This window comes from Chrysoperla carnea, chromosome 4 (genome assembly GCF_905475395.1).
Source record: "Chrysoperla carnea chromosome 4, inChrCarn1.1, whole genome shotgun sequence".
NCBI classification, from domain to species: Eukaryota; Metazoa; Arthropoda; class Insecta; order Neuroptera; family Chrysopidae; genus Chrysoperla; species Chrysoperla carnea.
The window spans coordinates 15,424,285-15,550,184 of NC_058340.1; the positions used below are offsets into that span (position 1 = coordinate 15,424,285).

At 28.9% G+C, this 125,900-nt stretch overlaps 8 protein-coding genes and 1 non-coding gene across 10 annotated transcripts in view; 7 read left to right on the plus strand and 2 right to left on the minus strand.

Moving 5' to 3' along the window:
- The window catches only part of LOC123297416 (peptide methionine sulfoxide reductase-like), a 3,038-nt gene extending 585 nt beyond the window's left edge, over positions 1-2,453 (plus strand). The window contains exons 2-5 of the mRNA XM_044879066.1: positions 1-59; positions 944-1,064; positions 1,145-1,281; positions 2,033-2,453. The exon at positions 1-59 is cut by the window's left edge and continues 105 nt beyond it. Of these exons, the coding sequence (XP_044735001.1) occupies positions 1-59; positions 944-1,064; positions 1,145-1,281; positions 2,033-2,267 (552 nt within the window). The 3' untranslated portion in view covers positions 2,268-2,453. The remainder of the gene's footprint in view (positions 60-943; positions 1,065-1,144; positions 1,282-2,032) is intronic.
- Positions 2,454-3,654: 1,201 nt separating this feature from the next.
- Positions 3,655-5,596, plus strand: LOC123297415 (palmitoyl-protein thioesterase 1). Of its 2 annotated transcripts, none has more exons than XM_044879063.1 (5): positions 3,655-3,848; positions 3,910-4,147; positions 4,776-4,934; positions 4,983-5,277; positions 5,347-5,596. In XM_044879063.1, the coding sequence occupies exons 1-5, from the start codon at positions 3,749-3,751 to the stop codon at positions 5,470-5,472; spliced, it is 918 nt and encodes a 305-aa protein (XP_044734998.1). In that variant the 5' UTR covers positions 3,655-3,748; the 3' UTR covers positions 5,473-5,596. The 2 variants fall into 2 exon arrangements, with proteins under 2 accessions (XP_044734998.1, XP_044734999.1); XM_044879064.1 differs by having other exon boundaries at positions 5,001-5,277.
- Positions 5,597-62,280: 56,684 nt separating this feature from the next.
- On the minus strand, positions 62,281-62,352 carry Trnat-ugu. Its single transcript has one exon. It is a non-coding gene; the product is annotated as a tRNA-Thr (tRNA).
- Positions 62,353-72,714: 10,362 nt separating this feature from the next.
- Positions 72,715-77,348, plus strand: LOC123297882 (dorsal root ganglia homeobox protein). The gene is made up of 2 exons (XM_044879695.1): positions 72,715-72,921; positions 76,689-77,348. The coding sequence occupies exons 1-2, from the start codon at positions 72,715-72,717 to the stop codon at positions 77,346-77,348; spliced, it is 867 nt and encodes a 288-aa protein (XP_044735630.1).
- Positions 77,349-80,661: 3,313 nt separating this feature from the next.
- LOC123299199 (chitooligosaccharidolytic beta-N-acetylglucosaminidase) lies at positions 80,662-91,150 on the plus strand. Its single transcript, XM_044881495.1, has 9 exons — positions 80,662-80,690; positions 85,223-85,334; positions 85,882-86,300; positions 87,143-87,494; positions 88,292-88,486; positions 88,797-88,929; positions 89,452-89,675; positions 90,444-90,642; positions 90,882-91,150. Exons 2-9 carry the CDS (start codon positions 85,267-85,269, stop codon positions 91,116-91,118), a joined length of 1,827 nt encoding a protein of 608 aa, XP_044737430.1. The 5' UTR covers positions 80,662-80,690; positions 85,223-85,266; the 3' UTR covers positions 91,119-91,150.
- A 1,892-nt stretch (positions 91,151-93,042) lies between these two features.
- LOC123299200 (transmembrane protein 64) lies at positions 93,043-94,643 on the plus strand. Its single transcript, XM_044881496.1, has 3 exons — positions 93,043-93,619; positions 93,823-93,984; positions 94,371-94,643. The coding sequence occupies exons 1-3, from the start codon at positions 93,092-93,094 to the stop codon at positions 94,521-94,523; spliced, it is 843 nt and encodes a 280-aa protein (XP_044737431.1). The 5' UTR covers positions 93,043-93,091; the 3' UTR covers positions 94,524-94,643.
- Positions 94,644-94,699: 56 nt separating this feature from the next.
- On the minus strand, positions 94,700-104,392 carry LOC123297884 (alanine--glyoxylate aminotransferase 2, mitochondrial). Its single transcript, XM_044879700.1, has 10 exons — positions 104,313-104,392; positions 102,932-104,249; positions 100,083-100,136; positions 99,901-99,980; positions 99,035-99,219; positions 98,659-98,971; positions 97,356-97,649; positions 97,076-97,297; positions 96,764-97,012; positions 94,700-94,826 (listed from the first exon to the last, which is right to left on the minus strand). Exons 1-10 carry the CDS (start codon positions 104,388-104,390, stop codon positions 94,722-94,724), a joined length of 2,898 nt encoding a protein of 965 aa, XP_044735635.1. The 5' UTR covers positions 104,391-104,392; the 3' UTR covers positions 94,700-94,721.
- Positions 104,393-105,603: 1,211 nt separating this feature from the next.
- LOC123297775 (endosome-associated-trafficking regulator 1) lies at positions 105,604-109,734 on the plus strand. Its single transcript, XM_044879551.1, has 6 exons — positions 105,604-105,815; positions 106,100-106,454; positions 107,606-107,810; positions 107,898-108,221; positions 109,043-109,105; positions 109,168-109,734. The coding sequence occupies exons 1-6, from the start codon at positions 105,638-105,640 to the stop codon at positions 109,471-109,473; spliced, it is 1,431 nt and encodes a 476-aa protein (XP_044735486.1). The 5' UTR covers positions 105,604-105,637; the 3' UTR covers positions 109,474-109,734.
- Positions 109,735-117,680: 7,946 nt separating this feature from the next.
- LOC123297885 (MAPK regulated corepressor interacting protein 2) lies at positions 117,681-121,481 on the plus strand. The gene is made up of 5 exons (XM_044879702.1): positions 117,681-117,913; positions 117,984-118,068; positions 118,132-118,253; positions 119,198-119,269; positions 121,357-121,481. The coding sequence occupies exons 1-5, from the start codon at positions 117,862-117,864 to the stop codon at positions 121,479-121,481; spliced, it is 456 nt and encodes a 151-aa protein (XP_044735637.1). The 5' UTR covers positions 117,681-117,861.
- Positions 121,482-125,900: the final 4,419 nt, after the last annotated feature.

A 125,900-nucleotide genomic window follows, 5' to 3' on the forward strand; every position in this document is an offset into this window, starting at 1 on the left:
TTGCGAACAAGAGTTGGATATTCTGGCGGAACTAAACCTAATGCGAATTATAATAACATGTACGTTTAAAAAATTGGATGATTTTAAAATTTGTTAAAAAGTTCTTTTATTGCCCGTTTCTCTTAGTTTTCGTAAAATTATACTATTAAACCTGCATGCTGCAATTATTCGTAATTTTTTGAGGAGAGCTATTGATACTGATTAAAACCTCTCATTTTTAACCCCCTAACCAAAAAAGGGGTGTTATAAGTTTGACCGCTATAAGTGTATGTCTGTCTGTGGCATCGTAGCGCCTAAACGGATGAAACGTACCCGGAATAACTAAAAAATAGGCGATGATCCTTAAAATCGGTTCAGTTTCGAGAAGGCTCTAAGGCAAAAGGTAATTTAATGTAGAATGTTCTTAGATACGTTTCAAATACGAGTTTAGGGTTTCTTACCCGAAAAATTTCTCGGGGGTTTTTAAATTTTATACATTTTACTTGTTGCATTGGATTTAGAAATAACAAAAAGTTCACGATTTCGAATTAAAATCGTTTCCGCAACTTTTCTCTACCGCAGAAAATTATTAATTACTTCCTGTACTGTGGTAGTAATTAAAAGTTATGGTTGTAATGACAGCTAAAGAGCTGCGGTAGGAATTTCTTGTAGTAGTTAAAAGTTGCGGAAACGATTTTAATTTCGAAATCGTGAACTATTTCTTAATCTAATGCAAAAATTAGACGTTTCATTTGTATCAAGAACTCTATTATTTAAAAAAAATTGCGGACCACAGAATGCAGATTTAAAATATGATTAAAGTTGTTATGACACTTTCCAAGTCAAAGACATTTTTGTAACAAATTGTCTCAGTAACAAATCAATAAAAGTAATTGAAGTTAACTGGGCTATTATCGGAACGCTTTGTAGGTATACTTAAAAATAATTTTATTTCTTATTTTAGTGGAGATCATACAGAAGTAATTGAAGTTGATTTTAACCCAGATGCAGTGAGCTATAAACAATTATTACACACCTTTTTTATAAATCATGAATATGGTTTAACAAAAAAATTTAAAAGACAGGTTTGAATTAAGTGGTTGGTTTGCATTTATTTATCTTCTAATTTAAGAAATGTATTGAAAACTGTTTAATTTATTTTCAGTATATATCTTTAATATTATACCATGATGAAGAGCAGAAAAAATTGGCTGAAGAACAAAAAACAGCTGAAGAAAAAAAACGTAATATACAAATTGTTACTGAAATCCGACCAGCTGGTATATTTTACCCGGCAGAAGAGTAAGTAAAAGAAAACCCTTTTAATAGAAAACTTTGTTCCTCTCATTTTTTTGAGATACGATCTGTTATCTCAAAAATACGAAAGAGACAAATGGATAATTAGTGAGAATTCTTATGTTATATTCCACCATTTTGATGGAGTGTTGATTCCACGATATTGTGTTTAACACAAAAAAACACAATAGGCCTTTGTCCTGATGTCGATTTCAGATTATCTTTCGTAAAAATTTGAAAATGTGCGAGAATAAATCTGAAATCAAAATTAAAATCGATTGATAAATATAAAGGATTTAAGCAATTACATAGTTTAATCTCATTCTTGTAAAACAATTTTTGAAATGTAGTCTTTATGATAATTGCAGATATGACGTCACCAAGTGTTATTTTTCTTTCTTTCTATTTGTTCATTTAAATCCTTCATATTTTCTTAGTTATTGACACACAATGTTTAGGCTCGATAAAGAACGAACTTATTGTCACACCGTTTGGAAGACTGAAAAGTCTTCAAAATAACGGTAACATAATAAAGGACTGTTTTAAGATTTTGAAATAAAGATATTTTAAAAATATTATCAAAGTTTTCAAGATTTGAAGATTTAGAAAATCATATTATTTTTTTAAAAACCGCTATAAAATATTTGAACTAACCGAAGCTCTTTAGATGAATATTTTTAACTAAATATCATAAACTCACCAAAACTCGCTCTTAACAGTTTTCACTTTATAACATATAAAATTTCCATATTTTTAGTTACCACCAAAAATTTAAACTCCAACGTCATAAGTATCTAGTAAATGCACTTGGATTAAGAAGAAATTTGCTGCAAACATCACATGTTGCCGCGAGATTAAATGGTTATGTGGTTGGATTAGGTGGTCTAGAACAATTTGAATCAGAAGTTGAAAGCTTTGGTATAGATCAAGGCACTGCTGATTATGTCCGAAAATTAATTATAGAAAATAAGGGTGGCAGTTTATCATGTTGATGATAATCAAAAAAAAATTATAGTTGCAAATTTTATTTGTTAAATTTTATTGTACGCCATTACATGCTAGCAAAATAACAATTGTTTTTAGCTATCTCACGGAAATGTTAATTTTGAATCCTCAAAGGAATGGATACAACTGCATGTTATTTTATTCTTTAGCAGTTATATTTTTAAACAAAGCAAATTTTTAAATATTAATTTTAAATAAATTTTTCCCGTGAAAGAAGTTAATAAAATTAAAAGGTATCGTGTGGCGGTTTTTAAAATTATTTTAAACATATAATAATAATTCTCAGGTGTGTTTTTGTTTCAGGGTTTAAAGTAATTTGTATTCAGAAAACATATATATTTTTTTATTTTTAGCTAATTATTCGGTTAATTATTGTTTTGTATTTTTTTAAATTATGTAAATTAAATGAATAAATTTTAAATTTATACAATTCTTTAGGATTTTTTATTTTTTCTTCCTGGATGCGGTAATTATATCACACATGGATTTTTCAAGTAAATGCCACGATCTATACTTAGTTACTACGTCCCATATTTTTATTAAATAATTAATAAGTATGATACATTTATATTAAAATCAATAGAGTAAATTTTGATTTGTTTCTGCTAAAGAAATTATTTCATTTTTAAGTTTTTAATAACTCGCTTTCTTATCTGTTCATGAAAAATGTTTCTGAAAGTGAATCAAAAAATGAAATTGTTTTCGACCGACGTTTCAATCATATTCATTAAATCTTTTGAAGCTCTATAAGCTTTACATTGTACTACAAGTTGTAAATAAATAATTATTACAAGAATCAAAATTAAACTATATAAATTTTTTGTGCCGTGCACACTAAAGCATCTGAGCTTTTGTTTCGTCTGTTCGATGTATTTTTTTACATATACGCATGGGATAACGCTACAACTGAATACAGAAATAATTTTAAGATCGTTTATTTTATCCAAGATTTCCATTTTGTGTATAAGCTTTGATTGGTTTTAATTGTTAAAAGGATGAAGTACTTTTCGATCATTCTTCGACAAAAATTAACATTAAGATTATGCTATTCTGTATCAATAATATTATTGAGTGATTTTATACTTTTTAGCTCATTTTAGAAACTTGGCATATTAAAAAGTGTTTTTTATTAAATTTTTTTTAAAACAAATTTTCCTTACTCTTCAAGAAATTGTACCGATTCTGTATAGCCTTGAATTAATTAATGTATTGATATTAAATTTATAACTAAACAATTCTATTTTATATAATATAACAAAAGAAACAAAAAAATTGATAACTCTGAGAATTATTTTTAAAATTCTATGAATATCTTTATCAAAACCAAGGTTCAAGTTGTTTTTGCATGTACTTAGGTACTTAACCGTTGCAGTTGTTATAGTTTTGTCAGTATAATTGACTTACAATTGGTAGAAGAGAATCAAATATCATCAATTCTCACAAGTCACTGTTTGACAAAATAATAACAATGAAAATTATTACTTTTCTTTGTGTTTTAAGTTTAATCGGTTTCGTTTTCGGTGAAAATAAAACAGATATAAAACCTGTAGTTATTTGGCATGGAATGGGTATGTAAAATTATTAACCTATTCTGCAAAAATTAGAATAATTAAAAAAATTCCTTTTTAGGTGACAGTTGTTGTTTCCCATTTAGTATGGGTCGCATAAAAAAATTAATCGAACGCGAAGTACCAGGAATTTATGTGTTATCATTACAAATCGGCGATAGTATACCTAGCGACGTTGAAAATGGTTATTTTATGCTTGTTAAAAAACAATTAGAAATCGCTCATGATCTTATAGTAAATGACCCAAAATTAAAAAATGGATTTAATTCACTTGGATTTTCTCAAGGCGGCTTATTTTTGTAAGTTTAAAAATTTTGTTAAAAATTACGTTGGGTGAGTTCAGCAATTTTTGATATTGACTGAATTGACTAAATTAAAATTTTACGGCTCGCAATAACACCATAAATTGTTTTATAAACTATAATGATTGCCATTAACCTATTGATAAATTGAACCCTTTCGGCTATTAGGACTTTTCATTTAGAAAATCCTTTTTTTTTTGTTTCTGACAAATGTCAATTAAGTAAAGACAATACATATTGGTCAAAAAGAACTGTTTGATAAAGGTTAAATATACATAGACATAATAACATATAGAGTAGCCATAGGCAGGCCTGCGAGTGTGAGCGCCCAACAAATACAAAAAGAGGGAAGATTAATGACCCATACTTATCTTTACTAAACACACATAGTTCAGAGAGACAGATTGAGATAGGTAGCCTCGTTTCCATTCTCTCTTTTTTCGATAGACACATTTTTGGCTGACTCCCCTACTCTATGTGTTATTATCTCTACGAAAAAATATTAGAATTTCTTTTGTTTAATAGTTTTTTGACAACTGTCCGAAACAAAAGCAAATCGATGAAAATGCCTGTTACTGAAGTGTCCCCGATGTTGATTTTAATGATATATAATTTCATATTTCAGACGTGCTTTGGCCCAAAAATATTCTTCACCGGCTATGTATAATTTAATATCAATGGGTGGACCTCAACAAGGAGTCTATGGAATACCAAACTGTGGATCTGTGGCTCATGAAACATGCAACTATATACGAAAATTATTAAATTATGCTGCATATAAATCGTAATGACAAATATTCACAAATTACAATAATTTGATGTAATAATGTAGTTCATTTATTTTCCGTAGATGGGTCCAAAATTATTTGGTACAAGCAACATATTGGCATGATCCATTAAATGAGAAGGAATATCGTAAAGGTAGTATTTTTTTGGCTGACATAAATAATGAAAATGTGGTTAATCAAACTTATATTAATAATTTACAAAAATTAAATAAGTTTGTAATGGTACGATTTGAAAACGATACAACTGTACAACCTAGAGATACCGAATGGTTTTATTGGTATAAACCTGGACAAGCTGTTGAAGTTCAAAAGTTACAGGACACTTATCTATATGAAGAGGTATGATTCTAAATAAAATCATTGCTCTAGTACTGCAGACATGTGAACTTACTCAAAAATTTATTTTAGGATCGTCTTGGTTTAAAATATATGGATGAACAAAAGAAATTAGTGTTTTTAGAAACACCAGGTGATCATTTGCAATTTACAGATGATTGGTTTGTTGAAAATATTATCAATAAATATTTTAAATAATTTTTTATTGCTAATAGTGACGACTACCTATAATAACTCTAGTGTCTACCTATATGCAGAGCTCTCTATAAATGTTTTCTTTAACATTTCTAGATGGCATTACTGAGATTATGTTTTAATAATCTACTACTTCAAATAAAATAAATTGTTTATGATAAAATTATTATTTTTTATGATAAAGATTTACTAAGTTTATTAAGTGATTTAATTATTTTTGTATTCAATAAAAAAATAATTATAAAACCGTTTATTATTATATTCCACGCCTTTGTACAATACTCTTTTATACACAGAAAAAAATTTCCTCTTCAGATTGCATCGAGAAAAAGTTTTGTAGGTTTTTCCAATTCCCGATACCTATCAACATAACTCTGCCACAGTTGAGTAAAAAACGAAATCTCTTGTTTCACATTCAGGTAAATTCAACAGCCCTGTGCAACTTTTATTTCAAATTTTGTGAAGAATAGCTATTTAAAATTTTAATTATGGAAAATCTAGTCCTAGGACGGTGGCACCAGAATCCCCGTATAACAAAACTGTGGAATCTAATACTTGCATTCTCTTATCTCTATTCACGAATATCTATCATATCCTGACTATAAGATTCTTTTCCTGGGTAAAATGGAATTTACTATTCTATGATAAAAATATTTTCCCGGTTAATCTGATATTCTTTTACTGAATTATACTCAAGGATTTCTTTTGAAGTTCTATAATCCTATCCATACTTAAACCTAATAAAAATCCCAATTCTTATTCCGTTTCATTGCCTTTCAAGAACATTTGATTAAAATTAGGCTAGAGGGGTGGTATTAAGGCAACTGCATTCTATCTGATATCCAATTCGGTATTTAAAGATCAATGAGCACAACAGATAATGTTCTAACAGGCGTACCTGATGTCCCAAGATGTCGCACTTCCTATTAATATTACATATTTTCTGCCTCCAAACAAAAATTTTTCAATCTTTTTCTGCCTAAGCTGTACGGTTTGCGGAAAAATGATACGAACAAAAAGTTACTTTTATAATCAATAACAACTTTCTAATTTAAAGTGCTCATCTATCGATTGTCAATTATGGAGTACAGTAAGCTTGAAAACCTAAGTCACGTTTAATGCCTGCGTAAGATGTGCACCTACACATCCAACATTTTTTGCTTTAAGCTTTTTTATCGATAAAACTTATTTTTTGAGTTTCAAGCATATATCAACTTAAAAAAGATACTCTGTATACAAGGTATATGTATTATATGTACAGTTTCTCCTTAGATTCCAATAGATAGATTCCAATGGTGTTTTTTCCTAGTGTTATATTATCCCATGCATATATGTAATATGCAAGGTACACTAAGTTTAGTCCCAAGTTTGTAACGCTTAAAAATATTGATGCTACGAAAAAAATTTGGGTATAGGTGTTCATAGAATCACCTAGTTAGTCAATTTCCGGTTGCCTGTCCGTCTGTCCGTCTGCCTGCCAACACGATAACTCAAAAACGAAAAAGAGATATCAAGAAGAAATTTTTATAGCGTACTCACGACGTAAAAAGTGAGGTCGAGTATGTAAATGAGCAACATAGGTCAATTGGGTCCTGGGTCCGTAGGATCCATCTTGTAAACCGTTAGAGATAGAACAAAAGTTTAAAAGTAAAAAATGTTCCTTATAAAAAAATATCGTCATTCTAATCGTCATTCTAACGTCTAATTTACGTTGTGGTGTTTACTGGGTGTATAAAACTTTTGTTTGATACATTTTTTCGTAAAAATCATTGTTTACCCGTGAGGACGTAAATTAGGCGTAAATTTTAAAGTATGTATTATATGGGAATATCAGACATGCATGTGTGACATGTATGTACGTGTAATATGATAGAGTAATCAATACTGTCTATGCATGATATTTCAACAATTAACTCAGTCAATTGTTTGTTTTCACTTGTTTTATTTATAAATTATAATTAATTTTTCCAAACAATTTCAGTTTTCGGAATAGTCCTTATTATTGAGTCCTGTTTATCGAGATTACTGTATATTATATTTTCAGGATTTGCTGCCCCACATTGTTGCCCGGCTCGCCTCCCCTGGATCGGACCGTGTATGTTATACGTCTACCTACATACATATAGTATACTTGAAAGAATTCCATGATTTAATATGAACTATATATAATGAATAAGATATTTTTTGTATACCTATTGTATATGAACTTAAAAAAATAGAATATAATAATATGTGAAAATGCTTTTTATATATGTAAAGCAGTAGATCTACTATCTATCCGCCTACAATTCTATAGATAGATAGAATGAATTATATCTAGCAAAAATATTTTATTTATAAATTGAAAGAAGTTTAAATAAAATCATCTAAATGTATATTTTATATGATGAAATGATAATAATATGTATAAGTATATACTTACTTGCATGTATGTATTATAGACTTGGAAATACTGACATAAAATGTTAAGTTATTCCTTACAAGCATGACGATTTTGGAAAAGAAAGAATTAAGAGAGAGTAGTCATAATCGTACCCCTTAACTTTAAAAAATGTATTCACCAAAAGATTTTATAAAAAACAAGTGAAAACAAACAATTGACTGAATTAATTGTTGAAATACCATGTATAGTCAGTGTTGATTTCTTTATCACATTACATATACCAACATGTGACACATACATAACTGATAATCAAGTATAGTACATATTATAAAATTTCCGCCCTAATTGTCGCCCTCACTTACTACGGACCCATGACCCATGTTGCTCATTTACGAACTTGACCTCACTTTTTACGTCCTAAGCACGCTGTAAAAATTTCAGCTTGATATCTCTTTTCGTTTTTGAGTAATCGTGACCACAGACGGACGGACGGACGGGCGGACGGCCGGACAACCGGAAATGGATTAATTAGGTGATTTTATGAACACCTATACCAATTTTTTTTTTGTAGCATCAATATTTTTAGGCGTTACAAACTTGGGACTAAACTTATAATACTATGTATATTTCATATATACATGGTATAAAAATTTGTGGTATTGATTTGTTTATACGTTCTCTAATAAAAAATTATAAGCAATTATTATTAATACTTTTGCTGTTTATAAAAATGCCAATATCATTTTGACAACCGATATCATAAATCGTACTCACTTATCTCCTAAATTGAACTCCTGTATTTTATATAAGAAACTTCTTGATGTTCAAAAAATCAAAATTTTTCTTGTTGATAATTCAATAAAGTAAATAATACCTACACAGTTAATCATAAATGGAATATTAAAAAAATTTAAAGAAATGTTTCAAACAAAAGTTGTTTATTTTTTTATAAGGAACATTTTTTACATTTAACTTTTTGTTCTATATCTAACGCTTTACAAGATGAGTCCTACGGACCCAAGACCCAATGGACCTTACTTTTTATGTCCTGGGCAGGCTACTGCCCGCCTATCCGTCTATCTTCACAGACAGATGGCGGACAGCCGGAAATGGTTGATTTTATGAACACCTATACCAAAATTTTGTTCTTAGCATGAATACTTTAAGAGTTATAAATCTGGGACTAAACTTAGAATACCTTGATATATTTCATGAATACATGCCTATAAAAACGTATCTAATTTTTTATATTAAATGCCATATTTTTATATTCTTTTTTGCATTAAATCGCAATTTTTGTCTATATTACCGATCTATCGTTTAGTTGAATTGATGATCAGATTTTGCATATTAGTAGATATCGGTACATAATGAGTGAGCTATAATACTACCCTATTACTAATAATGAAATGGAAAATGATGCAAAATGCGGTGGTTCTCGGGGGCCTGATCGAGAAACAATTAATCGATTTTGTTACAGGATTTATTTGATCAGTAACAGGATATTATTTTTGATTAATCATGGATATTATTTGGAACCATTGATAAAGTTTGGCATGGAAATTTGCATGAAAAATTATGTGAAAATTATTAGCTAAAAAAACGTTAGCCTATAACAAATTCAATAAATCATTCTACGATTTAGCCCCAACGACCAAAACGTTTCTACAACAATTACGTAATAGCCCTATTAAGCATCGTCTTGTAACTTGTAATAAATGGCATGAAAATTTGTATGAGTGTCTCCAAGTCTATTATATGTATAACAGATGAATTTGAACGAGTTACTTAGTTGTGTTATATTTCAGAGTGAACATCCAAACAGCGATGATATTATTACCTACAAACTACAAAGTATACAAAAAAATTTTTTGCCTTTCAATGTGATAGATACCTATTATTATAATGGGTGTTTCCTTTTTTTCCTAATATTCATGTAAAGTTGTTTGAATTTTGTTAACCAATATATAGAAATTGTAGAAACAAACAGCTTCTGCAACCATGCATCCTCTTGCATTCGATTTTGGTTCGCTTTGGTTCATTTATTAATAATGTCAGTAAGTTAACTAGTTCGCCGTAAAATTTGCTATTTTTTTATTTACACCCGGTAAAAGTCGTCATTTAGCAGGAATAATTTTCGAATGGAAAATTTTTGCAGAATCCCGTTAAAAAATGCTCCTGAACGTAAAAGTAAGTAAGTTTAAACAATATTCTACCGGGTTACTCACAGGAAACCTGCACTTTTACGTTCAGGAGTATTTTTTAAACGGAATCCTACAAAAATTTTCCATGCGAAAATTATTCATGGTCAATGACGGATTTTACCAGATCTATTTAATAATATAATATTCTGCTATGTGTACTACTGAGGTAAGAATTGTTGAAATTTTTCAGCAAAAAATTCCTGATTTGCCCTTCTAGAACAACACCTTTGAGCAAAAGATTGACCCGTTCATGAAAACATGTGTATCGGGAAAATTGCTGATGACAATTTTGAAAAAAAACACCAGTGATGTTTGGAATAACTAGACCATGAAAAGAGTAAGTTCAGACAATTAAGTTCATTCACAAATTGAACAGTTTAGTTCAACCTATTTGTTCAAAACCTGCTGAAACTTAATTCAAGCCTGATATCGTAGTTTTATTTTAATCTTCCAGTTGTCACATAAACTGATTCTCCCAATAATAACGATTTTAATTTTATTTAGGTTTTCATGAATCGACTACGGGGTATATCGTAAAACAGAAAGGGTGCTTTGTAAAGTGATTAATTTATACGTGGAACTTCGTGAGTGGCTTCCTTTTGGCGAGTCTACTGAACTTCTCTCTACGACTTTTTTTAAAAAAGGTCTGCGTTCTCAAATGAGCGTGTTCATTTGAGAACGCACCACTTTCGAAAATATTCGTAGAGCGAAGTTTGGTAGATTCGCCAAAAGAAAGCCACTCACGGAGTTTCAAGTGTGTATTAATCATTTTACAAAACACCCTTTCTGTCCTACGGTCAAGGGAAGCAATGGATTTAAACTTAGCCGTGAAAAAGGTGATCGAGAAAGGCTAGAAGATCGGAGAGATTCCCAGAAAAAGGTACTAGTCAGAACGTTAGTTTTAAATAAGTAAATAAACTTTATTTTGTTTTTTGGATAAACAAAATTAATAAACTTTAATTGTATTTTGGGCGTTTTTGGGACCGATACAAAGTTAGTTCCCGATATGAAGTTTCATAGTTTAAAGCAAAATATTCACTGGCCTTATCAAAATATTCATTATCTTGCATTGGTATAAGCTGATACCTTCCTCCTAAATCAGTTTAAGTAGAAAAAAAGTACCATTAAAACTAAAAATTGAATTTTAAAAAAAATTGAAGAACCATCGACAATAATAATGATACAATCCAATGATTTGAAAGACGTTATTTTATTGTCTAATGAGGAATAATACACTCCGATGGTTTGAACTGATTGGGTAATATATGAAAACAAAAGTTATAAAAGTGTCACGCCAAGAGAAAAGACACTCTACACGAACTGACCAGTAAAAGTAAAGACTTGTCATTATTTGTGAATATGACCAACTTAATCGACATCCTGTATTTTTATACATAATATAAGTATATTTTATAATGGAATGGAGGAGCAGGCATAGCTATTTAAAAAAAGAAATATAGAAATTTATAGTAGAAAAAAATGAAATGATGAAATGAAAAAAAAAGGAAAAGGAAAAAAAAACAACAAACAAACAAAGAAAAGAAGAATATAAAATGAAAACATTCAGTTTGCATTATGAATATCCTTTTATATGATAAAATAAAATATATTTTATATATAGGGTAACATGTAGTACCAAGAGTATAATGTATTTTCCATTTCATTCTCTAATTTCTTGACAGAAATTATTGCTGAGATTACATAAAAAACGATTACAATAAAAACAAAATACTTGCAAAAGAAATAACAATTTTTATCGTTTCAAAGTAGAAAATTTTCCCTTTAATATTAGTTCATTTACATGTTGACTATATTGTTTTTTCGGTTCAAATCACATTTCATCTAAACAACTAACAGGGGATAATCCTCATGTTGAATTGGCCATATTACCCATAAAAATGTAAAACTAGACTTGATACCATGATAAGCAATCAAAGATTGCATTCAAAGGTTGCCCATCTCCTTTTAGAAAAACAGTTTTATATGCGATCTCCATGGCGATACCCACGTATAATGTCACTATTGGGTATCTTCCTCTTTGTTTAATTAGGAATTTTAAATGTTCATATTGCATACTAGTTAAGATTTTTAAAATCCAACTCCATTTTCTATCTGTCAAGTGAGAATTCATCATCTGAAGTGCTAAAAAAATTTAGCCCGATCCCCTCTTGCTGGTGCAGGGCATTTTGTTTTGCAATATTGCAGTTTGAAAAAAAAAAAACGAAAAAAGTTGAGAAGGTAAAGCTACAAACGATGGACCGACGATGTTCCTCAGATCCAGCAACATGCTGTGCCCTATACTAGAATCACACAATTTTACAAATATTGTCTCCCTTGATACAGGTCTCTATGTTTAAGTTAGCATAGTAAAAATGGGGAGAAAGAAGTCTCATTTATCCCGGATCATAAAAATATCAGTTGAAGCTGTTTGTTGGCGCTCGAAAGAGGATGCCTGAAAGAGAAACTTGTAAGGCTTTCAATATTTTATGACATGCATGGTCTGATTGTGGTCCTTAAAGTGAACTGTAAACATTACACGTTGAAGAAAGCGCCTTCTGGTAGTATTGCTGAGCGGTGATTCTTGGCATATGAGGTCATTCATGGTTCACATATCTTGTACCATAGTTCATACGTTTGCATCTATATAGTTGTTTATTATTTAAATTGTCGAAAATACATAATGTTGAGGAATTAGCGTGGCTATAAACAGAGACACATAAATTTTGATTCCAGGTACTACACTTTTTTCTATGATGTAATATACCTATAATATAAAGTTAAAAAAATGAGAGACTGAAACTGTACGACTCAACATATAGAGCCCATAACATTTTAATGTTGGATAGAAATGCGTGTATAAGTGCTGGTTAGTTATATTTTTATAGTAAAAACAGCCGTATGGGTACCATGGTTTATCTTTTATATTCATAGTTTTCCAATGCCACTTTCATTATTACTTAATTTCCTTCTTCAGTTCCTGACTCTTATTCTTCTTAGATCTTCCATAGATTCATTTGCTCCCTGGATGAACTTGAAAACCTTCGTGAATGCCCTGTTATCTACAGTGTGTCACATTTAAGATGAAGACACCCTCATATTTTCGTTATTTATAGGAATAACGATTTAAAATTTTACACAGTCATCAGGGTGATGGGTTACGTTTTTTAAGATACTTAATTGAAATCAGAACTTTGGTCATGAAAATCTATATATGGTGGGTATACAAAAATATTCCAAGTAATTTTTTTAAATAATTTTTTTTCGATTTCTCTAACCATCTTCGACGCTAGACAAAATATTAAAAATCGGGCCTATTGGTCAATTTGCAGTAGCCTGAGTTAAAAATTCTGTTTTCGGTTTAGTATCTTAAAAAATGTGACCCATCTGTATGCGTGTGCAAAATTTCAAAACTACATTACTGTAAATAAAAAAATATGAAGGTGTCTTCATCTTAAATGCGACACACTGTATATACTTTTTACATTTAGAGAATTACTTTAGGCTGAGCGTCGGCTGAGTAGCATAAAAATTAAAATTTCTATAAAAGTAGTAATTTGACATTACCATAAATTACAGATTTCTGTAAAAATAGTCCATATTAAATATTTCACGGCCAATTTTCTGATATACTCAATGAATAATTACCATTATATATTTAAAAAAAATAGAAAACTATACATATATTTTACCTGTGTAAAACAATCCTTACTATTATTTCGAGTGTTATAGAAAGGAGATAAGCGAGAGCAATCTTTATCAATATTTACTTTTAAACCCAGCGAAGCGGGTGGGTATCACTCTCTAGTTACTTATAAAGTTCTTTACATACTGGAAAACTTCAATTTGTTATACAGCAGGAATACTCCGAATCTTGAACAAAATCTAATTGAAATTCTTCTGGGTTTTCATGCTAGTCATAAGAAATGACTATGAGTTACGTGTTTCAAAACTGCAGTACTCAGAGAATGAAATTAACGAATGGGCCAAAAGGTGTAATGTGAAATTGAATGAAACTAAAAGAAGGTTTAATGTAGCATATAAGTTGGTATAAAAAATAGACTACATATACTAAGCCCACTATTATATTGAGTACAGGATTCGACTCTTCTGCCTTTAGGTACTATGTAATGGGTGGATAGATAGAAAATAAAATCAAAAGATATATGAATAGGAATGAAAAATACGCGCTTCAATTCTTTCAATGAAGTTTTTTCATTTATTAGTGTAATGTATTTTGTTTATTTTTGTTTGTTTAAATTATATCAGGGTTGGAATTTATTGAATGAGCTAAATGTATATGAAAATTTTATACAAAATATAGTAGACCAATCTTAATTTTTAGTTTTTACTTAGTTGATTTTATTATGTTATCTATTCCGGTTATCGAAAGTTACAGAAAGTTATTTACATAATGCTTTTTTCGCAGGAAGGTTACTCAAAAAAAGTATCATGTACTTGGAGTGCCAGAGTTGACAGTATATTGACTGGCAAGTACCAAAACACAACATTTATGTCATTTTCAATAGTTATTGAAAAAAAATTGAATGATTATTGGAAACACGTAATTAGAAAGAGAATAAATCGGGACTGCTCAATACATTGTCTATCTCTTATTAGCTACAGCAATAATATATCCTCTTTTTATTTTAACTTCTTTTTAATTTTAAAATTTATCAGTTATTACCCGACTACGATAATTGGTTATTTTTCGTCCTGTGTTTTTTAGTAAAATTTGTTTCAACAAACATTAAAATAGCACCCTCCAAATAGGGAGAAGCATTGATCGCCCTTGATACACTTACTAAAAATGTGCTTTTGGATAACTATAAACTTCAGCAGAAAAATGTGTTTAACGAACGTACAATATGTATAATTGTATTAATTATTATTTAAGGACCTCATTTTCTTAGGAAAATTTCGTATACTTACATGAAATTTTTAAATAATGTATATGCGTCCTCATTAATGTCCTTAATAAGCAGGTAAATTTTTGAATACCCCTTTTTCTTAAGAAAATTTGCAAAACTTATATTCATTAGTTTAAAGCATGACAAATATTGTCATATAAAGAAAATTTTAGCAAGCGGCTTCGTTTTTCCATAAAATACATTAAAGGTGATGAAATTCCATGCATTTGTGCGTGCTATTTCTTCTATAAGTGATTTTCTCTAAATCTCTAGGCATCAATATTAAGTTCTAACTGGATGTAAAAATAAAATTCGAAACAGAAGTCTTAAGTATGATCATACATTCACTTTTTGAGGAACTACCTTAATTTATCTGGAGGGTCAAATATATAAATAAAACGTATGGATCTTTTTAAATTGAATTTTTAGAATCCTGACCTGTTATTTATGCATCAATAATTTTTATTAAAAAATGTTATATATTATAAAATTTATTGAATTTCTTTAATTTATTATTAATAATATTTCTTAACTTTTCGAATAAAGAAAATATAATGGAAAGAAGAAAATGGCAAAATTTCAATAAAAAATAACTTTTTTTTATTCATTTATTAATATTTATTTTAATGTATTAATCAATGTATAATAAGAAGAATTACACTTAATAAGGTTTTCTTTTTCGAGGTTTAAGATAATGAACTTCGAGTTATTTAAGTAAGTTTATCAGAAATTTAAGAGGTAGAGAATCAAAGCATCGACGTGTATAATTGCTGTAAAGATTATTTTTCATAAAAAATATAAAAAAAAAATACAGTCGAATTGAGAACCTCCTTTTTTTGGTTTGCAGTCGGTTAATTAGTTATAATAAGTGATATAACTTCTGCGTAAATACACATAATGTTTAAATTTGAATAGACAAGATACTTACAAACTTTATTTAAATAATGGACTTGTTCTGCACTCTTTCTGCCCTACAGGGAAAAATTACTAGGAATTATATTGACCTAGTTTTATAGCTGTTAGTAGTTTTAAAAAAATCAGCGAGTGCCATTCCTTAACTACCCAACTATATAGCTTTTATAAATTAGCTTTATCGTATAGCAAGCACTAATTTTTTTAATTTTTATAACTTCTTCGTTTTTTAATCTATTTTAATTTCACTATCAAATTTTGTCATGGTACCAAGTCTAGTTTTACGGGTAATATGGCCAATTCGACGTCAGGATTATTCCCTATTAGTTTATGAGCAACTATGTAACATTTTAACTTAACTATCTGCTAGCTAAGTAATTAATTATTGCCTGCTTGTTTGCTAGTAAACAAAGGGAATTATATTGGCATTGGCAAGAGGATTAGCCATTTGACAAGAAAACTAGAAAGAAACTCGCTCAGTGTAACATACCCATTAGCGAATAAGTAAATGAATGTTTGAAGTTCGACTTTCGACTACAATTGGCTTAGTACTTAAAAGCTCTCAATTTCTGGCCTATAAAAGTGCAAGTACAGGCACCTTGAGGATGTACGAGCGCCAAGGGAATTTTTGATAGAAGGCTTGTTTTTTTGTATATGAAGCTGGACTAAATCTAAGGGATCGCCTGAATATTTAAATAATTAAATGACTTCAAAAGTAGACATATTTAACATTGATTTTTTGGTAGAACGGTAGATGGATGACAGGTTTTAAGTTAAAACCTTAATAAATTATTGAAAATAAAAACCCGTTGTGCCCGACTACAAATTAATCGAAATTAGTCAAAATTAGCGAATGAGTAAATGAATGTTTGAAGTTCGACTTTCGACTACAGTTGGTTTAGTACCTAAAAGCTCTCATTTTCTAGCCTTAAAAAGTGATCTTAAGTCATTTAAATTAAATATGTAAATAAAACAAATATACATAACAATAAAACTCTATAATTCACATACATAGTGTAAAAAAGTATGCAATATTTTTAAAATAAAAATAACCTATTAAATACAAAAAAAAAAAAAGATCGTTTAACAGCGGCTATAGGCTATATGTATATACATATACGATGTGCACGTACTATCATCACCTATAAAACCTATATATGATTGCAATTCATTTTTAGTTCTATTATTATTTATTATTCATGATTATTGACGTTTTATTGATTATATGGTTCCATGATCGAATGTACAACATTGCGTTAAATACATATATACACAATATTTTTTTTTTATATTCCGTTGTATTTTTATTGTGTAGATTATTATTTTATCTATGAAGTGAAAAATAAATATGAATTGACGAAAAATAATAACTATTTTAAGTTTAATGTAGTAGGATCGCCGTGGCCAAGGCATACGGCTACGAGGACATACAAGTTTAAGGTAACCAGGGATGATTTTGAATGAAGAAAATTTGCCTTATTACACAATAAAGCATACCTTTAAAAACAGCGATATGTTATTCAATATAGAATTTATGTGTTTAAAACGCAAACTTTAACAGTTCAAATCTATAAATTTAATATCGTTAATAGAGGTATCAAAAAATTTACCGGCTCAGAAAGGGCATTAATGAGAATGCATATAAATGATTTAAAACTGATCCTAAGAAAACATGATTATTTTGGAAAAGTCTTTAAGTGCTTCAAATCAAATTATTTGTAATACACTAAAAGATTGTTTTTTGAATCTTCGAATGGTCTATCCAAATGCGTTCCTACATCTCGCGATACAGAGTCACTGTTCTCTTGCGTTACAAGAAATGAGTGAAAACATTTTCTTACAATGTTTCAAGTTAAATTACAAAATAAAAGTGTTAAACATAAATGTGAAAAGTAAAATGAAAAACACGTCAATACCAGCAAAACAATCAGATATTCATTTTATTTTAAGGAAACCACTCAATAGATTTATATTTAAACCAATATTATATCTGTTAGATATAAAGCGTTTTCCATTGAGAGTGATATAACTTGACTGAACTTAAATTAAAAATCTTGTATGTGTGGCACGATCAAAAGATTATTCCCTGACAATTTGATTGATATATGATAGCAGGCAAATAGCAAGCACAATTTCTCTCAATAGTGCGATTTAATTAATATTGTGAAATCCATCATGCAAAATTAGATGCATGAATAATTACGCATGTAAATTACGAAACTTTTTTTTATCTGAATGAGTGTTCAATTCGAGCAATTTACCATACACTACATGATTTTCATTAGCTAATGCCATCAATATGACTAGATTTTCTATCGTACGATAAGAAGTTTTAAATCAACTGGTTCAGTAAATAATCAGACAACACACGAGCATTATCAAAACTTGAGGCTTGATTGAATGCCTTTAACAGTATGCACAAACCGTGTCACCGAGGCTATGGAATCGCTTTCCAACAAAGCTATACGGGTAGTATTTTACTGAACCGTATCTATACATATAAAATGCTTTGCCCTGAATGACTTGATTGACTGACTGACGAATCTACGATCAGGCTAAAAAGCTGTTTGTAGAGATCTGAATAGCGGCGGATGTGATTATGACGCAGTCATCTCATAAAAAAGGATTTTCTACCCCTAAGCGGGTGAAATTGAAGGTGAAATTAGTATTAAAATCCGTCATTTTTCAAGGACTGATGACAATACAATAATTCAAAGATATCCATATCTGAAAATATAAACATTTATTTGCGCTCCCATCATATTTATACTGAATTTTTGATATATAAATTTAAAAACACAAATAAACAATAGTTTAAAAAAACTAAAAAACACGCTTTTGTAACAAGCTGAACTAAAAGGTAAAAAATTATTTCTTTAAATTCAAAGTTGAAGTTGAAATTGCCCAGAGACGCGGGTGAGTAACTGCTATATCACATAAAATTTTAAATTTGCTTATGATATCTCATTCAAAAGATTAGTTTAGTATAAGTGAAAAATTCTATCACTCTTTATTCAAAACTCTTTACAAAATTACACACATTTATAACAACACAAAAAAGAATTGTATATATAAATACATAAATGTATATACTATATTTTATTTATATGATTGTATGATGGTCTATTTGTTGTATACTTATTTATATTACTAACCAATCAGCATTGTGAACGGTGAACAATGGACAATGATGCCGTAAACGGAGAAAATTAAAACCGCTACAGCTAAAAATATATATTATTGTTTAATATAGTATAACTCTATATACAAAAACATATATACGAAGTTTGTGGTAAATATATAGAGGTACATCAACCCTATACCGTAAATATTGTATATTATACACTATACAGTATTCTGATCATCAGGGTTGTAATACTCAAACTTTTTAATTTTCTTACATTGAGAAACAGGAATTTGAAAGTTTTCATCTAAATAGCTTGATAACTTCCAGAATTAACCAAATTTTTAATGCAGTCGAGAATTTTTTGAGATATTTTTAGCTCCCGAACTAGTCTACCCTAGTAACTCAGTTGGGAAAAGCGTAATCAATACAGTTCGCGGCATGCCTAGAATAGCGGGTTCGTTTCCCGTCGTTACAACATTAATTTAATTAAAAGTTGTGATGGGCTGTAGTGCATGGATGGGTGTAGTGCATGGTATATGCATGAAGGAGGTGCACTCAAACTCAATGAAAATAATTGAGGAACAGATAAATGAAATTATCAGCGGAAAAGGTGGTTAAACACATATGGTATCACAAAGGGTTCTATAGCCTAAGTGTGTCCTTCGTGGACAGTCAATATAAACTAACCTTACCTAACCTTACCTAATCTAACCCCTGAACTAAAAAAGGGGTGTTATAAGTTTACCCGCTATGTGTGTATGTCTGTCTGACTGCTTGTTTCTGGCATCGTAGCGCCTTAACGAATGAACCAATTTTAATTTGTTGGTTCTGTTTGAAAGGTGATTTAATGCAGAGTGTTCTTAGCTATGTTTAAAGTGCGAGTTTAAGATTCCGTACCCGAAAAAATTAAAAAATTTGCGATGATCTTCGAAATCGGCTCAGTTTGGAAAAGTTTTCCTTTTACTTTTCTATTTTAGTTTTCAAGTTTTCTTATACTTTACTTTTGTTTTTGTTTTAATATCTTTTGTTTACCTGTTACTTTTCTTGGTTTCATATATTTCATCATTTTTGTATCTACTACTCTTTTTGGTCTTTTAAGAACAATCGCATTCGAGTTGAGATGAAATCATACGATTTATTTTCAAATCAATTACCCGTATACGAAATTACAGACGAACATATACAACGGCAAAAAAATTAAAACAATACATGCCTGTATGCCGCGCGCACATGGTTGAATGGAGATTAATTTGTATTGTTCGCGAGAAATGATTAAAATCTTCATGAATATAATATACATACACAATCATATATAAAATATACAGACGTATATATTCGCGCAAAATATGGCGATGAGGCAAAAACGAAAAGTGGGTAGTTATAGGATAAACCACCCACATCATCATAGTAAGCGAGGAAGTAACGATGACGAACCAGGCACAGGCATATACCTACCATATACACATAACAATAAAATATGCGAACAAATTATTATATGTATATATTTTATATACTGTATATTATTATATAGAGAAATGGAAAAACGAATGAAAATATTGTATTTATATATGTGATGTGTATGAGAATGTGAGTGCAACAACGTTATACAGCAAAAGTTAATATCAAATTTTATACATCATAAGAGTTAAATAGGTGGCAAGTATATTGTAAAATTATAGCTGTACGGGTTACATGTAAACTACAGTTTGATTTGTTCTAGCCAAAGCTACTAATTTGAATAAAATCTACGCAGATTCAATAAAGACATTTTAACAAATTTCTTGTTTCAATTTTGTGTTTGTGCGTAAAAAGAAAGACAAAAAGAAAAAAAAAAGCGGTATTTAGGAATACCGTGGATAAAAAAAGAGGATTCACTCAAAATTATAATAAACATGTTTTCGGAACTATGTTTCTTATCGCACTTTATGATTTTGCTTTGTTTGCTGGTTAGGAGGTAAAACCATAAAAAATTGCATCAAAAAATAAAAAAAGGCACTTGCCATGAATTTTGAGAAAAATATTACCATAATTGTCAATTTGAATTTTTTAACAAAATTTTATGTTTTATCACTTAAAAAATTGAGTTGGGAATGATTTCAGAAGTTAAAGATAACAGAGATAATTTAAAGTAAGTATTTACAAAGCTTACTATGACATTCCAGACCCACAAACATCATACATTTAAATTATCCAACCAATTAACCAATTTTATGTAAATTATCTCGAAAAGTAACAACTATTTCCAAAATTCCAGAAAGTTTGGAAGAAAACCATTTTTCATAGGTTACTGATTTATTTTGTAATAGGTAAATGCTAAAGTAGATAGCCAAGATTATGCTTTATCAAAAGGCAGGTTTAAATATGCATAGTTGTTTATGTCGATTTACAGAAAATGTAAAATGTTATCTTATGAAAAGTGCCAAATATACTTTCTACTGTTTTTTTGCTAGAATTCTGATTTGATGTTTGTGATGATAGTAGAATCATCACGGAACAAATCTTATGATGAAAACAAATAAAATAAAATAATCACATGCAAGAAATATTTTATTATTATAAAAATAACAGCGATATATGTAATACAGGAAAAAAGATCTTGAAAAAGAGATATATTCATTTTGCGTAGATCCAATAGCCTTTAAATTATATTTATGTACATAATTTTTTGTTCCAACTTTGTAACGCTTAAAATGGGGAGATAAAAGTCTTATGTATTTTGTAAAAATACATCATATTTTACATTTATAGTCATTAAAAATAGACACAATTTCTTTATGATATTTACTTCCAAATTACAAATTTGATAATTTCCTAATAAGATATTAGATTGTACATTATCGAAAACCGTGTGTGCAAATATGTAAAATAGATCTTCTAATTTTTTGAATATCTGTCAGCAGATTTGAGAACATTAAAACTTATTTTCCATTAGACTCACAGAGAAATGTTATCCATGCCTATGTCAATCTTGACTAGAATAATATTATACTCGAATTATCATTGTAAAATAGTTCAGCACTCAAGAAAAGTGTTGTAGTATTTATCTAACATATATTGCATAGTTGCTTACGTTTATCTAACATTTGTTCAATGGGATGGCCCTTTCTATGTCAATGTAAACAAAAACGAACTGTTTCCTAACAGAGATTTTTATCTCTATATCTATAATGAAATAGTACCGCGGTACGGCACATAGAAATGTACATTGTCATTGATTATAAAACGTATTAGAAACTTTAAATTTTTCTATTTTAAGAATGTACGAGTACCAATTCAATTTTAAATAAAAATCTTGATTTTTAACACTCTTTTATTAGCTTCATACGCATGTTAGTATATTAGTATGTCGATATATCTGTCTGTTGGCATGTAACGGAAATTTTTAACATGATTTGACCCCCTTCAAAACGTCGGATTAACTCGAAATTATATTTACCAAGGACCGGTAAGAATATAATTATTTAATAAGTTTCCAATAAGTTTATTTGATTATCCTGATCAGGATTTTCAAGAATAACGAATTCCATATCTGAAAATATATACGTTTATTTGCGCTCCCACCATATTTTTACTGAATTTTTGATAAATAAATAGTTTAAGATATTTTTTAATATCTAAACTTTTATTATACTTAATATTTAAATTTTTTTTAGATATTTTATAATATTTAAACTTGAAATTTAGCACCCTACGCTTTTTACGATAAAATGATTTTTTTGAATTTAAAGAAATTATTTTCTACCTTTTAGTTCCGCTTGCGTTTTTTTTAGTTTTTTTTTTTTTTTTTAAATTATTATTTATTTTTAAATATGAAGTGGATTAAGATTCTGACAATTTTAAGGAGGGGTACACAAATTTAAAAAAATATATGTTTTCAATTTTGATAGTGGATTATGTTATAACTTGACAATATAAGACGAAAAGTAAGATTACAATTTTTCGATATCTCTAGTAATTTTCATAAATTCGAAAATCGAAAATTTTGTTTATACCAATTTAACTTTCGATATTTCGAAAACCAACGCATATATCGAAAAATTTTAATCTTATTTTTCGTCTACATTCATTATAACAAAAGACATCTTCAAAGTTGAAAATAAGGTACAAATAATTTCAACATTAAATCTAAAATTGCTTTGGTGCGCTTACTACCGCAATGTGGTTTCACTAAGAAGAATATTCTTAGTCTGCATTTTCCCACCGTTTTCAACATATTTTTCATTGATTAGCAAACATAATATAAGCACTCACGATCTGATGTTTGTGTATCCTTTTATAAATCAATTATAAAACAATCAAACGCCTTTTGTTATTATCATACAAATATCGGAATCCTAAAATATCGAATCAATAAAAAACAATTGAATTAATTCTATTCATAAACAAAAGAAAAAAAAAGCAAAATAAATTAATAAAATTTGTTTAATAATAGAAAAAAATAATCCGTTTTATCATTATAAAAGATAATTATTTATCAACAAAATATAATTCTTAAATTTTAATTAAGCTATATTCTCAATTGAAAATTTTAATTAACTGGCATCGTATCTTTCATCTCTTGTTTTTTTCTTCTTAATTCTTTTATTTTTCTTTCATAATGAATAGAATAATTCTGAATGACTAATTGAGAATGCCCATAGTATGTACATTATACATAATATAATTATATTGAAAAGGCTTAAATTAGAAGAAAAATAAAATGACAAAAATTTCGTTTATATAAGTTGGCATTTTTCATAAAATGAACAAAAGTTTCTTTTCATTTACCTAATTATGTTTTTAAAGTGAAACTTGTTAACGAAAGAAGGCAATGTTTTTTAGGGCGATTTTCCAAAAAACATATTTTCTTAGGATCTTCTTTAAATTGTGAATACTTATTTATTCTATCATACGTTGGTAAATTTTTAATATCCCTAGCAGTGCTTAATTTTTTAAATTGAAATTGTTAAAGTTTGCATTTTTAACATATAGGTCTCTCCTGGCCCATTTTCAAACGAGTATTTTATTATGTAACCTAGGAAATTTCTTGTGATTAATTTGAAAAAGAATAATTAAGAATAATGTTCTTGTAAAAGCTCGTTTTTCCATAAAAAATGATTAAAGTGATCGTATTTGTTTTTGCCATTTACCATTTTGATATAAATGATAAGCAAAATCGGATATCTTTGGGCTTCTGTTCTTAGATTATTAATATGATAAAGATAATATTTTTGAGAAAATTAATGTCATTTGTGCCAAATAAATAGTTTATTTTCTGTAAATAGTGATTTCTAGTAAATCTTCAGGTTGCGCGATTTCAAAACTTCGGTATATGTTCAAAAATTGTACTCTGGATTTTCGTTTAATCCATCATCAAAATTCGTGATCTCAAATAATGTCATACACTCGATTTTTGAGAAAGTACATGATTTTATAATTATCTAAGGAATATGATGAACGTAAATTCTTCATTCCCTCTACAGTCTTTGCATGAAGATAATTCGTCACATAATTATTCGATTTCAGAGTAGCTTTTATTAGCTTAGAAAATATATAATAGAGATTTCATCGAGTAAGCTCACGAATTAGAAATTCACAAAAAATCTTTTTTCGTGCTCGAATCATAATGATTTTGAATATTTTTATTATACGTAACTTTTAGTTAAAATTGGACACGAATATTGGTGGGAGCGCAAATAAGTACATTATACATATCTATTTATCACGAAAATTAACTTCTCCGTCTTATGTTCAGTATGTTTAGTTCAAAGCGTCTAGTAGCCGATCCAATTTTAATGCGGTGTTTGAGATCGATGGGCGCGGTTGATAGACTCAATTTTTGTGATGATATTTTTTTTCATTTGCTATTAAATTATCTTTTTTATGAGAATTACATAATTTCGAATTTTCGATAATTGCCGCATTGCGAGACTCCCTTCATCAGGGAGTCAAAAACTCAAATTTCTAATCATACTGTATATAAAATAATGATGGTTTATAATATAATGAAAATGCCTTCCTTCATGCTTTTATGTGTGTGAAAGCTTTGAGATTTAGTTAAAACATTTGATTTGATGATCATCATGAAATCATGAAGCTGTTTAAAGTTCCTACATACACAAGTTTCAGAGTATACCACCGTCAGAAGTCAGACGAAGAACTTTCTGATGTAAATTATTGTATTTGTTGATAAATTAGAGTAAAATTTATTTTCTACTACTTTTCTTATGATTCATTTTATTATATTCCTTATATAAATCGAGAAATAAAAAATTTTCTGTTTCTGTCTAAACCGATAAAATGATTTTTAGAGGAAAATAGATAAATTTACGCTATCCTGTCGCAAAGTCGTCATCAGTTGAAGATTACCCTTATTGGAATTTTTTATAAGAGAATATGCTGGAAGTTGCATGAGTTGTTACGATATTACATTTCTGGAACTGTTATTGACAAAATTTAAAATAATTCTCGAATTTATAAGATAATAAATAAGAAAATTCTCGATTTTAATCGCCTTCAAAACGATTATATGACATATATCAAAAGGACATCAAAAAGGTATTTAAGAGACAAATCGAATGAGTCTCTTTTGAAATATATTTAGGTGCCATTTTGCGGTAGGCTATCATATATTTTTGAGTAACTATAATCAACAGACCGTTAAACACATAAATTTGTTGTATTTAAAGTCCAAGCGCAAATGTTTCATACAAGTTTGGACAGTTTATTTTCGGGGCGAACATAATAACCACTCTCAGAAAGTCTATAGAAGTTCTGTAATAAAATATTACATTGGATAGAACGACGATGGATGGGTTTTTGGATGGTTGAGTGGTTGGGGGTACCCATCTGTGTTTCATTGCAACAGTTAATGAAATTCTTGTTTGCATTTAGTGGTAAATATAAGTGTATATACATATACATGTATAATCATATTATTAGATACATACCTACCTACATATAGTGGGGTATATACTTTACCCCCTTATACAATATACATATAATATTCTATCTACCCTTCTTGTTACAAAACTCTATTCTAACGGGATGTTCAACAGGATGGGAGGAGTTTTCAATTTGTTGTCGAGTTGATTTTGTTAAGTTTATATATATATAACAACACTTGATAATATGGTTTTACATTTATCAACTAATGTAACAACAATGTAATTACATAGTGGCCCAGGTAAATTGTATCATTTAAATCAATTATGGAGCTAATGTTATAAGCCCCTTGTGTGATAATTTTTTCATGCGTTACTGTGGTTACTTCATGATGGTTTATAATATAATGAAAATACATTCCTTAATCCTTTTATGAGTGTAAAAGCTTTGAAATTTAGTTAAATTTGATTTGACCTTCAGAAGTCAGGTCAAAAACTTTCTAACGTAAATTATTGTATTTGCTGATAAATTACAGTAATATTTATTTTCTACTATCTTGCTTATGATTAATATTATTACATTACTAATATAAATCGATAAATTCAAAATTTTGTTTCTGTCTAAATCGATAATACGTTTTCCACCGCCAAAGTCGTATCTGCATATTCTCATTATACTGAATTCCTCTTATACATTTTCCCAGCTTAACTGGATTTAATTGCTGTCCCCTTTAAAAATTCCCTATTGTAAAAACAACAATTTTGGTTCCGGACAATTTTGATTATTGGTATATAAGACAATTTTGTCTCAAAAAGTAACAAAGCTCAATTCGTTTAACGATTGAGTAGTTTTTGAGATATCAGATAAAATATTGTTCAATAAGCCATAATTCCGTAGCGGATATTTATCGAAAAATACTCATCTGATAGTCAGGACATTTTTGACTCTAATAATCCCAAAGACACCAGAATCTGGTTGATTTTGCGATTGCACGGTAAATTTCTAAGGTATTGATTGAAGAACTTATTCCGGATATATCACTCATACATATAATATTTTAGTCGCTATCTCAAAAACTAACCAACCAATCATCAAGTGATCTGTTTTTTGTACTTTATTGGGTCAAAATTACTATAGAAATTTTCTTCAGGGCTACAAAAAATGGAAAAATTCACAAAAAACATTTTTTGTTTTGAATTGGATAAAAATTGCTCTATAAGTTAACTTTGGCGCGATAAATTCAAAAGCGAATTCGGTTAACGAAAAGCATTTATTTCGCAGTAATAATGAAAGATACCTCGAAAACTACTCATCTGATAAGCTAAAATATGAACGATTTAAATGCACAAATAGAAAGAGAAAACAATAGTACGTGGACGTTATTTGCGACTGCCATAAAAGATAGATAAAATTCTTTGATTGTTTACATCTTTTATGTTTGTCAGTCGATTAAATTTTAACGAAAAATATATTGAAATCTACATCGAGATTTCGATTGAACAACGTTTCTAACCTTCCTCCTACTCGGAGAAATTCATAAGGTTTTTTTTCGGATTTAGAATAAATTGGATGTACAAGGTAACTTGGCCCCAAATTATGTAAAACTGGGGTTCAGTTACAAATTGATATCTTCTAAAATTTTGTACGAAAAGTATATCGACCGATTTCCGGGCTTGTATTCAGACAACCCCAGTGAAAAAAATTGAGAAAATTGAAGAATAGTTGTTGAGTTTTTTTAGCAATTTTCATTATATTTTCAAAATTCGGAAATATTGAGATATTACACTTTATTATAGCAATATTTTCACCAGAACGGCGTAAAAGCCTTGAAATTTTATGTTATCAAGTAGGATTTGTGATATTCACTATGCCCATACGCATGAAGCTGCGTATAAAAAGTAGTAATATTTACAAAAGTAAAATAACCCTAGACAACAGAGTATATGTAAAGATATCTGTTCTATAATGTAAATGAATAAAATTTATCACTTTGTTTTAAAGTTACCATAATAATTTCCATCTATTTTATTATGATATGACGGTGTTCGTTGATGACAAGAAACTATGATGTATTTACAACTTTACTGTCACTACGACGATGACGATAATCTAATGGGAATAAAATGAGATTGGGATATTGGAAGGAGTTTATGATGGGGTTGTTTAATTAATCAAACTTGTTTGTGTACATACATACAAGTGTATAAATGTGCTTGTAACTGCTCGACTTATTTACGTTGGCGACCACAGCAAGACCAACATCAGCTTCAGTTTTATAACCAATGTTGTTTCTGAGCTATAATGCATATTCATAGACATATTAAACGTAGAAACTTGGACATAAGTGCACAGGTCTTACTTGCACCTATGAAAAACATTTCTAAAGTAATGATGAGTAGGAAAAAGAGCAAAACCGAAACTCGAAAATCCCGGTCTTACACATTGCTCAGTCTGTCTTTATACACCAAGTCTAAGTTCTGCAAATTAAGTTTTAATCTTGATCATCCAGAAAGACTCAAAAGTAAATGCTGACTTTGTTACATGCATCTTTTTCATTTTTTATAAACTTTGAGAATATTTAGTTTTAATATTTTTAATGCATAACAGATCACTGAAGTTAAGCAACATTGAGCACACAAAGTTCTAGCAAGGGTGCCCGTTTGAAAACACTATGTTGCTTTTTATTATTATAATTATTTATAGTTTTTTATACATACGTTAATAATTTCAATTTACAAATTATGAAATTTTAATTATATTTTACTAAATTACAAAATTTAAAATAAAAAAACACAGTTATTCTAAAGTTTTAAGTTTTCACGGCAGTCCCTATGACTGACTATTTTTTTTTTTTTACAAAATTCTGTCGAATACTTCTGCCAGCTTCATTTTCGGTCACACAAGTATTTTTCAATATTCATTATCTTTTTTGTACTATTACCAAAGATAATGAATCATTTTGACCGTTCTACTAATCTGTGTTCAGTGGCGGATTTAATGGAAAAGGTTCAGTGGGTCCAGTAAACATAATCTATAAATGGGGCAGGTTTTTTTTAGTCTTCGTTAATGCACTTGGGGCTCCCTTGTAGTGCAATATTTCGAGAGCCCAGTGGGCAACTGCTTCTTTTCCACCTCTTAAATCCACCACTGTCTGTGCTCTTATTTCTATCTTAATAAATCTGTAGTTTTAAATATTTTAGTAATTGTACAAAGCCATTAGAGAACTAACTACATTTAAAAACCATTCCACAAAATATCTTTAAACATTATACAGTTCTGAATATACAGAGAGATTCATATTATAAAACATAAACGTACACTTTGACTCAATAATATAAACATATCTAACTCAAATTTTGAGTAACCAAACAACAAAAGATGAAATACTAACAAAATGTCTTGATAAACTGAGAAACAGGCATACTGCCGTTCAAGCGGCAAAGTTTCAGTTTGTGAGGCCAGTGGTTTCTCTAATTGAACAGGAATAAGCAAAGTGCAAGATGAGGCACAGCTTGTAGATGTGACGTAACACTAGGCGGCATCTTTATATGAGACATATTGACAATTAATCTTGACAAAACATCCTTATTAGATATTTTGACCAGATCTCATCAAACTAATGATGAATCATCGTATCCAGTCATATTAAGTACGTTACATGTGCAACAGAAGTAAGAAAGGTAAAAAGTGCCCATCACTGGAAGGCCCTCACACTTTGCTCAATTTGCTTATGCTAGTCGATTAATCAATCACACAGAGGAAGATTAGGAAAATGATGATGATGAAACAATTTAACCAACTTTGAGTCCCCGGTTGCCTGACTGATGTTCTGGCATTGGTTAGAGTAATCTTGAATCTTTATTTTCCGCAACAAAAAACTCTCGTATACATGTTCCAGAGTAAAACTTGCATATCCCTCTTTGGCTATAAGGTTTCTTATTACCTCAAATGGCTTCACTTTTCAATTAATTCATTTGTACTTAGTACACAGTAAATAGATATTACTCAGAGTGAAACTCTATATAAATCTATCATGTGAATGCAAATGTCAGGAAAACTAAACTTAACAAAATAAATTAAATTGTTTATATCAGAGTTGTTTTTGAACAAATAAACATGGTGGTGGTTTATTCCATTCATTTAGTTATTTTATAAAATTAGTAGTTTAATTTATATCATGATGTTGGTTTGTAACTATACAACTACAACTACAGTTTATGTTGCCTACACTGATAACTAAACTAACTGACATTTTATAATAGTAACTAGAGACTGCATTGCATTATGGGTATAAAATTATTGAATAGAGAGCTTTTTGTTTTATTTTTCTTTTTGTGTAATATCTGTGTGTATGGTTTGTAGTTATACGTTTTGATTAATTAAAGTATTTAATTAAATCTGCTTGTTTTGTTTTTTTTTTTAGTTTTCTATTTCAAAGTCTTTGGATATGTTTTAAGTTAGTAGTCTGTCAGTATCTTATAGGAAACTCCAATCAAATTTTTAATGGTGAGTGACTAAATAATGAAAAATTATTTTCTGTTTCTTCTACTGTACTTAAAGAAGTGGTGAAAGTTGGTAAGTGAATGGTATAATTAGACAAGGTATGCCCCTGCACATGTAAGGGTAGGATGGAGGCATTCTCTGACTTTCGGTAATCTCTATCGCACGGTACCCAGTCACCGCCATATTGATTATTTGTTTACGTTCGAGGTGTCAAGTTGTGACATTTTTCCGCATACATTGCACATAGGCTATATATTTTATACCCGTGCGAAGCCAGAGCGGGCCGCTATGTTTTTATATACAACGTTCACAGTTTTTCTGTAGTGTATTTAGTATCAGCATTGCACCCGTGCGAAGCCGGGACGGGTCACTAGTACAAGATATACGCGAAAAACATAACCACTTCTTAACGGTCGAGTAAAAACGAACACATGTGATGTACTGATCCTAGTTCATTCATGTGGTTCTAACGCAACCTTTGTTAAATTAGTGTCAGACCAATCCCAAAATTACTTAAATATTCAGTTACGATTTAAAGTTCATCACAAATCGCAGAAGATTTGAGTCAGTAGACGAAGAACCGCCAACGAAAGTTTCTCATCCATTGAATTTGTAGGCGAAAGATCTAATGCAACGATGATTTGTCTATAACAACACTTTGGGGAACAGGCTTTATATAAAATTGCACTTCCCTATATATTTTAAAAATAAATAATTTCTCTAACTCTCAAAAAAATAAATAATAAATAAAATAAATAAAAGCTATAAACAATATTTAATTCAATAAATGGATGGAAATGTTAAAATAACAGCACAATAACACTTCGATTTGTTTGCCATACACAATTATTGTATCATCATCAGTTGAATTAGGGGATGTAATTTATTTTAAATGCATTTAACTAATAACATTTTAAACATTATAGGCTTATGGCTATTTATAATAAAGCTTTGTCGGTTTCATTTATAATATATTTAAATGAATTATATAGTTGCTAACTTCCATATAGACAACATAAATAACTTTCATATAGGCATCATATCGATATTTCAAAACAATATCTTTATTAATTTATACGAAGATTTCTAACTACTAACGATTAGTAAATTCTAGCAGTGTAGAGAAAAACAATCGTTTGGAAATTTTTGACTCATCGCTACCATCGGTCAAACCGTTGCTCGAAACGAATAAGTAACATTGAGACTCCTAACCATTTAAGTGAGTGTCGCCACTGCCAACCAAGTCTTTAAACCTAACCAAGCCAAGTTCACGACTTTGCTTATGTAGCTTACAGAATTTAGTTTTATTAAATAACGTTGAATTTTGTGGGAAGAATTTTAAAGCGGACATTAATAAAGTCCCTGTTTATTAGAGTCAGCATAACATACGTTAAAATATTTTTAGGTAATTATAGAATAATTTTTACTTACTTGCACGGAATAAACAGTTATTACCACATAGGATAACATACTTGGTTTATCAAAATTGGATAAAATTTGGATGTGATAGAGCAAAATTAAATTTTTTGGATTCTGATGACGTCATAAAGTTCAAAAATTGAATTTTTTTGATAACAGGCAATTTTTATCCGATCTTATTGGAATTTTTTTTTAAAACCCACTAATTTTGGGTCATTCTTTTCAGCTGTGATGTCAGTTTTTCGCTAGCTATCACATATGTGCCTAATTCCAGGACCACACCTCCACAATCTTGAAACCTAATAGAGCTAGATTAATTTTGACCATAAATTTGAAAATTATGGCCCAAATTTAGTAGGATAACATCCTTGGTTTATCAAAATTGGATAAAATTTGGATGTGATAGAGCAAAATTAAATTTTTTGGATTCTGATGACGTCATAAAGTTCAAAAATTCAATTTTTTTAATAACACAGGCAATTTTTATCTGATCTTATTGGAATTTTTTTTAAAACCCACTAATTTTGGGCCATTCTTTTCAGCTGTGATGTCAGTTTTTCGCTAGCTATCACATATGTGCCTAATTCCAGGACCACACCTCCACAATCTTGAAACCTAATAGAGCTAGATTAATTTTGACCATAAATTTGAAAAGTATGGCCCAAATTTAGTAGGATTACATACTTGGTTTATCAAAATTGGATAAAATTTGAATGTGATAGAGCAAAATTTAATTTTTTGGATTCTGATGACGTCATAAAGTTCAAAATTCGATTTTTTTAATAACACAGGCAATTTTTATCCTATCTTATTGGAATTTTTTTTGAAACCCACTAATTTTGGGTCATTCTCTTCAGCTGTGATGTCAGTTTTTCGCTAGCTATCACATATGTGCCTAATTCCAGGACCACACCTCCACAATCTTGAAACCTAATAGAGCTAGATTAATTTTGACCATAAATTTGAAAAGTATGGCCCAAATTTAGTAGGATTACATACTTGGTTTATCAAAATTGAATAGAATTTGGATCTGATAGAGCAAAATTAAATTTTTTGGATTCTGATGACGTCATAAAGTTCAAAAATTCAATTTTTTTAATAACACAGGCAATTTTTATCCGATCTTATTGGAATTTTTTTTGAAACCAACTAATTTTGGGTCATTCTTTTCAGCTGTGATGTCAGTTTTTCGCTAGCTATCACATATGTGCTTAATTCCGGGACCAGGTCTCCACATTCTCGAAACCAGGGTTCGAAAATATCCGATAATTATTATAAATATCAAAATATCGGATATTTTTTATATATATCCGATATATATCCGATATATATCAAAATTTTGATATTTAAAAAAAACTAAAATGTTTTAAAGGTTTTATTTACTTAGGCGCTTCAAATCAGACAAATGAAACCAAAACATAAAATATTCTTCTAGATCAGGCAAAATCAATTAAAAACTTTCAAACAAAAAACAATTTTATAAATTGTTATCAGTCAATGGTCATACCTACACTTAGGCAACATTACAAATAATAACCCAAGATTATAATCAGTCTTTTAATTATCCAATCAGTCATCAGTCATTCGTAATAAACTGTGAATTATCAAAAAAAAAAAAAAAAAATGTCGTTTCATAATTGTGCTTGGTTTGACTGCAAAGAAGATAAAGCTAGATCATCTACCGATTCTGAATCTTACTTAAACTTACTCTTTAGTAACGAACATTTTCTGACACGACACGATTTGAGCTAAGTATTAGTAGGTTTTAACTCTACTCCAATGCCATCAAAATTTGGGAAGTAGAAATACGGTAACAAACGCCAAAAATTACTAAATAATATTAAATTTTTTTAAATCATTTTTGTATTGATATATATCATAAAAATTCACGTGATATATATCGGATATATATCATGATATATATCCATTGATATATATCCTCGAACCCTGCCATAAAGTTTCAATGAAAAGTTGAAACGATTCATTCATATAAAATATAATATTAAATAAATGATTTATAATTAAATGAATATTAATTAAAATTTCCTTTACACAAATTGAACATAATGAATGAATAAATATTTAAATAAATACATTTTAATACATTAATTATTATATTATATAGAATACATAGTAGGTATATACAGATTGAACGAGCAGTAAAAGCTCTCATCTTTCTATGTATTCGAATTGAATAGATTTATTTGTGGTTTTATATTGCTCTGTTATCCTCTTTTATTAAGTGTTTAAAGTGATTTAATTAATTAACATAACATCCTATATTTAATTAAAATTATTATAGTTTAAAGGTATATTCATACTATGCATATCAAAATTTACTATATAAATTAATTTTTATTTGTGGATGGGAGCAGTGACAGTATTTTTTTATAACGAAATTCTGGAAGCTATTGAAAGTGAATGTTCGAATGAGCTAGATTCTAGACCGTCTTTGAATTTCCGATGAAAGTTTTTGAATTTCGTCTCAAAGAGAAAACGATCGAGAGATGTCGTTGCAATGGACACCCGGTAGGAACTTTATTCCTTTCGTACCTTGGTACATTATAAATGTAGCGTTTATTTTTTTATTTACGATATTTTTCTGAAAGGTACTTATTTTAGAACTCAAATACTTGTTTGATTCTTTAAAAAATTTTATTTTATAGCTAGATTTGGTTTAAAAAAGACATACTTCTGATTTAGTAGTCAACTCAATAATATGTGAGTACATTACGTTTGGTTTGATTTGGATATTTATTATGACATAACATAAAAATTGCATTGTACTTACTTTAAATTATGTCTGTTATCTTTATCTTCTGATAACTATCATAACTCAATTTTTTTAATTTATTAAACATAAAATTTGGCAAAAAATACAAATTGACAGTTATAAAAATACAATGGTTGGACCTAAGCAATTACCTCAGTTGTTGGCACGTTTAAAATCGTTTGACACTCAGTCTATATAACTCTACGTTAGGTGTGTGTGTGTGTGTTTTAAAAAATAATAGTAGGGACTACAGTGAGAGAATAATAGTGTATTGTAATCAAGTAAGAATATAAGTTCATAAATCTATTATTACTATAGTTAAATAGCAAAAAATATATAATTAAAAAATGTTTTTAAAACAAAACTTCTTTCGCTTGTGGCATATGTAGAAATCTTTTTATATTTCTACTCATTTTCAATCTCTATTTAATATTCTGAATCTCTATTTTCATTTTTACAGATAGCATGATGATATGGAAACCAATGATCTACAGAGTAAGTAAAAGGAAAAACACATAATCTAATCATAGTTCATTTAGGTGATTGTCCAGATCTTTTCAACACTACAACATAGAGAATTAGTTGTATAATAATAGTGTTACACTAAAAAATTTGCAGCCTATAAATATTTTTTATGTTAAAAATTTGGTAAAAAAACTAATATGAACTTTAACTATACCGCGGACCAAATAGTCTAAACCTTTGCAATACTACCTTATAAAGAGAAATTAGTTGGCTAACTAGTTTTTCCTCTAAACGATTCTTAACATATAAATAATGCGTGGGCAAAATTTTTAACATTCTTTGATTGGCGTGAAATTGTATAATTTTTTTAAGAATCCTCTTAAATATTCATTGGTGGAGGATAAAAATTTATAAAGAAAAGCGATCTAAAGCGATTCTAGATAAGAATAGTTAAAGTTACAATTGAACTTGAAGTACTAAGATTATACCCTTTACTCTATCGCTTTAAAATTCGGGTATGTTATAGATATTCATATTCTAGCTTCCCTGGGTACTTTTCATCAATGTTAATCTCCTCAAAATCATGTTAATTTTCCCAATTTTTCATTTTTAACACACAGGAACAGCAGATTAAGAAAAATTCCTGTAGTCCCAGGGCAGACAAAAATACTCTCCTATTAAAATGGTGAAAGATAATTTTGAAAACTTTCATTTAGATGCAGTGCTTGAGAAATCAATTTCACAAAGACAAGTATATTCTCTACCCTTCTTCAATTTTACCACACCTTTTACCTGCCCTGGGACTTTGGAACCATTATAGGACCATTCTTATTTGGAAAACAGCTTTTCTTTATAAATTTTTTGCTCATCAATGAATATTTAAAAGAATTTAAGAAGAGAAAATATTTAAGAAGTTTCACGACAATTTCCATTCTTCATGCATTTGGTTTCTTATAAAGGTCCATATTATTATTTGCCAACTATTATTAATTCTTTACATTACAGTTTTTTTATGCTTTGGTGTAGGATATGGAATTAAATATAGCCCAGTAGGGGGAAGATTTCATTTCTTAGGATGAAAAGTTTATCGTTCAAGAAAAAATCGTACAGCAAATAAAAAATTCGTTGCAATAACCCAGTTTTCTTTAATTAGGTATAGTTGTCAAACCAAGTCTACCCGTTTAGATTTTGTGACCTTTGACTATACATTTAATTAGCTGGCAGGAGGACTGTTTAATATCAAATGGTGCTATAAAGGTAGGATCTTTGAACACGTCCCAAAAAATTTACGAGAAGAGATTTAACTGTAGCAAACTGCACACTATTTGTTATGTTAGTGCATCTGTTGTGAATGCTTTGTAATGATGTTTTGTACTTCGTACACGTATTATTTCCTCTCATACCAATTTAATAATATTTCTTTTCAAATATGAACTAATGCATAATTTTCATTACTGACTTTTTCTCTCTTGTAAAGCATATTACTCTATAAAGCTCCAGTAGCTTCAGTTCTGTATAATGATATATAATATTTTACCTTAGACAATATTATTGTGTTGAGTTTCATATAATGTAATAATTATGTTGCGCAAATTATAAAAAAAAAATAACATAAAAAACTCTCTTTCTATCTTCTATGTCTTTCTCTTTCTCCGGCTTTGTTGTTTGTTATTTCGAGTTTTTAATATTACATTATTAATGTGCATATAAACGTACTTCATATTACTTTAACTAATGGACAGGATGATTTTTTTATGCTTCTGTGTAATTGTCTAAGACAAGATTGAAACATTTGTAAAGTTTATTTGTTTTGCAATTAGTAAGACTAATAGAACGATACAATACATTTTACATGTATCGGAATTCGAAAACTGCAGCTCCTTCGTTCGCCGAAAATGTTTTGTCCATTCCATACTATCTTGATATTCTGCATATTTTATTTCAAAATTAGTGACACATTTTATTTACACTTTCATTGAATTCTTTTTATAATATTATGCTTTTATGAGCTAAGTGATTTGGTGCAGGTTATATGTTATACTATGTAGTTTTTGTCTGTTTTGACTGTCAGAATTGTTTCAAAAATCACTTAATAAATGTTTGGATGCTGTTGAGGATGAATCAAATATCACTGAAACGTGCGACCCTTACGTAATATCACCAATGCAAGACTTAAGTTGATAATGTCATTAATTGTTCAGCACGAATTTCCTAAATATTTACAATAATAGATTTTAGGTTAGGTTAGGTTAGAGTGGCTGTCCTAGAGTGGGACACACTAAAACCATAGAGTCTGTTGTGATGCCGAAAAAAGGATGGCCAATCTCCCGCTACTACTCCGTGAACCATTTGTAGCTGTTAGGAACAGAAGGAGTGAGTCGACTTTTTCGTGGAAAGAGCTGGGCAGGGCAGAAAAGATGATACATTGTTTCTTCTTCCTGTTCACTGTGACAGCTCCTGGGATAGTCATGATACACTATCAGACCCGGGCTTTCAGCGTGCCTGCCGCCTACCTAGTGTCGTGTAATAGCCGCAACAATTTTGCTAATAGAGGTCCTTGGAAGTTATATAAAATCTTCGAAACGACTACGATTGTACTAAATTTTTTAGAATACTTTTTTCCAGAGCTTCACATAGCGCAGATTTTTGTCGAACAGACCGCAGCCAAACATGTCTTCTGGGGTTTAATACGGTAGTTTTCTAGCAAGTTTCATGCTTGTTAGAGACTATTTATTCTAGTAGTTTTTTACATTTTCAGTTATATTATACTCTTATATAATTGAAATGGTTTTTAAGAACTTTTGAATGTTCTTCAAAAGACTTATTTGATCTGATTCTTTTTTAAGCCAATTGGAATTGGATAATCGGAAAAATAAACCCGGAAAAAATAGACCGAAAATTGTATAGACCAGGAGTATTGTTGTAATTACGAGTTGGTTGTGTTATGTCCAAATCCACAAAATTTTTTATAAAAAGGTTCTCCAATGAGCAAGTTGATTTCGTTTCCATGTAATGATAGTAGCTATCATGTCTCTCATAACAGTGACAATAGTCAAAAATAATTAATAAAACTAATAATACATTTTTCTACAGCACTAGTTATTCTCACTAACACAATATTTTGGAATTTCACTTTATTTTACAAAATAATATAAACACATTAATACCAACGATATTTTACAACACTAATAAAAAATAAAATAAGCTTTTATAGAATACATTATATATTATATAATATACAAAATTTATAATAAACCAAATAAAATCATTAATAATAATATACATTTATATAATTAAAATATAACCTCTATATGATGTTGAGTTGGTAAAGTCATCATATAATGTTTGTGTCAGTCAGTTTTGTATAATATTTTAATACATTATCATTATGTTTAAAAAACAAGTAATAGTACAACATACACATATAATTCTTTGTGTGTCCTATTGAAAATTCAAACACAAAATTTATATATTTTATTTTATAAATAATAATGTATGTTGTTTGTTTGTTTGTTGGATCCTCTAAAAAAGATACAATCATTTTACATAATAATGAATATTACTGGTACAGTAGTACCAACCTATATACACATATAATAGGGTGTCCCGTAAGTACCACACGCTTTTGTTGCATGAGGAAGAAAATAAAATTCTAAGAAGAAAAGTCCTCTACCACTTTTTGATCCAATTCACGTATAGGTAGCTTTTAACATAAGCAGCCAATCAGAAGCATTGTAACTAAAAATTAAAACCACTCAACTCTGAATGCGACTGATCTATAAATGATTTTTGATAGATTAAAAATTAATTATAAAATAATAATAATTATTATTATTAAAAAATTTATTATGAATTCAGTTTAAGCAGACTTGAGAGCTTTTAATTTATTGCTATCAAAATTAATTATTTGATACTGTTTTTTTTAATAATAATTATTAAATAATTTATTTTTATTCCATAAAAAATCATTAATTATTCAGCCTCAGTGGTTATAATTTTTAGTTTCAATGCTTCTGATTGGTTGCTTATTTTAATTAATAGCTAACTATCCGTGCAGCAGATCAAAAAATGGGAAAGGACTTTTCGTCTCAGAATTTTATTTTCTACCTGATGCTACAAAAGCGTCCGGTAATTACGGGACACCCTGTATATATAAATATCATACCTAATATATTAAATGATTGTTAGATATTTTCTATTTGCTATCTTTATTTGATATATTAAAATTGTGAAAATATCTATCTCTGTTTTTCATGTAGTCGAAATATTTGTGATAGACAAAAAAGAACTACAAAGTATTCGTGAAATTATGTATTTCAAAATGTAACAAGATAAAAAGATGAAGTTTTATGAATTTTAAAATTTGGTATACTATCAATTGGCTATAAAAGATGCATTTTAAGTCAGCATCTCTAATGGTTCATTGGAATATCCAATAAAGAGCAAAATTTTTTCGTTGGAAAGGCAATCCTCATCTTTTGAAATACAAAGATGTATATATGATCTTGAAAATAGATATTATCTTGAAGATATCTTAGTATGAGCATCTAGATTCTATGTATAAACAGTTTAAGGTAGTTGGGTTGTGCTAGTAAAATCTTAATAAATCTTTAAAACTCTTAATATAAATAATTAAAAGCTTAATACACACTCTGTTAAAATTTAAAAACAAATTACCGCGCCTAACATGAGATAATTGCAATTAAAAATGACACTTTTATCACACGTTACATAGGAGAAGCGTGTGAAAATGGATGGCTCTTTTTAATTTTTGAAGGAGAGTTACCGTTTTGACAGAAAACTAATATTTGGGTGAATATTATATTTAGAATAATAAAAAAATAAATAAAATTATTCACCGTTTAGTTTCCCTAAAATATTAAATTAAATTTTACATTTAAAGTATTATTTTTTATGGAGGGTTGTATTTGTGTATTAATTGTATTGTATTTGATTGTGGTAGTGTACACTATAATAAGCAGTAAAAAACTTAGTTGTATGTATTGTAGTTGTGTAGTTATGTATATACGTATAGAATGGATAATAAGCCAGTAATTTTATACTAGATTGTAAAGGAAAGAACTACATTATTAAGTGTAATAATATAAATGGCAAATAATGTTTTAATCGCATCTTCCCTTCGAATAACTTTGAGATTGTAATTGCATAGCTTGTCGTCAGTGGCCTCCATGTCATTGGTTTTTACGATGTGGATAATTCTCTTTAAACATTAATTACCGAATAAAATATTAGAAATAAATCTAATTTTGAAAATCTTGGTTTTGAAAAATCCGCCGAATACTTTTCGACTTTAATTCCGATTATTTCTTTAAACAGTCCACAGAATGAGTATCGAATAGTTGACGGGAAGAAATATTGATCTACCGCCGTATTACTGTTTATGCAGGCTATATCTTCAAGGCTGCCGTTGTCTTCATTGACGTGGCTTCTGAGTTAGAGGCATGGCGTGATTAAAGATTTTCCCTTTTTTTCCCAGTCCCGCTTAACTTTCATTTTTGTACAAGTAAACTTAAATCACCTGTGCCATCAACAGTAAGCCTTTTTTTTCTTTATTGTCGGTGCTAAATTCTAATGAGAGATAGAATAGGATGATAGATGTCATGGGTCGTTTCGGTAACATTATTTTTACTTCCTCAGTAACTTATATCTAAAATACATAATGGCTGAAAATTAATTGTGTTTCATTACCTACCTTAGATTTTTTCGTTTGTTTGATGGTACAGTACCAAAGTTTCTATCTACAGTGAGTGGTACAGCACATTGCGAAACATGTATATACATTTTTTTTTTTGTATAAATAACAAAACAAATGAATATTAAAAAAGTGTGGTATGAGATTTGTTTGTTTGGCTGTTTGTTTGTTGCTGTAGTTGGATTTGTTGGAACAAACATTAGTATATATAATATATTTTTTTATCATAAAAAGATAAAATAAAAAAATATAATATAAAGTAAGGTAGGTAGTATGTAGGTAGATACATAGAAATAGGTAGAAGGTAGGTAGGTGGATAGATGATGAGACACGCGGGAGATGACAGAATATTATTATTATTATTATTATTATTATCATATACTTTGATGAGCGACAACACAAAGAAGAACAAAATTATTATTATTATAAATTATTTTAAAATAATGAAATTGATTTATTTTGATGATCTTTTTTATGTTTCTTATTTTATTGTACCCCGTGTAAATTTTTAAATCAAAAAATTATTTATTTCAGAAGTAATTATTAATTTTAGATGTAATATCTACGGTAATTTTTCTTGACCAGCTCCCAATATTTCCAAAATTAATGTATGTTTATGTTTCTATAAAATGAGTTTCATAAAGGATAATTTTGTTTTTTTTTTCGTTTATTTTAAAATTATTTTTACAGTTTTTCATAAAGACAAACGAATTTTTCTTTATCGCACGTTTTGATTTGTTTGCTGGTTGGTAAAATCAAAAGACCCTAAAATTCGACATGTAGGTTACTAAACCTTTTTTATATAAGTCAGCATGCCATGAATTTTGAGAATATGCAAAAATATTTTACAATTTGCCAATTTTTTTTTTTGTTAAAAATTTTCATTCAAAAATATGAGGTGTGAGTGATGGTGTGAATAATTCTCGAGATAATACCGGAAATCGATCCGAAATATCGTTTTTTTACTCGGAAAATTACTCGGCCAATCGCCAAATAAACTCGATTTTTGAATTTCTTGGGTCAAAATTACCTTTTAAACTGAGTTTCATCAAATTCCGAAACAAATAATTTTTTACGATTTTTTCGAATTTTTCTAAGGGGTACCCCTTGAAAAAATTGCAAAAAATCGATACAAATTTATCGTCTCCAATTTCGATAAAACTCTGTATTTAAGGTAATTTTGACCCAAAAAATTCAAAAATCGGTTTCATTTAACGATTGGCCGAATAATTCTCGAGATAATACCGGAAATCGATCCGAAATATCGTTTTTTTCGCAAATTACGCGGCCAATCGCCAAATAAACTCGATTTTTGAATTTTTTGGTTCAAAATTACCTTATAAACTGAGTTTCATCAAATTCCGAAACAAATAATTTTTTACGATTTTTTCGAATTTTTCTAAGGGGTACCCCTTGAAAAAATTGCAAAAAATCGATACAAATTTATCGTCTCCAATTTCGATAAAACTCTGTATATAAGGTAATTTTGACCCAAAAAATACAAAAATCGGTTTCATTTAACGATTGGCCGAATAATTCTCGAGATAATACCGGAAATCGATCCAAAATGTCGTTTTTTTCGAAAATTACTCGGCCAATCGCCAAATAAACTCGATTTTTGAATTTCTTGGGTCAAAATTACCTTATAAACTGAGTTTCATCAAATTCCGAAACAAATAATTTTTTACGATTTTTTCGAATTTTTCTAATGGATACCCCTTGAAAAAATTGCAAAAAATCGATACAAATTTATCGTCTCCAATTTCGATAAAACTCTGTATATAAGGTAATTTTGACCCAAAAAATACAAAAATCGGTTTCATTTAACGATTGGCCGAATAATTCTCGAGATAATACCGGAAATCGATCCGAAATATCGTTTTTTTACTCGGAAAATTACTCGGCCAATCGCCAAATAAACTCGATTTTTGAATTTCTTGGGTCAAAATTACCTTATAAACTGAGTTTCATCAAATTCCGAAACAAATAATTTTTTACGATTTTTTCGAATTTTTCTAAGGGATACCCCTTGAAAAAATTGCAAAAAATCGATACAAATTTATCGTCTCCAATTTCGATAAAACTCTGTATATAAGGTAATTTTGACCCAAAAAATACAAAAATCGGTTTCATTTAACGATTGGCCGAATAATTCTCGAGATAATACCGGAAATCGATCCAAAATGTCGTTTTTTTCGAAAATTACTCGGCCAATCGCCAAATAAACTCGATTTTTGAATTTCTTGGGTCAAAAAATCGATACAAATTTATCGTCTCCAATTTCGATAAAACTCTGTATTTAAGGTAATTTTGACCCAAAAAATACAAAAATCGGTTTCATTTAACGATTGGCCGAATAATTCTCGAGATAATACCGGAAATCGATCCGAAATGTCGTTTTTTTCGAAAATTACTCGGCCAATCGCCAAATAAACTCGATTTTTGAATTTCTTGGGTCAAAATTACCTTTTAAACTGAGTTTCATCAAATTCCGAAACAAATAATTTTTTACGATTTTTTCGAATTTTTCTAAGGGGTACCCCTTGAAAAAATTGCAAAAAATCGATACAAATTTATCGTCTCCAATTTCGATAAAACTCTGTATATAAGGTAATTTTGACCCAAAAAATACAAAAATCGGTTTCATTTAACGATTGGCCGAATAATTCTCGAGATAATACCGGAAATCGATCCGAAATATCGTTTTTTTTCGAAAATTACTCGGCCAATCGCCAAATAAACTCGATTTTTGAATTTTTTGGGTCAAAATTACCTTATAAACTGAGTTTCATCAAATTCCAAAACAAATAATTGTTAATGTTTTACATACATATATTTTGAATAAATTACTTTTTAAAAAAGAAATCTTTAATTAAATAGAATTCAAGAACCTTATTATATTTTAACAAGTAATAGGTATTTAAAAATATAACAAGATGAAAGCTTTATTTTTCTATATATATCTTCACCTTTTCTCAAAATAGGTGATAAAGATAACCATCAAAATTTCGCTTAATTGGGCTCACGGCCCATGTGTAATTGGTTAATGATTTAACATATAAAATTAAAGTGAAATTATTATTCCCAAATATCAAATTAATATACGCAACTTTAAACAATATCCCAGCCATCTTTTCTTTATCATCAAGATATAATTTTAAGGTGAATTCATATTGACACGACATAATATGCTTGTAGACCAAGGTGAAAAGTATGCTATATATACAAATATACTTACTATATTTGTATGTCTGGATAGATGGGATACGATTACAATATTCCTATATAAATTTGATGTGATATTTTCATTTATAAAAAATATATAGGGATATTTCTTCTTTTTTTTTTTTAATTTGTTCATCTCAGGATAATGAAAACTCAGTGTGACTGATTCTGTTGTATATACACTTACAGTCGCCTACATGGTGTCCTAAAACCGTTGCATTAGCAGAGCATAGCATAGAGTAAAACATTCTAAGAAAGATCCTTTGTAATTTCTGGGTAAATAACTATTCTGTGTAAATTTAAATAACTATTGTCTGTAAATAACTATTTTAATTAAATTGGAATTTTTATAATAAGCAAAATTATAGATTTACTCAAATTTGGGCTTCTATCGTTTTATATCTTTTTTTTCAAAGATACTTACGTTCTAAAATATAAGATTTAAAATTTTTCGACCATAAAAACAATTTAGTATTTTAAATGTAAATATCTATGTAAATATTACATTAAAAAATTTTATTGTATTCAAATTTGCTTATTAATATAAGAGCTGAGAACGTTATGAAAGAGTTAACTTCAATATGATTATATTTTGAATTTCTTTTCTTATTCAAATAATGTATAGGCTGCGTTTACTGCGTTTATGACTGCTAAATTTCGAAAATAGCTGATTTTTCATCAATTTTTGTCAATAGCGCTAGATATTTTCTTTAACATAAAAAGTTATACAATCATTTCAGTGTTGCTCTAATTTAATATGATTTAATTTAATAATTAAAGAATGTAATTTTAATTTTTCAGAAAGATATTCGGTTATTTTATTAGCGCGTATCTTTAATATCGCAATCGCAAGATAAAATATAAGAAATTCAGTCTTCAAATAATCACTCGTACCATATTATTAAAATTTCAATTTAATTTATATAAAAATCTAGAGATTCTCAAAATTTCAAACGATAATTAACGAAGCTCTGCCTTGCTGGTTGGGAGATAAAAATCACAAAAAGTGAAACAGACACCGAAATTTGACATGTAGGTTACCAAGGAAACTAAAACTTTTCAACTTGTCAATTTGTATTTTTTGTATAAAATTTATGATTTTTCGTTCAATAAAATTAGTTGTGAGTTATCAGAAGTAAGTACAAGGAAATTTTATTAATTATATGTCATATTAATTACCCTCAATCAATTGTACGTATATATTGGGTTGACCACTAAATCAGAAGTATGTCTTTTTTAAATTATTATTACAATTAATTCATAAAGTATAGATTTAAAGTAGCTATAATATTAAATTCTTTAAAAATAAAACAAGTATTTGACTTCGTAAATTAACACTTTATATTTTCAGAATTATCAATGCACACATATGCAAGCACAATATCGTATTAAAAAACTGAGAAAGGACAAATTAAACCATAAATTACCAACGTACAGAAATGCAAAAAGTTTCGAGAAAGAAAAAATTTTAAAAAATTTAAAAATACTAATTACACTTAATATGCAAGGTAGCGTACCACAAAACTAATATTTATAATTAATTACTAATACAGTTATTTGTACGAAAGGAACATAGTTCCGACAGGATGCCCCACTGAATCTCTCGTTGTTTTTTTTGTTGTATATTTATCTGTTCTTCTAATGCGGTAGCTATGGAACACCCCATATACAAATACAACTAAATGTGGTGGTGTTATGGAATGCTAGACTTGATTTGATGGAGATGATTTTATATATAGTATAGATATAGATACAGATATAGATATAGATGAAGAATAAGAAGTATATGTACTTGCTGAAGGCAACAATCACGCGATGAATATGAAATAAAAATTGTAATGTCCTTCTCATTCTACAGAACAAATAAACGTAAAAAAATATGATAATAATTTGTATCTACTATGTTTACAATGGCCTTTTAAAATAACATTACAGTGTCCCTGTGTATTGCCTACAATATGCATAATAGGGGATCGGACTAATTTTTTTTATCGCTTCAGATTAAGAATTCTCATTCAGGAATAGAACAGTGAAGTTGGTTTTTAAAAATATTTACTAGTATGCAAGATATGAGCGTTTAAAATTCCTAATTAAACACAAGAGGAAGATACCCACTAGTAACGTGGGTATCGCCATAAAGATTACATATAAAACTTTGTTGTGCTAAAAGGATATGGGCAACCTTTGGATGCAATCTTCGATTGCATATAACTTCTTCGTTTTTTAATCAATTTTAATTTTGCTTTCAAATTTTGTCATGGTATATCGTCTTACATTTTATGAGTAATATGGCCAATTTGACATCAGAGCTATCTCCTATTACTTAGCAAAATGAAATCCTATTAATAATTTGTAACGCAGAAGCTGTGTTAGCTAAACGAATCCCCTCAGTGATTATTAAAATAACACATTTTTTGAAAATCGAATATTGCATTTTTAATATTCCAAGAAAATTAAATTGTACATATGAAAATTCAGTCATGTGAGAAGATATTTCTCATTTATCGTCACTTGAGTACTGCTCAGCAAAGAAGAGACAAATTGGTCACAACTTGTACAAAGTTAAATTTTTTGAAACTTTAACTATTACAAATTTTACATTACATTATCAAACACTTTTTTGCGACGCATGAAAAACGCATGGAATGAACTATAAAGTAGACCAAGTTTAAGTTTTATCCCTACATTACAGAGTTTTCAAGTTACGCATGAGACAATAAGCCTAAATCCACCCCCTGCTTACAACACGTAGTTTACAGCTGGCAATATGCTTTTTTAATCCTACAAGAGTGCTCCGATAATCTAAATGTTCGTACCAAATTTTTGTTGTATATTTAATTTACATTAATATCTGTAAACACGCATCCGAGCGCTATTGCTAAAATTTTTCAAATTAGCCCCGTTTTTCGGGAAAATATTACTTAATTAATAAAAAAAAAAAAATAATAATACATAGGAAAAAGTTTTCAAGAAGATGCATGAAGAACTAACCTTTGCGCTGCTTCTAGTTTTTGAAAGTCTTTTATGTTGAAATTTTCATCAATTTTTTACGATATATCAAGAAATGCGTTTTTCATACTACAATTTTGCATATAAACGTGGTATGTCATATGAAAAAGAAAATATAGTTATTACGTTTAAGTCTGTGTAACTTCAATTCCATTATAAACGGGGATAAAAAAACAGTCATCAGTCTTAAGTTGAACGAATGAATGAATTGAAATAAATTTAATGTTTTCATTTTTATCATCATCAGTTTCAAACAATTTTGAAAGCGTGTTTCATGAAAATAAATATTTAAAAAACGAACAAATATACAAAATATTTCAATTAAATTTGTACCTAAACGAGACTCAAAAGAACAAGTAACTTTTATTTTTATATTTCATAAGAAAAGTATGATCAAAATCTTTAATTGGAAATTTTAACAATATTTATTCTCGTTTTCGACCCGTTCACAGTTGCATTTTATTGGAACTTTTTTCGGTAGCTACACTGAAAAAAAAAAAAAATTAAAATAATGACAACCCCATCCCGGAGTTGGCCGTTTCGTATTGAAATAAAGTAAAAATACATTCAAAACATTTCCTCATGATTGGAACTAATACGGCTAAATATTTGTATATACAGTGGAATGGGATTGAATTTAAAATATGAATTCATTGATACAAAATCACTGAAGTTAAAAATCATTACTTCTATGAAAGAGATTAATTTTAGTTTAAACTCGTGCATTTTATTAATGGAAAATAAAATTGTACTTAGTTGGAATATACAATCGTGTTAATAAAGAAATAAAATTCCAGTCAATTTAGAAAATAGTCCATAAATTTGGGAGAACTAATTATCATTTGTCATTCTTTAGTTTTAAGCTTCACCCTGCAGTAAAACTGCTAATCACTCAATAATAGGCTGCTAACAATCCTTGGCCACAAATTTTAGACATAATACAATCTTAGCTTAGTCTTTATGAATTTATGGATTTCGTTTTAGTAATCTGGTGGTAGTGAGTCTATCATTTTTTACAAGACCTTCTACTTGCTCTATTCTTACCAATTATTTCACCTGCATGTCTAATCTCAGTATTCTCTTTGCCAGCGAAATTATTCAACACATTTCCACTTATAGTGTATTGCCGTATATTTCAGTATAACACATAAATATTCGCCAACTTACAAACTTTTCTAAAATTAACTTTATTGATTTCAACTTTCTCGAATCTAAACGTAACTCCACTTTCGGTCAATAGCTAAAAATATTTTAAATATTTGAAACTTAATCGTGCAACAAAATTGGGTAAACGTTTGAATAAAATTTTATTTAAATAGACAATTTTTTTTCTATTCAATATATCACATATAGTCAATAAAAAAATATAATACACTTCGAATTTCGATATATTGTATTCTATTATTCAATTGACAGACACATCACATCATTGATGGTACCTACACAAAATCTATTCAATCGTGTATAACTACATAACAAAATTGAATTCAAGTTATCCAATATAATAAAATGCGTTATAAAAAAAAAAAAAACGGTTATTGTGTATATCAAACGACCAAAATAAATAAAAAAAATATTTTATTATAAAAAAAATCTACAGGAAAAAACCATTTTGAAAAAAAAAAAATTATGAATCAATTGAGTAAATAGTGATTTTCATTTGAAGCTGTCGTCACGGACTTTGCGATGTTTTTTGAGTTGCTTTTTCGACACATTATGATATTTTTGATCGCTGAACTTTCATTAAATTACTGTTCACGAGGTATGAGGCGAGCCGTGGTTTTGATATCACCATGGCCTCACGTCGGTCTCGGCCGAAGTACAATACTCCTAGACTTCAGCTGAGTTAGAATATTGACTAGCCTCGCCTCGGCCATGGTAAAATTTTTACTAACTTTGACTTATTTTTCATGAATGTACATAATATATGAATGTAAATACATTTTGGAAAATTTTCTTTAAAAATCGGAATATACGTTACTTGTTCTCTAAATTTTTATAACTCCTCGATTGAAAAATTGAAAACGATAAATTGGCCCAACAAAATATCATCAAAAGTTGAAATACCATGACGTCTCGCCTCGGTTTTTGGAACAATATACTTTGCCTCGCCTCGCTTAGTAACGAGGATTAAAAATTTTGAACCTCGCCTCATGCCTCGTAGGCAAGGCTACTAGGCTCGTAGTCTCGGTGAAACACTACATTAAATACACTGTTTTCAATTCTCTTCGTCGATGCAATTTATGCTTAGAACGAGCTTTTGATAAGATCAAAAGTTTTGTAGCGAAATGCAATCTGAAAGTGTTTTAAAAGGGTATTATTTTAAAATAAAACCGTTGTTGGTCGAAATTTAATTGAAGGCCACCTAGAATAACCTAGCGTTGTCTTGTACTTCAAAAATTAAAATAGATGTTTAACCAAAATTTACATTTGTTTATAAAAAAAGTTTGCCAATTTTTAATTAATTAACAATTCGTAATAAAAAACAAACAAACCAAATAATATAAATAATTAATTAAAAAAATATTATTATTTACAAATAAACAACAACACAACTGTATGAAATAACAATAATAGAAATATTAATTAATTTTGAAATAAGGAAGCAGCAGAGCAGCTATAATAATCATAACAATAATAAAAACGAAACAAGGAAAAGACAAAACAAAATAATAAATAATCATAATAATAATAATAATAATAATAATAAAAACATAAATGAAAAAAAAAAAAATACAAAAAAAAAGTTGATTTTATAATAATCATAATCATAACAATAATAATAAATCTGTGCAAATACAAAGATATCAAAAAACAAATCCCTTTTAAGGTAGTACGACCGCCAAGGCATATTTAGACTTGTGGTTGAAATTATTTGTACCTTATTTACAACTTTGATGATTAATTTTGTTATAACTTCATGAACGTAGACGAAAAATAAGAATAAAATTTTTCAATATTTGCTAATACCTAAATAATTCAACAAAATTTTCAATTTTCGATATTTTGGAAATTACTTAAGGTATCGAAAAATTTTACTCTAACTTTTCGTCTTATATTGTCAAATTATAACATAATACATTATCAAAATTGAAAAAATATATTTTTTTAAATTTGTGTCCCCACTACCGTGCTCATATATCGTTAATTAGTCGGGCACAACGGGTTTTTATTTTTGCCTTTCAATAATTTATTAAGGTAACTTTAATTTAAAATTTTTTTTTTAATTTCTACCGGCAAGTTTTGGAGAAATCTACGAAAACCTATCATCCATCTCCTGTTTTTCCATAAGATCATTGTTAAAATATGCCTACTTTTGAACTCATTTATTTATTTAAATAATCGGGCAACCCACCCTAAAATTTTCAGAATTGATTTTGACTTAGCCAACTTTAAATTAAAAAAAAAAAGTCTTTAGCCCAAAATTGCTTTGGCGCTCGTAAATCCTTGGGGAATATATTTTCTACTCAAATTTTTAATTCTTTTCTATTATGTTAATGTTATTGTTTCATTTTATAAACTTTATGCCTCGGCTACGACATGTTTGATCTAATACAAAATGACTAATAACGATATTTTCGTAGCAAATGAACACATTTTACGTCATCGATGCGTATATTAGCTTAATTCAATGCTTTATTTAAAGTACCATGTATATCAATGCTGGCCAATATAAACAGTCCAGTTGATATTTGTTCCATGGCATATATTATGTATATAGGCACATTTAATCCATAGAGCATAGACATTACATTTCGAAAAACTAGATACATGGAGAAATTTTCATATGGTAAACCTTAATTTTTCTTTATACAAAGGGTAAAATTGCAACTACCAAATGTAATCACAAATTTTGTTAAATACAAAATTTTAATCCACAATGATGGGTTTAAAATTTTTATTATTCGTGTTCATTTCGCTTTTTGACATACCTAATTACTCGAATTATGTATCTAAATTATAAGGTTACCACCTGCTCGGGCCTTGCCTGGCAGTGACGGGCTTAGATGGTTTTGCTGAGCGGCCGGGTTTTTTAAAATTTTTCAGGGCCATTGCGTGGTCAGGGTAGAAAAAGCAAAAATTGGCATTATGATTGCTGAATCACCACCACGATGTATTTGATCTCAGCAACTAGAGTAGTGAGAATTGGTGTTTTTCATGATTTTATTGTTTATAAGACATTTCAGCTTATTTTGTTGATATCACGATAAGAAGTCAGTTGTAAAACTTTTATATTCGTTCTATGCAAGCCACGTTCGTGCAAAATTTTCATGTTTGTTCATTTTGTTCGAGTCATGCTTGTGTATTTTTTATGTCTGTACCATGTGATTAAGTGTTGATAGATACTTAATGATTAATGCCAAAACAAACTGACTTATAGTTTTCGTTCAAAATGATGGACAAAATGTGAAAATTTCTAGTATATTTGTATTACTTCATACTTATATTTTTGTAGATGAAATAAACTAAATATGACGAAATTGGACTTTTTTGAATTTCCCGCTTCTCACTTCAATCCCCCCCCCCTAGAACACCACCTTCACAATGTGCCGGTCGAGCCTTGACCGAGGTGGCAACCCTACTAAGTTGTTTTGCTTTGATTAAAAATTTTTATAATTTTGGTGTTTAAAAAATGATAGTTGGTAGGCCGTGGTAAGTTGGTTAAAATTCATGTTTGAAGATAATTTGACAATAAAATAAATTTTTTCGAAAGCATAGCACCTTCAACCACGCTCCCACAGATCCACCGCTGAAAATACCTCAAAATTGTTTCGCTAATCTTTCTTTTGAAGGTTTGTGTACAAACAAATAAACAAAAAATTACCAACAAATATTCCTGAATAATATTTTCTGTATATCCTATAGGATAATAATAAAAACTTCTCATACTCGTTGAATATTACCAACAATATTTATTATTTGTCCGTCGTTTACCATTATTTAATCTGGTTTTGTTCATTCACGAAACGCTATTTGTACAGTACATGTTTGTCTGTCTATCTCGATGGTTCTTTCTCATTTCTTCGAATTCGAATATGTATTGCTACAGATAATATCTATCTACTGAGTGTAACCTTTTATCTAAAAATGGAAAATCGCTCATTTATCTTAATAAGCATTTTCTTTTATTTGAGTTCTAAATGTGTAGCCTAAGTTAATGAATCTTTAGTTTGTTAAATAGGAAATTAAAAGTATCAAAATATCTAGCTTTTTTATGTTCTAGTTTAAGCGAATTGCCGAAGGAAATAGAGCTATTGCTTTTGTACCTACTGATGACGGAATTTTGAAAAAATTTCATCAAATATTCATCGATCCTTCCTAATAGATTTCAAAAATAACCATCATTAAAGTTTATATCTCTAATATATTATAAATACGAAAGTAAGGATGATTGTTTGTTTGTTTGTTTGTTTGTTACGCTTTCACGCTAATACGAGCGAATGGTTTTTAATGAAACTGTACAGCAATATAGCTCATACTTCAGAATAACACATGAGCTATAATTTATAAAGATATATTTAAAACTAAAAAAATAAAATTTAATCTGACATTTAATATATTAAATTTTTACAGAAAACTGTAATTTATGGTTCATAATCATCATTTTGAACCATAAATTAAAGTATTCTGCAAAAATTTAAAATAGTAAATGTCAAACCATTCATGGACAACTTTTTTAATATACTCAAAGAATTATGACTATTTTACATTTAACAAAATTGAAAACTGTGCACGTCAAGATAGTTGGAGGGTATAAAGCGGTGTTTTTTACTTTTAAGCCCAGAGCCCCAGCTACAGGCTTTCAAAGTTAAAAATTTGGTGTTGGTGAGAGCTTTTGCTAAGAGCAATCTTAACAACATTTTGGGAATGGTTTGAGAAAGTTTCACAGAAAGCCATTTTCCTATCCATATACTAAAACTATAATATATTCGTAGCTTTGATTGGTCGTTAAACTGCTCATCAAAAGTTTTTATGACCGTCAGAGATTTTGATCAGAATGATCCAAAGAACATTTTAGGGTAGATTAGAAAAAGTTTCAGGAAAGCCATTTTCCTATCTAATATTGCGAGGTCCTTTGTATTTCTATTTATATCAAGAACAGCCTGAACGAAGCTACTAACAGCATTATTGTATGATCCATCCTGTCTGTATATTCAGTTGTATGTATTTTTGTATGTATGTACGTCTGTCTATCGTTATAAACTTTACAAAACCGTATTATATTTTGTTGTATTTGGAAAATATAATATAAAGAGATGAGAGCGTGAGAGGGTGGTTTTTCCTCATTGAGATGTCATAATACCAGATTCCCTAATTAATAAACGGCAAGCTTTATGGGCGGGACTAATTATATACTATGTCCAATAGCAACCACAATACAATTCATGTTATATATTTTATATAATGTTATAGTAGTATTTTAATGTATTTTATAATATACAGGATGATTATTGTTCCATGATCATACATCAATTCATTAAGGATGTATGAGCATGGTAGTGGGGGCACAAATTTAAAAATAGATTTTCAATTTTGATGATAAATTTATATTATTACTTGACGATATAAGACGAAAAGTAAGAATAAAATTTTTCGATATCTGGCTTAATTTCGAAATATCGAAAATTGAAAATTTTGTTTAATTATTTAGCTTTCGATATTTCGAAAACCAAGACACATATCGAAAAATTTTATTCTTATTTTTCGTCTACATTCATGAAGTTATAACAAAATTCATCATCAAAGTTGAAAATAAGATAAAAATAATTTCAACCCTTAATCTATCCTGCTCTTACATCCCTTATACGGACGGTGACACTTAGTTTTTTTCTTTTCTAATTCATTGCTAATATGTTTACTTTCTATTAAAAAGTTTTTTTTTAATTTGTTTTCATTCATTCCAAATGAAAATGATCAAAAACTTCCAAAATATGTCGTTTTTTGAGATTCCTCCATAAGAGCCAATGTATTTTATATCAATTTTTTTCTTAAAAATTTGCACGGATACCTAAGCTCAAATTTTAACCACATATTCTTTGAGTAAAAGACTACCTACAAACAAATTTTGAGCCTTTAAATCAAACATTGTTGTCATGCTCATACATCCTTAAATAGGATAATAGTGATTTTTTTAGTTCATTCAAATGTTATCGGCCATTAGTAGTACAAGACTGTTAAGGATGTACAAGCGTCAGGGCAATTTTGGATCAAAGTTTAATTCAATTCTGAAAAATTTAGGGGGGGGGGGGTTTGCTCGATTATTTAAATAAATAAATGACAAAGTAGGCACATTTAATATTGGATTCATGGTAAAACGGTGGATAGAAGATACGTTTTCATAGATTTCTCCAAAACTAGCGGGGGAAATTTAAAAAAAAAATTAAATTTAAGTTAAAACCTGCCCGACTAATTAAGGGTGTATGAGCACGATAGTGAGGACTCAAAATTAAAAAATATATTTTTTTAATTTTGATGGTGAATTATGTTATAACTTGACAATATATGACGAAAAGTAAGAATAAAATTTTACGATATCTGAAGTAATTTTCAAAATATCGAAAATTGCAAATTTTGTATAATTATTGAGCTTTCGATGTTTTGAAAACCAAGGCAGATATCGAAAAATTTTAATCTTATTTTTCTTCTACATTCATGAAGTTATAACAAAATTCATCATCAAAGTTGATAATAGGGTACTAATAATTTCAACCCTAAATCTAAAATTGCCTTGGTGCTCGTACAACCTTACTATCTTGAATATTATCAACTTTATTTAACGTCTTGTTAACTTTACTTAGGACATTATTGAAATCTGTCAGCAATAACGAGCAACAAGTGTACATATAAATACACTTTCATTTTAATATAAAAATTTACATATCAGTTATATCGATTATAACGACCAAATTTATTGCTTCCTTCATTATAACCGATTTTAAGTGTATTTTTATTGTAACAAAGTGGAGTAATGAAATTGTTTTGAAAAAAATCATCCTGGTACAAAACGTTTTTTTATAATAACGTTTTTACAAAATCCGACTGAATTGTTATAATATTTTTCATCAAGGACTTATGGCACATACTGTAGACACAACATGGGAATATTATTATATAAAATCAACAATGATACCTAGTACCAACAACCCCTTAATTATAAAATGCAAAAGTAATTCAATGAAAATCATAATAATAGCACAATAGGGGGTTTATTACATAAATAAGTGATCATATTAAAATAATATTTAATATACAATAAACATTAGATATTTACACTAACGCCAAATAATTTAATCAAACAAATTATAAATAAAATGCCAATAATTTATGTTTAGATCGACATTAAAATGCTAAAAGGTGACAAATCAATTTTCTTTAAGGAAACTGAAATCATTACCAAAATTTGGAAATTAAACCATATTTAACAATGGTCTTATGGAAAAACAGTATAGATAGATTATATGTTTTCATAGATTTCTTATAGTTTTCATAGACCATTATCTGAAATGTTTTCTTTATTTTTTGTTAATCTCTTCTTTAGTTTCCTGCATTATCAATAACTCGATACATCCCGTAATACTAATGGCATCAATAATTCTTCAATATTAATGACATGGAGACTTTTTGAGGAAGAATCGTGTATAGATAATAATATGGATTTATAGCACACCCCTTTTGCCTCCTTGTTGTCAATAATGAATAGGATTGAGCCTAAGATTTATTTGTCAATTGTGAATAAGCAATTTCCGAAATTTCAGTGTATAAGTAGTGATCTATTAAAGTAGTTCGGCCTCCACATGACTAGTCAAGTTAGCAAGTAATTTATATTCATTCAATTTAAATCTAAGTTATGAATAAATGTATTAAAGAAAATAATATTTGTATCACGTAAATGTAATAAAATGGGTGCTTAACTGAAGTTAGCAAACATGTCCTGGCCGAAAACTGTACAGTTTGTTTTTCAGCGCTAGTAAGCGCTCTCCAGCGCTTTTTTCTGCCAAACGCACCCAATGCTTTAAGAATATCGTAAAAATAAAATTTATACGTCAATTTGACTAGTTTTTGACGTTTAAACGGCAAAATCCAAATTTTTTTATATTTTCTTTTTTGAAAGCGCCGTAAATGTAAATAAGTAAATTTTTTTTTTTTTTTTTTTTTTTTTTTGTATCAATAGAATCTGTGATAAATTTTCTTCATGATGAATAACATTATTGTGAGTTCTTTAATAAGGTACTGTTAAAAATCACAATTATAAAATGAATTAATTCACAATTTTGCCCCGTAAGAGGCCACAAACTGTGTTTATTTTGATCAAGGGACTTTGAACGATCATTTATTGGAAAAATTAGTTGAACATTCACCGTACTTGCTCAAACAACCGAACTACTTTAATAATAATACTTATAAATAATTTTTTTGAACACACATGATTTTTGAACCCAATATCAATCCAATAGTTTTAATTTGATAGTAAAATTATAGAACAAACAAACATCCTCTAATCTATTATTTAATGGAACTATCAAATAAAACATATAATGTAAAATGCATTCAGCAACCCTCTTTTATTATATTCAGCCTTTAAATGAGGGATTAATAAAGGATATACTCACTATTTTAAAGGTATTTCTCTCAGTATTTCTCCGTTTATCTGTCTGTCAGTCTATCTGTATAACATGTCATTCAAATCTATGTAGGCACTAACATACATATCAAAAGTAAATCATTTGATTGTTATATAACTATTAATATCATCACACATATTCTCACTGTATATATAATAAAATTGAATGATTTTTTATACCCTGTGTATATAATATATATGATGGATCACTTTTCTTCGAGATAAAGTATATATGATAAAGTACACAAAAATTTTAAACAAATGTAAAAATTTGGTTTCATAATAAATAAGCCGTGGGTAGGGTCTGGTGCGACCGAATAACTTCCCTGCATAATAAACGTAGTCACACCTCAACGTAGTCGATGCCATTTTTTGTTCGCGCGTTGTCGACGACGAAAAAACTGACTACGTACACGCACAAAGACACACACGCATATTTCTTCTCCAAATTGGTGTTAATGCCTTATCATAACCATGGAACGTAAATCAATGTCGAAAATTTCGATTTCGAGAGTGGAACTAATAATGCTGGGCCAATAGGAAGATGCAATGAACAAGATCAAGATCAAGGCCAAGCAAACTATAGTCTTGGTCTTGTTCTTGGTCTCGCTCATCACTAATGCTATAAAAAGACACTGACTAATTTAATGCAATCAATATTATAATTGTGGCGGGAGCGCTGTGAACATTGTATAAACTTAAACCAATAATGATGAATGAGAAAGTTGAAGGTAATTAACAGGCTAAGCAAAGGACCCCGCAATATAAGCTAGGAAAATGGCTTTTTCTAATCTACACTAAAATTTTCATTGGATCATTCTGATCAAAAGCTCTCACGTCCACAAAATTTTTTATCGAGCAGTTTTCGACCTATACGAGCGTTCAAAGCTATAAATATAATCTAGTTTGAGGCTAGGAATATATGGCTAGGAAAACAGCTTTCTGTGAAACTTTTTCAAACCGCTCCCAAAACGTTCTTCGGATTGCTCTGATCAAAAGCTATCACGGCCACAAAATTTTGTTAACTCGTAAATTTCAAGCTACGAGTTATATAACTATAATGTATGAGGAGCTTTGATCACCCGTAGCTCGAAAACTACTCATTAAAAATTTTTGTGGCCGTGAGAGCTTTTGATCAGAATGATCCAAAGAACATATTAGGGTGGGTTAGAGAAGGTTCCTCAGAAAGACATTTTCCTATCTAATATTGCGGGGTCCTTTCATGAAATATTACTTAAATAACACAGGGTATAATAATTATTACAAAAGTCAATTGTTATCTACTTTTTGTATTCATACATTAGAAGAGGGTGAGTACATGCATACACTGCTTCTCTATTTAAAAACACTAATCGTTTAACTTTTTCCATATATATATATATTTTTTTTTTTTACAGATCAATAATAATTAATCCCATTATTTAAATATGTTGTGTTTTTCATTTATTATTATTATTATTATTTAACAATAAAACGTACATCATCCACCATGTACAATCCAATAACTCCCTTAAATTCCCCATACTCTTAGATTTTTAATAATAATTTTGTGTTGATGCTGTCTCTTGTATGATGTGTATTTTTTTTTTAATCAAAATTATTATTATTGTTTAACAAAACAATTGAATATGAAAATGGGAGTTTTTTTTTTATTAATTAATTAGAAAATTTATTTGACAGATTAATAATATGTTTTTTATATGATAAAATAAAACTTTTGTTTGATTTTTAAATGTATTAAAAAATTTTATGTGAAATAATTTTTTTACGTCATATATACAAATTATACACATGCGACAGAGCTTTACTCGGCTTATGCTGAGATATCGCTATGGAAAGGAGATAACTTCCAATAAAAGTTGATGATAACTTCCAATCTAATGCAACCGTTGTTGCCTTAGACGTGACACTGCGTGGGCTGCGGCTGCAGCTAGAAGGGTTCGTGCAGCTATACCTCTCTTTGAGCAGTACTGTTGCAGACGCAACCACATAAAAACAAACTTCTTCTCAGATATCTGTGTGAAAAATCTGTTCTAATATCATCTTTTCAAAGATCCAAATCATAATTAAACTGAGCAATTTTTAGCCTAAATAAATAATAAACTTTTAGTCATCTTGCAGTAAATGCTGATTGATAAGTTTTGCAAAAAACCTTCGTATTTTCTTGTTATACCAAGTATATATGAAATATATCAAAGTATACTAAGTTTAGTCCCCTAAGTGTGTAACGCTTAAAAATATTGATGCTACCAACAAAATTTTGGTACAGGTGTTCATATAATCACCTAATGAGTCCATTTTTGGTTATCCGTTTGCCTGTGGACACGATAACTCAAAAACGAAAAGGGATATCAAGCTGAAATTTTTATAGCGTGCTTAGGGCGTAAAAAGTGAGGTTTAGTTCGTAAATGACCAACAAAGGTCAATTGGGTCTTGTAAACCGTAAGAGATAGAACAAAAGTTTAAATGTAAAAAATGTTTCTCATACAAAAATTAACAACTTTTGTTTCAAACATGTTTTCGTAAACATCACTGTTTACCCGTGAGTGCGCAAATAAAATACATACTATATCCACTGAGGAAATGAGAAGAAAGATACTCTTATTACTTTGTGTGCACGAGTGGCTATCTTTATTTACTTATATGACGTAAAAACTAAACGATTTCGTAATCAAAACTGTCTATACATGATATTGCAACAATTAACTCAGTCAATTGTTTGTTTTCACTTGTTTTACTTCATTTTAGTTAACTTCACTTTAAAAGACTCCGCAAAGCTGGCGCTTGAGAAGAAACAGTCAAGTTAGCGTCAGACGCTTACGTCAGCTACAGCAAAGGAATCATACCTTAACTACCAACTCAAACTATACAAATACATTTTCTATCTAACTTTCAGTATATTTACTTACTCTTCTTAATCCGTACTTTTCCATCACGTCCACCAAATTTTAAATTAAAATAATAAACAAACAAAAATACTAAAATTTTTATCGTTGAAAAAAAATCCATAAACAAAATCAATATTCAGTTAAAATCAGCTTGATTAAATTTTTCATTAAGACTTACTCATTCATGAAATCTATTGTGTAAACTTTATTCCAATTTCTTATTCAAATTAGAATCATTTAGCCAATTTAAGTAAAATAGTTACTTTTAGTTAAATTTTGTAACATTTGGTGAAGTATTTCCAATTTGATTCAATACATCAATATAATTAGATCAAATCACATAGATAAGTAATAATGCTTTTAAGTACTTAAAATATGTTACTACATTACTTACCAACTTATTTATACCAACTATATTTACTTTGAAAACTGTATACCTTCATAAAATATTTAATGATCTTTATCAATAATAATCCTTTCAACAAACCCTTTTAACTAGAAATCTTGAAAGTAGTTTGCTTACTTGATTTTGATATACCTAAAATATAGTTTTGTTTGATTTTTAGTTTAAAAATAATTAGCTATTTAAATTTATTGAAAAAATCAATTGAAATTATACTATGATTTATTTGATAAGATTTATTTATTATTATAACGATTTGATGGGCGAAAAAGATGGATACGGTTGATTCTAGAGATATTTCGATAAATTTTATCTAATTTTCAGATGCTGCTTTTATGCAGCAATGTCTTTAGACATTGCCGATGTTTCATACCAACTGAAGAAAATGCTTCGGGATAACATCCCTTGTATACGGGAAGGGACATCCCTTGTAAGCATTTAAAGATTGTTGTCCGTTTCTTTCTTGCAAAACAGAGTTTTATTTGGAAATTTTGCAGCGATAGTCAATAATGATGTCACTTTTTAAGTTTCCTTATCTTTGTTTAGTCAGGACTTTTAAACGTTTACATTTTGAGTACTTCTAAATGTTTTGAAAAATTAACTTTTCTGTCCTTGCCGTGAAAATTCTTAACCTGAAGTGAAAATACAAATTTAGCCCCAACTCTTCATCATTCCCAATTCTTTAGACAGATTTGAACCCGCATATAGACATTATACGAATGTTTACATCATATATTTACGAATGTATTGGATTCAACGCACGTAAAGGGAACATACAAAAGGAATTTCATATGTAGAAAAAAGTAAAATAAAATAAAAAAGGACTCCTCTGATGTTTTATTCAAATCAAGCAACAAACAACAGAAGAACATAAAATAATTCATTAAAATACATAAATAAATTACATTTTTTCATATAAAAAGTATAAAAAATGTATATATAGGGTAAAGCATTGTACCACAAGAACAATGGACCTTGGGCCATAGCAACTGTATGCAGATAAATAACCGAAAATTGTCAAGTAAAATAGTTATAAAATTTGTATGTGCAAAAAATAAAAAATTTTGTTTATACTGTTATTTTATTTACAAATTCACTATTGTGTTTGTGTTTTATAACAACATTATATCAAAATCAATTCTTATTGTCAGATATTTTGTTTTATTATATTTCAATTTTAAACGTAACGTAAAATGTTTAGGAGGAATAGGAGAAACAGACGCATCATCTTATACCTATGAGCTAAGCAACACACTGGACTGTACCTCCGATCTATGATTACAGCTAGACAAGTTTTTTGCCAACTTTTATAGATTAACATAAAGTGGACAAAAAGAAGTCTTATTCAATCAAAAAGTTAATCAAAAAAGTAGTAGGAGTAATTGTGCTACAAGGGAGGATTATGGTCAATGAAATACGTACTAATGACTATAATACCAAAATAAAAATAAATACAAACTACCATTTCCCAGACAAAACATTATAATTAAATGAGCTAGAAATAAAGCCAAACAGGCTTTACAAATAGGCATGGGCAAACGTAGCTTAAAGAAGTCCCTCTGAACTAACATGCGAGTAAGACAATGATAACCAAACCAGTGACAACCCAAAAATACTTGAAACGCATTTTAAAACTTATCACATATTAACACGTCTGAGCTAACTAGTAACACGTCTGAACTAGCTAGTCTGGATAAGAATCTGAAACAAATCGACAAATCCTGCAAAAATCTTAAATTTATCTGGATGCATTATTTAAATAAATATTGTAATCCTCTATCCTCAATCCTCTATCGTGTCAATGTTATGGTTTTCCCATAGACTGCTGGGTGAATACCAGGATATACCCTACAAAAGGCGGTCACCAACGCATCCTATCCGATTACGCCCATTTCCCCTTTTTATGAAACTTGATTTGATCTGTACGATCTTTGTATTGTGTAAAAGAGAACCAATAAATGAATTATTATTATCATTATTATTATGATTTCCATTGTTACATGTTAAAAAATGGTTTTAAAACTAAAATATATAAATTGTAGTTCAAGCCACGGCACTCTCCACTTTGTATGCAAATAAACAAAAAACTTTGTTACTTTAAAGCTTAATATTTATATGGTATAATATTATATAGGTACCAGTTTGCCGTTTCGTAAGGATATAACAAACAAATAGAAAGAAAGTTTAATTATTATCAAAGCTTTGTTCTTTTAATCCTTATAAAAATAAAAAATAAAAATTTATTAAGTATACAGTGAAACATATACGACAAAGATACGGCATGTAGCGTTTTAAAAATTATTTTTTTATCGAAATGATTCAAGTTAAATTATTATTTCTTTTAGATATCTGTAAAATCGGAACATACAAAATTTTTCTAAAAGATTAATAACATGCCCCCTGTGAGAATCGAACTCACGACCCCTGGTTTACAAGACCAGTGCTCTGCCTCTGAGCTAAGGAGGCTCCTTGTAATAATCTACTAATTATCGGAATTGATAAATAAATTTCAAGGTTACATTTTAATCTACATACATCATTTCATCTTCAAGTGATATTTAAAAAAATTATATTTCCATATTAAACATAAGACGAAAAATAAATTAATTAAATACAAGTACAAATACAAACCCCCGATAAATGCGATTTAATCCTTGGAAACCCATTTTTTGAAACTTAGCGATAAAATGTTCTCAATCGAGTCGGTTCGACTGTTTAGGGGCTACGATGCCACTGAGAAACACACAGACGCACAGATAAGCACTTTAAACTTATAACACTTCTTCGTAAATCAATTTCAAAGTGATGGTCAAGGACATCAGATGAGATGAAATGCTTCATTCATTTCCCTTTTCGAAATGAATTGAGCCAGGTTTATTTGACCATTCATTTCCATAGTAATTATTTATATGTTAAAGTTATATGTCATGCCTTTTCCAAACTGAATCGATTTTGAAGATCATCGCAAAATTTTTAGTTTTTTCGGGTTTGGAACAATATTCTTGCACTTGATTACCTTTCAAATGAAACCAAAAAAATGCCACAGACAGACACACACACATAAACCATTGATTTATAATAGGCTTTTGTCCTAAATTTGAAAAATTGGTTTATATGTTACATTAGTATCTGATTTACACCAAGAAAGTATTATTAAAAAAAAAACTATTTACCTTATGAATTGTGCATTTAAAAAAACCAATTCAAATTTAGTACTAAAACAGTGTAAAGTGTAATGGCGTCCTGTACGATGTCAATTTATGACATGTAATCATTTATGTATATGAATCTTTACAAGTATTTGTAAGTTATATGTGTTTGTATTTGTAAGCCTAGTAGCTTACATAGTCTTTCACATGATGTGACGTAGTACCATGAAAATACATATGATTTATGTTTGCTATCACGTGACTGGGAGCATAGGTTTATGAAAATTATTATCTAAAAATATTAATGATCCTTAAATTTTATTAAAATTAATTTTGTGTTTTGTTATCTACATGTTATGATTAATCATCATTATTAATCATAGACACTTTTATTCAACCGATTTATTCTTAATGGACAAAAGCCTATTATATAATAACTATTTATAAAACTAGATATAAAATAAACATATTTTTTGCACGTTAGATGTGTTTGGATCACAAGCTACTCATGGTTCTACGAACGTGGTTCTTTGTTGAACTCATAACTGCTATGAGTTCAAATATTCATTCTGCTATTGGCGTAATTAAGCTATTACGCCAAAAAATTAAGTCTCATCAAATTATGAAAAAGGGAGATAAGTGCTATAACGCCATAATCTTTGTTAGTTCCACATAAAAACTGAGTTTTAGAATAAAAAAAAAAGCCATTGAAGATTTTTTACTTTCTCAGTAATCCGTAGACTAGAGTCTCAGTAATCCGAAGACTAGATATTCCGATATCTTCGGTAATCTGAAAATTTTTTGTCTGCCATTTCACACTGGTTCCTACAACTGAGAGAGTATCATCACTTAAAAATGATATATGTAAATACAATTTATACATGCAAAACCCCTTCTAGAATCCGGATAATCGAGACTCTACTGTAAAACTTTTCTTATATATTTAAGCATACGGTTAAAGAAAATTGAAACTACAGAGCCCTAAAATGGAAATGAGAAAATAGTGGATACACAAAGATTCATGAGACAAACAAATTGTATATATAACATAAAAAATATTGTTTGAAAAAGAAGAAGTAGAAAAGAAAATGTATATAATATGTATAACAAACAGTTGTGAAAAATAAAAGGAAAGTCTTAGAAAATTATATCTGTATAGTATATAAAGTTAGTTGAGTTGTTTTTTAGTATTAGTTATACTTAATACTTATATATTAAAGTAAATAAGTATAAAGATTATTATTATTTAAAAATAAAAAGAACAGTATTGTTCTTATAAAAGTGAATATAATATTGAAATATTAGTGATGTCTGCTAGAAAATGGAACGAAATTTCATTCATGAAACGCAAGCCGCTTTTAAAATGAAAATTACCATAATGTATTTTATGTACCTTCCATTTATAAATTTATATTGTACTTATATTAATATTATATTTTATAATATTACTAGCAGTTATGCACCAACTTCGCTGGGCAATTTCAACTACTTCCTCTGCCCTCACTTGTATTTGCTTTTGTTCGGAACCCTAATTTTGTTAGAAATTAAACTATAGCCCATGTTGTTTGCTGACACTGTAGCATTCAATAGGCGAAATAATTTTTAAAATCGATTAAGTAATGAATTCCAAAATGATTGAAAGAAAATAATTGAATTTTCTTACAAACTTTCATCACTCTTCCTTAGGGCGAGAAATTAGTTATTTTAATAGTCTTTCTGCTATTCTAAGCGCAGCCGAATTCAACAAATCAGTGATCATTAAAATCGTCCCAGCCGTTCTTGAGTTATATAAGGTGTAACTAGCCCGACTTTATTTTATACATTAAGAGATACAATTAGTAGAAAATGGCATCATCTAATTTTAGAATCTAATTTTTTATCAAACGCTCCTAATTTAGCCCATCTTCTAGTCCATTCAACAATTTCCCACATGGCTAATAGCATTAGTGCTTTATGATCTTACAAGATTGCAAGTGTACTCGTTTTTTTGCAACATACAAAAATTTTAATCTAGATTCCAAAAAAAAAATATTTTTCCATAAATTAAGGATATCTGAATTAGGCTCAGAACAAATCTCCTGTTTTTCCGATGTCAATCAAAACTGTTACACGCAATATACACACACGTAACGAGAAAGCAAAAGTATTGAGCTTTATTTACACCAACAAATACTCGACCAAAATTCTTTCTCTGAATGAGTTGAATATTTCAAAATGAAAATTTTGACAAGAGAAAAGAGAAATCTTGACTTTTTTTTGCACAAAAACATTTTTACCAGATGGGATTTCATCTGTAGTTCATTCAATAAAAAAAACTTTTAACAAAAAGAAAACCGACTTCAAAAGAAAAATTTTTCCAAAACAAATTAAAATGCACTAAAAAGTAAACAAATAATGATAATATAATGGAGTTAAAATTATTGTTATTTTTGGAGTCGGTGTCAGCCAAGCTAATGTAGCAAACTGTTCTGTCAGATTTGTTTCCTTGGCTGCCACCGACTCCAAAAATAACAATAATTTTAACTCCATTATATTATCATTATTTGTTTACTTTTTAGTGCATTTTAATTTGTTTTGGAAAAATTTTTCTTTTGAAGTCGGTTTTCTTTTTGTTAAAAGTTTTTTTTATTTTGTGATTTTTAGTGAATCTGAAGTACACTAACTAATTTTTCACTAAAAAAAGAATCATCGAAGTGATATTGAGTTATTCGTCCTCTTGTCGAGCATACTTAATGAAAATTTAAGACTTTTATGATTTTGTCATGGATGGCGTTGTCAGAACTAGACCAAAATGAAATGGGACCAAATGGGAAGCACCAGCATTCAAACAGATAAAGAATCATCAAAATCGGTTCACCCAGTCAAAAGTTCTGCGGTAACAAACATAAAAAAAATAAAAAAAAAAAAAAAAATACAGTCGAATTGATAACCTCCTCCGTTTTTGTTTGAAGTCGGTTAAAAATTTGGCTAATAGCAGTAGTGTTTTATGATATCACAAGAGTGCAAGTATACTCTTGTATTTGTGTCTTCACTCTGTGTTTGCAACAAAAAAGCTTTGGTTATGCCCTCCAAATTTCAAAATCAAAAATGGAATTTTATCAAGCCTCAAAATGTTACAAATGAGTGCACTAACATATAAACGGAAGTAAAAAATCTGATGCTTTGGTAATGTGTCGAAGTAACAAGAATTGATATCATAATACTCTATAAAGAACAACTTGAGAGAAAAGGGTGTTATACAAACATAGAAAGATGATTATTAATATTAAACTTATGCAGTAAATGTTGCATAGGGTAATGCGTTTTACCTTGTATTCCTATGTTTGAGACAGAAATATGAAGACAACTGTACTTACTATAGTGAAGTAAATGAAAGAATGCAATGTATTCTGCCACCATGATTAATGATTGATTATCTGTAGATACTTAATGTTAAAATCGTTTAGTTCACTTTTATAGATTAGCATACATAGGGTAACGAAGTAAAAATGAAAAAAATAAATCCTATGCACCCTAATCAAGTCAAAAAGTTGAAGCTGTTACTGGACGGTCTGAGAAGAAGATGGCTTTAAGAGAAACTTGTAGATTTTTCAATGTTCCAATCACATACATTATACAGAGTGTCTTTTTAAGTTGATATATGCTTGAAACTCGATAAATAAATTTAATCGAGGAAAATGTTTCAACGAAAAATGTTAGTTTCATATGTACACTTCTTATACCGGCATCGAATTCGACCTAAGTTTTCAGGTTCAAATAAAACCACTATGTGTGTGTGTGTCCATCTATCTGTCTGTCTTTATGTCTGTGGTATCGTAGCCCGTAAAACGGATGAACCGATTTTGATATTTATTGTTTCGTTTAAAAGGTAATTGAATGAAGAGTGTTCTTAGCTATGTTTTAAGTTACAGTTTAGAATTAGAATTTACTTGTTCCGTACCCGAAACAACTAAAAAAGTAGGCGATAATCCTCAAAATTGGTTCAGTTTGAGAAGGCTCTAAGGATAAAGATAATGTGATGGAGAGTGTTCTTTGATATGTTTCAAGTTTGATATTTTGTCGGAGATTTTTGTAAGTTTCGTAAGTTTCACTTGTTGGTTCAGATATCCCAAAACTCTATCAATCGCACTCTAGTGTCATGAAATAGATTTATATAACACATTTCCATTCGTATTCTTTGACATTCGTGCATTCACTTACACGGATAGTTTATATTTTCAGAGAAAATATGACAAAACATTTAAAATGTGATCCAAGGTACAATACTCACCTGAACATATGCTAACATATATGACGTTTTAATTATATGCAGTTTTACAAAGTATAACATATAAACATTGTATTGTTCAAATGAATTTGAGTGTATTAGGCATTACGCACTAATGCCTATTTCATCACTTCTTAAGAGTATAAAGTAGAGTACCTACTCTATCCACTAGATAGGTAGGTAGGCAGGTAGGTAGGTATTCTACATATAGTATATAATACTACATACACTTGATGATAATATTTTAAGTTATTAATGTTGAACAAAAAACAATAACAAAACATGAAACATAATAATTATAACATCATGATGTTAGGCTGTACAACACAAACAGTATAGTTACAATATTACCAACATAAATCATCAACTTTAAGAGGTATTATACAGGTGTTTTTAATTTAAGGGGATTTCGCTCAATTGTGGATCCTCCCATTAGGCATGATGGGCATGCCCATCACCTAATAGACTTATGATTTCATAAAATTTAAAAAAAAATAATGAATCGCTTAAAGAGTTAGTGTTTTGTTCCTAATTTCATACTAAACCCCTATCTGATAATCTTTTGGGGAAAAATGTTTGGTTAATTATCATTCAGAAATTTATATTACCGGTTAATTAACCAAATAACTTACCGGTAAATAACTAGACAATTGTCCTGTCGAATCAACGAATCAATAAGCAATAGTAACAGACTGCCTATGGATGACATCTACTCAGATAGCCAGTCTATATTTAAATGCATGGTATCTAAGGTGACAGCATTGGGATGAGTTGTCGAGAAGCACTATTATGGATATGCCATGGTAGAGTCTGTTTTAACTGGATCCCAAGCCATAGAAAAGCTTGCAGCAGAAAATAATACACCGCAACTATCGATCAAACTAAAAGTTTTTGTTGGTAAAAACACTAACCAATGATTATGGCAGGATACAGATATTTTATTGCTAATACTTTTCTCAAAAATCTTTTCCAAAGATCGACACCTTACAAAGAGACTACTGGAATCATAAACAAAAGGCTAAACCAACCCACTAAGACTAACCTAATAGATTACAACGTCTGGTTGAAATGAAATTTTTAATTATCGGAATCATTATACTAAACTTTTAGGTCGCGATCCACCTCAAGAAAAAGAATATAGGAGAAAGAAAAAAGGACGCTAGGGATCCAGCACTGGTAACCGAGCCATTCAACCTAAAATAAGCGTACCTCATATAGAAAACTTTATTTATTAGCCCCTATTCAGGACCTGGAAAAAGCCTTTCATAAGTTTTCATATGACTAACCAGCCAATAACAAAATACATTAAGTTAGGATCAGAAAAATGTTAGCAAATTGTAAAACTACATGCGTTCCTTCTGGGATATCCTTTCAGAAGCCAGTGCCATCCCTGCTGGTAGAGCAAACATAGATAAAAGCAGAACAAATTGTTTTCCTTCTACACGCACAATTTATAAATGTAATTTAAGATTATTAAATGAACAATAGTACTTTTTACGTTTCCTTCCGGTCCACGAGATATTTAGTTTTTTACAAATCATCGTATTTTATTTAAAAAATGTTAAATTATGTATTTTTATTTTTAATTTTTTTAAGATTACGTCTCAATAACTGATTTCGAAGAATCGATAAGGTGAAAGAAAATTGTTACACGGCAAAGCACTTAAGAAACAGCCTATATAACTTTCTTTTTATGCACATGCCCATACATATAAATTATAATATGTTAAAAAGTTGAAGGTGTTTTTATCTATTCAGTTTAACTATTCTACCAAAATGTTTGAGATGAGGAAAGGAAAGAAGGAAAAATAATAATAAAAAGGTAAAATAAATATAAGCATCACAGATTATAAGCTTTCTATGTGATAATATATTCCTCATATGTGTTAAAAGATAAAACTCACTCTGTTAATAATTATTATCTCATAGTTATGCTTTTTTATATTATTTTTGCTTTTAAGATTTTTTTTTTAGCCCAGGAAAATAATAGGAAAAAAGTGCGCTTGGATCGGAAAAAATCCAGCTAAAATAGTCAATAGTTATTATGTTCTATTTGGAATTTATAATAAAACGGCCAATACGGAATCTCATTTTCGAAAAGTTTCCTCATAGCTAATAAACCACGAACCTATAGTCCGTTAAATTCCGTTTTTTTTCAACCATTTAAAGGATTTTAGACTTGTGGTTGAAATTATTTGTACCTGATTTTCAATTTTGATGATAAATTTTGTTATAACTTCATGAAAAACAAGAATTAAATTTTTCGATATCTGCCTTGGTTTTTGAAATATTCAAAGCTAAATAATTAAACAAATTAATTATGTCATACATCGAAAAATTGTAATCTTACTTGTCAAGTTATAACATAATTCACCATCAAAATTGAAAATATATATTTTTAATTTGTGTCCTCACTACCGTGCTCATACATCTTTAATTAGTAAGGTTCTAAAAACCATTATTTTACAAGATATACTACCCAAAAGTTGCTTCTCATGGTTTTATAGTTTGTTGAAAAATCTTCTTATTTTACTTGGCTATTTAGTTTTTTTATCTTTGAATTATTGCCACGTGTTTTTTGGAGTGGCAAATCATTTTTGATTTGTCATTTGAAAAGTAATTAATCTTTTATATTGATTTTGGGTTGATTTTTTCATTAACACACAGAAGTTTTTAAAAAATAAAAATAATTTTTTGTCAATTACCTCAATACATGCTACAAGTGTTTTTTAATTATATGTCAAAAAAAAAATTTTTTTCTGTTTATGATTATTCTTAATTTACATACGAAATGAAAATAGCAATTATTTTTGATTTATTTATTTGACTAGTCATTCATTTCAATGCCTACATAATATTTTTTGTATTTTTTAATGGTCTATAAAACACGGTATAAGTATAAGATCAATCTTCACCTATCTCATAACTAGATGAGACATATTTTTAATGAAATTTTATTGATTTTTAAATACTCCTATCATAGTTTTCCTATCGAAATGTATTCATGACTATTTAAAATTAAATTAATTTAATCAATTTTTCCCATGAAGCTATTTTCTCAGGAAAGCGTATTTCATAATTTTCGTAATTAAATTATCTTTCTTCTGATAACAATTTCGATTGATTAACAGATCGGTGTAGTTACCTTTATTGACTTATCTATTCATATGGTCTGTTACAGATATACACCGATCTGTTAACCAATCGAAATTGGTAGCAGAAAAAATATAATTTAATTACGAAAATAATAGTATAGGCAAGCCTGAAAAAAAACCGTTCATGTAAAAAATTGGTTCAAGTTAATTTAATTGAAAATAGAAATGAACACTTTTCGATAGAAAAACTATAAAAGGAGTGTTTAAAAATCAATAATATTTCATAAAAAATATGTCTCATCTGGTCAGCTATGTCAATTATGGTGGAGGCTTCGGGAAATTGGCTCTCAAAAAAAATTTTTACAAGTATTTATTGCAAAATTGGACTTAATTGTTTAGTACTTCACTTAAAGTTTTGAAATTTTATATCCTATACATATGAAATATATATCAAGGTATACTAAATTTATTCCAAGTTTGTTATACCCTGTGCATTTGAAATATATATATCAAAGTATACTTAGTATAGTCCTAAGTTTGTTACGCTTAAAAATATTAATGCTACGAACAAAATTTTGGTATGGTTGTTCATAAAATCACCTAATTAGTTCATTTCCGGTTGTCTGTCTGGCCGAGGGAACGATAACCAAAAAAAGAAAAGTAAAATCAAGATGAAATTTTTATAGCGTGTTCAGGAAGTAAAAAGTGAGTTTGAGTTCTTATGTTCGTAAGACTCTTCTTCTAGAGATCTATCAGCGGTTCAGAGATATAACCGGTTTAATGATATAACAAAAATTCAAATGTAAAAATTCATCTAACGGCTTAGAGATGTAACAAAAGTTCAAATGTAAACATTTTCCTTATAAAAAAATAAAAAACTGTTTTCACTGATTACCCATGATAGCTCAAATTAGGCTAAACTTTGGTGTCCAATTTCTTCGAAACCATAAAAGATAGGGAGTTGAAAATTTGCAAGTAGCTTCATCTATCAATCTTGTGAAATATACTCGAAAAACAGATAAAAAATTCTAGAAAATTATTTCGAAAATTTACGAAAAAAAAATAGAAATTTAAACTCTTAAACTCTTCTAATTTATAAAAAATAATGCATGCACTGATATTCAAGACTTTCTATACAGGGTATTTCAGTAACTAACTCAGTCAATTATTTGTTTTCATTTGTTTATACTGACTGTGTATATCATATAAAATTCGAGATTCAATTTCTAATAAAACGAATGTTGGAAGCAGGCTTACTCAAGCGAATTTTTGAATCTTTGAGAAAAATAAGTCATTTTTCTCTTTTAGTTTTTGTTAGATAGGTGAGACTCACACAGTGTTTTTAATTTAAATTTGAAGAAAACATTTCATCCTTGATATTTCATCTATTGAATTTGGAAAGTACGAAATTTTAAATGCTAGGTTAGATTAGGTTAGGTTATATTTTATGTCCACGAAGACACACTTAGGATATAGAGCCTATTGTGATACCATATATGTGTTTTACCACCTTTTCGCTGATAATTTCATTTATCAGCTCCTCAATTTCAGAGGCTGAGTGTACCTCCTTCATGCATATACCATACAGTACACTAGCCCATCACAACTATTAATTAAATTAATTTAGTTGTGACGACGGGAATCGAACCCGCTATCCTAACCATACCGCGTACGGAATTGGTTACGTCTTAACCAACTGAGCTAATAGGGCGACAATTTATAACTTTTTTCAATTTTCCAATTTCGAATTTTTGGATCCATTTGCGTTATGAGAATAACGAGAACAACCATATGAAACAAAAATGTACTATTACCAAAATTCTCCGTGTAGAATTTTCAAAAGATATTAAAAACGAAGAAAACGATGTTTAATTAACAAAAGATTGTTAAAAATCTTCGCTATATAAACAATATACCTATATGGTTAAAATGTTCCTATAATATAAATTCCTCCTTAAAGATATGCAATGGGAAAAACCATGGGGGAATAATATAAACGCGAAAAATAATAATATATACAGACAATAGTTGACACAGGGTGCGCGTCGCGACGCTATTATAATAGTACCGCCTCTTCAACCAATCAAATAATATTTAGGGCGGTCGTTATTGGGTAGTAAGGACGCGTTGCATGCCTTTAACTGTCAGTTGTTAGACGAATTCAAAAATAATCACTTGTTTTTTTTATTTATTATTAAATCAAATTTTATAAATATAATATGTGTACTTTTTAAACGAAGTAAAAACAGTGAAGTTTTCTTGAAGTGACTTTATTTTTCTTGGTGACCTTATTTAATTTGATAATTATATTATTGAAATGGCTGGTCCATTTTTATCACCTTTACCTGGTGATTTATTAACGGAATATATGTTCGGACGACGACGTCAGCGTCGTAATCGTACCACATTTACACCACAACAATTACAAGAATTGGAATCGTTATTTCAAAAGACACATTATCCTGATGTATTTTTACGTGAAGAAGTTGCGTTACGTATTAGCTTGTCAGAAGCACGTGTACAAGTATGTATATTTTTTATGTTTACTAACACTAGGAAGTATATTTCGCGATAAATAGCGTCTCTGTATGTCTCAGGAAATGAGGGCTGGTTTTTTTTTTCTTGGTTCTACTGTCTCAAAACAATTATTAAATAGATAATTGTTTTTCTTAAAGTAGTTCGGCTGTTTGAGCAAGTACGGTGATTGTTCCTTTTTTTCGGTAAATAATAGTTCATAGTCCCTTGATCACAATAATCACAGTTTTGAGGCCTCTTGCGGGCAAAATTTTACTTGACTTTTAACACAGTACCTTATGGAAGAACTCAAAATAATGTTAATTGTACAAAAATTAATCGGTGAATGAATTTCAACAAAAAAGTTTTCAGCATGAAAAAAATTTATCACAGATTCTGTTCATGCAAAAAAAAAACATTACCTTACGGCGCTTTCCAAAAGGAAAACATCAAAAACTTTGGTTTTTGACGTTTAAATATAAAAAATTAGTCAAATTGATGTATAAATTTTATCTTTAAACATATTTTTAAAGCATTAAAAAACATTTACGTGATACAAATATTATTTTTATTCATAATTTTATTTATAACTTAGATTTAAATTCAATGAATATAAATTAGTTGCTAACTTGACTAGTCATGTGACGGCCGAACTACTTTAACAGAAGACTATTAATTTAGCAAACATTTGATTCCCACCTTGATATATTTAGCTATTTATCTATTTTAATAACTTGTTAATGTATTTCTAGTAAGTAAAAGCATATAATTGAATTTTTAAAGCCACTAATTACTTTTAAAACTAAACTAAATTTCTTTAATAAATGAATTTTCCCAGCGCTTCCACCAATTGTATCAGATTATTTTATATACGTACATATAGCCATCAGGTTTCTAAGACATTAAGGCCACTTCTGTCTTATTAAGTAAGTCTGGATAATATTAAAGACGTTCAAAATAAATGGGCAAAATGATCCAAATTTTGGAGGCTAACTTGCACGCTGTCTGTAGAACGGAGCGGCTAATCAATCCAATTCCTGTAAATTTGTTCTAAATTTTTATTCGATTTTTTGATTTATATGAGAATATATTTAAAGCTTCACTTCAGAAAATTTGTCTATAATCAACAAAAATCTATTTAAATTTTGAATCTATGTATGGTAAATTTAGATAAAAGTTGTTTAAGTTCCTGAAATGTGCTTTCTTATTAAATCATGTTAAATATCCAAATTTAAGCAATTAAAATTTTATCCAAACTAAAACAAAACGAAAAATGTACGTCTTTTAAAACAAGAAACATGCTCTCGTACTTCGAAACTATTGAGCATAAAACTTCACAAATTATTTTGTATTTGTGTATTTTGTTCTTTTGTATAGAATCTGTTGGGTTTTCAAAAAAAGTGTTTCGGGCAAAAGTTTGTAATTGCGCTAAAAAATATTTTTGTGGTTTCGTTCTTTCTCTTACAGTGTGTTGAATATAGAGAGCCAATTTTTCGAAAACTGTTAGATATGAAGTAAAAATTTAAATTATAGAAATATTTCTTCTTAAAAGCATATAGATACATTTATGAATACACTAAAGATCTTTCGGCGTACCTCCTTAACTTTTATTATTAAATAATATTATTTTTTATTATTAAAAATAAATAATAAATTGTTTACTAAAATCAAAGAATAAAAACATATCATAAAATTAGTAATAACATGCTCTCGTTTGCTGAAAGTAGGTATTCAAGTTTGTTTTACTATAATCTCTTTAAAATATATTTTTCTTAATTTAATTATACAAGACATGTCAAACTTTATTATGACAATGCTATTAATTTTTTTATATTACATAGTGGGCGTTTTTGAGAAAATTTTAATCCTTATTAATTCTTATTTATGAAGATTTGTTTATTTCCTGTAAGTAAATTTTGTATAAATTTTTTTTAAAAAAACTCCAAAATTATTCTTCTTCTAAAAATTTTTTGGGGACCCCTTTAAAATCTTCGAGACTGTTTATATTGCTTCTGAAATACAGGTTCTCTATTGCTGTATTGATTTAGACCACAAGGAGTTATTTGCAACATATTACAAACAGGAAAGAAATTTTTTTATTTGATCAAACATTAAAGCTTTATTGAAGTATAAACTCTTTCAATTTTGTCGATTGGAGACTTCTATATACCCAAGCTTCCTATCCAATCATACAAAAAGTGGAAAAATGAAACACACTAAATTGATTAATTTAAGCTACTGGAATGATATGAAGGTGAAGTTTTAATAAAAGCAAAACGATTGATTTTCTACAACAAAGGAAAAGTTCTCTATAACAAAGAGAAATTAAAACTTGGTCTTCTTCTACAATTTTCAGCGAATGCATTAGATTTAGAAAAAAATGATACGAGTATGCCATTGTTATTTTATAAAGAATAACATTTGTTGTATCTCCTAATTTTACGATCACGAATTTTCGACAACCCTTAATAGAGCTCAAATTCGAACTCTTCGTAAGGTATACCCCTTCAAGTCGAAGAATTTTTTTCGGGACGTTTTTCAAAAAACTTTTTGTCAAAGAAGAATTTTACTGGGGAGATTACAATGTGGCACCCAACATAGTCGTTTTAATCGATTTAGTTGCCTTTTCCATTTTTTTTTAAAAAGTTGGAATTTTTTACTATAAATTTATCTTTTACAGCTGACAAAGTCGTGGGTATCTCTCTAATTAGATTTATTTTTTCGCAAATTTTATTTAATTGACAAAAAAATTTTTAAATAAACTTGTTTCCTATTAATTTGGAATTATCGTAATGTACGTATTTACTAATAAAAAATTTGTTTTTAAATAATTTAACGCTTATAGCAATAAAAATTAATGTTTTGGAACGAATTCAATTAATTTTTAGATAACTATAGCAAAAAATATTACAAGTTGTTAAAAAAGAATTAATTATGATGCCAAACTATAATAAAAACACAAATTTTAATAAAATTAATAACATAGCAAATAAATAAATTTAAAAAAAACATTTGTGCCAAAAAACAAATACCAAAACTTATAATCACAATTCATAAAAATATATAAATTACTGAATCAAAAATAAATTCAATTAAAATTAATTTGTATATGTACAGAATGATTCAGTTACACTTTAAATAGTAAATCCGTCATAGACTCATAGTATCTTACATATGGGTAACCTGAGATATTAGGTAACCAGAAGAAAGTTCTTCTAGAGACCTTCCTGGCAGATTAGCTGGTAAAATGACGCATAAACATACGTGGGAGATTGGTGCTTTGATACTTTAACCACTGTCATAAATTTCGTGAGGGGAATGGATCTATCCGCCACTTTGAACCAAATTTCTTCCACCTACCTGAAATGAGAGAGATGATATTATACGGCGTATAATATACGCCCTTAAATTTTTCCCAAAATCATGACTTTTAGGAAGGGAGGTGGGCATAGTTTGGTGCAAAGAGGCAAATAGGTTCACCGCTCTCCGTCTATTCCGCCTCATATTTACCTGAACTTTGCCTCATATTTATTTCAATTTGGGAGGAGGGTACCGTCCGCTTGATTGGAACTACGAGTTCGAGTCATGGTGTTGTACGGGAGATAAGGCTCTCAGGATATGCTAGTGTTGTGCAAAGTAAGGAAAGTAAACAAAAGCAATTCGGTTGAAATAAATTAACTGTCCCCATTTTAATAAATTGATTAGCTGAAGAGAATTGATTAAATGAAATTTTTAAATTTCCAAATTGTTTACATATTTTGTTTTAAATCATTGCAGGTATGGTTTCAAAATCGTCGTGCGAAATGGCGTAAACAAGCTCGACTTCAGTTACTTCAAGATGCATGGCGTATGCGTTGCTTAGGTTTAGCTGCACCACCTTTACTTTTATCAGGAGGTGGTCGTGGTGGTACACCAGAATCCGCTCAACAATCCTTATCGGCTCAGTCAAATGGCGCAAATAACACGAATCATGTTGAATCGTCAACACGTAGTGGAAGTGTTTCTCCAATTACAACATCAAGCAGTAATAGCACAACATACTCACTGTCAACCTCAGCAAACAACCATCACCACCATCATCATCATCATCAAGCTCCCCCACCTTCTGGTGATTGTGGTTGTGGATCACCACCGATAACGTCCAATAATAATGATGATAGTAGTCATGTAACTGATTTATCAATTCATCGACATCATTATACGCCATCTGGACGAAATTCGGCATCACCACCGATATCTGATTCACCAGTGAGTTCACCAGAAATTGATCCCGGTGATCAAACACAGAATTTGCCATTAATGATGACCACACAACAAGCTTCGTCACAATCATCGCCACCCATACAACAATCCTCATTAATTAATAATAATTTAGCAACACGGCCACAAATTTTCCATTCCAAAGAAAATAGTAATAATATGATACTTAATGACTGAAATAATTACATTTTTACGTAAATAAAATAATGTATGAGCTTGGCAACTTGTTTGACTTATCGGCTTTATTAAATATCTCTGTTCCTTTCAATGAAAAAAGAAACATTTCTATCGCCATTATTTTAGATTTGGAAATAAAATATGGGTATCCAGTTATTCTTACATTTTGTGGCTTATTTATTTAATTATGTGTTTACTTAATCTAAAACGTTCATAGTTTGACTATATAAAAAATATTCAGTTTTCTGCATTTAAAGTAGCACGAGCACCAAGGCAATAATAGATTTAGGGTTGAAATTATTTGTACGTTAATTTCAACTTTGATGATGAATTTTATTCTATATATAGGCTTCATGAATATAGACGAAAAATAAGAATAAAAAGTCGGTGTCGGACAAGCTAATGTAGCAAACTGTTCTGTCAGAGTTGTTTCCTCGGCTGATACCGACTCCAAAAATAACAATAATTTCAACTACATTATATTATCGTTATTTTTTTACTTTTTAGTGCATATTAATTTGTTTTGAAATAGTTTTTCTTTTGAAGTCGGTTTTCTTTTTGTTAAAAGTTTTTTTTATTAAGTAATTTATTTATTTAAATAATCAGGCAACCCTCCCTAAAATTTTCAGAATTGATTTAGAACTAGAGCAACTTGATATAAAAAAAAAACATGCTTTTATTTAAAATTGCCTTATGGTGCTCGTATATATCCTTAACAGATGTAATCTAATCTAAATTACTTGGTTATGCAAGATTTTAAATAAAAGTAGGTACGTTGGAAAATATTACCCGTATCTTTCAAAATTAACGATTTTATCTCACCAACGCTCATACATTTTTTAATCAAGCTATTACGCAAATTAATTTTAATTACGGATATATTTTTTCCAAAATTTTCGATCATAGAAATAAAATTATTATGATTGATCATTTTGGGTGAAAACCCAACCTCATCTAAATAAATTTCATATTTATTTGGGAAATCCTGGGATGAATGTTTAGCATGAAATTTTTTTTCTATTAGAAATAATTATAATGTATTGTAATATTGAATGAACTAATTAGATCTTCTGGGATAGTGAATGAAAATAAAAGAATCTTCTCAATGTTGGATTAAGTCCTTAAACATTATTTTTTGGTTGGCTATGAGGTTAGTAACTAAACAAATCGATTAACGGTCTTGTACAGCTCTATGGATAAAGTTAGTGTTCCGTATCGACATTTGAACAATACACTGATGTTAGAAAATAAAAAAATTCTCAAAATTAAATAATATAATTATTGAAAACTTATCTCGCTAATGCTGCATCAAATCGAAATACTTCTCCACTGAGAATTTTATTATTTACATCACTACTAATTTCGGGAGTAAAACGTAAAACCATACCAATTCGAGTAGCAAAGTTTTCTTATCTTTTAATCGAATTAGGTGTAAACTAAAAGCTCTAGTTGAATCCAAACAACAAAACCAATTACTCATAAGAGGCTTGCGTCTAAAAAAAATTTTTTTTTTCATTCATTGTGTAAATATTTATTAATTTTTGAATTTAATCTATAAATAGTTAAACACTTATCGCTAAATTTGTATAAACTTTTAATTTTAAGAATATTATTTATTTCATAATCGAGACAATTTTAAAAACTTATAAATGTTTTAAAAAAGAATAATGAATATTATTAAATATTTAGAAATAATAACTTAATAAAAAAAATTTTATTTAAAAAATAATAAAAATAATTTAACAAAATTATAATATCAGTGTTTTATTTTATCAATTTAATAATTTGAATAAAAATGCATTGAACTTTGAACAGTTTTTAGGCTTTTTGACTAGATTTGAGTATATCTGCGTCTCAATCTATTGCTCGTAAGCTATTGAAATTCTGTATTTTTAACCCCCGACTAAAAGAAGGGGTGTTATAAGTTAATCGTGTTTGTGTATATGTGTGTCTATCTATGCCATTTTGATTTTGATTTTTTTCGAAAAGTATTTTGTTCGAAAAGTGTTGCAGTAGTCCGGTACGTCCTCAATAGTTTGACACGTCCAGTAATTCGAACACGTTTTGTCTGCTCTTTCCATATCGCCCCCTACGCTTTTGAGGCTTTCAGAGTACAATCACTAAAATATATATAAGTACATAACTAACAATACCCTACATTAAGTTAGTACGAGGGCCAAGGCAAGTTTAGACTTGTAGTTGAAATTATTTGTACCTTATTTCCAACTTTGATGATGAATTTTGTCTGTAAGTGAACCTAATGTTTTGAATGTAGACGAAAAATAAGAATACAATTTTGCGATATCTTCCTTGATTTTCGAAATATCTAAAGCTAAATAACTAAACAAATTTTCAATTTTCGATATTTTGAAAATTATTTCAGGTATCGAAAAATTTTATTATTACTTTTCGTCTTTTATTCTGAAGTTATTACATAATTCACCATCAAAATTGAAAATATATTTTTTTAATTTGTGTCCCCACTACCGTGCTTATACATTCTTAATTAGTCGGGCACAACTAGTTTTTGACTAGTTTTCGAGAAGTCTAAGAAAACATATCATCCATCTAGCGTTTAAATATGCCTACTTTTGAAGTCATTTATTTATTTAGATAATCGGGCAACCCCCTCCCCTTAAAATTATCAGAATTGATTTTGGCTTAGTCCAACTTCATATTTAAAAAAATCCAGCCTTTTATCCAAAATTACCTTGACGCTCGTACATCCTCAATATAAACCTACCGCTTACTCTTTGCTCTTTACCTTTGCTCGATATTTTTACTAATAATGCAAGAAGTTTAGCGCACCACTGAATTTTATCAATGTTAACTTTTGGTATATGCGGAATGGATTTCAGAACCAGAACTATTATGTACTCCTACCTTTCTTATGGCTAAAATTTTAGTTTTGAGTAGGCTCCAAACAATCAAATTTATAATGTATAAGTTAATCTAATCAATGATTTAAAAATATGAAAACTAAAATTAAAAAAATGTCTATGGAATTATTTTTCATTAAAATTAATTTATCTTACACATCAGTCGTGGCTACACCTTCTTTTTATTATACACTGTGCGAAGACGAACCATACACAAATTTTTGTGTGGGCGATACAAAAATGTATCTTTTGAAATCAAACACAACCAAAATCAACATTGGTTAGTGACAATGAACTTCACAGCAGCATAAAATATTTACATAACTGCTAAATATTTATTAATCACAAATTTTTGTTGATAAAACAAGTATTTTTGAAAATATAAATTAATTTTTATTATCATATAGGTGGAGAGTAATTAAATCATTATCAGTGTTTCGTACTAATTTCTTTAAAATTACCGGTAAGTGTGCTTTATTTATTACACCCTATTTATTTATATGAATGCATGTGGATTTTCAAGCCTACTCTTCAACTTTTTTTTTAATTTCAAAAATTAGAAAGGTATAAAAATATAATTTTTACTTCGAATAGTTTTCAAAATAAATAAAATAAACACAAAAGATTTTGTTTTAATCGACAAACAAAATTTAATATAATTTCATAATAAATAATTTTTGAGTGTGTACATAAAATAATGGATAAGCTCAAATTTGTTGTGGATTAACAATCTAATCTCACTTACACTTAAAAATTAACAAAATTAAAGAGAAAATATTGAAGAAAAAAACTTTATATTTAACGTTTTTCTTTCTTGGGTGGGTTTATATGTACTTTTTTCACGTTATTGGGCGTGAAGTCCCACATTTTACTGGTTTTCACGGAAAACTCAAAAACCGTACAATCAGTCGAAAAAAGTGTGATTATAGGAAAACCAAAGTATTATAGGAAAATTTTTTTAATCTAAAATTTTGCCAAAAACAGCTGCAACATTGCGCAAAATCATGAAATTTGGAGCGACGAAATAGCTCGTTTGAAAACTTGTACTTTCTATTTTTGAACTCTATTGCACAAAACATTGATGATGCTTTGTTGCTTTGCGCAAAGGGGTGCAATAGTAACAAATTAGTTATCCTTAATTTTTATATAAAGTTTAGAAACGAACCAAAATTTTAAAAATTATTTTGCTTTTTAACCCACTTCAAACAAAAAAGAGGAGGTTATCAATTCGACTGTTTTTTTTATGTGTGTTACCTCAGAACTTTCGATTGGGCGAACCGATTTTGATGATTATTTATCTATTTGAAAGCTGGTGCTTCCCGTGTGGTCCCATTTCATTTTGGTCCAGTTCTGATAACGGTATCTCTGAGAAAACCATAAAAGTCTTAAATTTGCATTAAGTATGCACGACAAGAGGACGAATAACTCAATATCACGCCAACCGATTTCGATTATTCTTTTTTAAGTGACAAATTAGTTAGTGTACTTCAGATTCACTAAAAATCACAAAATAAAAAAACAAAAAGAAAACCGACTTCAAAAGAAAAAGTATTTCAAAACAAATTAATATGCACTAAAAAGTAAAAAAAATAACGATAATATAATGGAGTAATTTTATTAATAATAATAATTTTATTGTTATTTTTGGAGTCGGTGTCAGACAAGCTAATGTAGCAAACTGTTCTGTCAGAGTTGTTTCCTTGGCTGACACCGACTCCAAAAATAACAATAATTTTAACTACATTATATTATCATTATTTTTTACTTTTTAGTGCATATTAAATTGTTTTGGAAAAGTTTTTCTTTTAAAATCGGTTTTCTTTTTGTTAAAAGTTTTTTTTTTTTTTTCCTTAAATACCTATAACATTCTACTTAAAACAAAAACCTCATCCTTTCAAACACCTATAAGGTTAAATACCTATTTTCAGGGGGTTTCTAAAATGTTCAAAGATCAAAATTTGTATTTCTTGTACAACTTATGATGTATATCTACCTAATTATTTTTATTACTTTCACTTCTATACCTAGCATTTCAGATCGTACATATTTTATGAATATGTACAGTAGTGGTCAAATACTCATGTTATTAGGGGCTATTCATTCATTACGTAGGGTCTCGAGGGGGAGACGGAGTTAAAAAATCTACACGCCCTTATCTTGGGGGAGAGGGGGCTAAAGCCTATTCCTACATAATATATTGTAAGTCGAAATTTAATATTAGAAATCTAGTTCCATTTCAGATTTCAAATAGTTTTCTTTTCAATTATTTGGAAAATAAAAAATGATTCTTTTATTATCAAGCAACAATAAACTTATGTACCCTTAGATGGGGGGTAGAGTGGGTCAAAAATTGCCAAAATTATGCTTACGTATTGATGAATGGCTCCTACTTTATAACTCAAAACGACTATTTTGAAAGTAGCTGTTAATATTAATCGGGTAGGTTTTGGTAGGTAAGATAAATTTAGCAATTCCATGATATACCTAAGTCGACCATTTTTATCAAAAGTGTATAAACTTTTTTATGAACTTTTGTCGCCACTCATTGTACATACTAACTAAATTTACCAAATTTTAATAAAAATCCCCGACAAATTTTACAGGTACGGAACCCTAAACTCGCACTTGAAACATATCTAAGAACACTCTCCATTAAATTACCTTTTTCATTAAAGTTTTTTCCAAATTGAACCGATTTGGGCAATTTTTTAGTTTTTTAGGGGTACGGAACTCGTACTTGAAACTTAACTAAGAACACTCTTCATTAAATTACCTTTCAAATCAAACCAAAAAAATCAAAATCGGTTCATCCGTTTAGGCGCTACGATGCCACATACATACGACAGACAGACAGGCACACACACAGCGATCAAATTTATAACACCCCTTTTTTTAGTTCGGGGATTAAAAAACGGAGCAATGGTTAGAAATAACAAAAATCATTTTCCACCAAAATCAGAATTTATCACAATTTTACAGCGAAAGTAATCGATTCTGTTCTATGCAAGATGATATCAAAATAACATTTTAAGAAGGTCATTTATAGAAGTTTGCATAATACCCGTATTTAAAATAATGTATATTATTTTGATATGTAACAAATACAGAAGGTAATAAAATTGATATCCATACTTTCAATTTTATTCGTCTGTTTCTTTATTTTTAATTTTTTGTTATTATCAAATTTAAGCTACGAGATTTCTATTTCTTACCGTTTTATACACTATCTCATACAATAAGAGTATAGAATAACCATCGACTCGAATAGCCATGGCATACGTGAGTGAATTTGACTCACTTATCCTTGCCTTACTATAATATTTGACTGGACTCCTGGGATAGAACTACCTTAAGTAGTTCTAGAACTGAATAAAAAAATTATAAAAAAGAAGTAATGGGCTGTTAGAAATATAAGAAGACCCGTTACATATAGACAATGTAAAATTATCATTTGATTGAAATATTCGCAATCTAAGAAAGGCTCGGCCTTCTTGCGTAAATTTTTTAGGCATGGGCTTGCTGATTATTTATGCTGATAAATACTTCATACACTAGCTATTTCTGCTACACTTTGTATTATGAATGATTGTTTAATTTATGTATATATATATATATATATATTTAATCATATTTTATCCGAAAATATAAACTTTTACACTGTACCAAAGTTCAACGGACGGTGGTGGTGTATTGTAAAAAAGCACGATTTATGGAGGTTTGCAGGATTTTTCCAGCGGCCCGAATTAGTTCAAATCATATTAAATTCGGTATGTGGGCCCCAACCCCCTTAATTGAGCTAGAAGGTTGAAAATTTATATTTCGGTTGAATTATTGTCAAAAAAGTACTTTTTTGGGATATGAGCTTTTCAGCACCTTCACCCTTTTTTTATTACGAAATATAAAATTTTTTACAGTTACATATTTTAAAGGTATAAATTTCCAAGCATTTTCACACCTTTTAACATGTCGAAATATAATGTTTTTCTCAGTTTTTAAGGTTTTGCACACCTATCTCTAAAGCCCCACCAAATGAGTAGAAGGATTATAAATTTGAATGTGAATTGCAGCTCCCTCTCTTAACTTTTTATGTAAAAATTTAATATATTCAAAAACTTGAAAAAACAATAATCTCATGTCCCAAAAACTCTAAAGTAAATGTAATGAAAATATGACCTTCATAATGGAGCCCGGCTTCTCACGGGTTTTTTACGTATATAATAGTTTAATTAAATTCAATATTAGTTTTATTATTATATACTACTTGCCTATTTATACATTTCTTTTCCTTATTATCACATTTTAAAATTTCAAATAACAACAAATAATTTTGTCAGTGATTGTTTATTTTCAGTGGTCAAAATATAATTTTTTATTAATGCGGTGAATAAAAAGTGTATCAATTAAACTTATTTAAAAAAAAAAAATTTTAACTAACAATATTGTAAGTTCAAAAATCTAATTTCACCAAAATTTCTGCAAAACGGTTTTGTAAGAAGTAAGAAGAATCAAAGCCAGATAAATTTATTACAATATAACACCATGCCGGTGTAATATATATTAACTTTTGAATATATGCAAAAGAGATATATTTACCCAAAGTATCTAAGTATAAATTACAGTATTTGTGGTCTTTCTTAATCCGCCCTTGCTTCCCCACAAAAGAAGGAAATTAGTCTTCTTTTAAGATTCAAAAACTGTACAATTTAAACGAATAATTTGTGGATACGAAGGAAAACATCGTTTCTGCTATCAACCTCACAAAAACACTGATTATATTAACTTAAACCTTTTTTAAGTTAAAAATTATTTTGCTCAGAGACATTTAAATTATGCTCTTGAAACATGACTAATTAATTTATCGAAAATAAAAGGCTTATCATGCCCAATCCATCCCGTTTTAAAAATTATAATATTTTAAACAACTTTTTTGCAATTTTCAGATAAGATTTTCAAAAAAAATTAGTAATCTAAAAAATATATATTTCTTATTCACAGATTACAAAGAATTTTGAATTTCATGGATTACAATTTAAATTAAAATGAAATTTTATCCGCAAATTTTCTGGTATTATTTTATTTTCCAAACTGTGGATTTATCCGTGCAAACGTAAGTACACTTTTATTTTATGTCTCTCAAAAATTTCTAAAACTAAATTAATTCACTTATTGTGTTTGAGCAATTTTTGGTGGTACAACTAATACAACAAAAACGTTTAAATACGATAAGAATTATTTTGGAAAAAATCAAAATATTTGTAGTTTACTAAAAGAACAAAAAAGGTTTGCCTTTTTTTTAAACAAAATATTTTACAGTTCCACTAAAAATATTACAACAAAATAAATACTAGTAAACAGAAAAACTCAACTTTTGCTGAATTTTTTAGTGTCCCAGTAACTATATATAGAAACCAAAACCCATTTTTCCCATAAATGTGCCTTATCAATAAAAAAAAAACGATTTTTTAAAAGAAAATAATTTTTTCAATTTAATTCACTGATTTTTCTCATTTATATTAATGGATCAAATTAAACACTGGAATTTTTCGTAATTTACATTAATAATGAATATCACATGAGCTATTAATAAAAACACATTTTTAAAATTTTTATTAAAGTTAGAAATCGATTATTGAAACCCTAAATTTTGTTCGCAGAGCTTTCAAAAATGATCAATGGAAATGTAATAAATCCTCCAAAACGTGTGTCCGAGTATTAGATGGTGTACAAAAGAATTTCTACTATCCGTCAGAGGATACATGCCGTTTGATATGTGGAGAAGGATCTTTGTGGCCCCAAATTAATGGCGAAACAAAAATCTCTAAAAACATAACAGCAATACATCCGTCACAAATTTCATTTAATTTGGAAAATAAAATTTACAATAATCCTGGGGTGAAACAATATCTGAATGACATTAAAGACATATTTATTACAAAATTATTTACCTATTGTGGCAATCCCTGTAAAAAGGTGGCTGAAAAAACATTAACAATAAATGTTCATGTAAATTCTTCAGAGCTATCGTTATCTTGGGAGACAAATGAAGCATATTGCTTACAAATTTCAACAACTGGTAAGTAATTTCAATTCTATTATTTATTATATCTAATTTCTATTAATATAAGACGTCACAAGTTGGCACAACCTGTTAAAAAAAACTCAGAAAATTCATTCAGAAATATTTTAGCTGACCGTGAAAGTGTCTTGTTTTGCTTTTTGTGAACCAACATTAAAAATGGTAAAAATGCATTTACCAACCTTGCCTATTAGAGGAAGGTCTCCCAAAAAAATGTAATTTTTAGCCAAACTATTCGAGATGTGTATAAAACGTCGAAACATTTTTGGTTTCTTCATTCAAATGGTGTAATATTAACATGTCAATTTCTTTTGATTTGTTCAAAAAATAGGGATCATTTTAACCAATATAAAAGGGATCATTTTACTCGCAGCGAATATCGTCATAAAAACTGATTTTAAAAGTCATTATACGCCTATCAAAATTACAAATAATAAAATTTAACAGAAGTCAAGAGAAAAACAACTAGCGACCGAAAACTAACACAAAAAAGAATAGATCAAAAGCAGTCAAATTAATATCGATAGACATAACAAATGGCTTTAATAGTTCAGTTAAAACAACGAGGGATCATTTTACCCTGAGGAATCATTTTGTAACACTTTTTTTCCCTACTTCCTACTGTAAGGATTTGTCGCAATTCGGTGTAGCATGTGTTTTTTAATTCCCGTAATGCGTTTTTTAGTTTTATTTTGGTAATGTTTCATGAAGTTGACGAGAAATGGTTTTTTGCAAAGCCCTATACTTGGAAAACTAAACGCAAATATAATGATTCTAACAACAAATCATAATTAATTTTTAAACACACGATGAGTTTTGAACTATGAATTTTATTTTAGGTGAACAATTGGATGGCAAAGTTGAAGTATCAATAAGAGCAGAGACAGTATTTGGTATACGACATGCGCTGGAAACACTATCACAATTATTTGCATCATATGAAATAATTGATGAAAATACTAAAGAAATGGCAAATGTGTTGGTGATGATTTCTAGCGCACAAATTTGTGATCAACCTATATACAAACATCGTGGACTGCTATTAGATACAGCTAGAAATTTTATGTCCATTGATACAATTAAACGGCAGATAGTAGCAATGGGTGCATCAAAATTAAACGTACTTCATTGGCATATCACAGACTCACATAGTTTTCCATTAGATATACCAAGTGTTCCACAATTTACTCAGTAATGCAAAATATAAATTCACTTAAATTCATTTAAAGTTTGGAAATAATTGAAAATCGTAAATTCTTATATTATCTATCTTATCTTATACATAGATTGTGTTGCGGCCATATACGAAGACGAACACCAGACAACAATGAAAATAGACAAGTATCAAACAGTATATAACATCGCAAAGTGAACACGATCCATTCATTATGCGATGTTTTGATGTCCTTTTTTGATATTGTTTGGTGTTCGCCTTCGTATCTGGCCAAAGCATTAGGTATACCCACAGTCCGGTGCACTTACATAAATCCTAGAGGGGTGAAAAGTTTTGACACTAAATTTTTTTATTCATCCATTCAATAGGGAGTTGTTTGGAGACCTTAAATCTGAATTTGTGTGTTCGGGAATTTAACCCTTTCGCCGATCTCTTGACATCTGGATCCGACATCTTGGAAAATGTCTTTTTTACGTTTTGGTCCATATCTTACGTTCTATTCATTTAAATTTTATGATTTTGATGTCGTTGGACTTGTCTGCGTTTTATCTTTAAACCCATTTATGTCAAAGTACACGCTACGATTGGTAGAAAAAAAGTAATTCGTATTCAAGGTAAAAAAAATTTTTCCTTTTTTAACGGTTTTTTTCAAATAGATTTTAATAGTGAACCGCAGCTGTCAAGAAATATCTAGCTTTATATAGCTTTTTTAAATTATTTCCAAACTTCATGAATCATGATGCCATTAGTAATCAAATAACGATTGTGATAAATTCGTTTCCCCAAATAAACATAAGATCGTTGTGTTTTTCAGGTATGGAGCATATTCGAAATATAAAATTTATACAGTCAACGATGTAAAAGATTTAATTGAATTTGCATTATTGCGCGGAATCAGAATATTAATAGAATTAGATGGGCCTGCACATGTAGGGTATGGTTGGCAATGGGGTCCCGATTTCAATTTAGGAGATTTAGCAGTTTGTGTTAATAAACAACCGTGGAATAAGTAATACATTTTAAATTAAAGTAAAACATATTAAGTTTCAACTAACGACAAAAAATTTAAATTGTTGAATACGAATTGATCCAAATTCAAACGAGTAAAAACGATTGAACTGTTAATGATATTTGACCAAATTCGATTTATGCTAGATGCTGGTCATAGGTAAAACCAATGGTTCTAAAAATTTTCTATATGAATGATAAAATCAAAAATAATGATGAGACCTTCTTGGTTTAAATTCGAATAAATTCGTTTTCTTTTATAGGCATTCAGTTTAATCCAATTTTATAGAAATTGTTTGAATTCTTTTTAGATATTGTGTTCAGCCTCCTTGCGGTACATTGAATCCAGTAAATCCCAATGTATACAAAGTTTTGGCAAAACTATATAAAGAAGTTATAAATATAAATCCTAATCAAGAAGCTATTCATATGGGTGGCGACGAGGTGAAAATAACCGACATTATATCTTTCTGTTATACTTTAAAAGAATCAAAGCAAATGTTCTGAGGATTGTTTTCGGATAAGGAAACTCTGCATTCTCCGTGCAAAAACAAAAATCTTTCTATTCCTTACTTCACTTCCCTAATCCTCCCAAATTAGTGAAATCGGCATCTCTCTTTTTTAACATCAATCCACTTGATAAATAATCCTATGTACCAAATATTAGCTCATTTGAACAAAAGGGGCCGCTGGGGATGTCCTTAAGTGGAAGGGAAATAATATATATCATATATCTCCAAAAATCCCCATCTCTCTCCGTTTACTTACGATACAGCGCATAAGATAGTGTCTAACAAAAAAAAAACAAGAGAATTGTTTTCTAATTTTGTCCGAATTTCTTTAAATCTCTACCAAAAGAATTCACAATATTGTAATACATATATTGAAACAAAAACAACTCTCAAAACATTATTTAATAATAACTTTTAAAAATTAAATTTTTGCTGATTAATTTCAACATTTTAGATACACATGGGATGTTGGAACTCCACCCAAGAGATTTTAAACTACTTAGCTTCTAAAAACATGGGTCAAACAACAAAAGATTTTCTAAACTTATGGTCAGGCTATCAATCAAAAGCGACTGAAACATATGATCAACAAGTTGGGCATGTCGATTCAAAAGTAATACTTTGGACAAGTCTTTTGACTAAACCTGAATATATTCAAAATTATTTAGATCCAAAAAAGTAAGTTATACTTAGAACATTAAGTACATAGACTGAGAATCGCCTATCTTTCCGTACAGTGAGAGGTGTGCCAACAACTGAGGTAGTTGCTTAGGCCAGTTAAGGACATTTATCAAAAAAATACATTTATTTAAAGAATATAAGGAATTTTCAAAAAAACATACACTGAATAAAGGGACAATTATCAAAAAAAAAAAAAACTTACATTGAATGTCAAATTTTTGATATCATAAAATTTGTTACATAAAACATCGCGGTGATTTCATTGAACTTTTTCGCTTTTTAACTTAAAAAATACTTATCACATATCACTTTATACTTTTTCGTACGAATCTACAATGGCAAGTATGACAACAACACTTTGTTTTGACATTTCGACACCGCCGCCATGACGGATTTGATCCAAGCAATTACCTCAAATGTTGGCACACTTTAAATCGATTGACGATCACTCCGAATTCCGGAATAAAAAGATTTTCGTGCAGGATTTTAGGAAATATTAAAAAAATACTTACCCACTCGCTAAATGAACGATGGCTTGGTATTTTTTGGGTCAAAGTAACCCTTTGTATCAACTTCCATCAAATTCCGAAACAAACAAATTTTTTATGATTATCTCGCATTTTTTAAATGGATTTTTTTAAATCCATCCCAATTTTGAGATTTTTAAAAGTGTGATAATTCACCTCGGAATAATTTTCAGAAAAATATTTAAAAGTACAATCAAAGAACCTTAGAACAAGAATCACCACATCTCTGTTTTTTTAGATACGTAATCCAAACATGGGTCCCGTCTACTGATCCCTTACCAACTGATTTACTACAATTGGGCTATCAACTAATAGTTTCTACTAAAAATGCTTGGTATCTAGACCATGGATATTGGGGTGGAAATAATCCATATTATAAATGGCCAACGGTCTATCATAATAGAATACCACGGCACGCAAATGTTCTTGGTGGTGAGGTAATTATAATCAGCTCTAATCAATGGTCGTGGTTAGAAACAACTCGTTTTTTTAAAAACGAATACTGTCTCTGTAAATGTAACACACCCCATACTTTGAAAACGTCTTTTACTTATAGAAAATGTACACAGCAGGTATTAAATTTACAGAGAGAGCGTCCGCTTGAAAAAAAAAACCGAGTATAGGTAACCACGATCAACTTCTTAACAGTAAAATGGAAAGAAAAATTCCTTTTTAGGCTTGTATGTGGTCTGAATACGTTGATGATAACGCCGTTGATAGTAAAGTATGGCCGCGTACAGCTGCTGTTGCCGAACGTTTATGGTCTGATCCGGAACCAACTAATACCAATGTAATTTTACCACGATTTCTAAGACATCGTGAAAGATTAGTCAAATTAGGAGTACGGTCGGATGTTGTTACACCAGAATGGTGTTCGCAAAATGAAGGACAATGTAATAACTTTTTACCGTAAGCTTTTTAATAAATAAAAAAACGTATACCATATATTGTTTTGTTTTGTTTTTTTTTTTTCTACGATATCGTTCATGTTCTTTCTTTGGAGTAGAATCTTAGCGATAGTATAATTAATTGCGCAAATTGTTTCAAATTCAGTTTTTTCTCATTTAAAAATTGAAAAATAATTTCAAATTTAATAAAATTTGACATACACAATCAAAATACAAAACGGAGAACAAGATATGAGTTTTTTTAAAAAAAAAAACGCCATGCGAAATATAACTTATTTTTTATCTTCCATTTAAAACCAATTAATGGCGATCCTAAGACGGTGCGACTGATATACTTCCAGACCAGGTAAAATCGTAAAATCTTAAAAAACGTTTAATTTCTTAAACAATTAAAATAATATCATGTTCAGTCTCTTTATACAGCTTTATTACTTCTTTCTTATTAATCATTCTAAATTAGGGGAAACCAACGTGGGGCGCAGCTATAGAATCTCGCATCCCTTCAAAAACTCCTAGGATCTCAAAATATCTAAATTTAAACAGCTGTCGAAGCGTTGAATATTTTTATTGTTTAAAATGGCGCATTTACGATTGTTCTGATAATAATCATAAATATAGGTAGGATAAGGGTAAGCTTAATCGCGTGAAAAGTTCGTAAACTAGCTAATGTCAATTCCTATATAAGTGAAAAACATTTAAAAGCTTAGACTATAGAGACATACTTATCAAAACTCTTTTTCTAAATTATTGTAACAATAGAAACCAATAATACGGAGTTCTGTATTACCGACATTTTCATTTTTGGGAATTCTAATATAATCGTCTCGCAACAGGATGAATAGGCTGCCGATACCGTAATTTTGGTCGGTACCAAATGTGATTTAATCATTGACATTACAGCTACATAGACTGAGTGTCAATCGATTTTAAGCGTGCCAACAACCGAGGTAATTGCTTACGTCAAATTCATTGTAGATTCGTGTAAGAAAAAATTTAAAGTGATACGTGATAAGTTTTTTTTAAGTCAAACACCGAAAAAGTTCAGTGAAATCACGATGTTTTATGTAAAAAATTTTGTGATGTGATATGTTTTTTTGATAAATGTCCCTATATTCAATGTATATTTTTTGATAAATGTCCCAATATTCAATGTATATTTTTTGATAAATGTCTCAATATTCTTTTGATAAATATCACTAACGGACCCTAACAATTACCTCAGATGTTGGCACGCTTCACACGGTACGGAAAGATAGGTGATGCTCAGTCTATGTATACTATAAAGTCAATGGATTTAATCAAATATTGTTACTATAGATTTAAATTTAAAATAATTTAATTTTACTGCACATTACTCTTTATATAATATCTTTGCACAAAGAAAATATCGGTTGGATATCGTTTTCTTAACATTGTCTCGTTTTTGAACGCAAAGGCTAAAAAATACAGAACTCAGCCAACTCCTCTATAGTCGACAAACAGAACTCAACCAACTGGAAATTACCATAAGAGTTGAATATAATAATAAATTTAAAATAAATAAATGATACCAATTTGGCTGAGCTATCAGTACTTTAAACTAATGATTATAATATAACCTATTCGGCCTATCATGAGAAGCTCTAATACTAATCGGAGTAGCGTGCCTTGAACTTTTTTACCATACTTTAGAACTAAATTAGTGTCTTCCATATATTTTTCAATTTTTCTATAAATGCTTTTTAACCGCGAGTTTATAAAAATACGATGAATATATTTAATACGTGTCTCCGAATATATTACCAAATAATATACTAAAGAAAAATTTATTAAATATTATATTCTGCAAAGTGCAAAGTTTGATGGTCACTGGTATACAAGTGTCAAAAAATGACATTTAAATTCGATACAAATGCTTAATATAAATAGTTTTAAAATTACAATTAAAAACGTAATTGTTAAAAACATTTTAAGCGTATGCAAAAGTTACCGAAAAAGAATGCATAATCCTGAAAATGATTTAGAAGTAAATAATCCAAGAAAATCATCACTCTGTTCACGTGTTAGTAATGTGTTTAATTATACGACGATTTTAAATACGATAATCACAATTTTAGGAATTACAATTTTAATAATTGTTGTACTTTTAAGTAAAGACTATATTAAATCAATTTTAATACGTATTGAAAAACAAGATCCACTAGTAATCTTTTTAATATACATTGTTTTATTTATTATCGTATCCTTTCCAGTAGTTATTGGATACCTATTTTTAATAATATCATGTGGATATCTATTAGGTTTATTGCATGGATTATTTACAATAGTAATTGCAGTTAATATCGGTGTATTTGTTGCCCACAATGTAATAAGACTTATACATAAATATTTTCATATACGTTATATAGAAAATAATGAGGTAGCACGAGCTATTTTAAAAATTTTATCAGGACCGCAAGCGTTCAAAGTGGTTTTGTGTACAAGACTTACGCCAATACCATTTGGTTTACAAAATACAATTTTTGCGGTAAGTAATATTTTGTTTGGAAGTGTTAGTTGCTTATTAAAACATTTAGAGCTTAAACACTTTTCATGAAAATTATATCGATACGGTAGTTTATGATAAATATTTGTATGTTGTATCGAGCTTTTTAGAATTAACGGAGAAATTTTGAATTTCATTTCTAAAAATATCTATATAAATTTTTATTATTTAATTTTTGCTTGCAGCTTAGTTCTGTGTCATGGAAACGTTACCATATCGCAACTGCTTTAGGGTTACTACCAGCGCAATTAATCAACGTATATTTAGGTTCAACTTTAAGGTCCATGCACGACGTAATCGACAATCATGCAATTTCACCATTGGGCTACACGATTTTTGCTGCTCAAGTAAGTTTTTAAGAATATGTTAGATATTTTCATGGGTACCGAATAATTGTCGTTCGAGCATACCTTCTGGGTGGTATTAAGCTCGAAAGAGTTACCACGTCTGATGCGTTACTTGTACCAAATTTTTGGCATCAGAGTCATACTCCTGACCCATTTTTCGGTCTAACTTCTAACCTGAATATTCATGAATAATCAGGTCTATTTCAGGGCGTTGTATTTGACAGCCATTTCAGGCGGCTAGAAAATCGGGAGACTGAGACATATTCAAATTTCAACACCTTTTAAAAATTGAAATTTTCAAAATACCCGATGACGGACGCTTTGCAATAACTGTCAATAACTATGCCTAGTCCTAGACCTCTACTTATGCTAATCAATAATTTCAGATAATTATTGGTATATCAGTAATGATGTGGGTTTTGTGTAAAGCAAGATTAGAACTAACGCGTGCATTAGAAGATGTGGAAAATGGACATAACAACACATTAGCCACATCGGATTCTTCAGATCTTGGTAGCCATAGTTATATATTGGCGTGATTCTTTTTTAAAATCTCAATAAACTGGGTGAGTTTTGTGTCGAAATGTAATAACCAAAATAATTATTTGTATATATTATAGTTTATACTAATAAGTGTAAAAAAATACGTGATCAAAGGAACAACCAAAAATCAAATAAAAAACAAACAAAATAATAAAATAAGAAATTATTTTTATTGCCATTTTTAATATTATTTATCAATATTTTTTATTTTGATGTTGTTCGATTGAATAATCGATAACTGCAATTGTATAATCAACATCCTCTTTTGTTATACACATTGGTGGTTTTATACGAAATACCTGAAATTTAAATATGTTTTAATGATTGTGGTTCAAAGTGTCCATATCTGTAATGTCCAAGACAAAAACTCCACAGGCAGGGCAGGATTAACCATTAGACAGAGTAGGTAACTGCCTAGGAGCCCCGGGGAAAGATCAAAATGGAAAAAGACAAATTTCTACGAAAAGAGCGTCAAGTTTATTTACGAAGACTAAAAAAAACGGCCTACGGGCTCCGATATGGTTAATTCGACCCTGTCCACATGACAAAAAATTCACAAATGAAATATATGTCTTTCAAAATTTCTTCAACTAAAGGTTTTTGGAAAAAATGGTTCAAGTAAATGTTGTTTTACTCGGAGGAAAGGATCTCACGGAGACCTTAAATTAGATTTTGACTTGCAAAGCCAGCTCATATTCATAACTGATAAGAGATCGAGGAAAATTTTATATTAGAGATTCTTTATAACATAAAATACAGTTTTTGATTTTCATTCGATTTTCTCCAAAATTTTACGAAAAAATTTAACCAATTTTTTTTACTTATTAAGATGAGCATCCGGCAACCTAACTTAAAGAAATTGGGAATATGTGAACAAACTAATTTCAATACAACAAAAATAACGTCAAAATAAATTAATTTTTGTAAATAAATTTATGTAATTGAAATTTTTTTAGTTTGACGTTTTAGTATTTGAGCAATAAAGCCTTTTTTGGGTTTTGGGCAGTATAATTTTTAAACATTTTTGGTTTTGGAAAATATATTTTTATGAGTATTTTAGGTTTTGGATAGATTTTGAACATTTTCGGTGTTAGATAATAAAGTTTTTGGTTATTATGGGCTTTATTTGAATTTTAGTTTTGGACATTGGGATTTTGGACATTTGATTCTCTATTTTTATGTTTAACATAGTCCGGTCATCAAGTAATTGTAGCTTGCAAAAGGTTATGATAGATATTAATTTGTTAATATTTCCAAAATTTACATATCAACATTTTTTCTAATAATCAGATGGCATTTCGAAAAACACTTAAAAATTCCGATAGAATTGTTTATGAATACTTCGAGGAACTGAATCTAAGACATTCTGACGAGAAAAGACGTTATCTTAACATCATTTTTTCTAATAATCAGATGGCATTTCGAAAAACACTTAAAAATTCCGATAGAATTGTTTATGAATACTTCGAGGAACTGAATCTTAGACATTCTGACGAGAAAAGACGTTATCTTAACATCATCTGTTACAAAAAGGCCATGCTATTTATTAGAATTTCGTTGAAGGAGATGCGATTTGTTATGGTTGTACATAACCATAAATAAATCATTCAACAGGGCTCGATTAAATTTCAATTGAAAAGGATATCAATTTTAAGATTGTGGTATAATTAAAAATTAAATGCAGAAACAAAACGCCGCATTTTTCAGAGTTTTCTAATTAAATAATGTTTTAGGATCGCTTTACCGAAACCACATACGAAATTTCAAAAGTATGGTAATCAATAAAAACTATAACCAGTACGTCTGCATTTATTTCATAGATAATCTTTCAAGATTTTCCTCTATTAGTGTTTTCAACGTTCTAAGACTCCTTTGTATAGAACATAAAAATTTCAAAAAACCGTTGCTAGAGGCGATTGTACTATTATCGTTTTTCGACTCAATCCCTGTTTCAACATGATGGCCCTTTCAATCTTTTGCAAGATAACAATTTTATCAACCTCACGACTAGACAATGTTTTGTATTTGATGGCTCATTTTTGTTATCTCATTTTTTAAATTATAGTTATAAATAAATTTTGTATTTTTTAATATTTGTAGTTAGATTTGTTACAGTATGTATAACTGATAAACTAATAAATTATTGAAAACAGAAATATTTTGAATTTTCTGGAGGGTGTACGAGATTATAGATATCCGTTATGTCTTATGTTTAATTAGAAAATTAAATACTCACATTTCCATAAAGACCACCTTTTCCAATTAATAGACGATTATCTTTACATGTTTCAAATATATCAGCAAATTGTGTTGGTTTCATTGGTTTGTTATTTGATTTCGATTCAACCAATTCTACACCACACATTAAACCTTTACCACGTACATCTCCAATACAATCGTATTTATCTTGTAACTTTCTTAACTCTCCGAACAAATAATCTCCTAATTCCTTACAACGCTCTTGGTATTTTTCTGCTTCGATAATCTGGAATTATTTCAACAAAAAATATTATAACTATTGATTTGCTTAAATCGTTTGGATATTTACATCTAAAACTTTAGATCCAATGGCACAAGCAACAGGATTTCCCCCAAATGTGTTGAAATGACTTGCTATTGTAAGACTTTCAGCAATTTCTGGAGTTGTTATAACGGCACCTAAAGGAAAACCGTTACCAATACCTTTAGCCATAGTTACGATATCTGGCATCACGTCATGCATTTCAAATCCCCAAAAATGTTCACCAGTTCGGCCAAAACCAGTTTGTACCTACATACAATAATTTTTTTCAAATACAATCTAAAATAAAACATTCAAAACTTATTACTTCATCTGCAATGTAAACACCACCATTTTGTCTAACTAAATTAACAGCTTTTTTAAGGTATTCTTTTGGATATTGAACAACACCTCCAACTCCTTGAATTGATTCGGCCATAAAGGCTGCAACATGGCCTTTTGGTAACGAATATTTAAACACCTCTTCCAATTGCTTATAATATGCATCAGATGCTTCACAAGAAGAGGCATCTTGACATGAACATGATCTCAATGTTTGACTTGGTGAATCACGGCAATATTTTCCACCCCATAATCCTTGAAATACATCTGGATTCATGGTCTAAGATTAAAAAAAAATCAAATTTTAATGCATTTCTAATTACTTTTTGACGTTCAAGTATTACGTAACGACGTTTGATTATTTTTTGACATCCACGACAAAATCAATATGGGTTTTTTGAAACCAAAAAATTTTATTTTTAACCCCCGAACCAAAAAGAGGGGTGATAAATTTGACCGTTATGCGTGTGTGCTTGTCTATCTGCGACATCGAAGCTCCTAAACGGATGTACCGATTTTGATTTTTTTTATCTACAAAATTTTCTCTCTTTTTGATTTATGAAAAAATGTATCGTAAACAAGTGAAAACAAATAATTGGCTGAGTTAATTGTTGAAATACCATGTATAGATAGTATTGATTACGCAAACGTTTGTTTTTTTTACGTCAAGTAAGTAAAAAAAGATAGCCACTGTTACACACAAAGTAATAAGAGTTCTTTCATCTCACTTCCCCAGTGGATATAGTATATATATGCTATAACAAATAAAACCATACATAATATATATGTAACGTATATATTTTTTTGTAACGTATAAGTTTACCCGCGGGTAAACAGTGATGTTTACGAAAAAATGTTTCAAACAAAAGTTGTTTATTTTTTATAAGGAACATTTTTTACATTTAAACTTTTGTTCTACAACAAAAAGAGATAGCTATCTCTATCGCTTTACTAGATTGGTCCTACGGACCCAAGACCCAATTGACCTATTTTGCTCATTTACGAAGTCCTCACTTTTTTTTTCAATATTTTTAAGAGTTAAAACTTGGGACTAAACTTAATATTTCTTGAAATAATTCATATATACATGGTATAAAAATATGGGTGTTTTTATAACGACGATATATAAACTAATTTATTTTTAAGTGGTTATAAATAATAAATAAACAATTTACAAAAAAATATTAAAATATTTTAAAGTAATAACGTAAAAATCCCTTTTTTGTGGTAAAAAGATTACATAATACTTAAACGTTAACTAATAACTTTCATTTTCTTTTGAAACTTACATGAAGCATACCTGATGGTCCTGATACATTAAATTTATAGGTACTGGAACCAACAATAGCCATAGTATTAGGACTTAAACCATGATAGCAATTTCTTAAAGATATTATTTCATTATTTTTGGTATGTAATCGAGCCATTAACGTAGCCAAATCATTAGCTTCAGATCCACTATTTACAAAATATGCAACCTTTAAATTTCCTGGCATTTTATCCGTTAATTTTTCAGCATACTCTTGAATTTTTGGATGTAAATATATATTTGTTGTGTGACATAATTGTGAAAATTGTTCGTGAGCTGTTTTAGTTACTTCCCTGAATTGAAGAAACATGTAATACGAGAATCATAAAGAACTAAACTTTTGTGGCAAAACTTACGGATGGCAATGCCCCACGGAAACGGTTACAATTCCACCAAACATATCCAAATATCGATTACCTTCATGATCGTAAAGCCATTGCATATGACCTGAGGTTATGAATAATGGTTTCTTATAAAATGTAGTTAAACCCGGATTCAATCTTGTTTTACGAATTTTTAAATTTGCTTCATAACTTGGACCCTAAAAGAATATTAATTTAATTTATTGAAAAAATTCATATTTGAAAGAGGCAAAAATGGGCTGCCGTTTTTAGCCAAATTGAGATCCCAAAATCTGCCACGGAAGTTCTAACGGAAATTTTTATTCATATACAAATTCATGAACTTTCCTCTATTGTAATATCTACGGAACTTCTTATGGTTATCACAGAATACTTCTGTTAAATTTGAAGTATTTCCTCCCAACAATAACTCCCAATTTAATTTCTAACAGTGCCTAATACACTAAATAATAAAATAACAATATTTATCAATCGCTATTGTTAAGTATTCAATTTGGCGTTTTATTTTCGTGATATAAAGAATCACAGAAGTGGATGACTATCGATATCCTACATTTGTTTATAAACTTACATAAAAGTTGATTGTAGGGTACGGACAATTTTTTTCTGAAAATAAGAAATAATTGAAGGATCCAAAACTGTACAGAAAATTTTTAAATAATAACTTTCACTATCCAATGAAATCACTCGATACGAAAACATATTTAAATATTTATCCTGATCAAAAATTTTACTTCTAAGTAAAATGAGACAATCTCAACGATTAATAACACACAAAAAATTAGAAAAATTGTTTCCTTTACTCTGCCAGTTTTAGCCCCTTCAAGTGCATTGAAAAGTACCTACTCTGTAGATCTTACATTATAAAGTTTTGGTGTATGATTACATTCTGGTAACTTCGTTGTGAATGTTGAATATTTTTTAATAAATGTACCATTTTCTGGAATAAATAGGTAAGCTTTAATTTATTATTGGTTTAAAATTTTTTTTAATATAGTATTAAAAAACATTGATCTATTAAATTTTTATAAAAATTACATACTTAAGTTAATTTTCTTGATAAAATTCATTGTTTCACGAAGTTCGATAGGTGTTACTTAATAATCAATGCACATGATAGTTCAAAAAAAATAATAATTCGAAAACATTGTATGTTAATTACAATTGTATGCATAGAAAACATACTTAATATTTAAATATTTTTTGCATAAAATAATCAGTGGCGGTCAACCCGGGAAAAACTGGATTATATATCAGGATATCTCCAATGATTTCTTTTGATCAACAAAAATGGTAAAACTGAGATCATAATAGATCTAGTTATAGCTTAGTAGATGTACACTTGTTCGTCTGTGTAGATCTACTTACATCACAATTGATGTGCAGGAGTTCATCTGTGTTAAAATATTAATTGAAATTAATGAATAAATATTTTAACAACGGTTCCCAACAAATACAAGTCATCCACTCGACTCATTGCCTGTTTTGTGAAAATTCCAAACAAAAAAAAATATTAAAATATATAAAAACATGGTGGCCACATTACTGAAAATCTGGAAGACTTGGAAAAGTCAAATTTTACTAGAAAAGTCGAGTAATATCAAAGAATTCCGTGAAAAAAGAGAATGGTCAGGAATTTCTATTATCTTCGTAACAAAAGTTCTAAAAGAATTTTTATAATTTTTTCTATTCTATTTATTGTATTAACATTTTCCATATCCGTTATTTGCACAATTGACGTTCCACTTTCTTTAAAAGCAATGAGCGAAAAGGTAACAATGGAGGAATAGGATATGCTGCATATATAGTACAGAAACTTGTTCAGTTCCTTCTGACTTCTTTGATCATAGTAAGCAATAGCCGGTAAAGACGTGACGATAAGATGCGACCAACGTTTGAATCAAATATTCATCGATTGATATGTGCCCGGCTACACAGCTGTACAGTGAGTATTGGATCCAATACATTTGATGGTACAATTTTTTTATTTTTTTATTTTTTGAGAACATAAATTCCAAAATTGATTTGATTTTTTTAAGAATATAAATTCCTTTTAAATTTACCTTACTGCCGATTATTACATTAAATATATTTATTATAAACAAGTTAATGAACAAAACAATAACAATGAAACATTAAAAATAACAGGAAATAAACAAAAAATTTTTCGTATAAATACCATCCAATTAATTAATTGTGTTATGTATAAATAAATAAATGGTGTTAATACACATAAAAATTTAAAGAATCGTCTTTGAAAAAGCTTCATCAATTTTCGAATAATGAATGCACATATAGCGAAAGCACTGTTCTATATTATTAGATTTTAACGCCAATATGTCAGCGCCACGAGTAAAAATAATGGTAACTATACTTAAACAACTCAGCTCTTTTATGTGTAAATAGTATTAAATTTTCAATGTAAACCATACAATCAACCAATAGACTTATATTTACATCCATACAATTATATTAATAAAGTAGCGTGTCGTTGCTTTGGTAACTCCCTGAAAAAAAAAATCATCCATGGAGCGAATAGTTTATTATTTTGCCTAAGCGTATACCACAAACATCTTAGCCACTGAATGAATATTTAACATAAAGAATATGTTTCAAAAAGTTTTTTCACCAACATTTCCGGTTATAACAATAAACAATAGAGGTTTTAATTTTAAATGTCAATGTTGACTTTAATTTTATACCATCTTTTCGAAAATATTTAGCAACATTAACACTGGTGTGTCTGCATGTCCTATAGAGACCGAAATGCGGTAGAATGATGGGTGAGTTTTTCGGAACTCCTGGTAATAGAAAATGTTGTCAAAATTTTTGCTTTCATTCATTTTTTACATTAAATTTGCAGATTGTCGTAATTCTAAAAAATTGATCACAAACTATTGTTAAAAAATAATAAACCTTCAATAAAATAAGTTTTTTATTTATTAATAAATTCATTGATAGTATGACATTGATAGGATTTCGATAAACCTGTCCAAACAAGTTTATTGAAACTCTTGTTGACTGAAAGATTAAAATCTTTTAATTTTTAAAGATGCGGACCCAAGATTCAATTGGCCTATGTTGCTCATTTACGAAATAAAACTCACATTTTTACGCCCTAAGCACGCTATAGAACACGCGTTTTTGAGTTATCATATTTTCAAACAGGCGGACGGACAAACGGAAATGGACTAATTAGGTGATTTTATGAACTCCTATACCAAAATTTTCGTAGCATTAATATTTCTAAGCGTTACAAACTTGGGCTAAAATTAATATACCTTATTGTATATATATATATATATATCAGATATACAGGGTATAATAATAGACCTTCGTATAATAAAATAACTTTTTTATTCATTAATATATATTCATTGGACATTTTATTTACATAAACGTATATCACCTATAAAAAACAATTATTATTTGCTGATATTACTATACAGAACCTGAAGAAACGAATATTTTTAATTTTAAGCTGGCATATATCGTCAATGGCCTTGGGCATATTTCATTTGTATTTATATAGCTCCACAATTATGCTTTATTATTTTATTTTCAACATATATTTACTTATATATATATTATGCTGAGAACTACACCAGCTCCTTGCTTTAGTTCTTCCATTATTAAACCAAAGACGAATGCAACCGAAATAAATTCATTCATTTTTATAATCAAATAACATTCTTCTAATGCGAGCTTTGAAAAAAGAAAACTCGAGCCAATTCAACCCATTTTAGCTGGGTTGGGTTAAGTTGGCACATATTGACTTTTATTAGTCGCTATTGTTTGCATCTCTAAATTTTATTTAATAAAATCGTAAATTAGGAGACAATTTAACAATTTTTTTCATTTTTCTCTTTCTTCTTCACCCGCACACATTTTAGAATGTATTTGTATGCACTTTCATATGAACAGTTAAAGCAATTTTTTGTATAAACCTTTTTTCACACATGGGACATTTGTATGGTTTTTCACCAGTATGCCGCCTAACATGATTCAATAAAATTTTCTTATCAAAAAATGCTTCTGAACAAAATGTACAAACAAAATTACGCTCATTTAAATGGGCACGTGATACATGTATATTTAAATGAGATATTCGACGATATTTTTTATTACATTTATCACAAGCATACGGTCTTTCGTCCGTATGCGTTAACAAGTGCCTTTCTAAATCAAAATTTGATTGTACCTTAAGTCCACATACGCTACACAAACAAATTGCTGCTGAATTCGTATGAAAAACTTTCACATGTTTTTTTAGCGTAACTTTAGATATAAATTTATGATCACAAAGTTCACAAGATAATTTTTCACGGTCTCCATGCGTTGCCATATGATATCCTATAGTACCTCGTGTTAATGATTTACCACAAATCTCACAATTCACGATCTGACCTCTATTTCGTTTTCTTTTAATTTTTACTTTTGGATGCATTTTACGAATATGTTTGACTAAAATTCGTTTCGATTTAAATGTTTCATCGCAGGTTTCACATTTTACACACGTTCGTTTTGATTCGACTTTGTGGACTCTTCGCATATGCCTGGCTATACTGTTTTTAATAACTTTTTTTGAACACAGTTTACAAGAAGTTAAAGCTTTTTCAGCTAATTGATTCTTATCGTATTTAAACTTTTTATGAAAGTTTTCATGAGAACTTAAATGTAATGGATGATAACATATTAGTGAACATTCTTTACATTTCACTCCTTCTGCGTTATGTTTTTTTGCCATATGTAAGCCCAATACATTTACTTTTTTAAACGACAATAAACATTTTTCACACTTGTATTTTTGTAAGTCCGATTCATCATCCCCTTCCCAAACAGATCCTTCATCATCTTCACTTTCCTCTTCGTATTTATATTGCACGCTTTTCTTTCGTGTTTTTATTCTATGCAATTCAGATGTATTTTCGTTTTCCAATACTTCATCATTGTTGCTTGTTTTTGATATTTTAACTTCATTTTGATCAGCACCTTCTTCTTTGATATGTATTGGATAATCTTCCAATTCTTCATCCTTTACATTATCTAAATCACTTTCGGTATTCCATGAATTAATTTTATTCTGTTCAATAATTTGACGAAATGTGTTGTCCGAATTTTCACATAATTGTTTAAAGCTAATGGTATTTTCTAATTGAAGAAAGCATGCATTACATATTTGATTTGGCAGATCATCATTTTCCCAAATCTATGAGCCAGAAAAAAATTTATTAAAATATTTTTAAAAACAAAGTTTTACATAATGACTTACTTGTACAGAAGTACAAGCTGTTATCATGTCAATTATTTTAAATGAACTAATTGATAAGAATGTTTCATCAAATTTCATGCAAATACGACAAACTTTCTCAAAATCAGCTATTAAAACACATTTAACGTCCATTTTTTGTTAACATTTCACGTTTTAAAACGTATTAAATTATTGCGACAATTTGTCCATCTAAAAATAAAAATATGTAAAAGTCGTAAACAAAAACTCTTGACAGTTATCAACTGTCAGAAATTAAAAATTATTACGCAGTAGGAAGATAGAATGACCAGAATTATCTTTCTGATACTTTCGCCACAATGTATTTAACTAATTGCTGTCAAATGCTTTCAGGAATTGTGGTGTACAGAAATTGTCCCTGAAAAACGTAAGTTGTTTCCATGTAACACACCCATTCAATTAGCTATCTCTCAATGAGCAATTAGCTATTTTTTTTATTAGGCAAATACCCTGAAGTCTAAAAAATGTCTTTAACAATTGAGCCTTCCAAATGTTTCCTTTTTACCCCAAAATTAAAAGACATATTTTAAGACAATTCAAATTTATCCACAAACGTCTACCACTTTATTTGGTTTAAACAATAGTGTAACCGGTTTCGAACATGATATATTACGATTTTAGGTCAGAAAGTTGGATTACCCGCTGACCAGCTGATTACCAAACCGAAAACCTGATTTTATGTCACATACGTCCGGACATCCAAAATTCTGGCCGTGGATTGTATAGTTTCTTGTTCGCTATAAGCAGCAGGTGCAGTCTTCTCGGTCGCATTTAACTCCCGGAAGAGCGGCTTTTGTGGCTTGCTAGAGTGTTATGCTACCGAGACACAAAAATGCAACCCATAAAAATCGCTCTTCTTGGAGCTTAATACAGCCGGAAAACCGTAATTTCAGCTAGGGAATCGAGAAAAAGAATGTTTAGTAAGTTTTATAGAGAACATAGTTTTGCTGGATATAAAATATCGGAATTTTAGGAATATTATTGTTGTAAAATGACGGGTTCACATGCATTGGTATGCTTTCGTTAAATATTTATCGAATAATCGAATAAATAAAAAATCAAATTTTAAAATTTGAGTCATCTAGTAAACCGTTAGAGATAGAACAAAAGTTTAAAATTAAAAAAATATCTTTTTTTTAAAAGAAAAAATTTTTAAAAAGTTTGAATATTTTTAATTTGTTTCAAAATCATTCACTCATGTTCGATGGCGCTAAATAAATTATTTTTGTTCGATCGGTAAATTGGTACACCTGATGACATATTGAAAAAAAGTTGGTCTTCAAATTTGATAGAAATGTCAAAAAGATATGGCCGAAGGTGGTAATAATAAAGACAATAGAAGTTATTTAAATAAACAAAATGAAAAAAGTGATGAAAGTACTGGCTCTGATGCTGAAGAGACAAATATTTCTTCTCGACCAGATTTATTTAATGAAAACGTTTTAAATATTGAACGAAAATCATCCGGCGAAAATTTGACTTCAAGTAAATGCAATACATTGCTAAAAATAGTTTTTAAGGACCAACTTGGGCATTATTTTATAAGGACAACTTTTGTTTCGTATATATTTTATGTTAATATCGCATGCAAGTTAGATTATTTTAAAGTAAATCCACAAGTTTTGTCAAATATAAATTACTTTTTGATTATATTCTACACGGTTTTCATAGTAATTAGCATTCAAACATTTTCAAAATTTCATAGTTTTAAGTATTTTTTAAGTATGGTAAAAAAATGACAAAATAAATTTAAAAATATTTCTATTTAGATCAAAGTGAATTACCACGACGTGAAGAAAATCCATTTTCATTTAAACATTTTTTAAATCGCGATATACCATCAAGTAGTAATGCAAATTATCAACAAACTGGTGCTCGACCAAAAATATTTTCATCAAATCGGCAACATTCATTACCGGCAGCTGTTAGTAACAGTAATTTTCAAAATATTGTTACAAATTCAGAACCACATCGTATGTCATCAGTGGACAATGTGCGAACTGAATATCCATCGGTTTTACCCGACTTTGTTCAAGATCATTTAGTTATTGAACAATGTTACTTAAATCTTGATGGTGTTAATAAACCAGATCTTGATAATTTACCAGATTTTACATTAAATAGGTATTTAAAATGTATGATACAGTATAATCTTGTTAAGTTGAATCGACTAAAAACACAATCGGAGAAATTAATCAAAATATACTTTTTTAGGAAAATATACACTTATCATAATGTTACAAAAATGACTTCATAATATCTACAGTAAAAATTTTTTTTGTAATAAAAGGTCGTAAATATACTTGTATCAGTTTTGACTAGCGGCTGTTTCTTACAAAGAAAATTTAAGAATAGCTTTATCAATTGTTTGTGCTCTACCAATTTTATATATATATATATATTTTTTTTTAAACAACTCATGGGAACTTTTATACCATGTATACCTATATGAAAAATATGAAGGTATACTAAGTTTAGTCCCAAGTTTGTAACGCTTAAAAATATTAATCCTACAAACAAAATTTTGCTATAGGTGTTCATAAAATCACTTAATGAGTCCATTTCCGATAGTTTGTCTCTCTGTCTGCCCGTCTGTAAACACGATAATTCAAAAACAAAAAGGGATATCAAACTGAAATTTTTATAACGTGCTCAGGAAGTAAAAAGTGAGGCCGAAAAGTCTCATTAATAAATAACGTTGATAATATTTATATACATATATCATGTATGTGTTTGTTTATCTTTCTTTACTTACATGACGTAAAAAACAAACGAATGCGTAATCAATACTGTCTATATATGGTATTTCAACAACTAACTCAATCAATTATTTTTTTTTTAGTAAATTAAATTAATTTTTAGTAAAATGGTGAACGAAAAAACGCGTTTTATATCATAAAAATATGTATAAATATATATATATAAATTTTCTGACTTTTCCAATTTTAAATCAATTTAGAGTGAATCTTTATTCCTCTTCGAATGCGAGCTATCAGAAAAGGTCAACGCGTGCTGTCCTCTTTCTTATGTGTTACTCAACAGTTGGGTTGAAGTAATATAACATGAGTCGGCCTTGTTCTAGTCATCACAATTGATCATCTTATCATTTTTTCTCTAAGTTTAATTTCAACTTTGCGATATTTTATAACCAAAAAAAGTATTGGAATTTTGTATAATGCCAACTGTTATAATCCGGGTTTTGCATATTCAACTTAACAAGATCCTACTGAAATTGCTCTTTTATATCAAAATTGTAACATTTCAAATATTTTTAGACCTAGTGATAATCAAAGCCAATGGAATAACAGCAGTAACAATGATAATAATTCAGATTTAACATTTAATCTAACAAATCGACGTCGAACTCCACGAGTTGTTGATTTTCCTTTAGATTTACCTTTATCATCAGAAATAACTAACCACACTGAAGATAGTGGCATATCCGGATCTGGTTCCAGAAGTTGTCCTCAATCTGGAGAGGTAAGAAAATTTTAATATTTCTCTGGATTTGGAAGCTGTATTTTAATGCCAATGTCTCTTAAGTTATACCTTTAAAAATTTTATTAGGTCGGCGTTTCAAAAAGTTTACCAGATTTTTTGTCTGATGGACCAATACACTCATCAAATCGTCTTTCAAATAATACACTATCTACAGGGAACGAATCATCAGCGGATGTTGATGTTACAATGCAACGGGACTTAGATCAACGATCAGACAACGATCGTTTACGCGATGAAATACATTTATTACGACAACAACTACATGAGAAAAATTTGCGTATACAAAATTTAGAACATGATATCACTGCTATTCAAAGGCAAGAAGAAAATTATCTTGTTGCGTTAGCAAAATCTATGGAACAAGTGGAAGGGAATTTAAATTCTAGTACTGTAAGTATTATTATTTTTTGTTAATTTTATAGGGTGATTCTAAAAAACAAAATTACTTATTTCCGTTTTAAGGGTTCCGTTCAATCATTGTCGCTGTTTTTCCAAAATCTAAAAATCCTTATAGCTTTACTAAACGTAGCTAAATTTTGATAAAATTTGCATCATTGTAGTATAGCTCTTTAATAGGGTTGCCACCTCGACAGATTTTATCGGGATTATTTGTTTCATATTCAGGTAAATTCGACAATTCTGCGCAGTTTTCATTTTAAATTACTTGAAGCATATTTATTTAAATATTTAATTATGGAAAAACTGAGTACACAAAACATCGAACAGTATTACGATTCGGTGATATAATTAGATTAATTTCACCCTCTCCCGACTTTCTGGTTCGTGTCTCGATATTCCGGAACTTTGAGGTGGCAACCTTACTCTTTAAGAAAAACATAGCATCAGATACGAAACTACTGCAAAAGATGCAAAAATTGTTTCCCCTTCTCTAGCTTTTAAATCTAGTAATTTAGTTATCTGGAAAAATTTTGGATAGTAAAATTCGATAAAAAGTACTTCATTAATCAAGGGCTGAGACTGAAGCGAGTGTACCTTTGAATCTAGTCATAACATTTGAAGTTAAAAGGCATGAAGACAGTTTCAATACCATCTAGCCATCGTAGACTCTGATTTTTTGTCTGACTAGGTTATTAAAATGTCCCCAGAGTTAATTTTCGCGTACGTTTAGTTTTTTGTGGAACATTCTCCTGTGTATGTATATATTAACTTTTTGAATATATTATTTAATCCTCGTTTTCATTATTATCTAGAAGCGTGTTGCATCTGCCGAAAATACGGTGTCCAAATTAAAACAAGAAATTAAAAGTTTAAAGGTAATGTCATTTCTGGTAATTTCACAAAAACTTCTCAACATTGGTATCTATTAAAATTCTAGGCTGAAGTAAGTCATTTACGGAAGGAAAATACAATGCTACGAGAACACAATTTAGGCGCAGTTGGTGGATGTGGCCCGAGTACTTCAAGAGATTATCATCCACCAGGAAATAGTGCTGCTACAAGACGAATAGCACAAGAATTACGAGGAGCTGCAAATAATGCTGAGCATTCATTGCGTAACTTATTAACAGGTTTAAATAATTTACGTTTGATTGCTGACTCTGTTGAAAATATGCATCGAGTTGAAGAACGTCAAGAATTTAGTTTATCTGATTTAGAGGATGAATCTGGGCCTGCGTTATAATACACTTTTTTAGGTGCCATAAATAATATCTGAGATATTTATTATTGGTAGGTTGGGAGTATACGTTTTCATTGAGAAGAAAAAGACGTATTTTCGAAGATATAAACGGTTGGTGTTGATAGTGGATAGCAATGAAGAGGAGTGTGATATTATAAATAACCTCTTCACATAGATGTGTGGTTTTCTTTTTTTTATATTGAATTTTAAGTGCAAATCCTTGATTTGTTATCGCAATTAAGAGTTTGTAATGTATTTATATTATTTTAATTTATACAAATCCTTTAATTGCATATGTGAATTTTATTGATAATATATCATTCAAAATATACAAGTTATTTTTTTGTAACTTTTTATTAGTCGCATAATGGAATACATAAAATAGCCATTCTTAGGAAGGCCTCAATAACAGATCGGATTTTGATGATTTAAAAAAAAAATGTTTCTTTTAATATATTGTTTAAAACCAGAAACCATTCAGAGGGGGGAAATAATCTGGAAGGGGAAAACGCAATGTCTCGATTGGTATGTCAACGTCCAATCTAAATCGCTTATGATAGAAGTTTGAAATTTCGATAGGATATTGATTTTATGCTGTATGCTGCCACTTTAGGGGGTGAATTTCGAAAAATCTGTTCTTAAATGATATCTACAATATAAAATCAATATCCTCTCGAAATTTCAAACTTCTATCATTAGCGATTTATTCTCGGCGCTGATACCTATATCAGTCGGGATATTGCATTTCCCCCCTCTATATTATTTCCCTCTTCTGAAAGGTTTCTGATTTTAAATAATATATAAAAAGAATTTTAAAAAAATCATCAAAATCGGAGTTGTTATTGAGGACTACCGAGTAAAAACACTTATTGATGCGACTGTATGTGAAGAGGTGAAATTTTCAGAGGTGCTGTGGATATCATTATTATTCATTATAGTAAGAGAGCTGATCGTCGTAAACCCTCCCTGCTACTACTAAAAGTTTTAGTTTTATTTTATTTGGTTTTTTCAACTAAGATTTCAGCGCCATAATGTCTCAAATATTAACCATCATCGTCGCTAAAACAGCTTGTTTTTTACAAAAAAAATTTTGCGTCCGGTAAAACTAACCATTTTTATTGAATTTATTTAAGATTCTAAACTTTTGGCAAATATCTTATCCAGAAAATTTTTAAAAAAAAATACAATTTTGATTCTTTGAAAACAAAAATTGAACAATTTTTTATCGAATCATTATGTGGTTTATACCTTGTGTCTAAAAACTAAACGGGAATGTTATATAACCTGGAAGTGTTTCAAAGTTGAAAAAGGTGTCTCTAGGTTCCGCAAAAAGAATAAATTTCGGTAAAAAGTTTATGAATTTCATTATTTTAGACAGAAGCTCTCTTTCAAAAACTAACTGCTTTAATTCTCTGTAAAGAGTAGAAAAAATTTTTTTTTAATACTTAATATTTTTTTTTTTTAAATATTAAACGGATAGAAAAAACTTCGAGGGATTTTTAAACAAAAATTAAACTTAAAATATGTTACGAAAGTGTTAACAGTAACGTAAAGGTTGTGATTTAAAGATCTACTGTCATAATTTTAGGTCGTATTTAAGATGGCAGCATTCATTTTTTCAATAATTTAGAGCTTAGGCTATATTTTAAACTTTGAAAGTAATTTTTGGATTTAGATATTGCACGGAGAGTGTTAAATAATATTATCGAAAGAGGTCGGTATGAGAACTTATAAAAGTTGTCTTTTTAAGAACGCTTAAACTTCCTCATTTCAAAAAATTCAACTTTCAGGGAGAACTTACTACGATCAACACTTGGGCCACTATTTTTGTCCACTCGAACAAAATTACAGTATTTCTTGTGTCAAGACTACTAAAGAGGACCAACAAAATCTTGAATTTTAAATTGAAATCAAAAAGACTATTTAAATAATTTATGCAACGAGATATTTTAATATTCTGCGTTTTTACAAACGATTTTGTTAAACATTATTGTTGAAATCTTATACCAGAAGCAATATCTCGAACCGATTTCAGGTTTTAAAAATTGGAAACTACTCATTAAACAGTCAAATTTGAATTTCAAGATTTATGGCGCAACTTGGAAGTTTTTGGTATGTTGATAAAATGGGTCATACTCACCTAAACGACTTATTTAAATTTAAAATTGAAAGTTATTGATGGCGTAGCTTGATACAGTTAATAAATAAAAATTTAGAGTTCCTTTTGTAATAAACAACGCACATATTTGTATATCGCCATTGCTTCGTTAATAATTCAAATATGTTATTTTAGTTAATTAAATTCCTACATTGGTTATAAAATGTGGATAAACTTAGACAACGATTTAAATTTCTATCCACAGTGCTTTATTTTTTTACATTTACATAAATAGCCTAATATTTTTAAGGTGATATTTGAATTTTTTATTTATCGTGTTTGATCATTAATTTACATTAAAAACTTATTATATAAGCCGTGTTCCTATTCACATGCAAGAATGAAAATTTATTATGTTTTTCATATAATAATAATACGAATGATTTTAACAAAAAAGTATAACTGTATAAATAACATTACTTCTTTGCGATTGAGATTGTATTCCTTTTCTAACTACTTAAGGTAGTACGAGCACCAAGGCAATTTAGATTTAAGATTGAAACTATCTTATTTGTACCTTATTTTCAACTTTGATGATGAATTTTATTATAACTTCATGAATGTAGATAAAAAAATAATACAATTTTTCGATATCTGCCTTGCTTTTCGAAATATCGAAAACTAAATAATTAAACAAAATTTTCGATATTTTGAAAATTACTCCAGATATCGAAAAATTTTATTATTACTTTTCGTTTGATATTGTCAAGTTATAACATAATTCATCATCAAAATTGTGAATATATATTTTTTAAATTTGTAGTCTCATACATGTTTTCAATAATTTATTAAGATTTTAACTTTAATTTAAATAGTTTTTTTTATTTTCATCGATTAGTTTGGAAAAGTCTATGAAAACTTATCATTCATCTACGGCTTTACCATAAAATTAATGCTAAATATGCCTACTTTTAAATTCATTTATTTAAATAATCGGGCTACCTCCCCTGAAATTTTCAGAATTGATTTAGACTTAGTCCAATTTCATGTAAAAAAAAGCAAGCTTTTTATTTAAAATTGCCTTAATGCTCGTACATTCTTAAATAATAAAACAAAAACTCCACGACGTGATGATATTGTTAAATTTTAAACCGACATTTTCTTAAAAAATTTTTGAATAATAGACATTCAATTTTCAAAGAACATCATTCGATTCATTTGAGATAAACTTTACTAATTATCACGCTGGTATGTCATGCTAAATGCATGAGGAAATCATGAATTAATCTTTAAGAAAACATAGAACAAAAATTAGCCGATTAATAAAATTTCTTTCAGATGTTTAACAATTTATCTGTGTTCGTGTATTAAATGTACAAGTAAAAATAAGTTTAAGATGAAGTAAATTTGTTAAAAAATTTAAAAATAATTTCAAGTTTACGACCACGGCTTAAAGAAAACTAGGTGCTCGCCAATAATAAGTTCAACCAGAGTTCCATTACAATATTTACCTTTGCCTGCTTATCCTATATATGGTACACCAGGGGTGGCGAATCTTTATGTATCAATATGCCATTTTTTCTAAAGAATTGTTTAATGAGGCCAGAAACAAATAATTTTAACTTCGTGAATATTGGGAAAATAATAATACTATCAACTCAAAACTAAAAAAGAAATACATTTTGCAGTTATACGAGTAATTCGTAATTTAATACTCCACGATGAATCGGTGCCGTGCAAAAAATATTGTGCTGCGTACCATTAGTTCGCCATCCCTGAGGTACACATTATAGATCTCGATTTGTTTATATTGGCGTGATACGCATGAGACGAATTTCGTTTTCCCGTACTGGCTCATTTTGTTTTTTTACATTTATGATCAATAGAAAACAGTGGAAGATAATAGCACATATAATAACTACAGAGTAAAAATATTTGATAATTGCTTAATAAAGAAATTGCCCTGTATAATAGAAACACAGTTGATACAGAACTGGACTAGTATTTTAAATTCTAATTCAAAATTATCGAATAGTGAAAAGTTTTGAACAAATGAAAATATTTTAGAGCAAAAATAAGCCGAAGGGGAAAGCATAAATAGAACTTTGATCTTTTTACGATTTTTTTTTTGTGTGGGAAGTATTCAGAAATACAGTTCACAATCCAGGAAGAATTTCTGAAAAGGAGAATAAATCAAGGTGTGCTTAAGATAGTTTGAAAATATTTAGTTCGCGAGCAAAAGTATTATACCTGTTATTTATGCTTCTATCATCTTCTACTGAAAACGAACTCGATTTTAGAATTAGTGGTGTGTTAGCTTATTTATCATTTGAAATACGCACAGATAAATTTTTAGAATCTATAATATATAATAAAAACCGGTTTTTACGTGTTTATATTTATCCGAGGAAAGCAATTTACAAAGAGTACGATTATTCGATAAAAGTGCTTGGGCTTTAAAGCAAAATAACGTCCACTGATTGTGAATTGTCAAATATCCTTGGTTAATAATTTCTCAACAGATCCAGCGGCGACTTTTATCATTTTAACTGCAAGCAAGTTTTTATCGTCTAAACGCACTCAAAATAAAATGTAAATTGGAAGTTATTGCCAAAATTTGGCGCCAAATAATTAAAAAAGAAAATATTTTTTAAATATGTCCTCTAATATTTTCAAAATATATATTTTTTGTATAAATTTTTATTTATATACAATTAGTAGTATAGGGCGCAGTTTATTTATATTAAAAGAAATTCCATTAACCAAAATATTATATTCAGGCGTTTTTTTTTAAATATATACGAAAAATTTCAAAAGAATGTTTCAAATTTGGTATTTTTATGTTTCGAGTTTCGTTTCTTATCGGAAATACAGGGCATTGTTCACAAAATATATTTTTATTTTGAAAAACAAAAATTTTACCCGAAATACTTTAACTTATTTTTACACTATACAAATTAATTTTTTATCAATTTCTTAAGAAAAATGTAAATTGTAATGAAAATGACCCAAAGAATTGCCTTTTCAAGTTTTTATCATATATTTAAAAAGGCTGTAAATTTCATACGGCAACATTTGGTTTATCGAAATAGTAGTCCAAATTAAATTTGTTTAAATAAAAATATAAGAAAAATTCGATTCGATTGTTTTGATATCGTTTCAATCAATTTATTGAATCCACCTAAATTACGCGACCTTGCGTAATAATTTGTACATGGGAGTAACTCACATTTAAGCGAGCTTTTTTAAAATATTTATGCTTCTCATCAGTTCAATTTATAGTCCGCGGAACAATACCCATTTTGTTAAATGATTAGTACATACTTGAAACCTCGTTAGTGGTTTTCTTTTGGTGAGTGGTTTTCAAACTGTCTCTCTATGAATTTGATTGAAAGTGCTGCTTTTTAAAATAAGCATGATAACTTAATAACATTAATAATGATTAAACAATTAAATATTTTATCTGGCAAAAACACTACATCGATGAACATGTCTACCACCTCGAACATACCGTATTTAAGTATTTTTGTTTTTCAATACATACATAGTTCACTTTTGCTGAATTGTTTAATAATAATTAATATTATCAAGTGATCATTTTCAAGCCACTCAAGTATGTATTGATCATTTAACAAAAAAGTTACTGTCCCGCGGATTATTATATTGAATAGCCATTAATTTATCATGCACCTTGTGTAATTTAAAAAATATCATTATTCAAGAGTTTTGATTTACTCAGAAATCTTACTACCAAATATGGAGAATCTTATTTAGAAGGTAGATTAATTTTACATGCGGCAAGAAATTTCTTAATGAGCCTCTGCGTATAATTATTATTGATTCTTAAAGGCATTAGAATCTAAGTTTTATTTTTAAATTACTCGTTTTTTTTTTTTTAGCCTATGCTTCATCTGAGCACCGTTATTTTTTGTATTCTCTAGAAACTAATGTTAGTTAACCATTTCTTATTTAATGAGGAGTATCATTTCTGAGGAAACCATAGCTTAAAAGAATGTTCATAATTCACTTTTAGTATCAGATTATGAACTGATTTTTATTTCGATATGATTGTAAATTGTATATATTTAAAATGAGAGTCGTCAAGTGAATCTGCAAAGTATACATTTTTAGAAATGATTCTTTAATAATGAGGGAATATTAATATTAAGTTATCATCGTAGATTTTATACTTTTAGATAAATAATTATTTAATTCAATATGTGAATGAAATTTCTGGCCTATACTTGAGGATATTGATTAGATAAGATAGAAACCGATTATTTCATTCGAGTTAAAGGCACATTAAAAGGATTCTAAGAGAAAAAGTATTTCAACCCTTTGGTTTTGGTTTTAATTTGGCGTTGATCTAGGAGTATAAAATCTAGGGGTAATACTATGAAAGTTTTTGAATTTGTTAAGTGAAAATTTTTATTATTGTTTTCGATTTTTATTATTCCTAAATTTAAAAGAAAGTTTTATAAAATGAAATAATTTTAAATCGAAATATCACTCCATATTTGTTGTAAAAAAAAATATTCTGCAATATAAAAATCGTTTATACTAAACATTTTGTAAAAATTATTTTTTGAACAAGAAATTCATTGTCTTTTGTGGAAGAGATAATATTAATTTAATAAAAATAAAAATGTATCTAAATGTTTAATTAAAGTTGGATAAAATCCAAAAAGTTTCTTGTTTAAATAGAAATATTATTTTAATATCTTTTATGTAATTAAATGTGATTTAAAAATATTTTGTGTTTTATTTTTGAATTTGATTTTTAAAAGACTTTTCAACGATATTTTGCACACTACCAAATACTGAAATATTCTTTAAAAGATATTGAACAATTTTTAATTTTTTAATGTTCAGTGTCGGATTAATGAAATGAGTGATCTTATTAAGCTATCTTAAAGTAGTACTATCGGTAATAGACTTTGCATTCAGAATTTAATGAAACTTGGCATAGTTGTCCATTATTATATCATAATTAATCAGTTAAATTTTTAGGGGCCTTCAAAGAACTGAAAAAAAAGATATTTTAACATTGATCCTTATGGGAAATCACATTTTGTTTTATTTCACAAAACTGTAACGTTCAGATTTTCAGTTCTCTGAAGGCCCCTAAAAATTTAACTGGTTAACTATGATATAATATTGGACAACTATGCAAAGTTTCATTAAATTCTGAATGCAAAGTCTATTACCGAGTTCTACTTTAGCGGGAGGAAATCAATTTTATGGCTATTTTAATGTACCCTTTGAATGAGTAAGTAAAGACGTAACAAATATTTCCCCTCTTTGTCAAATAGGACTCTTAAGCAAAGATGTAAGATATATGGCATCTTCTCACTCCTCAATTAACAACCAAGTTGGAACCAACTATATATCCATTTGGACTTTTTTTTAAATTTAATATTCTACTGCGTATGCGCAATGATTTTTTAAACTGGCGATACGGGAGCTTAATCTGACAAAAGACTGTTCTTGTTTTTTTTTGGAATTTTCTTAAGCCCTTTTAAATCTAAAAAAGTTTTTAGTTTCGAATTTTGATTACTTGGATATATAGAGTAATTTGAACCCAAGAATTCACTTTATTCGATGATTGGTCGAGTATTTTGTAAGAAATTGCCCGAATTTCTATATGAAGCCTTAATCTTGGATATATTTTTGTAGGTGTCACGGGGACTGCTCATTTAATCATGAAATGAACTGATTTTTAGTGTTTTATGGATCTTCACAATATTTATTCCAAAAATTTGAAATTTCTAGGCATCGTCCAAAAATCGGGGCCATTTACCAAATTTTAGTCATGAATGAATAAAAAATTATTTAATAATAGTTACATCCAATTTTAAAATATTATTTTTAATTTAGAGAAATTTTTGTTATTCGGGGTAGAATTTTACCTGAATACACCACTCTTATCATTCTTATTTACAATTAACGAAAATGATTAAATTTTTTCATTTTATATTTTTTAATGGATGGATATAATTGCAATAATGATGCAAAACCTTTTTATAATTACATATTAATTATTTAATGATTAGATAAATAATAATAATAATAATAATATTTAAATAAATAAAAATAATAAGACGATTGTACCTATCCAAAATGATGAGAGTATTTTCAGTAGTTTCTATTCTTTTCATAAATACTATCAATCAAGATACACTGAAAACCGATTCGATTTCAAAATTATTAAATATTAATACGAAAAGTGATTTTCTTTATATTTTTTCAACAAATTGTGTATCTGAAAAAATAAAAACATATTTTTATTGAAAATGTACAACGTATCAAAAGGACCTAGCAAATTAGTTACACAAACTCGAAGAGGTATGGTTAAATAATATACGATAATTATTTCATCATTTTAACCAATTATTTATTTTTATTTAATTAGCAGGCATTTCACAACATTTAGAACGTTTAGAAAATAGAAAGGATAATACAAAAAAATCACAAGAAAGCTTAACAGAAAAAGAAACAAGGTAAATTTTTTAAATTTTATAAATTTGAGGTTAGAAATATTGAAACTTTAATACTAATTTTAGTGTTCCGAAACCAATATTTCATAGTAATGGTTACTTAAAACGAAATCATTTAAATAATTGTAATCGAGGGAAAGAAGTAATCAGTCCACAGCATGCTGAAATTATACGGTTTATAAACGAATGTAAGTACTCAATTATTTTACATTGTGTAATGGTTGGAAATTTCCAAAGAATATTGTACACCAGGCCCGTGTGCAGGAATCATCCAAGAGGGGGTTCAAAGTTTTGTTGATTATGTTAGGTCATAAAGTAAATAAAAACAAAAACTCTTTTTTCGAGTAAGAGAACATTTTTTTATGTCAAATGTGATATTCAGTCACTATTTTCAATAAGTTGAATTTATGAGCTGCAGAAAAAAATTTATCCAAAAGTATGTGCGCATCGACCTCTATACCGTGATGTATTTTTAGCAAGGCTATACAGTTTAGCCGATCTTCAGACATTGTCGATATAAAGTAAATCTATCAGTACGCGAAGCATTTTATTGGCATTTGGAAACGCATCTTCATTGCAAATATAGAATCGTGTGAATTTTTGATGTCTTGCTCGGCAATGCGTTTTCGGCAAGTTTAACTTCTCCAACCTAGATGTCACGGAAATCATCGTGCAAAATTTAAGAGTATGGTTTAAAAAGTTGAGCGCAAGAATCATCATCGCAATTTTTCATTTTCTTGAGACAGGCAAAATTTGATAAAATGTTGCTATGATTCAAAATTCGATCCTATAAATGTGTTATAAACAAATCGATGTACGGTATGTAGATTGTGATCCGGAAATAATCTTTAACTAATTCAATCTGTACATTCGTTGTGCCTGTTTTGCCTTGGCTTCCGCAATTTCATGTTATAAAAAGCATCGGAATTGCCATTGTGTTTTCTATCAGTCGTAACTTTGCTTATTTTAAATAGAGGCCTCAAAAAATCTCATGTAGACACTCTAAATGGAAAACAATTGTTAACTATTTTAAATTATTTACACTAAACTTTTTTTCAACTAGTCTCGGCTTCCGTAGGACTTATGTTATGAATATTAAACAAATCTTTGATATTAAAATATTCAATTTCAGCTTGGAAAAATGTACATTCACAATATGAACAGTATAGTCCAGCATCATCACCAGGCAGTAATTATTCTACAAGTGAGTATTATGTACGAAATTATAATACTAATAACACAAAACGTCACCAATTCAAAATCCATACATTAACATCAAAGGCAAAAGTTGTATATTATAATTCACAAATACATTAAAATCCATTATTACAAATAACATGTTTTTTTTTATTATTAACTTTCCTTCCATTTTGCTTCTCATAAACTGTTGTACTAAATAATTCAAAGTTTGTTTTATTAAGGACGTACCAACCTGTTTTTCTATGTGCGTTTATAGGGAAACGGTATGTAAATACAATCTTATTTTTGAGAAAAATCGACTTATATTTTTCATTTAGTTCCATTAATATAATTCGATGGCAGTATTTTTGTTTTTCGTAAATCATTCAAAATCATTTAAACTTATACAGCGTGTCGCATTTAAGATGAAGATATCCTCATATTTTCATTATTTATAGGAATATTGATTGACACAGTCATACAGGGTGATGGATCACATTTTTTAAGATACTTAACCAAAATTTGAACTTTAAACTCAACCTACTACAAATTGACAAAGAGGACCGATTCATAATATTTTTCCTACCGTCAAAGATGGTTAAAGATATCGAAAACAAATATGAGGGTGTCTTCATGTTAAATGCGACACACTGTATATTATCATAATTTTTTGTTATTTCTCTATTAACAAGTATGAACGTACGTCCTGTAACTGAGTTCTGAAGGTTGTGTATGCAAAATAAGAACGAGATCTGTTAACTACTTCATGTACCTATGACTTTCAGAAATCACAAGACTCATGTTGACCGATTGAAAATTGCCTCATTACCATCACTAATTTAAGGAGCTGGGGGTACAATTTATTGGCTGATAAATTTAACTAATTATAATTTGTATATATAACCTTTGATTATCATAAAGTCAAAAGTTTCTAGGGAGATTTTTGCATAAATTCACCCGTATTTGTGACATTGCACCTCGAAATTTAAAAAACGAGTAAAGGAGTAAAAATTTTGTATAAGGATGAAACTGCTTGGATAGCATCTACACAAGAAAAACTTTTTAAACGAATATACAAAATCTGTATTGCTTAGAATTAGAAAGCAAGAAATCGCCCTTTTAAACTTTGGGATAGATACAATGCTAACAAAAATTATTTATCCAAGTTTTTAGACGATTGAGAAAATAAATACTTCAACTATTTTAAGAAATTAGAAAATAAGTTCTAAGCCTAGCCTTGATACATATACCGTGCGTTTGAGAAGCATCTAGGGATAGAACTTTATGTCTGTAGTATGACTGAATACAGAATACATTCGTTTAGTAATGCATCTAAAAGAGTAAGGACTACAGATACGATAAACAGATACGATAAGTCAGTAGCACTGATGATTGACAAAAAAATTGTATGCAACAAATCTCCCACTCTCTGGACGCATACAACAGCTTGACCTATCGTATCTGTTTATCGTATCTGTAGTCCTTACTCTTTTAGATGCATTACTAAACGAATGTATTCTGTATTCAGTCATACTACAGACATAAAGTTCTATCCCTAGATGCTTCTCAAACGCACGGTATAATACAATTGAGTAGCTCGTTGCTAGAATGGAAGGTCTGAAATTTTTTTTGGATTAATAAAATAGTATACGAGGGGAGATACTATCCCTTGCAATTTATTAGTTAATACCTCATTACTATTCAATCGCAAAGTCTACCAGATTTTCGAATCCTTGAATTTTGAAGCGTAATTAGATCCTGAAAATATAAAAATCCAGCTTATATTTCAGTTGGCTGAATACTTTTAGAGAAATCTCGAGAATGGCTCCTAAAAAAAAGTTTTTCGTACAGGATTTTAGGTGGTATTTCAAAGCTATCGTAAAATCGTTAAATGAATCCGATTTTTGTTTTTTCTGGGTTAAAATTATTCTATATGCCAAGTTTTGTCTAATTCCGAAATAAAATATTTTTTTTGAAATAAAATATTTTTCTCGAAATAAAAAAAGTTCATAAAGACTCCTCTAAAAAAAATTTGGATCCGCTCTTGGCATGGTATAACAATGTTAAATTTCGAAACGAGGATAATAATTAAAATTTATTATTTGCTTATAGATTCAACACAATCCGTAATATACTATGAAGAGGAACCAAGGGAATCAATACAAAATTTTCAACCATTTGATCTGGAATCATGGTGGAGTAAGCGTTTATATAATAAAATAACAAAATCATTATGAATGTTAATTGTTAATCATTTATTTTTCTGTTAATTAATATTTCATAATGAAATTTTTATTTAAAATATTTCGATCAATGTGAAAGGTAATCGTGATATTTCATCAAAACATTTTAATAATGTTATTTGACAATAATTATTGTATTTTTCATCAACACAGTTTCATTTTCTGTATACTTGAAAAAAAATTGAAAAAAATCTATTTCATATTTCACACTCTCGTTTTCTTGTGATCATAATAATAAGATTTTTTATTAATTTATTGTCAAAATACATTTTTTCTTAGATCGAATTTTTATCTACGAATTAATAATGGGTGTTTTTAAAAGATTTTATTTTTAAAACGCAATTATGTTTATGGCCGTGATATTGGCCTGACTGGAATGACAATTTTATATCATTTGTTTTTTTAATATGATTTCGGTTATTTGAGCACCGTGGCAACGGTCTATGGTAACACTATTTTGGGACTTAAATTGACAGAGGAGAGATAATTTGTGCTCAGTAACTTTTACCATTTCATCATAAATATATCTACCCTAGAACAACACTTTCAAATTGTGAAAATTTGTACAATTTGTTTAATATCACACCTGCCGGGATATATGAAGTAGTTGGACTAAGCCGATTGGCCACGGATGTTAGGCGAATTAGAAGCCAAAATTTCGCGTGTTATTGCCGATAAATAACACGAAGTTGACCCAAAGTTATATCTAAACGCAGATGGTATGAAATTACTTTTCCAATAAAGCTAAACATTATTTTGGTGTGTTTAATTTCGTTTTAAAAATTATATCTTAAATAAAAACCCTTTACATTGTAGGTTGTAGTATAATCTCTCAGGATTTTGAATTTATTAGGTTTTAGTAGATAGATTTTACTTTTTTTAGTTACAAAAAATTTATACCACTAAATTTTCATGAATTCTTATACGTTACATTGCATTACCTTTCAATTTCACGTAACAAAAACATCAAACTTGAAAATCATTTATTTATTAAAATAAACAAAAATATAACTGGAAAAAAACTAACTCCCGTTCTAAATAATCAGTGAGTAATTAATACCGAGTGTCTCAAAAAAGTGTATACACTGATAAAGTTTCGACGAGATGTATCAACGCGACTCAAAATTAATCGTTTGTTAGAAAAAGTTGAGAACGATGAAACTGTTCAGATTGTTCCGAGTCTACATTGGAACGATAATTCATCGAGAGGTTTTATCAAATTCCTAGAAAATTTTCTCGAAAAGCGATTTTTTTCTGCAAAATGATACCAAACAGATTTATAGCACCTCTCGAATTGACCAATGAATTGAAAGTAACCATTGAAAACAAATGTGCCTAAATACTAATTATAGCGATTAGGAAAGTTTAAGATTTTATCGATCAGCGTTATCAGATGTATCTGAAACACAATGGCTAATAAACACTTTTGGTAATGGTTAGATTTTATATTTGTTCATATTATTTTGAAATTTTTATAACTGTTGCAGGCATAAAAAAAGGTATGCATTTTTTTGGGACGTTCTGCATTTACAGGAAAAGTTAGGTTCAGAATCAGGTGAAATGCTTTAATTGATCAGGTAAAATACGTATATTGCCAGCACTACCATATAATAACGAAAGAAAGTCGCCTTTTTAATTAAATTACAGATCTTTGTTTATCTGGATTTCTATATTGTATTATATAGAAACAATTGACAGCACATAGTGCCTTTTCTATTTATATAAATTTTGTACCACATGAAAAATTTGCTTGCAAAGTGTTTGCAAATGGTACCGAAATAACTCCTATTTTCTCAGTGCATGAGTTTTATTTCATGGAGTTACCGTAGTAACGTCACACTATTTATTAATATAATTGTGTAGGTGGGCATATAAGTCTATGGATTGTATATATGTTTTACGATATTAAATTTAATCCTATTTTCTAATAAATTATTTAAGTAAGTAATTATGCGAATTTCCAATATTATTTATGAAATTTCGTTTCTTATTTTCACAATTTCTAGTTAATTTTTATTATTATTGCAACAAGTTAATTATTGGTTATTTTTCAATAATTTTAATTTGACATTGCTGTATCACTTACATGAAAACAATTGAAAATTAAACATATTTTAAATAAAACGTGTGATCTATTGCAAATTTTATAAGATAACAGTGCTGTGGCCGATTTAGCAGCCCCCTCCACATGCTATGGTCCCTGAAAATGCTATAATTAAAATATAATGTTATTGTTACTAACTCCTAGTTAATTTCAATATTATTTTTGTTTCAATACTATTATTGGCGATTTTTAAAAAGGCGATTTACTTTTCTTCTATTATTTGACCATCAAAGATGTATCCGCTGATCTCGTTTCTCCAATTCGTAATTGATGTGCTTGCATCTAAATAGTTCATAATTCAAACTTTCCACACCTAAATTTATCAGTTTTACTGATTGTTTTTGACTAAAAGTCTTAGTTATTAGTCCAAAAGTTTCTTGTTTGGTTGAAAAAAAATGTTTCAAGACGAGAGCAGCGCTAAAGACAATAAAAGACGCCTATAATGGAGTTTTGGGAATTGTACTTATAGTTTTTTGCAAAACGAAAATTTTAACTTAATATATTTTTTTGAATGCAAATGTTTCCGGAATTCCTCATGCATCGTCATATAAAATAAAAATTTATTTTCTTGCCTTTCCTACATGTGGTACTTGCATTTTGTTAATATTACTTGTGGGCTCCTAATTTCAAAAAACATATTATCGCCAATTTTTCGTGATTCAAAAAACTTGTCTAGACGAATTGTATAGGAAAATGTTTTGCTATCTTTAATTTCTTGTAAATTATTTTTTATTTACACATAAATACTTTTTCAGAGCTTTTTATTGTGTATTTTAGATTGTTTGAACATAAAAATGTTGTGTAAATAGTTTGCTAAAAATCTGTAAAAAGTAGAAATGTTCAAATTATGTGAAATATACAATCCAAGAAATATATTGAGCCTAAAAAATATGTAGTTTATAGGATATTTGATTACAGAATACTCTTGCTAATCTGATACATTCTAATCTTCGAGGTTTTTGAAAAATTGCCTTTAACAGAATTAATCCAAATATTTGGTTTTGTAATTTTTGATTGAGTGATCAGAGAAAACTCAAGAAATTTCATGCTAAATTCAAAAAAACTGAAAATTACAGATTTGGCATTATTGAGAACCTAAGAACCAGGCAAAAAATTAAGCGTAAAAATTGATACGAAAAGTGTAATTTTTTTCATCTTTTTAAATTGTAATTGTTTTGACAGTTAATTAAAGTTTGAAAAATCGATAGAGATAAAAGTTAAAATGATCTGTAAAAATAAACGTAAGGTTTTTTCGTTTTAATAACTCAAAAACCTTACTTTTTCCCATAAAAAATATGGATTTCAATTTTAAAAATATCTTAATGTAATGTTTTGTGTTTAGAATTTAATGCTCTATCGATTTGTACGAAAATTTTCTAAAACTTCAATTTATTTTTTCCAAGAGTAAAATACACGTATTTTAGAACAAAAATAAACAAGCTTACATAGGAATTAAGTAATCGATTTTCGATTTATTTGATGAGGTAGGCATTGAGCCCACTGGGAAAGTCAGATAGCAGAGTTTACTGTATCAAATTTTTGATTTTGTTTAGTTTGCTGGTTATACAAATACAAAGTGTATATTTAGACTGATTAGTAATATTTTTCAAGTAAAAAAAACCATATTTGTGGAATATTTTATCACATTTCATTTATTTGATAAATGACAAATATTTTGCAACAAATTTTTGTTATATTCGTTTTGTTTTATTTGTTGTTTATCAAAATATAATTAATTGTTACCGGACTTCTTTATAGTACCTAATTAATAATAAACGTTAATTCTTACAGTATATTATTTGGCACCAGACGTATTACATTACAAAAAAATTTACACTCAACAGCTTTAATTGGGCTGCTAAAAATAATAAATAACAAAAATGACTCTCAACGCAGGTGTCTATAAACTAGGTCTTTTTTCTCTTGATTTTACCGTCTCCTTCCTCTTAGGTAGCAGCTATAATAGACATCCAGATTCACCATCTTTGTAACGCCATGCAGACAGTGTAGTATCTAGTTAGACAATTCAATCATGTTAATGGAGTGGAAATGAGCGACACTGGCGTATCTCTTGAAGGTTACACGAACTATTTTGAAGTAAGGAATAAGATCATTTTTTTTTGACAGTTTCATGTATATCATACATATATGAGCTGTTATAACATCGGCTTCTTCTTCTGAAGTTATATAAACAAAATTTTTTAAAATGACAATCAAAATTTTGAATTTGCGTAACCCTTAATAGTGTCGATAGTGTACGATTGTTTTCAATAATTTTATTCATATTGCACTGTCTTTAAGGGTTTGTC

Bases quoted from the DNA above. Each gene is read 5' to 3' on its own strand.
- LOC123297884 (XM_044879700.1), bottom strand. From the start codon at position 104,390: ATGAAATTTGATGAAACATTCTTATCAATTAGTTCATTTAAAATAATT. The intron at 104,250-104,312 runs GTAAGTCATTAT...TCTGGCTCATAG, and splicing joins CAGCTTGTACTTCTGTACAA to ATTTGGGAAAATGATGATCT. The intron at 94,827-96,763 runs GTGAGTATTTAA...TTTAAATTTCAG, and splicing joins AAGGTGGTCTTTATGGAAAT to GTATTTCGTATAAAACCACC.
- LOC123297415 (XM_044879063.1), top strand. From the start codon at position 3,749: ATGAAAATTATTACTTTTCTTTGTGTTTTAAGTTTAATCGGTTTCGTT. The intron at 4,935-4,982 runs GTAATGACAAAT...GTAATAATGTAG, and splicing joins AATTATGCTGCATATAAATC to TTCATTTATTTTCCGTAGAT. The intron at 5,278-5,346 runs GTATGATTCTAA...AATTTATTTTAG, and splicing joins ACACTTATCTATATGAAGAG to GATCGTCTTGGTTTAAAATA.
- LOC123297775 (XM_044879551.1), top strand. From the start codon at position 105,638: ATGGCCGAAGGTGGTAATAATAAAGACAATAGAAGTTATTTAAATAAA. The intron at 105,816-106,099 runs GTAAATGCAATA...ATTTCTATTTAG, and splicing joins CGGCGAAAATTTGACTTCAA to ATCAAAGTGAATTACCACGA. The intron at 109,106-109,167 runs GTAATGTCATTT...TTAAAATTCTAG, and splicing joins AAGAAATTAAAAGTTTAAAG to GCTGAAGTAAGTCATTTACG.
- LOC123297885 (XM_044879702.1), top strand. From the start codon at position 117,862: ATGTACAACGTATCAAAAGGACCTAGCAAATTAGTTACACAAACTCGA. The intron at 117,914-117,983 runs GTATGGTTAAAT...TTTAATTAGCAG, and splicing joins AGTTACACAAACTCGAAGAG to GCATTTCACAACATTTAGAA. The intron at 118,069-118,131 runs GTAAATTTTTTA...TACTAATTTTAG, and splicing joins TTAACAGAAAAAGAAACAAG to TGTTCCGAAACCAATATTTC.
- LOC123297882 (XM_044879695.1), top strand. From the start codon at position 72,715: ATGGCTGGTCCATTTTTATCACCTTTACCTGGTGATTTATTAACGGAA. The intron at 72,922-76,688 runs GTATGTATATTT...AAATCATTGCAG, and splicing joins TGTCAGAAGCACGTGTACAA to GTATGGTTTCAAAATCGTCG.
- LOC123299200 (XM_044881496.1), top strand. From the start codon at position 93,092: ATGCATAATCCTGAAAATGATTTAGAAGTAAATAATCCAAGAAAATCA. The intron at 93,620-93,822 runs GTAAGTAATATT...TTTTGCTTGCAG, and splicing joins TACAAAATACAATTTTTGCG to CTTAGTTCTGTGTCATGGAA. The intron at 93,985-94,370 runs GTAAGTTTTTAA...CAATAATTTCAG, and splicing joins ACACGATTTTTGCTGCTCAA to ATAATTATTGGTATATCAGT.
- LOC123299199 (XM_044881495.1), top strand. From the start codon at position 85,267: ATGAAATTTTATCCGCAAATTTTCTGGTATTATTTTATTTTCCAAACT. The intron at 87,495-88,291 runs GTAATGCAAAAT...TGTGTTTTTCAG, and splicing joins AGTGTTCCACAATTTACTCA to GTATGGAGCATATTCGAAAT. The intron at 88,930-89,451 runs GTGAAAATAACC...TCAACATTTTAG, and splicing joins TTCATATGGGTGGCGACGAG to ATACACATGGGATGTTGGAA.